General features: G+C 41.6%; 2 protein-coding genes across 3 annotated transcripts; one reads left to right on the top strand and one right to left on the bottom strand.

Moving 5' to 3' along the window:
* Positions 1 to 3,075: 3,075 nt before the first annotated feature.
* Positions 3,076 to 80,661, bottom strand: ak3 (adenylate kinase 3). 2 transcript variants are annotated; one of them, XM_080188543.1, is made up of 5 exons: positions 80,170 to 80,661; positions 24,437 to 24,556; positions 17,932 to 18,104; positions 8,077 to 8,195; positions 3,076 to 3,557 (listed from the first exon to the last, which is right to left on the bottom strand). In XM_080188543.1, the coding sequence occupies exons 1-5, from the start codon at positions 80,300 to 80,302 to the stop codon at positions 3,458 to 3,460; spliced, it is 645 nt and encodes a 214-aa protein (XP_080044669.1). In that variant the 5' UTR covers positions 80,303 to 80,661; the 3' UTR covers positions 3,076 to 3,457. The 2 variants fall into 2 exon arrangements, with proteins under 2 accessions (XP_080044669.1, XP_080044668.1); XM_080188542.1 differs by lacking the exon at positions 80,170 to 80,661 and adding an exon at positions 34,334 to 34,618.
* Positions 80,662 to 80,895: 234 nt separating this feature from the next.
* On the top strand, positions 80,896 to 114,954 carry rcl1 (RNA terminal phosphate cyclase-like 1). Its single transcript, XM_080188541.1, has 9 exons — positions 80,896 to 81,076; positions 85,716 to 85,787; positions 96,240 to 96,415; positions 98,012 to 98,083; positions 100,225 to 100,349; positions 102,367 to 102,492; positions 104,712 to 104,868; positions 108,473 to 108,576; positions 112,844 to 114,954. Exons 1-9 carry the CDS (start codon positions 80,938 to 80,940, stop codon positions 112,989 to 112,991), a joined length of 1,119 nt encoding a protein of 372 aa, XP_080044667.1. The 5' UTR covers positions 80,896 to 80,937; the 3' UTR covers positions 112,992 to 114,954.
* Positions 114,955 to 117,463: the final 2,509 nt, after the last annotated feature.

Raw genomic sequence — 117,463 nt, 5'->3', positions numbered from 1 at the left:
AGGTCAAAAACTCAAATGCTTCTCTAAGTTGAAATGTGAGACCATAAGTCATGTACAGCATCCTTTCATATTTTCCAAAAATATCTATCAATGTTCCACAGCTTGCTCTGAAACGTGCATCTCAGTGCATGGTCAAGTGGTTGTTATTTATGTTTGTTACAGGAATATCCATTCAAGAAGCAGGCACGTGCAAATATCACTATGCTTGCTTACAGTAGCAGAGGTCCAGAATACAGCAAGAGAAAGGATCAGTCATAAAATAAACCATCAACTCTCAGGACAAGATGTGACCTTACATTGATGCTTCAAAAAGGCCTCATGACCAATACTAATTGCTTTCAGATGCCTGCAGCATCAGAGGCAGGAAATATCCAGATCACTCAAAGCTTAGGTACAAACTGACAATTCAGTTTGGTTGCTTATAACCTCGACTGAAATGCTGCAAGTGCATAAACTGGCTGCAAGAAGTTGACCTAAAAAGTAACAATATGATAGCTCTCACTAATTCTTCCCATTAAACGTCTTGTATTATTAACAAAATTAGCTACTTTCCTTTATCCAAAACATTTTTTTGATTTAAAAAATTCTGAACTTTTTTCTCTATACTACGAGTTCCCTTTGTATTGTGTTTTTAGCAGTAAAAATACGTTATAAAGCTACTTCCTCAATTTAATTGCAAAACAACAGGTTCTTCCCACCTTGTGTGTTTGATATAGAACCATGCCGAACTAAAGCAAAATACTGCACATACCAGAAATCTGAAATTAAGGGTGGCATGTTAGAGTGGTTAGCACTGCTTTTCACAGCTCCAGGGACCTGGGTTCGATTCCCAGCTTGGGTCACTGACTGTGGAGTTTGCACATTCTCCTTGTGTCTGCGTGGGTTTCCTCCCACAGTCCAAAAGATGTGCAGGTTAGATTGATTGACTATGCTAAAATTGCCCCTTAGTGTCTTGAGGGGGATTGAATATAAAAGTAGGGAGGTCTTGCTGCAGCTGTATAGGGCATTGGTGAGGCCACAGCTGGAGTACTGTGTGCAGTTTTGGGCGCCGCCCCTGCGCAAGGATATTTTGGCCCTGGAGGGAGTGCAGAGGAGGTTTACTAGGCTGATACCGGAGTTGAGGGGATTGAGCTGAGGAGAGGCTGAATAAACTAGGCTTGTACTCGTTAGAGTTTAGAAGAATGAGGGGAGATCTCATTGAGACGTATAAGATGATGAATGGGATGGATAGGATAGAGGTGGAGAGACTCTTCCCGCTCAAAAAAGACAGTAGGACTAGGGGGCACAGCCTCAAGATAAAGGGGAGGCGGTTTAGAACGGAGTTGAGGAGGAACTTCTTCACTCAAAGGGTGGTGAATCTCTGGAATTCTCTGCCCGTTGAAGTGGTGGAGGCTGCCTCGCTAAATATTTTTAAGAAGCGGGTTGATGGGTTCTTGATAAGAGAAGGGATTAAGGGTTATGGGGAGAGGGCGGGAAAGTGGAACTGAGCCACGACAGATCAGCCATGATCTTATTGAATGGCGGGGCAGGCTCGAAGGGCTAGATGGCCTACTCCTGCTCCTATTTCTTATGTTCTTATGAGATGCGTAAGTTAGAGGGATTAGCAGGTAAATGTGTAGGGATATGGGGGTAGGGCCTGGGTGGGATTGTGGTCGGTGCAGACTCGATGGGCCAGATGGCCTCTTTCTGCATTGTAGGGTTTCTATGATTCTAAGATGGAAAACGCTCAGCAAGTCAGTAACAGCTAACATTTCCCCCTGCCCAAAGCACGCCACCTTCCCAATTACAGGCAAGTGCCACAAGATGTCATATTTGCCCTTCTTTTCGTCTTGCTGTCCAAGGTCTCAAACAATCCTCTAGGTCAAAGTGATTTACTTGCACTTTTTTCTATTTAGTTTATTGCATTTGCTGCTCATGTTATAATCTTTTCTGCAGTGGAAACCAACCACTGATTGGGTGAGCACATTGCTAAAGATCTCTGTTTAGTTCATAATCACAACCACACGTTCCAGTGCCTGTCATTTTACTTCTCTGTTACATTCCCTCTCTGACCTTGGATTCCTACATTGAGCTAGATTGGAACAACACAAGCTTAAGGGACAATACCATATCCTTCTATTACAGACTTTACGCACAATCATATCCACCATTGTTATTTATTCAGAAAGTGGCCAGTAATGATGCTAGTTTTGCCATTTTTAGCTCCACTAGATAGTTTTTTTGTTTTCTTAACTGTTCCCATACATATCTTGCACCATCATCTTTTATCATTTACTCACTACTGCCTTCCAATCTATCAGATTTTCTCTTTCATTCTTTTCCTCTGCTCCCCACCCTACCCTCTGTACTTGCTTGAACCAGTTAGATCTCTAATTATTTCCAATTCTGACAAAAGGTATTCAACCTGTGGTATTAACTTCCCTACTCTTTCCACCAAGGCTGTTTGACCCTCTGAATACAGGCAGCATTTAGTTATTTAATATCTTACGTCAGGCTTGAGGACGTCTAGGCAGTATCATTTTGTTTAAATGTTTCATTCATTGAAATAATTGTGGACCAGAATTTTCACATTATTGCTTTAATGCAAGAGCTACACCAAGTTTTCTTCCCTTTAGCAGTCCTGGTATGATCAATGGCAGGAAGTGTATAGCCCCTTCACTCAAAGGGAGCTGTGGAACTGGACGCAGTTGGTGTTGCTTCTGAAAACACCAAGAGCTGTGGCACAGTTTATTTTATAAATTCACACCTATCAAGTCAGGAACAACGGATGGATTGATCAACTTTTGTATGGTACAACTCAGTTGTCATGTTTCGATCAACCGCTGACTTGCAGTCTGCCACTAACAGCACATATACTCAATGTTTTCTCCTTTCATTTGGAAAAATGCCAAAAATTGGACATTTTGCAATTAAGCATTAATAACTAAGATACAAATGGAAGGATATGTTACGTGGAGGATGGCACAGTGGTTGGCACTGCTGCCCCACAGCGCAGGGATCCAGGTTCAATTCCAGCTTCGGATGACCATGTGGAGTTTGCAGGTTTTCCCTGTCCTCCCACACTCCAAATATGTGCACTGGTCATGCTAAATTGCCCTTAGTGGCAGGGAGAATAGGGTAAATAAGTGGGGTTATGGGGTAGGCCCTGGGTGGGATTGTCGTCATTGCAGTCTCAATGAGCTGAATGGCCTCCCTCCACACTGTAGGGATTCTAAGTATTGATCATATGAAATTACTACAACAGATAATCAGTTATGTAAACAAAGATTAAGATAGTTTTGCTACTTTACTCTTCACGAACTTTTTTTTTAAAAAGTGCACTCCTGAGAAATGCTCCTAAAAATTAATACAATTTTTTTAAGACTTGAATCAAAAGACCATTTTGCCTCTCTAATGTTTGCCGTATGATCAGTCAAGATGCTATTTGATGGAAACCTTCTCACTGTTGAGCTCTGATTTAAGAGAGTGGTGGTAGCTTTTTGCTGAGGAAAGCACGCACTTCAGGCCAAATCTTGTTGGTTTCTGTTCCCGAGAAGACTTCCAAAATGCCTTGATTTCTATAAAAAGCACAAAAAATATCTTTAATTAAAAAAAATAAACTCTCTACAAGACATTCCAACGTCAGAGGAACATACAACTTGTCAAAGGAAAAGACCAAAATCGATCATACTCAGTTGGTGGCACTCATGTTTCAGGAGTCAATTCGCACTCCAGGGCTTGAACACAAAAAGGAAGGCTGGCACCCCAGTACTGTACTGAGGGGGTGTATTGTTAGAGGTGCCAGCTTTTGGATGAGAAGTTAAACCAATGCCCCATTGGCCTGCTCAAGTATGGTAAAAGATCTCGGTGCCATATTGAAGGGTAGGAGAATTATCCCTCAACATCATAAAAACAACCAATTATTTGGTCTTTATAACACTGTTCATGGGAGTTTGCAGTGCTCAAATTGGCAGCCACATTTCCTCCAACAGTGATTACATTTCAAAAGTACTTAATTGGCTACAAAGTGTTTTTGAGACTTTGAAAAGTGCTAGATAAATGCAAGTTTAAAAAAATCTATCCTGATACTGCCTTCCCCATATCCCTTTAGCTCCAAGGGCTATATCTAATTTCTTCTTGAAATCTTGGCCTCAACTACTTTTTATTCCACACATTCACCACTCTCTGGGTGAAGAAATTTCTCCTTACCTCAATCCTAAAAGGTTTATCCTATATTTTTAAACTATGACCCCTCGTTCTGGACTTCCCCAATATTGTGGACATTCTTTCTAAATCCACCTTGTCTAATCCTGTTAGACTTTCACTAGCTTTTATGAGGTCCCCTCTCTCTCTCTTCTAAATTCCAATAAATTTAATCCTAACTAATTTAGTCTCTCCTCATATAACAGACCTGCCATTCCAGGAATCAGCCTGGTATCACCTATATCAATTCAATTTCATTGTGGCGAGAAAAGATCTAGCCAGGCTAAAATAGGACCAGAAACTAACAAGAAAAAAGTGAGGCAGACCAATGAGTGATCTTTAAGTAAGAGATGTTTCAGGTCTAAAAGTTCTATGAGCTAAAAACCGGGCTCCTTGGATGAAAAGGACTTTGTGATGAAGCAAAAACATGTATGATGCAATTCAGGTGAGTTCAAGTAAAAACCAGGTCAGGTTGAGGGGAGGGATGAAGAGGAAAATCAGACTGGCAAAGACAGTATGAGAATGGATTGGCAGTCAACAGAAAAGGGAACTCAAAAATCTGCTACCAGTGTCTAAATGGTGATGGAGTAAAAGTAAGAGGTGGATTGAATCCTATTAGGGACCCAAGAGAGTGGTGTAGGCTTAGAGGTGCAGGACAAGACTCAAGTGCTTCTTTGCATTGGTGCTTATTAAAATGAATCTGACAAAATATTGATAAATAAATGCAAAATATTGTGGATGCTGGAATCTGAACAAAAACAGAAAAATGCTGGAGAATCTCAGCAGGTCTGACAGCATCTGTGGAGAGAGAAAAGAGCCAATGGTTTGGGTCTAGATGATCGTTTATCAGAGCTGAGAGGAAAGAGAGCAGAGATTTATACCAAGAGGGTAGGAAGGGGGTGGTGGAATTGGACAAAGGGAATGGATAAAGGACTGCCTAAAGTGGGGTACTTTCTACCCAATACTCACACGCCCTTTTTCAGGCCACTGCACACTCCTCAGGCAGTCAAAACCTTTGTTTTGCCATTAACGCATTATGATCAGTTAATGGACACTTTCAACACCTCCTCAGCCTTTTGCATGCTCATTTAAATTCCCTTTGTCCAATTCCACCACCTCTCCCTACCCTCATTAGTATAAATCTCTACTGCCTCTCTTTCTTCTCAGCTCTGACGAACGGTCATCTAGACTCGAAACACTGGCTTTACTCTCTCTTTCCACAGGTGCTGTCAGACCTGCTGAGATTTTCTAGCACTTTTCTGTAAATATTGATAGAAGCAGAGACTATGGATAATGTGAAAGAACACTAGAAAAACCAGCTATGCTTAGCAGATACAAGTCACCTGGTCCAAAAAGCTTGCTTGCATCCCAGGTTGTTGAAGGAAGTAGAATCTTCTCTAAATGTGGGGGAGGTGCCAGAGGATTGGAGAGTGGCAAGTGCAACATCTTTACTCAGGGGAGGATGCAAGGACAGTCCAGGCAACTACAAGCTAGTTAGTATATCAGTGGTGGGTAGGGTTTTGGAATTTTTAATCCAGGGAGAACAGAATCAATAGGCACTTTGAGACTTTGGAGTTAATTAATGAGAGGTAGCATGGATTTGTAGATAAGTCAAATGCATTTTAATTGACATTTTTGAATGAAAAGCAAAACAGGTTGCAGAAGGGAATACCCTGGATGTTGTATTTTCACAAAGTAATATTTACAAAGGCTGATACTCAGAAGGCCAATGAAGTAAAAAAAACTGGCTTATGGACAGAAAGCAGTGAGTCATAGATAGTTCTTTTTCAGACTGGAGGGTGACAGATAGCCAATTTCCTCAAAAGACATTGTTAGACTGTTTTCTTAGACACATATAAAGATTGGATCTTGGAATATAGAGTAAAATTTCAAATTTTGATGATAATACCAAACTTGGAGGAGTGGCAAACAGAAGATGATACGAGTTGTCTGACAAGGCAGACAAGAGGCAAATGGAACTTAATACAGAGAAATATGAGGTGATGCATTTTGGCAGAAGGAATAGGGAGAAGCAATATATTTGATTTATTGTTGTCACTGTATTAGTACGCAGTGAAAAGTATTGTTTCTTGCATGCTATACAAACAAAGCATACTGTTTATAGAGAAAGAAATGAGAGAGTGCAGAATGTAGTGTTACAGTCATATGTAGAGTGTAGAGAAGGATCAACTTAATATAAGGTAGGTCCATTCAAAAGTCTGACGACAGCAGGGAAAAAGCTGTTCTTGAGTTGGTTGGCACGTGATCTCAGACTTTTGTATCTTTTCCCCGACGGAAGAAGGTGGAGGAGAGTACATCCAGGGTACCCATAGTACTTAAGTATGCTGGCTACTTTGCCATAGCAGTGGGAAGTGTGACGTGGAAATGCTGGCGTCGGACTGTGGTAAACACAGTCCGTAGTCTCACAACACCAGGTTAAAGTCCAGCAAGTTTATTTGGTAGCACAAGCCACTAGCTTTCAGAGCGCTGCTCCCAACTTACCTGATGAAGGAGCAGCACTCCGAAAGCTAGTGGTTTGTGCTACCAAATAAACCTGTTGGACTTTAACCTGGTGTTGTGAGACTTTCTTACTGTGGGAAGTGTAGACAGAGTCAATGGATGGGAGGCTGATTTGCGTGATGGATTGGGCTACATTCACGACCTTTTGTAGTTTCTTTTACGGTAGAGGCAGAGCAGGAGCTAAAGCAACCTGTGATACAACCAGAAAGAATGCTTTCTATGGTGCATCTGTAAAAGTTGGAGAGAGTCGTAGCTGACATGCAAATTTCCATAGTCTTCTGAGAGAGGAACAGCATTGGTAGGCTTTCTTAACTATAGTGTTGGAGTGTGGTGGTGGTGGTGGAAGAGAGAATCAGGACACCAAGAAACTTAAAGCTTTTAACCATTTCTACTTTGTCCATATAGTGGTATAATTCTAAAGAGCGCAGGAACCGAGGGATCTCTGCGGATTCAGGTACATCAATCTTTGCTAATCATTGTCTCGGCATGTCCTGTCACCTTCTAAGTATTTGGGGTCTTGGGCTTAATAAAAAGAGAGATATTGAGTATAAAAGCAAGGAAGTTATGCCATAACTTAAGTTAAGCCATATAAAGCTCCTGTTGGGCCCCAGCTAGAGTACAGCGTCCAGTTCTGATCACCACTTTAGGAAAAATGCAAGGATCCTTAAAGAGTGCGAAGGAGATTTACCAGAATGATTCCAGATACATTACGTGGTTAGGTTGGAAAGACTGGCTTTGTTTCCTTGGAGTCAAAGAGATGAAGGAAAATTTGACAGAGGTAGTACAAAATTAAGACAGTCGTAGAGAAGGAAAATCTCTTCCCATTATCTAAGGGGCACAGATTTAAGATTTTGGGAAAATGCAAGGAAAAACTTTTTAAGCAGCAAGTGGTAACAACTTGGAACTTGTTACCCATGGGGGTGGTGTGGCAGAAACTTGAGGGTGGTGGGGATGGCAGCCATCAATAATTTCAATTGGATGGGCAATATGAAGGGAATAACGCTAGGAGGATCAAATAAGAGAATGAGATTGACTGGATTGCTCTGTTTTATAAATGATTCAACAATCTCTCATCCTTCTCTTTTCCCATGAAAGCCTGCCCAATTTACATATACAATGTTAAATCACTCTCGTGTTATACTAATCTGAATAAAAATTAACCTTTCCAATAAACTTAGTACGGGATTGCTACCCTGAATATCTGGCACTGACTTGTTCTACGTGCATGTTGATTATTAACTACTTCCTTTCAAACAGGAGAGCTGGACCAGATTTTTGAATAGACAGCAATGTTTCATGAACACCCAAGAGGCATAATTCCGGGAGGTTGAGCTCATCACTAACCACACTTTAAAAGCTGCTTTAACCACTTACTGATAATATTCCAAAACTGGCCGCGTTTGTTCTTCATATGCCTGGAGTCTTAAAGTCACAGTTTCCGGCTTGTCATCATTACGCTGAATCAGAAGTTCCCCAGTGATATCGTCAATCCCCTATTTTGTAAAGGATTCATAATTCAGAGCATTAAAAAAGTAAAGTTGTTCATATTTCAGCACATCTCCTCCTCCAAAAAAGTTCACATTGCCCCCTTGGAATGACCCAGTTGGCACACTAACTGTCATATCACAAGTGTGGCCAGTTAAGTGTGGGTGTGGCAAGCTCTCAAAAAACAAAGTAATTTCTGAAATTAGTGGCTTTAAATTGTTACAATTGTGTTTATAAGATTATTATATTTTGGGACTGTAGTTTTAAATTTAGGGTAAATGAAGGGGGTTGTGTGACCAGGGTAGATTATTAAGGATTGAATAAGCTTAGATTATTTTGCTGAGGTTAAGGTGCAAGGTACTTACTCTTGGACATAATGGCAGCAGTTGAATTTTCTGAAGTCCCAGGAACGTGTTAAGGCTGTAAACTATCATTTAGTTTGAAGATGAAAGAGAGTTAGGGTCAAGGATACCTAATTAGCATTTCTATCTGAAATGGAAGATTGTGTTTTATGTTGACATGTGGAAAGAGGGTAGAGGAAGTCATTTTTGAGATAAGATTACACGCTTCCCTACAAACTAGTGAATGTCCCAGACAGGTGGCAGTTCTACATGGTCAGCACACAAAAGAGGCTGCATGGCTTCATGACCTACCATCGTCAATGTGAAGCAGAGACTACTTGTAGACCAAGAAATGCATTCTGCAATGATGTAAAGATTCTAGATTTGATCTACAATATCGGATTGTTTGTGGGAAGTTTAAAACATGAAAACTTATTGCATCAGACTAGAAGCAGGGAGGCTGCTTCCACTGGTGGGTGAGACTAGAACTAGGGGGCATAGCCTCAAAATAAGGGGAAGCAGATTTAGGACTGAGTTGAGGATGTACTTCTTCACCCAAAAGGTTGTGAATTTGTGGAATTCCCTGCCCGGAGCAGTTGAGGCTACCTCATTGAATGCTTTTAAGGCAGAGATAGGGAGATTTTTGAACAATAAAGGAATTAAGGGTTATGGTGAGTGGGAGGGTAAGTGAAGCTGCGTCCACAAAAAGATCAGCCATGATCTTATTGAATGGTGGAGCAGGCTTGAGAGGCCAAATGCTCCTGCTCCTAGCTCTTATGTTCTTCTCTAGGTCTCTGTTGCTGCACCCCACTTAAAATTGAACATTTTGTTAATTTTGTCCCCATTCACTGTTCTGACCAAAGTGCACCACTTTTAAAATGTCTGCTAGCTTTCATTACCACATCTATGCACATTTTATTGCTCTCTCTCTTCAGGTACCATGTCCTTACCAATTATGAACTTCTATGTTTGGACCATAGTTATGCTTGGCAAGTACTATAGTAGTTTGCCATTGCCTTCTACAGATTCAGGCTGACTAGGAGACTTGCCTGCTCTTACCATCTGCCAGAGGCATGTTGGAAAGAGTTGCAGGTTGATAATCAACTTGTTTGGCTCATTATGTTTTCCACTGCATCAAGTCCTGGAGTAAGACCCAAACATGGACTTCTGGCTCAGAGGTAGGGATGCTATCCTCTGTGCCACATGACTAGTCTGTCTATGTCCCTCTTACTACCCCTCTCGTGTTACATGCAAACTTCCAGAATTTAGCCCATGGCAGTTGTCCTTCATTTACTATACCCTTCTTTCAAAATGCCAATTCCTGGACTATTGTATCTAGAAGTTTTCCCATGATGGATGTTTGACTGACTGGAGTATAGCTCCTGGTTTTATCCTTCTTTCCCAATTTCAAACAGGGATGTTATATTTGCATTTCTGACACAATACTGATCTTAAAGGAGAATTGGAAGATTATGGCTGGAGTGTCTAATCTCTGCCCTTACTTTCCAAAATAGCCTCCCAAGCATGACATCTGAACCAGATGACTTTTACTTAATTACTGTCAGCCTTTTAGTTGCTTAGTTTTTATCCAATTACATATTGCTTCTTTGTTACATTGCATCTGTCTTCAGTGGAGATGGGGATACAGTACACATTTAGTATCTCAGCTATGACCCCTGCCTTCACAAGGTGAATTTCATTTTAATTCCTAATCAGTTCCAGCCTTCTACTTACAAAATGTTTTTAAGATATTTGGGCTCCCTTCCATGTTAGCTGCTGATGTATTCTTTCTTTGTCCCTCTTCTTTTTTGGATCTGTTACGCACTTCCTATATTTTGCTTAGTTCTCTGCTAATGAATCTTTGTCATTGGCCTCCCTTTCCTGCCTTATTTGAACCTTTATATTTTTTAGTCATCCAGTGGGCTCTTGTTTTGGATTCCCTTCCTTTCCCCCTCCAATCCATCTTGGCCAAATTCCTTTTCAACCCACTAAAGTTAGCCTTCCTCCAATTCAATATTAATGGATTTGACTAATCTTTGTCTTTTCCCACAACTATTCTAAACCTGATACTATTATAACTGCGATTTACCACATGTGCCCCAAAAATATATTTCCCTTACCTCATTTTCCCAGAATCAGATCCCAGTGAATACAACTCCAACAGGGGATGGGATAGCTTGATCTTGGGTTCGGACATAGCTCAGCACAACATCAAGGGCCGAAGGGCCTGTACTGTACTGTTCTATGTTCTAACCCTACTTTCTTCCTTGTTGGCCTGGAAACATACCGATTGAGAAAGTTCTTTTGCACACATTTCAGAAATTTCTCCCCCTCTTTGCTCTTTACGTTGTTAAAGGGGGAAGGCAGTGGCGTACTGGTAATCCAGAAATTCAGACTAATGCTCTGGGAATGTGAACATGAATCCCGCAATGGCAGCTGATGGAATTTAAATTCAGTTAATATAAGTTGAATTAAAATAAATATAGCCTCAGTAATGGTGACCATAAAACCATTGTCAATTACCCTTTAGGGAAATAAATCTGCTGTCCTTACCTGGTCTGGCCTACATATGACTATGATGTGGAGATGCTGGTGTTGGACTGGGGTAAGAAGTCTCAATACCAGGTTAAAGTCCAACAGGTTTATTTGGCAGCACGAGCTTTTGGAGTCTCGCTCCTTCAGGTGAGTGAGGAGTTGTGTTCACAAACAGGGCATATACAGACACAAACTCAATTTACAAGATAATGGTTAGAATGCGAGTCTTTACGGGTAATCAAGTCTTTTAAAGACAATGAGAGTGGAGATCGACAGTTCTGATACACCACAACGCAAAACCACACTCCTCAGAAGACAAACACGCGACACGGCGGAGAGTACTTCCATGGAGCCTTCAACATGTCATCGATGAAGACGAACATCTTGTCAAGACCATCCTCACACTCCCACTTTTTGCCTTCAAACAACCGCACAACCTCAAACAGACCATTGTATCCAGGCAAACTATCCAGCCTTCATACAACAGTGACTACAACACCATACAACAGTGACCACAACACCACACAACCCTGCCACAGCAACCTCTGCAAGACATGCCGGATCATCGACACAGATGCCATCATCTCACATGAGAACGCCATCCACCAGGTACATAGTACATACACTTGCGACTCGGCCAATGTCGTCAACCTGATAAGGTGCAGGAAAGGATGTCCTGAGGCATGGAACATTGAGGAGACCATGTAGATGCTACAATGAAGGATGAATGAACACCGCTCGACAATCACCAGGCAGGAGTGTTCCCTTCCAGTCGGGCAACACTTCAGCACTCATGGACATTCAGCCTCTGATCTTTGGGTAAGTGTTCTCCAAGTCAGCCTTCATGACACACGACAACGCAGAACTGCTGAGCAGAAATTGATAGACAAGTTCCGCATGCGAGGACAGCCTCAACTGGGATCTTGGGCTCACGTCACACTATCTGTAACCCCCATGACTTGCCTGGGCTTGCAAAATCTTACTAACTGTCCTGGCTGGAGACAATACACATCTCTTTAACTTGTGCTTAACCCTCTCTCCACTCACATCACCTGTATCTTTAACACTTGATTACCTGTAAAGACTCACATTTCAACAATTATCTTGCAAATTGAGTTTGTGTCTATATACGCCCTGTTTGTGAACAAACTCCTCAATCACCTGAAGAAGGAGCCCGAGAATCTGAAAGCTTGTGCTGCCAAATAAACCTATTGGACTTTAACCTTGTGTTGAGAGACTTCTTACTACATGTCAACCCCAGCAATGGGGTTGATTCTTAACTGCTCTATGAAATGGCCAAGCAAGCTACTCAAGTAGTAACAAACTGCTACAAAGTCTACAGGTCACCCAGCATCAATCCAGGCAACCAAAATGACAATAGCAAAATCAGCCCAGTCAACACTCACGAACATCTGAGGGCTTGTGTTAGAACTGCTAGTTAAGCAACAGACTGACAGTCATACTCACTCAATCATACCTCACAGATTATGTCCCGTATCATCACTGCTACCCCCTGGGTATGCCACGTCCAGCAAGTGGTGACATCATGGTAACGTATAATTGAAGTAATTACCTTGGTAGTTCTCAACATCACCTCTGGACCCATGAAATCACATGGCATTTGTTCAAACATGGTTAGGAAACCTCCTTATGGCTCACCCCACTCAGCTGATGAATCAGAAGGCGACATATTTGCATCACTTGTGACTCCTCGGATCATAGAATCCCTACTGTACAGAGAGAGGCCATTCAGCCCATCAAATCCTAACCAGGGCCCATCCCTGTAACTCCGCGTATTGACCTTGCTAATCCTGACACTAAGAGGCACCTTTAGCATGGCCAATCACCTAAAGCTCACGTTTGTAGATCGAGTGTGTGGGGGAGGGGCAGGCACGCACACATGCAAATTGAACCCAGGCCTCTGGTGCTGTGAGGCAGCAATGCTAACTACCCTACCACCCATGGATACTGCACCAAGATCTGGCTTGGACTGACAAATCCCAGGCAATGATTACCTCCAATAAAAGAGAACCCAACCATTGTCCCATGACATTCAATGGCATTACCATTGTTGAAGCCTGTTACCATTAACCAGAAACTGAACTGGACTAATTAATATAAATACTGTGGCTACAACATCAAGTCAGAAGCTGGGAATTCTGTGGAAAATAACTTGCTTTTCAACTCCCCAAAGCCAGTCCAGCATCTACATGCATAAGTCAGGAGTGTAATGGAATACTCTCCATTTACCTGGATGAGTGCAGTTCTGACAACACTGAGGTCGCACGATAACATCCTGCTTGACTGACATCCCATATACCAGCTTCAACATCCATTCCCTCTACCATCCTCACACAATAGCAGTAAAGTGTACTATCTACAAGATGCATGGCAGGAACTCACCAAGTCCTTAGGCAGCACATTCAAACTCACAAACTCTACCATCTCTAAGGACAAGGGAACACCAGCACCTGCAAGATCCCCCCCTAAGCCACTCACTATCCTGCCTTGGAACTATTTTGCCGTTCCTTCATTGTTCCTGGGTGAAAATCCTGAGCTCTCACTTTGAACAGCATTGTCTTTATACATATACCATATGGACAGAAAGGGTTCAAAGTTCACCACCATCTTCTCAAGAGCAATTAGAGATAGGCAATAGATGTTGGGCTAGCCAGTAATGCCAACGTTCGTCAAATGGATAATAAAAATGAAGGTAACAAAAATCTCCATCACGCTGTGAATCGTATCTTTTAATAAATTGCCACAAATTTGTTCTTTTGTCTCCATTCCACATTTAGTGGCCTGTAACACGCACCCAGTGGCAAAATAACTCAACTGTTCTTTTAATCAATATGAAAAAGGCTCTAGCAATAGAGTTCGTGCTACAAATCACTTCACTCCCTAGGAACAATCCTACAATGCTACCAAAATGCAAATAAAAAAATTAAGCAAATGTTAATTTTCTAGTTTACCAATATAGGACTGGTAAGCATAGACTATTTTGGTCAGGGCAACATGCAGTAATGTCTGTGAAAACTAACAGGCTTAGTTGATGGCTGGCACTTACTGTTTTAACCCTCAGTCACAATTATCAGCTGTGTAATGAAAATGCTCCCACAGTGCTCTAGTGATGTGACGCTAGGATACTTAGCACAGCAGTTTAGAATCAATAATGTTGGTTTGGGACTGGAGTTAAATATAGGTCAAACGAGATCAGTAGCTTTCCTTCCCTGAAGAATATCAGTGAACACATTGGATTTTTAATCACAATCTGAGAGTCACTGTCAATTTTACTGGCACCAATTCAAGCTGCCAGGTGGAATTTGAACTTGCTCTCTAGATCATTAGTCCAGGCCTCGAGGTCACTAGCAGCGTAACCAATGTGACATTCCCCTGTTTTATATACTTAACTTGGTCTGTACAGTACACCAACATCTTCTGATTTCAGATTGCTGCTAATGTTATCAACAGGAAGCCAACTAATGTTTTTGTCAGCATGGGTCTTGGAGTGATTGTTACTGAAAGACTCAGCAGTTAGTGTTGATACTGAAAAATTACTGTAAAACAAAAGGCAATGGCTCAGTGATATAAGGGCCTCCTGACATTGGATGGTTTGAAGCTTCGGTACCAGATGTTGGAAATCTTCAGTGACAGCATTTACAAAAGATAAATCCTGGGATTCACCACAACAAGCTCTGAAATTGTACTGTGACCAGAAAGGAATATTGGCCACCAAGTTGCAAATGAAGAATGTTATTCAGAAAAATAACAAATAGGGAGATTCAATGCAAAACAGATAGAAACCATAATGACTCTAGTTTGCAAAATGGCTAATAACTGGATTCCAAATAGAGTTTTTTTTATATCTAATGGATTGATTTAAACTTTCCTCTATGTAAACAACAGCAAAAGATCTCTGCCTTGGCCTCACAAAGTGGGAACAGTGCACTGGCAGAGGTAACTTCTTCTGAGGGAGATTTTTATTGTGAGGTCCATTTGCCCTTAGGCAGGCAAATGGATGCTACTTGAGCAAGAGTCGGGGAGTCCCAATGTTTAACCTTCAACCAAATTAACTGATCATCACGTTACTGTTTGTGGGATCGTACTGAGCTTAAATTAGCGACCTGTTTCTTGCATTGCAAAAAAAAACAAAAATATTTCTTTGGCTGTAAAGCACTTTGAGATGTCCAGGAGTTGTGAAACATGCTAAATAAATGCAAGTCTTTCTTCCCATTCTTTTTTATTCATAGAAACATAGCAAATAACAGCAGAAGTAAGCCATTTGGCCTTTGAGCTTGCTCCATCATTCAATATCATAGAATCATACAATCCCTACAAAGCAGAAGGAAGCCATTTGGCCCATTCAGCCTGCACCAATGCCAGCAAGAATCCCACCTAGGCCCTATCCCTGTAACCTCAGGTATTTACCCTGCCAAGGCCCCTGACACTGGGGACAATTTAGCATGGCCAATCAACTTAATCCGCAAATCTTTTGACTGTTGGAGGAAACCCACACAGACTCAGGGAGAGTATGCAGTCATCCAAGGCTGGAATTGAACCTGGGTCTCTGGCGCTGAGAGGCAACAGTGCTAACCACTGTGCCACCCCAAATATGAAAATGGCTAATCTGCTATCTCAACATCATACTCCTGCTGCTCTCCCTCATAATAAGAAGTCTGACAACACCAGGTTTAAGTCCAACCGATTTATTTGATAGTAAACTCACAAGCTTTCGGGGTTTGCCCTTCATCAGGTGAATGGAGTGTTCTGGCTTCAGACAGAGCATATAACAGCACAGACAGTTTATAGAATGCGAGTCTTTACAACTAACCTGCTATTCAAGTCTTAAAGGTGCTGACAATGTGAGTGGAAAGAGCATTATGCATAGGTTAAAGAGATGTGTATTGTCTTCAGACAGGACAGTAAGTGAGGTTTTGCAAACCCAGGCAAATCATGGGGGTTACAGATAGTGCGACATGAACCCAAGATCCTGGTTGACACCATCCTCGTGTGCGCAGAACTTGGCTATCAGTCTGCTCAGCGACTCTGCACTGTCGTGTACCATGCCTTGGAGAACGCTTACCCTAAGGTCAGAGGCCGAATGCCCATGATTGTTGAAGTGTTCCCCAACAGGAAGGGAACAGTCTTGCCTGGTGATTGTCGAGCGATGTTCATTCATCCATTGTCGTAGTGTCTGCATGGTCTCCCCAATGTACCATGCCTCAGGACACCCTTTCCTGCAGCGTATTAGATAGACAACGTTGGCCCAGTTGCAAGAGTATGTGCCGTGTACCTGGTGGATGGTATTCTCACGTGTGATGATGGTATCCGTGTCGATGATCCGGCATGTCTTGCAGAGGTTGTTGTGACAGGGTTCTGTGGTGTTGTGGTCACTGTTCTCTTGAAGGCTGGGTAGTTTGCTGCAAACAATGGTCTGTTTGAGGTTGTGTGGTTGTTTGAAGGCAAGAAGTGGGGGTGTGGGGATGGCCCTGGTGAGATGTTCGTCTTCATCAATGATATGTTGAAGACTCTGGAGAAGATGTCATAGCTTCTCCGCTCCAGGGAAGTACTGGAAGACGAAGGGTACTCTGTCCACCGTGTCCCATGTTTGTCTTCTGAGGAGCTCGTTGTGGTTTTTCACTGTGGCGTGTCGGAACTGTCGATCAATGAGTCAAGCACCATATTCTGTTCTTATGAGGGCATCTTTCAGCGTCTGGAGGTGTCTGTCATGATCCTCCTCATCTGAGCAGATCCTGTGTATACGGAGGGCTCATCCGTAGGGGATGGCTTCTTTAACGTCTTCGCTCGACAATCACCAGGCAAGACTGTTCCCTTCCTGTTGGTGAACACTTCAGCGGTCATGGGCATTTGGCCTCTGACCTTAGGGTAAGCGTTCTCCAAGGCGGCCTTCACGGCACATGACATCACAGTGTCGCTGAGCAGAGACTGATAGCCAAGTTCTGCACGCACGAGGACAGTCTCAACTGGGATCTTGGGTTCATGTCACACTATCTGTAACCCCCATGACTTGCCTGGGTTTGCAAAACCTCACTTACTGCCCTGTCTGGAGACAATACACATCTCTTTAACCTGTGCTCAATGCTCCTTCCACTCACATTGTTGGCATCTTTAAGACTTGAATAGCAGGTTAGTTGTAAAGACTCGCATTCTAATCAGTAATCTGTAAACTGTCTGTGCTGTTATATGCTCTGTCTGAGGCCAGAACCCTCCACTCACCTGACAAAGGGCAAACCCCGAAAGCTTGTGAGTTTACTATCAAATAAATTGGTTAGACTTAAACCTGGTGTTGTCAGACTTCTTACTGTGTTTACCCCAGTCCAACGCCAGCATCTCCACACCATGACTACTATCACTCTCCCTCATGCCCATTCATACCTTCACAGCCTAAAATCTGTTTCCTCCTTAAACATATTCAGTAATTTGGCCTCCACAGCCTTCCGTGGTATAAAATTCCACGGGCTCACCCATCCCTTGGGTACAAGGGCCAACATTTCAATGCCCTTTTTAATCACTTTTGTACCTGTGCAGAAGGTTTGAAATTTCTGCACATTGATCCTATAATCTCTCAACTCCGCCCCATCAGAAAACACAAATCTATCTTTCATGTCCAAAGGTCCAATTTGCTTTGCTAGTTTTTAAGAGGGTATCTTTAGCCTGCAAATTAAAGGGATGACAGTCCAAAGAAAATAGCTTCAGATACAATGCTTCCATTTAATAGATATGTAAAAAGACCTTTAAATGACGTGGAAAAGCAACACTTAACAGCTAGCTGATGAACCACAAAGTAGAATTTTCTACAGTAATAAAATGGTACAAAACCTATTCAGGTTTAAACTGGATACTTAACTGTTATTTTTGGAGGATTGAAGTCAACATTGTACACTCTACCACTTCCTGGGTGGATCCAGCGAGATGTCAGTCGTTTTTTGATCGTCTCAAAGGGAACATTCAAATTAATTACAGTGTCTGGTTGGCAAACTTTCTGTAATTCCTCTGCCTGTGGCAGTGTCCTGGGAAACCCTTTAGCAAGAAATATACAACACAGTCAATCTTAGCTAACATGGTAAAACAATTACCGAGTCACTTTAAAAGATCCGTAGACTCTCTTTTCTAATGCTTAAAAGGAGTTTCAATTTCCTATTACACAAGTAACCAACAGGCAAACCACAACGTGGCAGCACAGTGGTTAGAACTGTTGCCTCGCAACACCAGGGATCTGTGTTCAATTCTGGCCTTGGGTGACTGTGTGGAGTATGCACGTTCTCCCTGTGTCTATACAGGTTTCCTCCAGGTGCTCTGGTTTCCTCGCACAGGCCAAAGATGTGCAGGTTAGGTTGATTGGCTATGCTAAATTGCCCCTTAGTGTCAGGGGACCTGACAGAGTAAATACATAGGGTATGGGGATAGGGCCTGGGTGGGATTGTTGTTGGTGCAAGCTCGGTGGGCTGATTAGCCTCCTTCTGCACTGTCCAGATTCTATGATTCTTAGTTAGCCATAATCATTTATTTAGCAACAAAGAGCTAATCGCTATTACTCAACAGCCTTTCCTACACTTAAAGTACTGTAAACAAGGTGTGCATTCAATTAAAAAAGAAGTTCATTTCCTAATTAGCCTTATAGACAGACCAATTGTATGAACTTGAAGCAGACTTTCAAGAAATCAGGGTGTTCGAGGTCCATAGGGACCATAATAATGTTTTTATAACTTCCTTTTTCAAAATTTATTTTCTTGTTAAATACACATCTTCCCAGGATGATTTAAGGCTTCTCCCAGTCGTTCATGTAGCCTTATACATGACCACAAGGTGTGCAAGAGCAGCATGGACTATGAATGATTTTAAAATTGTTCTCATTCTGGTGTGAAAGTGCCAGATCTTCAAATGGTGCCTGATTTTTGTTGCTAAAGCGTGAAAGGATCTGGCCTATTTCACAAGTGCAAAAACAAGAACACTGCTGGAATTCTCATTATGCAATATATCAACTTCCAAAATCAAATTAAATGGAAGGAAGTAATCCATCTTTGATGTGCTAATATTTATCAATAGCAAAGCTTCTCTCACCAGCACTGGTGTCAATCTTGGCTCAGTGGTTACATTTGCTTACCTGTGGCTCTCTTCAGATATTTGATGGCATAATCCAGGCTGACATTTCACTGCAGTACTGAGCTAATGCTGCACTGCTAGGAAGTGTAGTCTTTCAGATGTTAGTGTAAACCATCTGCACTCAGATGGATGTAAAAGATCCACACCACCATTTGGTGAAGCCTGGCATCCTGGCCAATACTTGCCTCTCAACTCACATCCCCAAAATGGATTACCTGGTCATTATTATTGTGTGGGATCCCGTGTGAAAATTGGTTGCCACATTTTAGGATGGAGTTTCTGGTACATGTTCACTAAACAAGAGCTCAAATTCACACACACCACTTGCTTAACCAAATCTTCTCCTCGTTTTGGGATAAGGGAGTCGGTGTAGATTCTGTTGGCTTCAAGATGACGCGTATGGAATGGTTAACCGTGAATAAGTTAAGCCCTATGAAAGGTTCAGTAACCCAAAATCTCTCGCATCTGTGTAAACTCTACAATGGATGAATATTATTGGTTGAGTGAGCAATGGAAAGCTTATCAATGCTTTGTGATGGTGGGCAAAGTAGCTCGAGCTCAAATAATCTCAATATCACGATCCCGCAAAACTGTGCTTAAAATTAAGACATGACTCATTTAAGAATAGGGGGATACAACATAAAGCAACTAGTATAATTCTAAAGAAGCAGGGGGACCTGGAAATACATGTATGCAAATCTCAAAGTGCCAGGGCAGTTAAAATAAGTTTCTTGGGCTTTATATCAGGGGCATTGAGTAGAAAAACAAGGAAAATATGTTACAACTCAACCTCAACTGCATCCATTTCTGGGCACCACACTTTAGGATGAACTGAAGGCAATATTTACCAGAATCTGTTCCAGAGATTAGGAATTTCAGTTACGTAGATAATTGAAGAAGCTGGGGATATGCTCCTTCACGAAAAGGCTTGATATAGGTATTCAAAATTAAGTAGGGTCTGGACAGGATAGGTACAGAGAAACTGCTCCCACCAGTGGAAGGATCAAGAATCAGAGGCAGCAATTTAAACGATTGGCAAAATAATCAATTCTAACAAGAGGAACTGTCACTTTTTTTAAAAAAAAGGCAGCAAGTAGTTCAGAACACACTGCCTGTGAGTGAAGTGGAGGAAGATTCAATTGTAGCTCCCAAAGGAGAACTAGATCATTATTAGAGATCTGAAGGGCTCTGGGGAAAAGGAGGACTGGCATTAGGTGAATTGCTCTTCATAGAATCATAAAAACCTTACAGTGCAGAAAGAGGCCATTTGGCCCATCAAGTCTGCACCGACCACAATCCCACACAGGCCCTACCCCCATATCCCTACATATTTACTCACTAATCCCTCTAACCTATGCATCTCAGGACACTAAAGGGCAATGTTGGCACAGCCAATCAACCTAACCCGCACATCTTTGGACTGTGGGAGGAAACCGGAGCACCCGGAGGAAACCCACGCAGCCACGAGGAGAATGTGCAAACTCCACACAGACAGTGACCCAAGCCAGGAATCGAACCCAGGTCCCTGGAGCTGTGAAGCAGCAGTGCTAACCACTGTGCTACCGTGCCGCCCCTCTTGCGGAGAGCCAGCACAAACACGATGGACCAAATGGACTCTTTCTCCTTCTGTGCTGTAATTGTTCCATAATTCTGGAAGTTCCAGAAACAGAAGAACAGGAGCAGGTCCATCAGCCCACTCCATGCTATTACAGATTTGGCCTCCACGGCCTTTGCCGAAGGGCAATAATCCCATATCACTACTACTTCATGTGAAAATGTGCTTTCCCGGGATGATCCTGAATGGCCCCTCTCTTAATTTAACACAGTGACCTCTTATTCTTGATTACTCCACCAGTTGAAGTAATTTCTCTGCATTTACCCTAGAAGAACACAATCTTTTATATACTCAATCACTTTACCTTCAACCTACTATACCCTCTGGAATTCAATGAATATTTTATGCATTTTATATTGTAGATCTCTCAGTGACTTAAACATGGAGATCCAAGCATGGTTATGGGTTTTATCACAAGTCCAGCTAATTAAAGTAAAATATTTAAGCAAAAACAAGAGGTCACATGGACAAGAGTTTCTGGTTCATTTTTCCATTGCTAATATAAGGACACACAAGAGAGTGGCTACTGCATTTCTATCAATGCTTCAGACTTTTCTGGGGCCTTACACCATTTTAATGGGCACATCAACAATATATGGATAATCAACTGTGCTAAAGAGGGACTTATGAAGCACGTGACTACATTAATTACGAGACTTAATATTTTTCAGGACTTTTTGATTCATGATGAAAACCGTCTGTAATCAGACCTCTACCTTTATTAAAAATCAATAGCATTCGATAAAAGTAGCAGACAAAGGTTAAACTGCAAGATAAAGGCTCATGGAGTTATACTATCATGATAGCTGATTGATTAAAGGACAGGAAGCAGCGAGTAGGGGTTAATGGGGCTTTTTTAAATTGGCAGACTGTGACTAGTTGAATGTTGCAAGGTTCAGTGCTAGGCCTCAGCTATTTACAATTTATATTAATGACTACAAAGAAACAGAGATGTTTGCTGATAATACAAGGCTAGGTGGGAATGCAGGTTGTGAGGAGGCTGCAAATAGATACGGACACGTTAAGCGAGTGGGCAGCAAGTTGGCAGATGAAGTATAATGTGGGGAGGTGTGAGGTTATTTGTTTTGGTCATAATAGAAGAGCAGATTTTTTTTTAAGAAGGCATAAAACTTGTAAAGGTTGATGTTCAAGGAGACTTGCATGTACTATTGCAAGGAACACAAGAAGTTAGAATGCAGGTACAGCAAGCAATTAGGAAGACAAATGGCATTTTGGCCTTTAGACCATAAAACATAGCAGAATTAGGCCACTCGGCCCATTGAACGGCAGAGCACACTCAATCATGGCTGATATTTTTCTCATTCCCATTCTCCTGCCTTTTCCCCATAATCCCTGATCCCCTTATTAATCAAGAACCTATCTATTTCTGTTTTAAAGACACTCAATGACCTGGCCTCCACAGCCTTCTGCGGCAAAGAGTTCAACAGATTTCTCTGGCTGAAGAAATTCCTCTTTATCTGTTTTAAAAGATTGTCCCTTTAGCCTGAGGTTGCGCCCTCTGGTTCTAGTTTTTCCTACTAGTGGAAACATCCTGTCCACGTGCACTTTATCCAGGCCTTGCAGCATTATGTAAGTTTCAATATGATCCCTCTTCATTGTTTTAAACTCTAACGAATATAGACCCAGAGTCCTCAACCGTTCCTCATATGACAAGCTCTTCATTTCAGGGATCATTCCTGTGAACTTCCTCTGGACCCTTGCCAAGGCCAGTACATCCTTCCTGAGATACAGGGCCCAAACCTACTCACAATATTCCAAGTGGGTTCTGACCAGACCGTTATACAGCCTCAGAAGTAAATCTCTCCTCTTGTACTCTAGCCCTCTTGACATGAATGCTGGCATTGCATTTGCCTTCCTAACTGCCAAACGCACCTGCACGTTAACCTTAAGAGAATCTTAACTAAGGACTCCCAAGTCCCTTTGTGTTTCTGATTTCCTAAGCATTTTACCATTTAGAAAATAGTCTATGCCTCCATTCCTCCTTCCAAAGTGCATAACCTCATACTTTTCCCACATTATATTCCATCTGCCACTTCTTTGTCTACTTTCCTAGCCCGTTCAAGTCCTTCTGCAGCCCCCACTTCCTCATTATCTGTCCCTCTACATATTTTTGTATCACCTGCAAACTTAGCAACTGTGCCTTCAGTCCCTTCTTCCAAATTGTTAACGTATATTGTGAAAAGTTGTGGTCCCAGCACTGACCCGAGGCATACCAGTAGGCACTGGCTGCCATCCTGAGAAAGACTCCTGTATCTCCATTCTCTGCCGTCTGCTAGTCAGCCAGTCCTCTATCCATGCCAGGATCTTACCATTAACACCATGGCTCTTAACTTACGTTAACAGTCTCCTATGCGGCACATTGTCAAAGGCCTTCTGGAAATCTAAATAAATCATGTCCACTGGTTCTCCTTTACCTAACTTCCTTGTTACCTCCTCAAAGAATTCTAACAGATTTGTCAGACATGATCTCACCTTGATGAAGCCGTGCTGATTCAGTCCTATTTTATCATGCACTTCCAAGTACTCCGTGATCTCATCTTTAATAACGGACTCTTAAAATCTTGCTAATGACCGAAGTCAGGCCAACCAGTTTATAATTGCCTCTCTGCTGCTTCCTTCCCTTCTTAAAACAGTGGTGCTACATTCGCTACTTTCCAGTCCTCTGGGACTGTCCCTGCCTCCAGTGATTGCTGAAAGATCACCATCAATGCATCCACAATTTCCTCAGCTACCTTTAGCGGATTCAAGTACAAGAATAAGGAAATCTTGTTACAGCTGAAAGGAGCTTTACTGAGACCACTCCTGGCATACTGTGTGCAATTCTGGTTTCCACATTTATGCAATTTGTCTCCACATTCAAGAAAGAATATATTTTCTTCATTGGAGGCAGCATAGCAAAGGTCACTCAGATGAGAGGCTTGTCTTACATTAAGTAACTGAGTACATTGGGTCTATGTTCTCTAGAAATTAGTGAATGAGAGGTTATCTCATTGAAACATTCAAGACTATGAAAGGGCTTGACAGGGTAGATACTGAGATTTTCTTTACCCTGGCTGGGGAATTCAGGATAAAGGGCTGAAATTAGGCGAAATTTCTTTATTCTAAGGGCTGTGAACCTTGGGAACTCCCAGAGGGTTGTGGATGTGCCATTGAATATATTTAAGGTTAAGATGCTTCCAATTCACTACCATTCTCGCTGCAACATATTCTAGTCAGAAATGCTGTGGAAACATTGAGGAACTTAATAAGATCAGTCAGTTGGATAGCTAAGCCAATGTGAATAATTATCTGTTGCAGGAAAAATCTCAATATGTACTACAGATACAAGTGAGAATCTTTCTGGTTTGTACAGTCCAGCTATTCAATTATTTAATGAAATGAACCATGAGAGTAGCTTACCATATTTTCTCCTAAAGTATGGAAGCATCATCTTTTCCTATGCCTACAACTGTTTAAACCTCAAGGTGAAACATGGCACTTGTGTTTCCTTGATAAAAAGTTGCGCAGCAAATATCCCAGTATTCTAGGTTTTCAGTACTAAACTCTTACGTAAATACATTTTAAACTTTATATAAAAATGTTTTAATTCTGTCCATATTGCATATATCATTACCATCAAGCAGCCAGTTGGATTGGTTCATTTTTTTCAGTTCATGTAGAATGATTCGAGTGATGGCAACATCTGGCACGAGCTTCCCCACATCAATAAAGGACTTGGCTAGCAAACCAAACTCTGGAAAACACAAAACACAATTACATTTGTAACCATCCAAAGCCATGACACACGTGCTTTACAAAGTGTAAATTTCTATCTCCAGCTTTCTCTCTCTCGTCGTCTGAACTCATGGTAGAATATGTAACGCGGACATAGTTACACTTATTCACCAATCCTCATATGTTGGCAGGTAAGTCACAACCATTTCCCTCCTTCTACTGTCGGAGTAACTATTTTTTAACCTGTTTTATAGCTAGCTTGCTATTCATTCTGTGAGTCATCCACCGACTCCACAGCTCCTGATGAGTCTTCTTAGTATATTATCACAACCAGAATCATAAAAGGAGCCCATTCAGCCCATCAAGACTGCACCAGTTCACCAAATCAGCATCATGACTTAATGCCATTCTCCTGCCTTTTCCCTCCACACAGTTCCTCTTCAAATAATCATCTAATGCCCTTGATTGAATTATTGAAGGCCTTTTGAAAGTCCACATATATCACATCTGAAAGAATTATTCTGGAGTGCACTTTATTATTAAAATCATTCACTCACATGGAATTACAACTCAATTTGGGATTGTTAATGACTTTTTGCTCAAAACTCATTTTAAAATAATTTCTATCCAGATCTTTCCTATGGGAAAGCTGCTGAAGAATGTGATAGTGTGAAACATCTTTTCCTCACCCTACTCCATCCACCCCAGGTAGATTCCTCACAAAGTGAATGTTACAGCTGACTTGCTGCTCAGTAAGTGCACTGCCACTCTGGCCAATCATCATAGACCCCAGCAGTTTCTGCATTGCATGGAATTCTATTAAGACGAGTGCAGAAATTAAATCTTACATCAACCTTATTTTAGAGGTGTTATATGGCAATGTAAGTAGGCACCACTGTTCAGTGTCCTGAACAGTCACCGTGGCCCATGTAACTGCCTGTGATCTCCAATGTTCTGGGTTCTGCCAAAGGTTGCCTATGCCCATCTAGATAAGAAAACTGTGTCCTAGCATCTGCTCCATGTAGGCAGTGTACCCCTGGGATAAGTGAAATATGAAGGCATTTCCTTCTCCATGTACTGCTATTCTGAATGGCTTAGCACATCCAGTGAGGGAATTTTGTAGTTTTCAATTTTGAAAATAACTATGCCTTTTACATAATGATAGTAATTTGCCATGTTCCCACGTAGCATTATGAACAAGCAGCGAGTATCTCAGCTATCTTTCACATGTCCCATTCAAAATGACTGAGTACAGGCAACCTTGCTACTTTGGTAGTCACCTTTTAAATGGTCATAGAATGATACTGCACTGAAGGAGGCCATTCAGCCCATTGTGCCTCTGCTAGCTTTATGGAAGATAATGGTGACCAGTAAATTTTCATAGATTGTTGTAAAAATCCATCTTAAAGTCCTTCAGGAAAAATCTGCCATCCTTACTTGGTGTGTCTTCAGACCCACAGCAAAGTGGATGACTCGTAACTGCCCTCTGAAATATCTTAGCAAGACACTCAGTTCAAAGGCAAATAGGGACGGGAGACAAGTGCTGGGATGCCCCTATCCCATGAAAAACATTGATCCATATACATGCTGCCTGCTCATTGAGATGCACAGGGCTTTACATCTGATCAAATAATCAGATTCGTAGTGTCATCTGAGTTTATTTCCAGGAACCTATTCTCTGGCCCCAAAGAAAATAAAGTGGTCGTTACCTTACACTTCCATAGTCTTAGGACATGCCAAAGCACTAAATAGCCAACTGCGAACTTCAGATACATAGTTACTATTGTAATCTTGGAATATGGCACCTTATTAATAGACAACAGAATCTTTCACGGGTTTTATTAATGTCAGTTGAGGGGCAACTATTAGCCAAGACACCAGGAGAGTGCACTTGTTTTTCTTGTAACCAGATTGTGTGAACTTTCACATACAAAAGCAGTCAAGGCCTCAGTTCTACATATCACCTGGAAAGACATCACTTCCAACAGTGTGGCACTTTTTCAGTCCTGTAGTGAAGCAGTAGTCTAGACTACTTCCTGAACTCAACCTTTTGGGACTCGAGATAGCATTCTACCAGTGAACCATTGCAGACACAGTATGTTATAAGAACATAAGAAATAGGAGCAGGAGTAGGCCATCTAGCCCTTCGAGCCTGCCCCGCCTATGGCTGATCTGTCGTGGCTCAGTTCCACATTCCCGCCCTCTCCCCATAACCCTTAATCCCCTCTCTTATCAAAAACCCATCAACCCGCGTCTTAAAAATATTTAGCGAGGTAGCCTCCACCACTTCAACGGGCAGAGAATTCCAGAGATTCACCACCCTTTGAGTGAAGAAATTCTTCCTCAACTCTGTTCTAAACCACCCCCCCTTTATCTTGAGGCTGTGCCCCCTAGTCCTACTGTCCTTTCTGAGCGGGAAGAGTCTCTCCACCTCTATCCTATCCATCCCATTCATCATCTTATACGTCTCAATGAGATCTCCCCTCATTCTTCTAAACTCTAACGAGTACAAGCCTAGTTTATTCAGCCTCTCCTCATAGCTCAACCCCCTCAACTCCGGCATCAGCCTAGTAAATCTCCTCTGCACTCCCTCCAAAGGCCAAAATATCCTTGCGTAAGTACGGCGCCCAAAACTGCACACAGTACTCCAGCTGCGGCCTCACCAATGCCCTATACAGCCGCAGCAAGACCTCCCTACTTTTATATTCAATCCCCCTCGCTATGAAGGCCAGCATCCCATTCGCCTTCCTGACCACCTGCTGCACCTTATGTTCCTGCTTTTGACCCATATCGGTCATGTGTCTGAGTGGGATAACACTTTCTCCATAAATGCTGTCAAATTCTTGAGTCTCCTAACTTTAACTTCCTGTTAAATCATAAACCCACATAGCAGCATGTTTTCCTGATACATAGTCCATATCATTGGCAGAATTAACACAAAAGAATGCAGCCTTGCGTATCACCATGAATTGTTTGACATTCACTTTTGCCCTTTTATAATGACTGCCTAATAAATTTAATGCCCGGAAAAAATAACATCCTCCCTTTTAAAATTTGGAGTAGGTCCATAATTATCCACTTGGTCAAAGAAGAGCAGAAATCTACTGCAATAGCACAACTCACATTTAAGTAACATCAAGTCAACGACCAACATTCCCATACTACTCAGACAATCCCTTTTTACACCCACCCATATTCTTCTCATCTTGTCTTTGCTCATCTACAACTGTCAAGCCTTTGACTGTAATCAAGTAATAAAACATTAAAACCTTTCCAATGCAACTTAAATCAAGTGATAAAGGTAACTCAACTGCCAGGAATGCAAACGTCACTTTTGTAATTTAAACACTCCTGTTTTTCACAATGGACCTTCTGTTTTGAGCCTTTCCTCCCCCTTTATACTGGGTCGGTACATATTTAAAAGAAGTTCATCTCCTCCAGTTCTGATAAAAGGTCACAAAGGGAAAACTTAACTCTGCTTTCCTCTCCATAGATCCTATCTGGTCTGAACGTTTCCATATTTTCTAAATTCAGATTTCCAGCATTTTCCTTTTCACTTCCAGAATAAACTGCATTATTGAAGTTAATCTCAATCTGAAAAATTTAAGCACTTTAAAAAAAGATAGATTTGGCTTTCAGCAAAGAAAACAAATGCGATCAAAGAGCACAGATAACTGCCGAACTTAGATTCACCTTTATGCAGAAGGGATTAGTGATGTGATTTGTACAAAAGGAATGCAGTATTTGCTATAAATTAACATGATTGTGTGTGGGAGAGAAAACAAACTGTTTTAACAGTAATTTCCTTGGTCTCACCATCATATTATCCCTCTGATGCAAAATACATAAGAGAAAAGAATTCAGTATTCAAGGAGTCTGTGGAGATCAGTGGTAAAGACAATATTGAACGTGAATAGTAACCATGCAATACTGAAATTTTAATACCCAGAAATGAGGAGTTATACATTCTGTTGCTGGGTGGAGAAACAGAGAGAAGCAGATGTCATTGATAAGACAACACCCATCATACTCATGCAGGCCAAGCAATCTAAACTGGCAAAAAGCAATGTCGGTAGCAGATATCTTTGTTCAACTTGTCCAACACAGCAAAACGATTATTAACCCAACTTTAATTCATTTTCTAACCTGACACTTCAGTCACAAAGAGTTGGAATGGGTTTCTATTCAAGAACAAAATGCATTTTTAGGCAAAACAGTGTTAGAAGTTAAGCTGAATTCCTTGTGACTCAGCAAAATATTAGGTACTTGTTGGAGTAAACCAGAAATTAAAAGATACAAGATGGTTACCTAGCACAAAATGGACCCTGTGAAAAGACATTAAGATGTGCTGACTTGGGCACAGACATTGCACAATGAGTTAGTGTCTAATTATTAGAGGAAATGAATCAGACCTCGAGGCCCAGATGACCACCTTAGCTTGAGGTAAGGCAGAACCAAAACAACGAGTTTTGTTAACAAGATCAGTCATTGAAAGGTCATAAACGTATAACAATGTGCTAACTGCTAATGTTTGCACTTGTCTACTCTCCAAAACGTATAATGATGTGCTAACTGCTAATGTCTGTACTTGTCCACTATTTGAAAGTGTATAAAAGAAGCTCAGCTCCATTTTGAAGTTGAGGTGACTGCGAGCACCGCGGAGAGCACAGCGCTTCTCCCAAAGCTTTGTCCGATAAATTCACGTTGAATCTTTAAATCTGACTCCAAGTGGCGATTTTCCCATAACAGTACTCAAGGCACTACACAGCTGCAGCATAGCAGTTGGTGCTAGAACTTGATTCATGTTAATTAATTGCTTAATATAAACTGCAGTGTTGCAGATCATCAACTGACTATCACCAGATAAAATAAAACTTACTGTGCCAAAAGTGCAAAGCTTAGCTGTAATGTAACATGGCAGGGACACCATATTTGTCACCTTCATCTAACAGGACTTTATTTTTAAATCGGAAAAAATGGAGAGCCGTGTTGTGGATTCAAATTCAACCCTGAAGAGACATCAGGAAAACTAAATTAGGCCAACATGCCACTGCAGTACCGAGGGAATTCTGCACTGTCAGAAGTACCTTTGCATGTGTTTAGTCTAGCTGAGGAATGATTGCTGAGATGTTGGTATGTCCAAACAATGACTGGTTCATCATATGCAATTAAACTATGTACAGATACTCGTGACTATATTTAATACTGCTGGAGCCATCAACATTCTCCCCATTCAACTCTTTATCATGTGTTCTCTTACAGTCATTATGGGAGGTGCTGTGGGTCATCAGTAGAACTATATAAAACCACAATCTGCAAACTCCTGGCCTGGCATATCCCCTACAATACCATTATCATCAAACCAGGGGATCAACCTTGGTTCAATGAATGCGTGATGCAGCACCAAACATACATAAAATGAGTTGTCAACTAAGGGCAGGGCTACTTACAGGCCAAACAGTGAAAGCAGCATGGGAAAGACAGAGCTAATCAATCCAGATCAGATCTGGGCTCTTGCAGTCCTGCCACATCCAATCATGAATGATGTCGAACAATTAAATAACTTGCTGGAGAAAGAAGCTCCACAAATACCTCAATCCTCAATGGTGAGGGAGACCAACACATTAAATGTAAAAGACAAGGTTGGAGCACCTGCAACAATCTTCAGACAGAAGTGCCAAATGGATGATCTATCTCAGCCTCCTCTCTAGGTCCTAAGTATCACAGATGTTAGTCTTCAGCCAGTCTGATTTATTTCACATGATATCATGACTGAAGGCATTGGATACTGCAAAACTATGGACTCTGACAACATTCCAACAATATTACTGAAGACTTGCACTCCAGAACTAGTTGTGCCCTGAGCCAAGCTGTTCCAGTATGGCTACAACACTGGTATCTACCCGGCAATTTGAAAACTGCTTAAATACGGCCTATCCACAAGAAAAAAGAGAACAAATACAACCCAGCCAACTACCATCCCATCAGTCTACTCTTGATCATCAAAGTGATGGAAAGAGTCATTGACACAGCTGTCAAGTGGCATGTACGCAAGAACTTGCTCACTGACAACTCAGTTTGGGTTCCGCCAGGGTCACTCAGCTCCTGACCTCATTACAGCCTTGGTCAAAACATGGACAAAAGAACTGCACTCAAGTGGTGAGAGCAACTGCTCTCAACGTCAAGACCACATTTGATGGAGTGTGGCATCAAAGGGCCCTAGAAAAACTGGAGCCAGTGGAAATTACAAGAAAATATTAATTGAAGTCAAATCTAGCACAAAGGAACATTGGTGTGATTTTTGTAGGTCAATCATGGCCCTTGGACATCACTACAAATGTTTGTCAGAGTAGTGTCCCAGGCATAACCATCTTCGGCTGTTACATCAATGACCTTCCCTTCATAAGGCCAAAAAGTGGGGATGGATGTTCAACACCATTTGTGACTCCTCAGAGACTGAGTTAGTTCCTGTCCATTGCAGCAAGACCTCAACAACATTCAGGCTTGGCTGATAAGTGGGTGTAGATTTAATGGGCCAAATGGCCTCTTCTGCACTGAGGGATTCTATGACTAACATGGAGCTATAATCACTGCTCCATCACAGTTGCTGGGTGAAAATCCTGCAACTCCCCAACAGCACTCTTGAATGTTCCTACAACATACGGACTGCAGGTTTTCAAGACGGTGACTGACCACTTATCTTCTCAAGGGCAATTAGGAATGGACAACAAATGCTAGTCTATCCAGCAACATTCACATCCCATGAGCCGAAAACTACGAAGAAGTGCAAACCCTTGTTATTTCTATTAAATAAATAGCATTCCAACCCACGCCACGATTGAAAAGAAAAAACCATAAAGAAGCGTAAACAGCAAAGATCTCCATGTAACACTGAAAAAAAAGTTTCCCATAGATATATATCCCCTGCTGCTTGTATATTAAACATATTACCACAACTATGGTTCATAATGGGACAGTTCCAAAGTTACTTGACAACTCCTGATAAACACAACACCGCTGTATGCCCAATTCAGCAACAAGTCCAGCACTGCTTCTTCATTCACAAATCAATTTAAAAGCTGAATGTACAGGCAAGCCTGGCTGGCTCTACCACTGGGGAAACCCATGATGTAGACTCAGAATTCTACAGATATGGTAGCCTTGTGGTAACGTTACTGGAATAATTATCAGAAGAAAACAAATTCAAATCCTAAGTTTGAAAATTCACTCTTACATTGAAAAATTTGGGAAAAGCTGGCATCAGTAAAAGTGGGCCTGCCAAAATTAAAATTAAGCTTATTCAAAATCCTGCTAGTAGGATCGTAACTCACACCAAGCACTATTCACTCGCCACCCATGTTTGCTGCTTTACATTGGATCTGGGTCCAGCAATGTCTTGTTTTCAAGCCTTCTATGGGCTTTGCACCTCTCCATGTCTGTAAAATCCTCCAGTTGACAACCTGCCAGTATTTCTGCACTCCTCAAATTTTGGTCCCTTGTGGATTGCTGAGTTTCATTGTTCCCCCACTGGTGACAGTCAATGCATGGCAAGGGTGCTAAGAATCAGAGTTCTCTCCCAAAACCTCTTTACCTCTCCATCTGTTTTATTAAAATCGTTTTTAAAACCTACCTCTTTGACCAAGCTTTTGGCCACCAACCTACTATCTCCTCTCATGGCTTGGTTTCAAATTTTAGTTGAGAATGCTCTAGTGAGGTGCCTTGAGATATGTTGTTATGTTAAGAGAATGTTATGTTGTAACAAGTTGCATTTACAACCAAGATTTAAATTTTTTTAAAAAAAATCACTGATTTATCATAAGATCATGTACCCACACTAAGGAAGGCTTAATTAATTTTAAGATTGTATTTCTGACTATAGAGGGTTTGCAATTCCAGCTAAATGAAATACCTATAAGTACTCAACAAACTTATGCCTTTCCTTCCGAGAACTGCAAAAGAAACTCAAAAAAACAAAGAAATTTTTCCTCAACTCCATCTCGAAAGTAGCAGTAATCCTTTTCCTGGCCTATTGCAAAAGCTGTCCTCACTTCATGAGTTTCGAACGATTGTTATTCTTTACACAATCCTTCACATTTTGTCAATTTAAAATAGCTTTAAAAAGCAGTGTTCATTTCCCTTTACGTACTGAAAAAAAGGTAGATTTTTTTTCCTCCTCTTCACTAATCAGTGATTGTTCTACATGAGAACAACTTATCTCTCTGCAAAGTCCTGTTCCAGATTGTCAGGAGCATAAGTTTAATGTTGAGAGACAAACTATATGGATGTTCAAAGGGCAGTAAACAAATACAGCAATACAATTTCCCTTAGCAGTTATGACAGCTTTTGTTAACATTATGCCTTCAACTTTGCAACTGCTGTATTTTTATTGTGAAACATATCGCAAAAAATCAGGTCACTATTTCCCGAACGACAAAGCCTTGTTTTAAATAAACAACTTGTGCATGCAGCAGTCAGTGTGCACACAGCAAACTTTTACAAATAAATGAGATAACCTGCTTTTAGTGATAAATATCGGTCAAAACAGCAGTACAGCTAATTCAAAAGCAAAATACTGTAGATGCTAAAAATCTAAAATAAAAATAGTTTCTGATGAAAAATCAATAGCCTGAAACATTAACGCTGTCTCTCCCCCCAGATGCTGCCTGACCTGCTGAGTATTGCCAGTGTTTTCTGTTTTTATACTAGGAAAATAACCTGTTCTTCTTTGAACATTGCCATGGAATCCTTCTAATGCCATAACCATTCAACGATTCTCCCTGGGTACCTGGAGAGAGGAAAGTTGTAGGACTGCAAAGAGAGAGCAGAGGAATTGAACTATTTATTCTAGAGAGCCAACATGGGTCCAACAGGCTGAATGGCCTCTTTCTGTGCTGTAAATGTTTATGATTCCATGTTTTCACATTCATTTGAAAGGAAAGAAACATGAAATCTCAGTTTAAAGCCTTATCAGATAGTGGCACTCTCCATGCTGCATTTATTTGTGTCACAATTACACTTACATTAACACTGCAATGACGTTACTGTGAAAATCCCCAAGTCACCACACTCCAGCACCTGTTTGGGTACACTGAAGGAGAATTCAGGGTGGCCAATGCACCTAACCAGCACGTCTTTCAGCCTGTGGGAGCAAACCAGAGCACCCAAAGGAAACCCATGCAGACTCCACACAGACAGTGACCCAAGCCAGGGATTATTAGACTGAATCATGTGCTCAAGTCTCTGAAAATGGGGCTTATACTCAACTTTCAGACTCAGAATCCAGAGAGGGAGGGAGCGGCTGCCACTGCAATAATAATACAAAAGCATCTCGCCTGGATACTAAAAAGATGTTCTGGAGATCATGCCAGCCAGAAATGTCTCTGTCCACAGACGCTGCCTGACCTGAGCATTTCCAGCATTGTGTTTTCCTCCTTACTGACAATAACAAAACGGTTTCACAATGGGTTAATATGGCCTGAAGCCCTCAGCCAAAGTGTTCTGTTTCTTAAGTGGGCTTAACCGGGTTTCACGCATCTCTTCGAGATTCTCGTCTCAAATAATCAAAAAAAAGGCTTATTTTAACCGGCACAATTTCTAAATTAAATTGCGCACACACGACTCAAAGCTGCAAACGTTGCTAAAACCGTTGATCTCAGTGATGCTGAGTTAAGCGGGAAGGCTGGCTAGCGGCAGGCTCTTTGCACTGACCCGGGGGGAGAGGGTTCAGGCACTCAGCCCGCCGGGGAAGCCCTGTACGCCGGCTGAGGAGAGAGGGGCGAGCCGCTGCTCCCGGTACCTGTCTCGTCGAGGATGTTGGCCCGCAGCAGCTCTCCACTGGACAGGTGCTTGAGTCCGAAGGTGTTGACGATGCGCTCGGACACGGTCCCCTTTCCCGAGCCGGGAGGGCCCATGATAATGGCACGGAACAGCAGCCGGGCCCCCATGTCTCAGCATGGAGCCAGCCCCCCACACAGCACTGCCACGTCTGCTGAGGGCGGCCAGCCGGGCTGCAACCGCTACCAGCCCGGGCTGCTGCACCGCCGCTGTCCCTTGGACTTTACACAGAGCTTCTTCACAGGAAGTGACACTGGGTAGGGAGGAGGGAAGAGCTGAGGAGTTACAATCTAGCTGTGGCAAATCAAGTTGGGTGCGCCCTGTGAATGCTTTAAACAAGGGTTTAATGTTGCGTAATCAGGGGGTACAATGACAAGGGGGTGTCATTTATATGGTGTAAAACTTTAGAACGTTTATTTTGTTACTGTCATAAGTAGGCTTACATTAACACTGCAACGAAGATACTATGAAAATCCCCTAGCTGCCACACTCGGGCGCCTCTTCAGGTACACTGATGGAGAATTTAGCATGGCCAATGCACCTAACCCGCAGATCCTTGGGTTGTGGGAGGAAACCCACACAGACATGACAGAATCTGCAGATTCTGCACAAATAGTCGCCCAAGCCGGGAGTCGAACCCGGATCGCTGGCGCTGTGAGGCAGCAGTGTTAACCACTGTGCCACCGTGCTACCCATATATAGTGTAATCAGGTATACACAGTAAGAAGTCTCACAGCACCAGGTTAAAGGCCAACAAGTTTATTTGGTAGCAAAAGCTACTAGCTTTCGGGCCACTGACCCTTTGTCAGGTGAGTGGAGAGTTCTGATCACAAACAGGGGATGTAAAGACACACACTGAGTTTACAGAATACCGATTAAAATGCAAGTTTTTACAGCTAATCAAGTTTTAAAAATGCAATGTGAGTGGAGATAGCCCAATTCTGCACACGTGAGGACTATCAGTTTCTGCTCAGCAACTCTGCGCTGTCGCAAATCAGTTCTGCTCAGCACAGAGTTACGCACGCGAGGACGGCCTCAGTTGGGATCTTGGGTTCATGTCACACTATTTGTAACCCCCATAACTTGCCTGGGCTTGCAAAATCTCACTTACTGTTCTGTCTGGAGACAATACACATCTCTTTAACCTATGCTTAATGCTATCTCCACTCACATTGTCTGCACCTTTAAGACCTGATTAGCTGTAAAAACTCACATTCTAATCAGTATTCTGTAAACTGAGTGTGTATCTTTACATTCCCTGTTTGTAATCAGAACTCTCCACTCACCTAACGAGGGGTCAGAGACCCGAAAGCTAGTGGCTTTTGCTACCAAATAAACCTGTTGGACTTTAACCTGGTGTTGTGAGACTTCTTACTGTGTTTACCCCAGTCCAACACTGGCATCTCCACATCGTAATCATGTATAAATAGGGGTATAATGATGGGTATAAACAAAGGGTGTAATTGGGTCATGTAATTTGTGAGGTAAAAACAGGGGATGTAGTCATTGTTGTAATTTGGAGAGGGTGGAGGGGACGTTATCAAGGGGGAGTGAATATAATCCAGAAAGAGACAAATGTAAATCCAGGAGGAGTTTAGGACACAAGTAAGCACTGGCTAAATCAATGGTGGGCAACCTGCAGCCAGTGGGACCATGCAGCCCAACTAAGTTCTGAATGTGGCCCACAAGATACTTTATTAACTGTTGCCCATGTGCAGGGTAGCCACATTCTGCTGGTTTCCATCCATGGTTTTTTTCAGCTGGCATGGCTGAGCTTATATGCACATAAGGCAAAGGCAAATGACGTGCAGTGCATGCTGATTGCACACATTGACTATGAAAATTGTCTGCACCTGCGTTCAATCAAGCATAAATATTTATTTTTAACCACTTCTGCAATTTATGACATATTTGGCATGTATTAAATGTATTTTATCTTATTTCAAGGGTCAGAACAAACATACCAATTTCAATCTTGAGCCCTACCGAGATGAAGGGCCACTCATACAATCTACTCACTAGCCTGCATTGCCCATCTATCCGTTCATCATTCATTTGTGTTCTGCCTGAAGACTCATTACTTCCCAATGTGTCAACTTGAGCAGATTATTTTCCCCAGTGGTGGTTTGCCATTACTTTCTATTTCCTGAGGTAGGCGAGTAGGCAGGTCCAAGTCAAACCCAAATCGAACCTGTGTTGTTGGTGTTATTCTAAACCACACACTAGCCATCCAGTCAACTGAGCTAACTAGCCAGCGAATATAGCCCAGTCTGGTGAAATATTTTCCAGCCAGTTCAATTTCATAAAATCCCTATAGTGCAGAAGAAGCCATTTGGCCCACTGAGCCTGCATCAACTTTCTGACAGACAACCTTACCCAGGCCCTTCTCCCCTCTCTATTCCAGGATGCCCACACATTTACCATGTTAATCCCATCTAACCTACATATTTTGGGACCCTAAGGGTCAATTTAGCATGGCACATCTTTGGACTATGGGAGGAAACCTTCCACACACCTGACGAAGGCACACCGTTTCCGAAAGCTTGTGGGATTACTATCAAATAAACTGGTTGGACTTTAACCTGGTGTTGTGAGACTTCTTACTGTGTTTACCCCAGTCCAACGCAGGCATCTCTACATCATGGAAACCGGAGTACCCAGAGGAAATGCATGCAGACAGAGGGAGAATGTGCAAACTCCACATAGACAGTGACCCCAGGCCAGAATTGAACCTGGACCCCTGAAGCTGTGAGGCAGCAGTGTCACCCTTAATTTGTACTTGATAATGTTATGTAACTGCACAAATTATGCTAAATTTTAGGAGGATAGAATTTTTATTTTTATGACATCTCAAAGCACTTCACAGTCAATGAAACTGACTTTTCTAACTGGATACACTTGTAACATGGAAAAATATTACAGCCAATTTGTATAAGGCAAGATTTCATGAAGAGCAAGTATACAACTGACCAAATAAGCAAGGTAGCATGTACAAATGTTGGCCAGGTCACTGACACACCTCAAGACAAAGACACTGGATGGTCCACATCCAAACAATGGTAACTCTGACATTCCAAACTTTGTGAGAAATGACCATGTTTCTTAATGAGGTCAAGTTCACCACTAACAGCATCCTGGGGTTATCATTGACCAGAAACTGAACTAGCCATATAAATACTTTGGCTATCAGAGTACATCAAAGGCTAGGAATTTTGCAGTGAGTAACTCACCTCCTGATCACCACCACCACCTCCCACCCCACCCCCGTACTCTCCATTTGCCTGGATGAGCACAGCTCCAACATCATTCAAAAAGCTCAACGCCATCCAGGACAAAGCAGCCTTCTTGATTGCTATCCCTTTCACAAACATTCAATCCCTCCACCACCGACGGACAGTGGCAGCTGTGTGTAATACAGGAACTCACTTAGGTTCCTTCCTGAGTTCCAGGGAGCACCTTCCAAACCCATGACCACTACCATTGAGAAGGACAGAAACAGCAGACACCTAGGCACAAAACCACTGGGAGGTTCCCACCCCCAAGTCATTCACCACCCTGACTTGGAAAATATACTGCTGTTCCTCCACTGTTGCTGGGTCAAAATCCTGGAATTCCTTTCCCAATAGCACTGTGCGTAAAACTACACCACAGGGATTTCAGTGGTTCAAGAAGGCAGCTCACTTCCATTTTCTAAAGGGCAACTAGGGATGGGCAGTAAATGCGGGCCTGGCCAGTGATGCTCACATCCCACAAAATGAATTTAAAAAGTCTACAAATTGAATAGTATTTTAATGATCCCTATCGTGTAGGAGGAGGTCATTCAGCCCATTGGTCTGCATCGACAAAATTTTCATCAAGGCTCTAGCCCCATAACTCCACATATTTACCCTGCTAATCTCACAACACTAAGAGACAATTTAGCATGGCCAATCAACCTAACTTGCACATCTTTGAACAATGGAAGGAAACCAGAGCACCTGGAGGAAACCCATGCAAACATGGGGAAAATGTGCAAACTCCACACAAACAGTCTGAAGCCGGAACTGAACCCAAGTCCCTGGCGCTGTGAAGAAGCAGTGCTAACTACAGCGCCACCATGCCACCCATATAGATCATTTAGATACAAAATCTTTTTCAAATATGTTTTATTCAAAGTGGAAAGTTTAGACTTTGGTAAAGAAACACTTGCATTTACATCACACCTTTCACAACTTCAGGACATTCTAAAGTACTTTACAGTCAATGACATACCTTTGAAGTGTACATATTGCACTTTATTTCTTTCCCATATCTCATGGTATACAAGGCAGTCACAGCACATGCTTAAGTCTGCTTCCACAGGTAGCTTTTCCTGTTGCCAGACACTGTAGCTTGAGGAGTATCACTCTGCACCAAACATGGCTGACCAGGAGATTTTCCTCCTTTAAATCCATACCAGCAGAACAGGCATTATAGTTTGATAATCAACTCGTTTGGCCACATTGTGAATACACCTTCCCTGGCTATCAAGTCTGAACCTGGAGCTTCTGGCTCAGAGGCAGTGACAATACTCATTGCGTCAAAGACCTCCACTTACAGCACTAAAAGCTCCTACATTCACCTTAAATCATACAAGCATTTTCCTTTTCTCTCTTAATAGACTGTGGGCCAAATCTAAAAAAAATGCATTTCCATAGTCCCCTCCATGGAAGTATTTCAAATTTTCACCATTGTTAGTTTAGAGATCACATCACAGAAATCATTGTTGCCATTCTCAAAAAGTGTGCATTTTATTATTGGAAATATTGTTATAAAATAAGCAGGAAATTGCATGAAAAGCCAGAGTGATTGGCTATCTTCAAGTCATTAATGTCAACCCTGCTGAGCTCAGTACAGTGAACAGAATCCTGCACTGATGTGTTGATATTGCAGACAAACTTAAGACTTGGTAAGAGCAGCATAAAATAACAATAAACCAGCAATTTATGCTAGAGTCTAGGAGTGTTGTTGGAGGAACGCCATCTCCATGCAGAGACTTGTTCTTTGCTTGGTGGGAGGGGTGTTTCATGCTGCAAAGGCATATGTAGCTTGCATCAATAAATATTTACAGATAACAGTCTTCAGGATATGTTCACCAAATCCAAACTGTCAATAGTGTGGTCGGTGGTTGTCATTACTACAGGATTGTTAGTACTCTGAAGATTAAATGTGAAGCTCCACAGAGATTGAAAAGGCAGTTTACATTGACACTCTGCCAGATGATGAACAAGACCAGATTTACAATCTAGCTGTTGAACATCAGACTGCCTTCGCCAATTATGATTTTGATGACATCCCTCAACTCTTTAGTTGCTACAACAACTTTGTTAATAATAGCAAAAACAGTGTGACTTTTCAGTTTCTGAGCAGTTGCATCAATATTTTAGAAGAATTGCTGCCATTTATCAAAGTAACCAGGGTAACCAGTAGGTTCATCATCTTTTAAGCATTTACTTCATGCAGCCATCATTCTTTGCTTGTGATTAGATCAACTATCTTTCAGCATATTAGCTTCAGGTGTGTAGCTTGAAAGACAGTTGTCCTTATATCAATGCAGAATTACAAGCTGGACAATTTGTTGCTCAGAGCCAACAAGAGTATGGCTTCTCTCAGTGTATGTAATCAAGTTATTGAACAGCCAGCCAGCTGTGACTCCAAGGCAAAGGGAGGTTTGACAGGATTTGCTCTCAATAAGGGAACTTTACAAACATGCACCGAGGGATGAGTGGTCATAGAATGTCAACAAGATTGTGCATTGACTTAGACAAGAAGGAAGCATAATGAAAAGGGTGTGAGGAATATGGATGCCATTCAAAATATGATTTGATTCTTTTGATCCTTCCTTGAAGACGCTTGTATACATCAGGCTAAGTTACACCACCATCTATAGTCAAGGGTTTTACAGAGGCTGAGGAAAAGGGGAAGAAAAGGTCATGATCTTTTGTCAGAAGCAACCACTACATCAAGATGGCAAGATTCATGACCCTGTCAAGAAAATGTGAGTGCAGACCTTAAAGGACACAAGAAAATGTACAGTAACCAAAGTAAAGGATAGGGAGGTGCTCTGCAAACTGAACAAAACTTCTTTGTCACACTATGGGGGCAATACTCCCAAAAAGGGACCTGAGTTCAATTCCTCGCTTGGGACACTATCTGTGTGGAGTTTCCACATTCTCCTTGCATCTGTGTGGGTTTCCTCCGGGTGCCCCGGTTTCCTCCCACAGTCCAAAGATGTGCAGGTTAGGTTGATTGGCCATGCTAAAAATTGCCACTTAAGAGTCCTGAGATGCATAGGTTAGAGGGATTAGTGGGTAAATATGTCGGGATATGGGGGTAGGGCCTGGGTGGGATTGTAGTCAGTGCAGGTTCTATCGGCCAAATGGCCTCTTTCTGCACTGTAGGGTTTCTATGATTCTACGAAAAAGTTCTAAGTGCTGAATTTGTGGAAAAAATGGTGTAAATCATGCTTGTTTTTTCAGTGCAACTTCAGACTTGAATCTCCCACATTCTGCAATGCAGAGGTCACAAGTGGGAATATCATTAAAAGCTCGAGGGGCGGGGGGGGGAGGTGCCTAGTCATGCCAAAGAGGCTGAAATCAGCAGGATGAGCGGGAACCTGCGCATTCGCACATCTCTGGGAGATCGCTGAAAAGACTCCAAGCATCGAGATCACTGCCCTCCAACACCCACAGACATCGCTGGCCCCCACACAGACATCACTGGTCTCATCGCTGGACCTGCCTCCCCCTCCATATGGACATTACTGCCCACTCACCCCATCTCCCCATCCCCCATACGGATGGACATGGCTGCCCACTCACCCCATTCCGCCCTCATATGGGCATGGCTGCCTGCTCACCCCTTCCCCCATACAGACATGGCTGCCTGCTCACCCCATCTCCCATATGGACATGGCTGCCCACTCTCACTCCATCCCGCCCCTCTTATACAGACATGGCTGCCTGCTTACCCCCTCCTCCCCATACAGACATGGCTGGTTGCTCACCCCATCCCCGCACTGAGCTGGATAATGCAGGTACCCCATCCCTCCTGCCATAAACATACTGACCTCACTGCTACGCTGCAGAGAACTCACGCTGTGCTACCATGCACACCCCCAGCTTGCGAGTATTCCCTCTGTTGAATGGGAACCCTGAGTATTTCACACCTCCCTCCCCGGCCCCCACCATCCCCCTGCCCCCTCCTACTCCAGCCCCCACCACCCCCCTGCCTCCTCCCACCCCAGCCCCCCACTCCACCCTCCCCATCCCAGACACAGCAACTTATTGATTGGGAGCATTGCACCCCTCTGGAAACAGCAGCTTGTTGAGTGACAGCCAATCAGAATCCTGAGGGATGCGTGACACTCAATTGAGATCGGCCTTCAAAATTTCTCACAAGGAATTGTTGCCATCTGGTTCATGACCGGCTAAAGTCAATGCATGTGCACTCCCCTCACAAGCCGGAGCTGTATATAAGCTGCAAGAATGGAACCAGTCATGTCACAAGGACATCTTCAAAGAGAGCAGGCCCCTCCCCCTCCCCCTCCCCCTCCCCATTCCCATTCACTGAGGCTGACCAGGCCTGCCTGTTTGATTCTATAGAGAAGATCTTCCCCAGTCAGGCCCCTTACCCAAGAGGTACAGCTGTGAAGACATTGGGGAGGAGGTGGTGGATGCTATAAAAGTCAGGAGAATGACATCTTGGTCTGGCCAGCAGTGCAAGAAGAAACTACTACCTTTTTTTGGGCAGTAAGGGTGAGTGAGCATCCCACTTTGAAACCTGCATGTGGTTGTCATGAATCTCAAACCATGCCTAAACACCTGAAGGGCATGCAACAAGGCCCCTTTCCCCCAGGAAAGCATCTAACCCCTTTCCCTCATCCCTCAACGAGCACTGCTCAGTGGTTGATCCTTTTCCCTGAAACTGCTAACACACTGTCTGCCAGGCACACCATGCACTTCAATATACTAATGTTGCTACCCACATTATGTTCTCACAGGAGAAAAGCATGCACAATCACTGTGAGAGAGCACAGGTGGTGTGCCTGACCTGTGGCAACAGATAGAGCTGGCAGGGAGTGATGGGGCATCCAGAATGGTGACAGACAGCCAGATCAGTGTCCAGCATGCAAGTGAGTATCAGCGTAGCCCTCAACCGAGGTCCTCTTTGAAATGTGAGATGCTGCATAGAATGATTTACCTCCCTTCCCCTAATGCGTGTTCTTTATTGCAGCCCTGGACCCAGATGAACTTATCCTTTGGGTGTTGCTGTTCAGCAAACTCCCCACAACCCCCTGGACGACACCTCGGAGGGAGACTCTGAAGAATCCTCCGAGAACTGCACCAGTGAAGCAGCACCAGCATCTACCACACAACCCACCAACACAGGCTATCACCAAGGTGATTCCTTTCAGTCTTGAGGCTTTTGAGTCACTTACTGGTGAGCGCATCACAGACACTGATGCACATCGGGTGGAGGTGGTCACATCCGAGGGCTCGGGCAAATGGAAATCTGCCGGAGACAAGGATTCAGCTGCCGGGCCTTGGGGTTTGTTCATCCTAAGACTCGTTTAGATACATCAGCAAACCTGGAGAGTTATGGATGGGCTATCAGCAACCATGCTGTGACTGCAAGGCTGTTTAGAAGAGTCAAACAGTGTGCTGTTCTCAGCACCACCTCCTGCAATGTGGGTGAACCAGGCCAAAACTGCAAGGGTGGCAACTGCAGTGGAAAGTCTGGCTCAGGGATCTGGCCTCATGGATTGCAGGGTCCAGGCCATCCTGGGGACACAGTGGGCCAAGGGCGAGGGTGTCATGGTCTGCATAGACCCAGCACCACCCTAATCCCTCACTTGGGCCAGTACTCCCATTTGTGGATGCTGGCAACCACACAATCTGTACTGCCATGCATGACCTGATTAGGTTGTGTGAAATTCCTATCATGACAAATGCTAGCAGATTTTGCAGGTTAATGTGCAGTTGTGGGCAATGCACATACTTGAGCCATTGCTACGTGTGCAACTGCAGCATCTATTACAGGCATATGTTGCTGGTCTGTGTCACAGGGCAGGGACAGACTGCAAAGCAGCAGCAGATGTTTAGAACAACTAAGAAGACTTCGTGTTCTGTTTAGAAACCCTACGGTACAGAAAGAGGACGTTGGGGTCATCGAGGCTGTACCAACCACAATCCCACCCAGGCCCTAACCTCATATCTGTACATATTTTACCCTCTAACCTCTACATCTACAGTCACTGTGTGCCCAGTGACTGCAGATTCCATGCAGCCCAAGTCTGAATCTCTGCACCCCAGCCTGTAGCAGCAGCCACTTCATCTGCTTAGGCCTCAGTCAGCACATGGTGCACTCCACTCCTCCAAACACCACCACCACCGCCCCCTGCCGCCACTCCCCAGAACTCCAGCACTCAATGCAGTCCCTGACCACACCCTGTGGCAAGTCAGTGCGACTGCATAGTGCCCTCACAGGAAGGCTGAGTGGGACTCCTTCAGGGCCCCTCCCCCACAGAGCTCTGAGAAAATAGAAGCTCCCCCACCTCATATCACTAGTCCACAGGCCAGCAGCTGAAGACAGCCAGGAGAAAGCCCACAGGGCCTGCCTGCAACATCCCCCGCTCTCTGCTCACTTCAGGTCCACAGCACTTACCACCTCATGCCAGTTTAACGCTGCCACGCCAGGTTCAAACCTTTATATCCCTAATTCGATTAGCGCCAAAGTAACATCATGCCAAAGAGATGGAAGACGCTAATGTGGGTGGCAACCGTGTCGCTCCTGATAATGGCATGCTAAAGATTGGAAGTGATGCAAATTAGCGGTAGGCCAGTGTTCAGTGCGGTCCAACAGAGGCACTTTTTTCTGGTTGGGAGATGCGCACAGGTTGTAAACACCCATGGGGATCCCGTGAAATGGCCGACACACACACTTCCTGGCCTGACCTGCCAAAAAATTAGTGGATCGGAATGGGAGCAGTAAGAAAGCGAACACTGGATGAAATGCTGGTTCATAAATTGGGAAAAGGTACCTGTACTGCTAGCTAATTATGATGGATCCCTTATACAGATAAACAAAGCCAAGTTCTTGCACTTTTTATGAGGGATCAGTTAACCCACCCAATTGTGATATCAAATTGTATGAAATGGGATGCTATGGGATTGATTCAAGCATGAAGCCACAATCAACATTTGGACAGTTTGCTGACCAAGTACTGAATTCTTTGATATAAGCAAAGATGGATAATTGAGAGTGATCTGATTTGTTCTAGACAAATAAGACTAACAACATCAAGACTGGTGACAGGGGACAAGAAATTAGTTGGAGGCAAACAAATCAGAAAAATGTTCTCTTCCAGCTAGAAAATGCAAATGCAGTGGGAGAAAGTAATGGGGGAAGTATGGGGAGCTCCTCGACTCCTGGATAATTTGAAAAAGGCATGAGGCTTGAACATAGTTCATGGATATGGCAACATTGGGTATCGTTACCTAAAAAGCTGACTTGCAGAGTGTGATAGGCAGGCATAGTGTATACGTTAAAAGAAACAGCAATTGGGGTTGGGGTGGGGGGAATAATAAAATAGCAAAATTAATGGCTGTTTACTTAAATACAGATAGTATTTGGCACAAAGTAACTCAATCAACAGCACAAATTGAGATTAATAGGAATGATTTTATAGACATTAGAGATGTGGTTACAAGGAGATCAAATCTGGGAACTAAGTATTCAGGGTATATGACGTTCAATAAGGACAGGCATAGAAGAAAGAGTGGTAGGGTAGCTTTGTTAATATGTGATAGAATAAATACAGTCACAAGAAATGATCTGGGATCAGAAGATATAGAATCCATATGTTATGAAGGGTAAAAATAACTAATAGGAGTAGCTTATTTCACCCCCCTTCCCCCAACAGTAGTCAGGATGGAGAATAAATCAAGAGATAAACGAGGGTACGTAAAAAGGGGCAGTACATTAATCATGGGTGATTTTAATCTTCGCATGGATTGGGAAAATTAAATTGGCTGAGATAGCCGTGAAGAATTTGTAGCGCTTTTTGGGACAGTTTCATTGAACTATATTTGTGGATCTAGTGAGAGATTGCTATTTTGGATCTGGTACTGTGTAATGAGGCAGATTTAATAAACAATCTCAGAATTAAAAATCCTCTAGGAAACAGTGACCACAACATGGTAGAATTTAGCATTTGTTTTCAGAGTGAGAAATATGGATCAGAAACAACTGTGCTGCTAAACTTAAAGAAGGGTTATTACAAAAGAATGAAGGCAGAATTGGATGGAGTGGACTGGGAAAGGAGTTTAGTAGAAAGTATGATTGATTAGCAGTGGCATACCTTTATGCAAATAGTTCATGACTCACAACAAGGATATATCTCAATGAGGATGAAGGATTCTAAGAAAGGGACAACTCAATCAGGGTTAACTAAGGAAGTTAAGGATAGTATTAAAATGAAAAAACATAGTGTGGCAAAGGTTAGTGGAAAGTCAGAGTGAGTAAGTTTTAAAACCAAACAAAATGACCAAAAGTAACAAACAGGGAGAAGATAAACCATGAGGGTAATCTAGCAAATAAAAACAGACAGGAGGGGCTTCTTTAAATATATAGAAAGGGAGAGAGAGATCAAAGTGAACATTGACCCCCTAAAGAATAAGACTGGGGAAATAATAATGGGGAACCAGGAAATGGCAGAGGAGTTAATAAATACTTTGTGACAGTCTTCATGATTAAAAGACACTAATAGCATTCCAATAAATACTAAATAATCAAGGGGCAAAAAGGGGGTGGAAAGAATGAAATAAATATAAAGCTGTCACTAGAGAAGAACAATTAGGGCAACTAGTGGGGCTAAAGGCTTGCATCCTAGGATATTAATAGAAGTAGCTACAGAGATAGTGGATGCACCGGTAGTATGCACTACCTTTGCATCCAAGAATTCTTAAATTCTGGAAACGTCCCGGTGAATTGGAAAACCATCGATGTAATATCCTTATTGAAAAGGGGACAGGGGAGACAAAAACAGGTAATTATAGATCATTTAGCTTAACATCTGTCATTGGGGAAAATGTTAGAGTCCACTATAAAGGCTGTAACAGCAGTGCATTTAGAAATACGTAAAATAATTAAGCAGAGTCAAAATGGCTTCATGAAGGGGAAATCATTCCTGACAAATTTATTTGAATTGTTTGAGGTGGTTGCAAGCAGGATAGATAAAGGCAAATCAGTAGATGTAATATACTTGGATTTCCAAAAAGCATTTGATAAGGCACTGCATAAAAGACTACTTCATAATATAAGAGCCCATACTGTTGGGGTAGTTTATTGCCATGGATAGAGGATTTGTCCAGCTAATAGAAGATAGAGTTTGGATAGGAGGGGAATTTTCAGAATGGCAACTTGTAACTAGTAGATCAGTGCTGGAGCCACAATTATTTACCATATATATATATATATATATATATATAAATGACTTACAAAAAAATTGAATGTATTATTGCCAAGTTTGTGGATGACTCAAAAATAGGTAGGAAGGCCAGTAGTAAAGATGACACAAAGAGTAAACAGAGGGTTACAGACAGGTTAAATGAGAAGGCAAAAACTTGACAGATGGAATATAAATGTAGGAAAATATGGTTATGTACTTTGGTAGGAAGAACGAAGGAGCTTAATAAGATTTAAATAGAGAAAGACTGCAGAAAGCTGCAGCACAGAGGGATTTGAGGGGCCTAGTGCATAAATCACAAAAAGTTAGCATGCAAGTTTGGCTGGTAATAGGGAACACAAATGGAATATTGGCCTTTATTTCAAAGGGAATGGAGTAGAAAAATAGGGAAGTCTTGTTATAACTATACAAGGCACTGGTTACACCACACTTGGAATAACAGAATTCCTCCCTTTTAATTTTTTTTCTAACTTCCACGAGTAATGAAGCTGAGAGCAAACACAAAGAAGCTGCCATTCAGCCTTGTGCCAGCATATACCTTGCTGCTGGCTGCAGGGATTGGCATGGGTGGGAGGTAAACTGGAAGTGGAGCCTGAGCCTCCATGGGGTACAGGGATGGAGGAGTGAGCAATGTTACTGAGTGAGAGGTTGCTGAGTGAGTCAGTTTGTTGAGAGGGGGGAGGGAAGAGGTGTATGTGCAGTAGGAGGAGAGGGGCTAATTACTGTGTGAGAGTGAGTGAGGGGGGGCTGGAGAGGAGAAGAGGGGCTTTACTAACTCTTCGGTCACCAAGAAATATGGAGAACTTTGCTATTTTTGCCTCTGTAAATCACCCAACTCCATCCTTACTTCAACTCACCTGCTGCTGAAATCCTCATTGATGCTTTTGTTATCTCTAGACCCAACTATTCTAGCACTGCCACATTCTACCCTCTGTAGGTCATCTAAGACTCTGCTGTCAGTATTCTTACACCAACACCATTCATTCATCACCCCTGAACTTGCTGACCTACACTGGTTCCTGATCAAGCAATGCCTTGATTTTAAAATCTCATTCTTGTTTCAAATCCCACCAGCCCTGTATCAATCCTCCAATTCCAAAGCCTTACAAAATACCAGTGCTCATCGAATGCTGTTGATCTCCTGAGCACGCTCCATTTTAAATTGCTCTACCATTTGTAGCCCGGTCTTCAACTGCCAAGGCCCGAAGATTTTGGAACCTTTCCCTAAATCTCCCAGTTTATCTACCTTTCTTTCCTCCTTTAAGACATTTCTTAAAGCCTACCTCCTTGACCAAGCTTTTGGCCATTTGCCCTCATATCATCTTAAGGTTTAATTCACAGGTTTTAAGGAGGTCCGCCTTGTTGTCCGACGAGGGGCATACACGCAATGGGTCGCACTTGGGCTGCTCTTGAATGTTTGAGAGTAGCCTAGTGCTTCATGTCGTTAGTGTGTGCTTAAATTGGACCAGATGCTGGGCAACACGACAGCTCAGTGACTATCACTGTTTGCTGTGCAGACACATAGATTTGGGCCAGTGTCTGTGGGAGTTTGCGCATTCTCCCTGTGCTTGCGTGGGTTTTCTCCGGGTGCTCCTGTTTCCTCCCATACCCCAAAGATGTGCTATTAGGCTGATTGGAGGTAATAAATTGTCCCTAAATTAGTTTCCCTCAATGTGGAATGCCATAAACAATAGATAAGGGTCATGGGTGGAGGGGGGGACTGGTAATGTTAAAATGGCGGCGTGGGCTCGTTGGGCCGAAGGGCCTGTTCCCCAGGCTGTTTTTGTTCTTCTTTGTTCTTAAGGCACAGTTTTACCTGCTGGCTAGTTATGTTGTCAGAGGATGACTTTAAAACCTTTTGGCTGGCCTTCCTGTACTGACCTCTCAACAATTTTACACCGGACTGGGCAAGGTCTAGGCTGATTCACCCACCTTTGCCCCTTTCGAGACCCCTAAGTGGCCAATTAATAATCACTTAAGGACTGTTTCCCAGCTGCCTCCAATTTTAAGCAGGTGGGAGGAGTTCAGAGGCGAGGGAGAAGTCTGAAAAGTAACCCTGTTCAGGTCCTGGATGGGAAGGGGGAAGTGGAGGGGTGTGGGGAAATAAGGGCTTCCATTAGCAGTCTAACCAAAAGGTGTCTGGCCTCACTGCCCCACCTTGCCCTGAGACCTCCATACTTACCTGGTTCTGGACTCCCAGAACACATAGGACCTGGTTTTAATGTCAAATTGTGCCCATTATCGGGCGCGAAAACTTGGTAAAGTCGGGTGTGAGGCTAGTAGTGCAATCCATGCTCATCTCCCTGCCCGCTTCCCCTTTACCAGGCGCCTAAAATGGCTGCGATTGGGACTGTGCCCAAAACATGGGCAACGTCAGTTTAAATGTATTTGCATGCATTTAAATTGACTTACTGGACTGGATGCCAAAACTTGCCTGCACTTCCCTCTTTACCAATGCATTTGCCCCATCCAGATTCAGCGCAAAACAAGCATGGCCTCAGAAGTCTGACTTGGGCACTCCAGCTTCTGAGGAAGTTCAGAGCTTCCAGTGGCTCTGACTCAGATTGGTGGTGGGGTTGGGGAAAGGGAGAAGGAAGGTGGTGGGTCAGATTGTTCTCCGGTGAGGGGAGAGATGGGTCAAATCATTCTCTGGTGGGGGGGGGAGAGGAGAGGGCAGATCAAATTGTTCTCTGGTGGGTGGGGGAGACGAGGGAGGCGGGTCAAATCATTTTCTGGTGGGTGGGGGGGGGGGGGGAAGGCGGGTCAGATCGTTCTCTGCTGGGGGGGGGGGGGGCGTTCTGCTGCCACTCTGCATGCAATCAGCAAGGGGCGGGGAAGGGGGGCAGCGATCAGTCTGGTAGTGGGGCTGTGGGAGGATCAGGGGGACAGTAATGTTGTAGGGGTGGGGCAATGTCTGTGGCAGCCAGGGGAGGCATTTTCTGGCCCGAGAGCAATGTGGCAGGAGAGCATTTTTCAATTTTTTTTCTTGCGCATGCGCAGTTGAAGGCTTCAAATCGGACCACGTGTGTTTTGAGTGCGATAAGCCCCGCCCACAGGCTTCTACAGAGCAATTCAAAATCACTGCTTTTTTTTTTAGGCAGAGCGCAAATGGGATGCCAGAGAACAGGTTTACAAGTTGGGTCTGAATCACTCCCAGATTCAGCATTCAGAATCAAAATGATAAAAATCGGGCCCAGAAGCTAGGGAGCGCTTGCAGTCTCAGTTTTGTTCACCACAGCCTCGGGGGTTGCAATCAGATTGACTGGGCGTTCTGAGTTGAGACTTTAAGCTGAGTGAGGGGTGCAAATCTCCAGCTAAGAAGTATTAAATGGCTGCAGGCATGCAGTAACAGCAGAGATGTTTGCCTCCAATTTCTTGGATGGCCGGAAGAAAGACTTTGCCATTCTAAAAATCCTGGACTTGTTTTATGATGCTTCTGTGAAGTGCTTTAGGATGTTTTATTATGTTAAAGACATTGTGCAAATACAAATTGTTATTTTAATTATTACACAAGTCATTCATCTCAATTTTCCCATGATTTCACATTCTATTCTTTCACAGGGAGTTGGCCACCCGCATACTTAGGTTTGGAAACACATTCATGTTTCTGTTAAATGCAGATGTGCGTTTCTATGAATTTTATTTTCATTCAGGTTTCATGCCAATTGCAGGTTGTTTCTTTTAACAATCAGCCAGATTATATAACAAGCTGAGGGAAGGCTGCCAATGGCAAAGATGACTTAGAGGATCCTTTCCTGCTTTGCTCATCACATATACTCATTGCTATTTTTAGGATTAAAATGTGCTCGCTAGCAGATTATTGCCACAAGGACAGCCTTTTCTTTCTGTTTCTAATAGGAGGCTGACACATCTGCAAGGGGGCTTGGTGTGGTATTATTTGCAACAACAGCAACACTGTCAAAACAGGGCAATGTAGTTATTGTAATAGCATAAAAAATACAAGAATCAACCAACCTTGCAATAATTATTATAGCAATGTCAGTGATAATAAAATGGAGCGTGGAGCTTGTCTGTAGATCTTTCACATACCACACGCAGTGTAGTTGACTATTTCTTTAATCTATAGTTACAATCTTACAGAAGGAAGAAATAACTTGTGCTGTAATTCAGTCAAATGGCAGTTTCCCACCACCAAAGACTTTTTATTGTGTAACAAAGAGAGGAGCCACACTTGCAGTTTACAGCTAGATAGTCTCCATCTGGGGATCTACAATACCACTCCAGGTTGAGCAGCAAGTTTCTAAGCCCTCCATTATCTGCTGCTCATTGTGTAAGTCTCCACTCACTCAGTAAGGAAGCTTGTATTCCACAAAGCCCAGAGAGATTTATCAGTGTTCCCCCGCATCCATCATAACTTGCATTTATGTAGCACCTTTCACAGCCTTAGGTTCCCCTTAGGCACTTTACAACCATGAAGTAGGCAAGTGTAAGCAGTCATGTCATTCAGGAACATAAGAACATAAGAAATAGGAGCAGGAGTAGGCCATCTAGCCCTTCGAGCCTGCCCCGCCATTCAATAAGATCATGGCTGATCTGTCGTGGCTCAGTTCCACTTTCCCGCCCTCTCCCCATAACCCTTAATCCCTTCTCTTATCAAAAACCCATCAACCCGCTTCTTAAAAATATTTAGCGAGGCAGCCTCCACCACTTCAACGGGCAGAGAATTCCAGAGATTCACCACCCTTTGAGTGAAGAAGTTCCTCCTCAACTCCGTTCTAAACCGCCTCCCCTTTATCTTGAGGCTGTGCCCCCTAGTCCTACTGTCTTTTTTGAGCGGGAAGAGTCTCTCCACCTCTATCCTATCCATCCCATTCATCATCTTATACGTCTCAATGAGATCTCCCCTCATTCTTCTAAACTCTAACGAGTACAAGCCTAGTTTATTCAGCCTCTCCTCATAGCTCAATCCCCTCAACTCCGGTATCAGCCTAGTAAACCTCCTCTGCACTCCCTCCAGGGCCAAAATATCCTTGCGCAGGTGCGGCGCCCAAAACTGCACACAGTACTCCAGCTGCGGCCTCACCAATGCCCTATAGCAAAATCGCAGGTAGCGAGTTTCCACAAACAACAATGATCTATTTTAGTGATGTTGGTTGAGGGATAAGTGTTGGCCAAGGCACCAGGAAAAACTCCAGTCCTCTTCTAAATAGAGCTGGAATCCAAAGTGGCTCACCTATCATATCCCTCTGCACTAAGTTACACCAACTTTGGGCTCTTTATATGGCTTTTATTTTTGAAGCATCTGTAAGGAGAGAAAATAACTGATGTTGAGTCCAAATGACCCTTTGTCAAAGCTAAAAGGCACAGAAATAGGAGATATTTATACTGCAGGGGAGGGAATGAAAGTGAGTCATAGTCATAGAAACCAGGGGAAAAGACTGCTAATAGCTGTCCACAGAGAGAATAAAGGGTGTGAATGACTGAATGGCAGAGAAACTGTGACGGATGGAGATGTTAGGGGAGGGGGAAATGGGACAGAGATAGAATGTAGAAAAAGGGAAGCGGGGGGGTGGGGGGAGAAAAGGTAAGAGAAGGGGGATTAAGTAGGAGAAAGAAAGAGTTGTGGGGGGGGGGGGGGGGGGGAAGAAAAATGAAGAAAGACCATAAGGAAATAAAAGGTAAAGAACAGTTAAAAATTAAACAAAATAGAATAAAAACAAAAAGGGAGCCGAGGTGTGGTAGAGCAAATCATCTGAAATTGTTGAATTCAGTGTTGTAAAGTGCCTAGCCAGAAGATAAGATACTGTTCCTCCATTGAGCTTCACTGGAACATTGCAGCAAGCCAAGGTCAGACATGTGGGCATGGAAGCAGGATTGTGTGTTAAAATGGCAAACAACCCGACGGTCAGGGTCCTGATTGCACACAGACCGAAGGTGCTCAGCAAAGCGATCACTCAGTCCACGTTTGGTCTCTCCTATATAGAGGAGACCACATTGGGAGTAGCAAATGCAATACAACAAATTGAAAAATGTGAAAATGAAACACTGCTAAACCTGGAATGAATGTTTTGGATTTTGGATTGTAAGCACAGAAGAGGTAAAGGGACTGGTGTTACACCTTCTGCAGTTGCATGGGAAGGTGCCGTGAGTGACAGGAGAGGTGTTGGGTATAGTGAAGGAGTGGACTAGGTTATGCTGGAGGGAACAGTCTCTGTGGAATGCTGACAGAGGGAGTGCATGGAAGATGTGATTCGTGGTGGCAAGATAACATTTCAACCAACTGTTCTACATACTGTCAAAGCGCAAGCCATATCCAGGCCTGCAGAATTAAATGAGTCCGTGACTAACGCTTTCATCACAAAACTAAAACATCTTGTGACTAGTATAACTTGTTCAGCTTCATTTTTATTTTCATCTTCTTTCTCAGATTCTATTTGTCAAGTACTGTTTTGAGGATACTGTCTCTCTGCTTTGAGTAGTTCATTGCACAATAGTTCTTTCAGTCATCTCTGAAGCACTTGTTAACTGTCCCTTGGGCATTCTTGGGATTCATTTGTCTGTTATTGCTGTTTCAATTGTCTTCTACTGGAATAGCCAGATCTGATAAAAAGGTGCTTTTATCTTAATTCTGCCCATCTTTTGCTTTCTGCATCCAGTATCTGAACCATTTCAAAATTGGGTAATCATTGTACTCTCCGTTTTGTATCTTTTTGCCTCATTGTTTCATAAAGGCTAAAGGAAATGTTTATTTCCCAGGTACTCTTTCAACTAACCCAACAGTCTCCTTCTCAGAGAACTGAGAACCCCCAGAAGGATAGGGGGTTTTAGTTCAGTTGGGCTGCATGGTCGGTGCAGGCTTGGAGGGCCAAAGGGCCTGTTCCTGTGCTGTAATTTTCTTTGTTCTTTGGTAAACAAAGACTTCACCTAGGCAGCTCCAGCTGTCCTCCCCCTGAATGTCCCTAATGTGCCAGCAAGTTCAAAGCAATCAGTATTTCAAAAGGTTTTTCACAGATTGTGAATCCCAATACCGGGATTAGCAGTTTTAGGCAGACCAAAAGAAATACGTTATCCTACTACAGGTAACACTTTGGATAGACGATTGCACCATCCAGAGAAGACATGCAAATGATAATTGTTTAGAACTAACACAAGTTGAAGGGACAGGCAATACAGAGAGAATCTTCAAAGGGAAACAATCAAATAATTGGCAATCGTTTTGTGGAAGCAGAAGGCAGATTTAACATAGCAGCCTGAGGGGCAGATTCCATCTAGAAGCTGTAAGCCTGTTCGAGCTAGCAGACCAAAAGCAAGGAGTGCAGAAAACCTTTGTGGAGGCAGTTAAAACCCATATCTTTGATGAACCAAGAAACATTGCCCAGAATAACTACTCAGTAGTGTGGTAACTATAACATGGCCTTTACTTAGAATTGAATTGGATGATGTTTGGGAAGAGGAAAATACTGAAAAAAATTCAGATCTTTCAAATGTACTTTGAAACTAAAGGGGTAATTTCTACTTAAACTGTATGGGTATGTTTAATGGTTTCTTGTACATAGCTGTCTTAGATCATTATAGTTTTGTTCATGCAGATGCATCTTTTCTTTATTGTGATAAATAGTCTTTAATGAGTGTTATACAGGGACTGGCTGGTTACTGTTCTCACTGGGTCTTGCACGTGGCCCCTTACACCATTCTTGTAAGCAAAACTATACACCACCATGAATTAGCTTTTCCAAATTGGGACACCCTCAAAGATAATGCTAGCCGGATTCATGATACCGACATTAGGGATATGGAGGGCATACGTTTATTCTAACACTCTTCCAGCATACATCTTCTTTCCTCCTCCTACCGAGAAGTAAGAGACTTTGTGAAAGTGCACCTATGCATTCACATCTTAATGTTGAAGATGGTCTCCTGTTCTTTCCTGCTTTCTGAGTAGAGGTTATGGAGTTCTGTTATTATTCAATCTCCTTTCATTTCTCCTCCCTATAAAAGGAATCAATCGTAAAGTAAACCAACATTCTCCCTCTTCCTGTGCTTCTTCACTGTTTCTCTTCCCCTGGCCACAGCAGCAGAGCCAGAAGAGAATTAGCAGTAATATCTCTCTCAATACCTCCACATCCATGTTTTTCCACTCCTGTTTTAGCTTTGGTAATTCTTCCCTCATGCACTACCTCTTCACCTGCAAGCAAATTTGAAGGGGATGTGTATTGTAAAGAGGAATGTGTAAATATGTGCACCCCACCTAACTGTCTAAGACATTAGCCACTAAATGTGACTGAGAGTTTATGCCATGAGTTAATGTAACATTACCCAGTACCATGGAGAAACGTGAGCATGCTCAGTATACAGCAAAAAGAACATTCTACCAAGTTGTGTAAGTCCATTCTCTGGAATTACGCATCACATTTACAACAAAGAACAACAAGCATACCGAACATTTATCCTTAGAATCTTGCATTGGTCATAAAAAGTCATCCTTAGTTACTGCCAGGTTTGGTCCATAGGTAAAACTGCATAGACGTGCTATCACCGGCATCCATACAACTCTAAAGATACTCTTATTTTCCAAAATTGGGGCATCCTTCATTGTAGGACCTCCTGCAGGAAGACTTCCCCAACTTGACCATTGGATCAAACAATGACATACCACATAATTCCTTATTAGGCACGATGGTTAGCAAACCTTTAGAAGCTGCTGAACAAAGAAATTTCCTCCCCTGACTGTGGCCTATTGGCAGCATGTTGCTTTTCTGAGCATCCTCAAAATAAGGCATTTAGCTCACCTTGCGTAATAGTATATCAGCTATACATCCACAATGATTGAAGTATTTAAAATGTTAAAGAAGTTTTGACAAGGTAGATACAATGAAACTATTTCCTCCGGTGAAAGAAAAAACAAAGGGGCATAATCCTAAACATTAGAGTCAGACCGTTCCAGAGGAGAAATCAGGAAGCACATTTTAACACAAGGAAACAATCTTAAAATGAACTAAATGATGTTCACGGACTCAATAACAACCTAAATCAGCAACATTCCAGTGCCAAAATATGGTTTATTCCATTTCCATTCTTCCAATGTTGCCTTTGTGCCTGCAATATTCTCATCATTTTGATATAATAAATGATTCATTGTGGTCATTAAAGTTTCACTAAATCTCATCGTTAATTTTTAAATTTCATAATCTGATGTGCAAAGTGCAGATTAAGCCCAACGTTGTCTCAATTAAAAAAACATTTTGGGGGTATGAACATTACTGATAAAACTGGAATTAATTCCCTGCTTCAATTTGCCATGAGATGATGATAATAGACTTTTATGAACAATGCAGAACAGATCGTGAAGACTCTTTCGTAATGCTGATGAACGGATTGTTACTCTTTGGCCGAAAGTCATCCATTTCTAGTTCAATTTCGGTCTTGGGTCACTGTCTTATGTGGAGTTTGCACATTCACCCCATATCTGTATGGGTTTCCTCTAGGCGCTCTGTCCAAGGATGTTAGGTTAGGTTGATTGGCTATGCTAAACTGCCCCTTAGTGTCAGGGAGATTAGCAGGATAAATACATGAGGGTAAGGGGATAGGGCTTAGGTGGGATTGTTGTTGGTGCAGACTTGATGGGCCGCATGGCCTCCTTCTGCACTATAAGGATTCTATGATTCCTCTGCTTCTCTATTCCATTTCAGTTCTGAACTTATTTTAAGACTCCCCATTTGTTCCACTAGGGGTCATCAAATACTTTAACTATTCTACATAGCATCTTAATTTCAAGCCAATTTGTTGCTGCATAGAATAAGAAAGCAAATAAATGACATCTAGATAATAAAAAAAAGTTAAAATTCTATGCCACAGTTACTTTCCAAAGTTGCCAAAAGCAGCTCTGGGTTTTGCTCCAGCTTTGTAACATGGGACTGCTGATACTGGTATCCAAGACCTCCCTAATAAGCTCATTTTATTTTAAAATGAATAACTTCTACTTATATGCCACTGCTAATGCTTCATAATGACCCAAAGTTCATGTGGACATAATCAGATGAAAAATGAAATAAAAATAGAAAATGCTGTTAAAATTCAGTGGGTCTGGCAGCATTTGTGGAGAAAGAGAGAAACAGAGTTTCAAGTCTGTACACACTTCTTCAGCGCAGAAGTACATGTACGAACATGAAATATTAACTGTTTCTCTCTTCAAAGATGCTGCCAGACCTGCTGAGTTTTTCTAGCATTTCTTGCTTTTCATAGAATCCCTACAGTTAAGAAGGAGGCCATTCAACCCATCGAGTCTGCACCAACTACAATCCCACCCAGGCCCTATCCCCATAACCCCCACACGTTTACCCTGGTAATCCCCCTGAACTATCAACCTAACCCATACACCTTTGGGCTGTGGGAGAAAACCAGAGCACCCGGAGGAAATCCACGCAGACACAGGGAGAACGTGCAAACTCCACACAGACAATGACCAAGGCCAGAATTGAATCTGGGTCCCTGGCACTGTGAGGCAGCAGTGCTAAACACAGTGCCACCCCTTTTATTTCAGATTTACAGTATTTTGTTTTCATTTTAGTGAAAAATTAAACTGAGCTGATGAAAAAGACATTAGGATAGGGAAAGAAAGTCTGGTCAAAGACATAGGTTTTGCAAAGTGACTTAAAAAAAAAGAGAAACAGGTGGAGAGGCAATGTTTTGAAAATAATTTCAAAGTTTAGAGCCAAAACAGCTGAAGGCATGGCTTTCAAAGGTGTGGTGATGCAAATCAAAAATACACAAGAGACAGAATTAGAGGAACAGAACTCTTGGAGGGTTGTATGGCTGGAAGAGGTTATAGAGATAAGATGGGGCGAGGCCAGGGAAGATTTTACCACGTCGGTGAAAATTTTGAATCAGAAGCCAACGTAAGCCAGCAAGCACATCAATGACAAGTGAACAAGACTTGATGCAAGATACATTACAGTTTTTAAAAATTTATAAACAGGACAGGGGCGTCACTGGCTGGCCAGCATGTATTGCCCACCCCTAGTTACCCTTGAGACGGTGGTGATGAGCTGCCTTCTTGAAACACTGCAGTCCACATGCTGTGGGTTGATCCACAATGCTATTAGGGAGTGAATGCCAGGATGGTAACCCAGTGACTGCGAAAGAATTATGTTATATTTCCAAGTCAGGGTGGGTGAGTGGCTTAGAGGGAAATCTCCAAGTGGTTGTGTTCTCATGTATCTGCTGCCCTTGTCCTTCTAGATGGTAGTGGTTGTGGGTTTGGAAGGGGCCAAGGATCTTGTGGTGAATTGCTGCAGTGCATCTTGTAGATAATACACACTGCTGCTGCTGAGCGTTGGTGGTGAAAGGAGTGGATGTGGTGTTAATCAAGCAGGCTGCTTTGTCCTGGATGACAGCAAGCTTCTTGAGTGGTGTTGGAGCTGCATTCATACAAGAAAGTGTAGAGTATTCTATCATACTCCCAACCTGTGCCTTGTAGATGGTGGACAAGCTTTGGGGAGTCGAGACGTGAGTTACTCGCTGCATATTTCTAGTCTGCGACCTGCTCTTATAGTTAGATGAGCTTTTGGTAAACTTAAGTTTATATAGAGGTTGGAGGATCAAAAACCAACCAGGAGAACTTTGGGATAGTTGCATCTCCAGGTGTCCAAGGCATAAAATAAGGATTTCAGCAGCAGATGGGCTCAGGCATGAGGACGGCCAGGCAATATGTGGCAGCGTCTGTATGTGGTAATAATTAGGCATTGTCAATGCATTTTAAGAGTAGTTGTATTTTTTGGTTCTAGATAAACTGTTTTTAAAGCCATCTACAATCTCTGTTCCTCTTGGAAACCCAACGAATTGGTAATGATTGGATTCAAATTAGGTGTGTTGCAAATGGAACAAAATGCAGACAGGGGAGTTTCACATCCAATGCAAATTCACCTTCTTTGGCAAAAAAAGGATAAAATGAAGAATGGGATTGTAACATTGAACTACTTGAGTTGATCTCATCACAAATGGCTTGAAGGTGCCAAGTGCAAATAATATTGCAAACAACACACAAGAAATTACTATTCTGCTGAATTCAATTGAAGAGGATTACTAGGGAGTAGTGAGAGATTGGTTTTGCTAAACAATCAAGCAACAAACCATATGACCATTAAAAGACGGTATCATGGAAACACCTGAAAGAAAACACCAATGACATTGGCAAAGAGACAGAAATGTATTTAAAATCAAGTCTACCAGTGATTATGTTGTGCAGTCAAAACACTTTTGCTCAATTGCAAGTACAGGGACAAATTGGAGGAAAACCCATAGGATCATTTAATTAGTGGTCTATGGAGTGGAAAGAATGAGTGTGAGTTCGAGGCTGACATTTTGATAGACAGTGAGTGGATATGCACTCCCACATGAGACAACAGCCGTTGAGACCTAGGAAATGAGAACAGGAGTTGTGCTCATACAGAGAGGATCAGACACCAAGGTGAATGCTGTGTATGGAAAGCCACAAAGAAATTTGCAGAACAATGAAAGACCAGACTAGTAAAAATAATGCTCTCAGATGTGGAACTCTGCTGTCGCACATCAGATCTTGCGGACACTGGCAACATGCTCACCTGGTCAATATAAGTTTCCATGTTGCCTTTTATCTCTAATCTACAATTGTTCCTTTGCCAAAATTTGTATTATAGCAAATCTGCATGAGAAGAAATTGTCAAAGCCCAACTAAAGAAAGATTCACAGGAAAAGCAGAATCACATAAGTAATCAGAGGCAAAGACAACATAAACAAAGACACAGTACAAATAAAGACAGTTACAAATTGAATGAAGGTACAAGTGGCAGTGAGAAAGATGGTACTGATGAATATCAATATACTGTGTTGAGGTTATGCTATAATGCAAATTTTGGCAAAGGAACAATTGTAGATTAGAGATAAAAGGCAACATGGAAACTTATATTGACCAGGTGAGCATGTTGCTTCAAGATTTAAAAATGTAGTTGAACAAAATGCTTTGATATGCAAAATCCGTGGAGGATTACCAACATCAATGATAGAAACAAGTAGCAAGTGGTTGTTATCACGGAAGTTGATGCTGAGGCCAATGTAGCTCATTAGATCAGAAGTCTTATATTAAGGAAGAAGTACATAAACTTAGTGACTTTGTGCTGGATAAGCATTCAAAGTTGTAAATGGGAAGTTAGGTTAGCTCGTGCATGTCAAGGCAAAGCTGGCTGTGGAACAGGGTGCTTTCCAGTCAGACAAAGTCATATAAAGTCCCTTGTGCAATGAAAGAGCAAGTGGAGCCGGAGTCAATTATCTCTTAAAAGGTCATGTCTTGATAGTGGTCCCAAAGTTCAGGCATTGTTACAGTCCCAAAAATAGGATGGTACTATTTCAAGAGATAGCAATTACAAAAATACCATTAATCCAATGTTAAGCCCACTGACAGACTAATAATAAATGTTGAAGACAAGAGTGGATGAGTAGTAGTTTCCAAGTTAGACCGAGAGCATGTCAACAATCAATTAGAACTGCATGCAGAGTCAAAGAAGCGCTTGGTCCTTTCCACCCACAAAGGCCTGCTTTCGTAGAGTTTAGAAGAATAAGATGTAATATCATTGAAACTCAAGAGATTCTGAAGGGATAATGACAGGGCAGACACTGAAAAGTTGCTTCCCCAGTAGGGGAATCTAGAAAACAGAGGCACAATCTCATGAAAAGGGTTGATCATTTAGGACTGTGATGAGAATAAATTACATTTTCTTTAATAAAAAGGTTTATGTTTTTGAGCTCTTGATTCACCCCACCTTTGTCTTTTGAGGGAACATAACTTGATTGTGCCCAAACCATTTCTTTTTTTGAAAGTAACTCATTGTTCAGCTATAATTTTTCCCAACCTTTCATTCCAATCTACTGGCCCAGCTCCGTTCTTGTCCTATTGAAGTCGGTTCTCCCTCATTATTCTTATTCTGGATTGTCCATTGTCCTTTTCTATCATCCTAAATCTTACAATACAAGCATCACTGTCTTGTAAAAGTTCCCCTACTGACACTCAATCTATTTGACCCATTTCCTTTCAAGAACCAGGTCCAATAGTACACCTTTTCTTGTTGGACTTGACACATAGTGCTGTAGAAATTCTTCCTGAACACAACCTGGAAACATTTGCTCCTCTCTGTCCTTTACATGACCACTGTTCCAACATTTGGGTAATTAAATTCCCCATTATAACGACTCTACAATGTTTGCATCTCTTTGCAATTTCCCTACAGATTTGTTCCTCTACATTCTTCCGGCCAGTTGGTGGTTTATAGACAATACCTAACAACGTGATTTTACTATTTTTTGTTCTTTAGCTCTAACCAAATTGATTCTGTCCTTGAATATCCCTTTTCTTCAGCACTACAATGCTCTCCTAATCCACCACCCCTCCTCATTTCTTATCACTACTGGACACCTTGCACCCAGGAATATTTAATATTCAGTGTAAAGGATGTTAAACATCCTACCCTTAATTAACATCCTACCCTACCTACAGTCAGTTATGTGTTATTGCCACAACATATTTCCACATGATAATCTGCACTTGTAAGTGTGGCACGGTAGCATAGTGATTAGCACTGCTGCATCGCAGCACCAGGGACCCGGGTTTGATTCTTGGCCTGGGTCACTGTCTGTGTGGAGTTTGCACATTCTCCCATGTCTGCGTGGGTTTCCTCTGGGTGCTCCAGTTTTTCTCTACATTCTGAAAGATGTACTGGTTAGGTGCATTGACCTGGTCTGGACTGTGGTGACTACGGGAATTTCACTGCAACTTCACTGCAGTGTTAATGTAAGCCTTACTTGTGACTAATAAATAAACTTTTAAAAAAAACCTTTGCTTTAGTGTGACTCTCAATCTCATTCACTATACTGCGTGCATTCACAAAAGTGCACAGTAACCCGGATTTATACTTCATTACTTTCTTCTTTACTCTGACTCCATTCATTAACTATTCTCTCTACTAGTGCTATCTGTCTCTCTCAGTATTTTCTGCACCCTGGTATTCCTCTCTAATACTCACTTGGTTCCCTTCCAATTTAGTTTAAAGCCCTCCCAACACACTAGCCCCACAGGGAACTCAGGGTGCAACCTGTCCAGCTTGTACAGGTGCCATCTTCCCCAGAACCAGTATCTAGGAATCTAAAGCACCCCACCATCATCTTTCCAACCAACCATTCATTCATCTGCTTCATTCTCCAATTTATATACTCACTTGCACAGGGCACTAGGACTAATCCAGAAATGACTCCATTTGATTTGATTTATTATTGTCACGTGTATTAGTACACAGTGAAAAGTATTGTTTCTTCCGCATTATATAGACAAAACATATCATTCATAGAGTACAAAGGGGAGAAGGAAAAGAGAGGGTGCTAAATATAGTGTTACACTTGAAGATAGGGTGTAGAGAAAGATCGATCTGATACATAATAGGCCCATTCAAAAGTCTGATGGCAGCAAGGAAAAAGTTGTTTTTGAGTCAGTTACTATGTGTTTTCAGAATTTGTATTGTTTTCCCAACAGAACAGAGTATGTCTGGGGTGCGTGGGCTCCTTGATTATGCTGGCTGCTTTCCTGAGGCAACGGGAAGTGTAGATGGAGTCAATAGATGGGAGGTTGGTTTGTGTGACAGACTGGGCTATGTTCACAATCCTTTGTAGTTTCTTGTGGTCTTGGTCAGAGCAAGAGCCATACCAAGCTGTGAAACATCCGGAAAGGATGCTTTCTATATGGCATCTGTAAAAATTGGTGAGTCATAGTTGGCTTCTGAGTTTCCTTAGCCTTCTGAGAAAGTAGAGGCGTTGGTGGGCTTTCTTAGCTATAGCATCAACATGGAAGCACCAGGCCAGATTGATGGTGATCTGGATACTTAAAAAAACTTGAAGTTCTTGCCCATTTCCACTTCATCAGCGTTGATGTAGATAGGGGCATGTTCTCCACTATGTTTCCCAAAGTTGATGACTTTTTCCTTTCGTTTTACTGACATTGAGGGAGAGATTATTGTCATCACATCATTTCACTACGTTCTCTATTTCTTTCCTGTACTCTGTCTCGTCATTATTGAGATCTGACCCACTACAGTAGTATCATCAGCAAACTTGAAATTGAGTTGCAGGGGGATTTGGCTACACAGTCATTAATGTAGTAATAACACAGCCTTGCAGGACACCAGTGTTGAGAATAATTGTGAAGGAGATGTTGTCACTTACCCCTATTGATTGCAGTCTGTGGGTTAGGGAGTTGAGGATCCAGTTGCAAAGGGAGGAGTGAGCCCTTTTCCATGGAGTTTGGAGATGAGTTCTGTTGGGACAATGGTGTTGAAGGCTGAGCCTGTCTTCACCAGTGGAGACCAGGCAACATGGCCACACCAGGGAGTGGGGTGGGGGCGGGTAGAATCAGAGGCCTTTGAAGCTCCGGGGTGACCAGAGGCCTGGCAGATAGTGTCCATTGGGCACTAAGTTTGCTAGGGGCAGTGCCAAGAGGTGGGACTATGACATGAGGGATATGCACAAAAACTGGGGGGGTGGGATTTATGCAGGGGGTAAACACTACAAAGGGAGGTGCATGCACATGGGGTGTGCCAGGCGATTCATTGGGAGGGTCCTGATGTCTCAACCTGTGCTGGAGTCAGGGGGTGGGAGGAGAAGAGGGATTGGCAGGAGACTTCCCAGTTTGCTATCAGATTTAAATACTTGCATGATGACATCGTGAGAAGTCTGCGGCTGGCTTCAATGTTTACTTAGACGCTCTCCTGCCACCCGCAGAGCATAAATCTCTTAGCTGTCAGAAAAACTGATAAGAGCGTGGGTTGATTGCAGTGATTGCCCAAAAAGCATTTGTGAAACAATCTCATTTTCCGACTTTTATGACACTTAGAATTTTTTTGGGAAGATCATCCCCATAGCTTCAAAGACAACCAATGCTTTGACAAAATAGTAAAAGGAGAATAAGGATAAGATAAAACTCACATATTCTTTTATTTTCACACTGAACAAGGAGTTATGCCATCAAATCATCTCATCCAGGTATGTGATCCAATTACTGGAGCTCCCGATGGAGATAACTCAATTAGTCACAGTGATGACTGGTTTCACACCCTTTTACTGAAAAGTGTGGCTTGTTGTGCATCAATCTTTTAGTTATGATATTCAACTAATTTAACAACCAATCACATGAAACAGTGTCTGAGTACTTCATAGAAACAAAGAACTTAGGAGCTGAAGTAAACCCTTGAGCCTTCTCCACCATTCAATAAGATCACGGTTGATCTGGTTGTGATCTCAATTCCACTTTTGTCTGCCCCCATAACTCCAGGTTTTATCAAATATCTGTCTAACCCTGCTTTGAATAAATTCAATCGCCTCATCTTTAGGAAAGAGAATTCCATAAATGACCCTCCAAGAGAAAAACCATTCTCGTCTTCGCCTTAAAAAGGGATATCTTTGTTCCTAAGCTGTGTCCCTTGTTCTAGTCTATTTTATCGATGAATATCCATTTACAAATTAAACAGAAGACACTCTTACGATTCATAGCTGGTCAGTACAAAGCAGAGGGAACCCAACTCCTTGTACAAGCTTCAATGAACATCACCTGCTTTCAACTCACTCTGAAGCAAGACCAGGTTGAGTCTTAAAGGGACCTGTCCCTTTGTTATCCCCAACTGGGAACATCTTCTCAGTATCTCTACTCTATCAAATTTCCTCAGGAGCTTATGTATTTTAATAAGATCACCTCTCACTCTTCTAAACTCTAATGAGTATAGGCTCAACCTGTTCAACCTTTCCTCACAAGATAAGCCTTTCCCTCCAGGAGTGACTTAAACGTCAACATTATTTTTTTTCAATTAAGACGACCAAACTTACACAGTATTCCAGATGTAGTCTTAAAAAGGCCCTGTACAGCTGCAGTAAAACTTTGACTTTTGTAGTCCATTCCCCTTGCAATAAACATCAACATTCCAATTGCCTTCCTAATCACTGGTCCCCTTTAAGAGAGAGAGAGCTGACTGGTGGTGATTTAACCTGAGCATCACCACATCTCAGACAAGGAGCAAGGTTGAGAACGCATGGATAACCTTAGCTGGTGTGGAAATTGAACCCATGCTGTTGGCATTGCTTCAGATCTTGAACCAGTTGTTGTGCCAACTGAACTAAACCAAATCCCCCAATTTACTTATACCTCCCCAACAAAGAGGACAATATAACAAAATACTGAGACCTTGCAAAATGCTGTAACCCTTCTGTACTTAAAAAAAAACAAGCTATACATGGAAATGTAAAATGGTGTAAGGACACAATGACTCAGCTACAAAATGACTAAACCAATATCAATGACAGCTGAAATTTAACAAGTTGGGTTGCATACTTTTTACTATAATCTCAATCAAAGCAAATATGACCAATACTGCCAGAGGAACTTGCATGTAAAAAGCAACTTTGTTTTTAGTCAATTCCAAATAACAAAAAAAAATTGTCATTTGCCAAGGAATAATGAAATTAACAATTTTTTCTTCCTTCCTACATGCTTTAAATTGATCTTTTTGGCTCTTTTCACTTTCTATCTGACTATCTCTTTCCATTTCCATTAGCTTAATACTTCTCTCTCAACATCTCTGACTGTCAAATTTAAGTTTTGGCTCTGGCTAGTAACTCAACTTAATGGTTGGGACAGAGACATTGATTTGGCTTAATTAAAGACCCTGATCAACTTTGCTCTACTTGTAGATTTGGCAATACCAGCAAATGTTCAGTTTGTTTTTGATTTGGACTTTCTTCCTGACTTTCACTTTGGGCTGTAAGAGGAATTTGGACTAAGAGGTTTCTCCTGCTCTCCATTTGTCAGATTTCCTTTCTTTCGCTACAAGCTTTCATTAGATAGATGAATACACCTGGTCCCATAAAACAACTCCAATCATATACTTCTTCTCATCCTCTTGATGGTTTCTCACCAGTGCCTCTGACCATCATTGAACTTTAAATTTCATTCCTGGTGGATTATGATTTAATTTCACATTGTCTTGCTTTTCTCTTACTTTGCCATTGAAGTCAGGCTGCAGCAAACTAAATCTTGTCCCAAAAGCATGTTTAAAACACTAACCCATAAAGTGAGAAACCTGCTGTAGACCGTTGGGTTATTCTATAAAGAGGATAGAAACATGTGCAGCCTGTGTTGAAGAGAATTAGAAATGACTGCCTAGTTTGTCACCTAGCAAGTAAATCTGCAAAGACCTCTTCACAAGCTGCACACATTTTTCTGCAGCACCATTTGATGTTGGGTGAATTTGTGTGTACTTGACTCGATTCTTATTCGGAAATATATCAAACTTTTTAGACATAAACTGTGGACTATTATCTGACCACAAACACCTCTGGCAGCCCATAAATTACAAACCAATTTCTCAAAACTTCAATAGTTTTGGCACATGTGGTATTGGGTTAGGCGTTTATCTATTTGCTTTGGCTATTGACCAAAATGAGGTACTCTTTCCTTTCCACCTCAAGGGAATCAACACGTACTCATTCTTTTGGTTTATTGCATTTGACCACGGAATGAAAGGAACCTTCATTGGATCATTTCCCATTCTGAGACATGATTCACAATTTTTCCACCAACTCTTCAATATCTCTATCTACCTTTGGATACCAAAAATAGTTCCATGCCTTTAGTTGGAATATTCCTGTGTGCTCTTAAGGCAGGTCCTCTAATAATCTTTTTAATTGGTATCTGTCCACCTTGAGAAATGATGGACTACGCCCAGAACGTATGTCACTTTTGCACTGAACATTGTTGTGGTTGTAGGGTTGTGAGTGGCAGTCTCTGCAGCTGGAACAGATTAATAGTATGGCCCAAGGTCAACTGATGTTTCTTCCTTCTGCTGGGCTCTCTTGCCATCCGGTACTGACTTTTGTCCTTTTTTTTTCCATGCCATTCCTGACTGCTCGTCTCCAGGCACTCTGTCACCAGCGAGGACCTCTCATACATGGATTCCAATTCTTGTTAATTAGAGGTCTCACTTGCAGACATTCCTGTCTCCCAAATGTGGGTGACCTGTAGGTCTCATCACGATAGCAAGCTTGCCATAGACCATGACTCGGAATTAGTATCCATTCAGCTCATATGATCCAGCCATTGAATCACTGCTGGCTTGAGGGCAAACATACTGGGGGTCACTGCAGGTTGGTTATTTCCATATCTGGCACTCTGCCTTGCCAGGAGATGCCCAATATTCATCTAAGGCAGCTGAGGTGGAAGCTGTTTAGCTACTTTTCTTGGTTTATTCAAGTTATCCATGCCTCTTGGTTGTGAGGAGGGCGTAAAGAATTCAAGCCTAGTACGGATGAAGCTTTATAGTTTTGATAAGTTTGCTATTGGTCCACTTTGATTTCTCGACTTTGACAATGACAAGCTGCAGACTTGGCAATCCCGGTGCTGATATTGCCATCAAGGGACAGGTTGCTGGTAATTGTTGATCCAAGATACGTGAAACTGTTGGTAATCTCCAGAGTTTATTAGTGTTGATGGAGGTAGAGTGTCTATGTCTTGGCCCATAACTTGCAAGTGAACTTCAGGATGGGATGCCAGCACAGCATCATCGGCAAACAGCAACTCAAGTGCAGGCCATTACACACTTTGGTGTGGAGTCTTGCCAATTTGAACAGCTTGCCACCAGCTCTGACATACAGGTAAGCACCCTTATCGAAGTTGTCAAAGAAACATACAATAACAGCATGGAGAAAAATATGCCAAAGGGAGTTGGCACCACGATGCACCTGCTTTACTCCACTTCTAATCTTGTGATTTTCTATTGTAACTGATGAATTTGTGCATGTTCTTGTGGAAAGAAGAAATGACACCCAGGGGTCCAGGCCAGCAGCCTGTTTTCCAAGTTGTTTAAAAAGTGTTTGCCTTAATCTCTCTGTAAACCATGATGGAATAATGACTCTTGAATCCTACAGGAGATGGCCTTGATCAACATTCAGTTCATTTCTGGGTGCGAGATACTCTGCAAATTCTCATGCTCACTCTTGAGGTGAGCCCTTCATGACATGGAGCCCCGAGAGCAGAGACAAAGGACTTTCGGCCCATCATGTCCACACTGGTCAAAGACAAACCACCCACATATTCTCATCCCATTTTCCTGCATTTAGCCCATAACATTATATGCCTTGACACTGCAAGTGCACATCTGGATACTCTATCAATGGCCCTCATAATTTTATGTATCTTAATTATGTCCCCGTTCCTCCCTTCCGCTCCACTCAGTCTCTGCTGCTTCAAGAAAAACAGCCCCAGTCTGTCCAATCTTTCTTCATAACTAAAACTCTCCAGCCTAGACAACATCTGGAAAATCTCTGCAGCTTTTCAGTCTACCACATACCTCCTATGATATGGATTCAAGAACTGCATAGTCTAGCTGTAGCTTAACCAATGTTTTATATAGTTCCAGAATAACATTCCTCATCTTAAACTCTTATGGTTCGGCTAATATAGACAAGTATATAGGCATTTGCCTTCTTAACCACTTTTCCCGGCTTGGAGTGGAGTCTGCACGTTCTCCTTGTGTCTATATGGGTTTCTCCCAGGTGCTCCAGTTTCCTCCCACAGTCTAAAAGACATGCTGGTTAGGTGCATTGGCCATGCTAAATTCTCCCTGAATGTACTTGAACAGGCACTGGAGCGAGGCAATTTTCAGTAACTTTATTGCAGTGTTAACGTCAGCCTACATGTGACACTAATAAATAAACATTTTAAACTTTTAAAAAGTGCATCACCTTTTTGTGTTTCTTCACTATTTTTTCAGGGGGATGTTGCATATATGTAAAGTAACTCAGTGGCTAGGAATTAACCACTCTTCAAGCAAAATCTTAAAAAAATGTCCACACTCGCATCATTTGCTGACTTACAACATTTAATATATTGAGAGCTAATTTTATCATTTGATCCTCCTTGTTCAAAGACCACTCTCTTGATCTAGATTATTTATTATTCAGCCCTGTTGATCCATTCCTTCTTCAGCCAATTCCTTCCAATCAGAGAGAATGTGTTCCTTCCTACTATCGCAAATGGTAAGTAATAGTAATTATCATTATATTCCATCCCAATATTAACTTAACCAAGCAGTGGAGAACAGGTATCGGAATAACTGGTTAGTTTCATACCAGTTTCAAGTGAGGGAATGTGACAGTGACTTCTTGTACTCTCCTTCTGGGAAAACAGACGCAGCCACAGCTGGCTCAACAACGAAAGTAAAATGCAAACTTTTATTTCTACTGTGGGTTCTGAAATTTTATCTTCCTGTAATTCTCATCATCCACGTGGTGCTTTTCTTGCCCTCAAACTCAGTATAGCTCTGGGTCTTCCTGCTTGATAACAGCAACTTCTATTTTCATATCTATCATTGACACATTTGAGGATTTTCATTAGAGGATTTTCAGACTCCTGAACTAGCTTTAGATCAACCACACTGCAGCCAGAGTGAAATCCTACAGGAGATAACTTGATTGCCAAACTTGTGGGCTCAAAATGGGGTGCTGCTGCCACCACCCTCCAAACCTCAGCACTCACATTGTGATACTCAAAAGCAGAATATTGTGCCCACGTGTGATCAATTTCATCACATAAATGCACGCAGAGTCAAAACCCAGCTGAATGCCATGCATATCATTGCTGGAACACTACTCCCTTGGCTCCCTGTCTTGGCAAACATCATTCCCCATATATCTGCCGATTTGCAACAACTTACGAAATGATAGAAAACGTTTGCGTGCCATTTCATGCTAATCTATTCAGCCCACCCAAAGTATGACTCCCATCAAGAAAGCTGATCTGTCCCACACAAGACTTCAACGCAAATTCCACCTGGACAAAAGAGCGGGAATTATTAGACACAACAAACCCAACAGCTGCCTGGTTTCAACCTACCAAGGAAAGAGTAGCCCACTGTCAACAGGTTCAGGACTGGTCACAGTCCCTGGTTGGCCAAACTCTACAGATGGGACATTAGTGCCAGCGCCATGTGCCTGTGGGAGAGAGCACACTATGCATCACATCAAGGAAGAGTCTCCAATCCACAGACTCAGGGGATGCCTAGCTGCACTCAATACAGAAGGACAGGAAGGAACTGCTTGGCTTAGGGACTTTGCATTTGCTAAATAAATCAATCAACCATAACCTCCATCTGGTGCATGGCTGTTACCTGGAACTTTACCATTACCTGCAGCATTGCTGTTTCCTTTACTTGTGTATGCCAACTAGATATGACCAACTTGCCAAGAGACATAGCTCTTTGACTGGAAACAGAGGTTTGTAAAAGATTGGTGTTTACCACGACAACCGTAATATCTAAATTTCTGACTCTGAGACCGTGAATTTGACTGGTATGGTCTGGATATCAGTGAAATACAGTGGACTTCCCCAACGTGATCAGGAGAAGAACATCTTTGCAGTTTGCAACTATTCCTTCCTGACATTTCAATACAGTTCTGGCCTAATCACAGGCCTCCTTTCAAATCAGCTTACTGCCTTTGATCAATGCTTAGCCTGGATTTTATTGTTCTTCAGGCCTCCTACAAACATGCCTCTAATGCTTTTTCTTATGTCCACACCATGACGAAAGTTTCTTTAATTTTGAGAATGTAATCTACAATGGTCTCATTTAGCAACTGCTTCTGGTCACAGATGACAACTCTCAGTACAATTTCAGTTGTGTCATTATAAGTCCAGAATCTCATTAATTTCAGTATAGTCCTCAGTATTGGAGCCCACAGGCAACACTGGGGAAATGCCACCTCAGAAACATCAGGCCCCATCATGGTGAGGAAAACATTTACTTTATTCTCTTATCTTACTTTTATTTGCTTTTATGTTAAATGTGTAACCATTGTTCATGACTACACCAATCCTCTTTGTTAGAACTGAACTCCTCTACTGTCTTTAAATGTGCCTTGTGTCAAAAATTACATACTTTATTTACATCTCTATAACATGTTCCAAACTTGCAATATACTCCATGCAGCGAAAAGGTGGAAGAGAAAGATGATGGATAGAAATAGGCAGGTGCAGACATTGAGACATGGCTGCAGCAGAGACCTGTGAAAAGTTGATTTTTACCATTTTTTCCTACATTTTGCCGGAAATTTGTGCTTGCCAAAAGCAATGAAAAGCAGGAAATGGAATGTTCACTCAACGTTAGCATCCCTGATCAGGTGTACAGTTGTTACGTGTAAAGTGCCCAGGACTCCGCCAAAAGAATGTGTCTCAGCCCCAATTCAGAATAACACATTTCATATCAACCAAGGGTCAAGAACCAGAGGAAACCAACATAAGGTGACTGGCAAAAGAACCAACGTGACAGAAATCGTTTTTATGCAGCAAGTGGCTAGAATCTGGAACGCACTGCCTGAGAGTGTGTGGGGAAGCCAATCATGGCTTTCAAAAAATTTGCAAGCTTCAGGAAAGAATGGGGGAGTGAGATTAACCCCGAGTATGTCTTGCAGTGAGCTGGCACAACAGGTTAAAGTCTCCTGCCCTGGTACCATTCTAGTATTAATGATTTTATGATGTGAGCCCCTGTCATGTTGAATGGATTGAGGTTATCCAAATTCGTTTCACATAGGATCCTTACAACAAATGCAGAGAGGAGATTCTTATCCAATCAACCTGGGCTAACCATGAAGCTGTCTTGCAAAGATGAACTGCAAATGCCTAAACGTGTTGCCTTACTCAGTGTGTAGTGATCTGATTTTAATTACCTATTGTATGAATCAAAAATTTAACTACCAGACTGGATATCTACAAAAGTAATTTCTCAAATATATCCAATCTCTCTGCCACTTCACTTTACATTACTTATGTTTGTTTGCATAAATATCTCCATTACAAACAGTGCAACATTTACTGTTCCCATTTCAGCTTAATTTCAAGATTGGGCTAGGATTTGGTGTGCTTGGCCTGCTTTCTGTATCCATGCAAGCGCTTTGCTGGTGGCATTTTGATCTGCTGTACATTGCGAAAGTCTGAACCCAATGTTTTGCCAATATTTGTTTGGAGCCAAAACAGCATATTTTGTACAGAATACTTGATGGCTATTCCAGGAACTTGGGTTAAACCACTACCCAGAACAATATGTGTTTGGTTTATTCAGACTAAAGTTGTGATGTTTTAACTTACGAATGGGAGCTTTATTCGACTGGCAAGGCGGGTTAGTAGACGGATGTTGCATATCTAAAATAAATGCCAATAGAACAAGGGCGATGAGGTTTTTTTTAAACAATGAAGCGAGTTAAGAATCCTCGTCTGAATGGATGGTGGTAGCAGATTCAATAGTAATTTTCAAAAGGGAATTGGACAAATATTGGAAAAGATACATTTGGAAGATCCAGAGGAAAGAGTTGGGAAGTGTGGAACTACAGGAAAAGCTCTGTCAGAGAGTGGATATCATATGATAGGCTGAATGGCTTCCTTTACCATCTGATTTTACAAATCGAACCAGCTATTGTTTATCCTTTTTTCTCCTGATTGATATGGGGAGCAAGGTATAAGTCACTTCTTCATTTGCACAGAACTGAAGTTAACAACAAGTTTAGGTCTGTGATATATGTTTCTTTTATTTGGGGAAAGATGCAGTAAATTGTGTTAACTGCTAATGATATTGCAACATTGAATGTTGTTTGTAGCTGCCAATGGAAAGAAAGGGGATTTTTTTTCCATGCCAATAAAAATATTGAGAACTTGATTTAAATAAAACTCCAAAAGAGCTTTGTTTGTCCCAAACCTATCTATAGTGACTCTCCAGCTAGGTAGAACCATAGTGGAATTTGAAGTGGAGCAAAGGTATCACTGGCCTTTCCTTTTAGATCAATTCCTTTTCTCAACCAAGATAAAGAAAAAGAGCATAGAAAAGAAGCCGCTTCTGCATCCTCCCATTGGATGCATGTCGCAAATCATATGCCACATGATAGCTTACAGCAGATGAACTTCATGGACTCTGGTCTGAATGATTTATCTGAAACTGGTAGAACATTGAGGAAATTTACTGAGCAAATATATTTTTTTCTGATGGTAACCAATCCCCAGTACACCTCCAAAAATCTTATGTTATAACTTGGCGTATTCATGCATCACTTCCACAACCGAATAGGATATTTTAAATTAAATTCAATGGATTGAAGTAGCATTTGGGTATTTTTGAAGCAATGCATTCACTGTAGTATTTAGGGTCGATATGCTTGCAATGACACCATCTCTGTTCTCCCCTACCCCCGTCCCCCCACTCCTGGTTTCCTGTTAATATGCAACCTAGGACTTGTATTGGTGTTTCTGAAATTCACCATGAATCTTCTATGGCATACAGCCTGTGTAGCTGCAATACAGAAGATTGAAATAACAAAATCCCTACAGTGCAGAAGAAAGCCATTCGGTCCATCATACCTGCACTGACAACAATCCCACCAAGGGCCTATCCCCATAACCACATGTATTTACCCTGCTAATCCTCCTGACAGGTACACAGGTCACTGAAAGTGGCAATGCAGATGGAGAAGGTAGTCAAGAAGGTATATGGCATGCTTGCCTTCATTGGCCAGGGTACTGAGTTTACAAATTGATAAGTCATGTTGACGCTTTATAGAACCTTAGTGAGGCTGCACTTGGAATATAGTGTTCAATTCTGGTTGCCACACTACCAGAAGGATGTGAAGCTTTGGAGAGGGTACAGAAAAGATTTACCAGGATGTTGCCTGGTATTTAGCTATGAGGAGAGATTGGAGAAACTTGGTTTGTTCTCACTGGAGCGACAGAGTTGAGGGGAGACCTGATAGAAGTCTAAAAGATTATGAGAGGCATGGACAGAGTGGATAGTCAGAAGCTTTTTGCCAGGGTGGTAGAGTCAGTTACTAGGGGGCATAGGTTTAAGGTGCGAGAGGCAAGTTTTAAAAGAGATGTATGAGGCAGATTTTTTTTTTTTTTACTCAGAGTGGTGGGTGCCTGGAACTCGTTGCCAGGGGAGGTAGTGGAAGTGGATGCAGTAGTGACTTATAAGGGGCGTCTTGACAAGTACATGAATGAGATGGGAATAGAGGGATATGGTCCCCTGTCACGCAGCACGGTCGGTGCAGGCTTGGAGGGCTGAAGGGCCTGTTCCTGTGCTGTAATTTTCTTTGTTCTTTGGTACCAAGAGTCAATTTAGCATTGCCAATCCACCTAACCTGCACATCTTTGCACTGTGGAAGGAACCAGAACACTCAGGTAATCCACGTAAACATGGGGAGAACGTGCAAACTCCACACAGTGAGGTGAGGTGACAGTGATTACCCTTAAGCACTGGTACATACAGGGTTAATGTTGCACTGAGTACAGTCCTGCCCACACAATGATGGAAGAAGCTACAAGATTCAGAAGGTCAGTCTAGAGATGGACAGAGATGTGCAAGTACCAAGGATGGAGTCAGCTCCCTACCTGTATATGATTAATTGTTGTTAATAAAGACTTGTGGTTAATGTTCTCAAGACTATGAAGCTGATGTCCTGGTATCCAAAGCAGGATTCTTCACTTGACATCATGGAGCAGTGGTAAAATTGGAGTTAAAACTCCAACTCTCCAACGGTTGGAGTCATACCTAGCATAAAGGAAGATAAGTGTGGTTATTGGAGATCAATCATCTCGATTATGGGACACCGTTGCAGGAGTTCCTCAGGGTAGAGTATAGGTCCAACTATCTTCAGCTATTTCATTAATGGCCTTCTCTCCATCTTAAAGTTCGGAAATGCGGGTGTTCGCTGATGATTGCACAATGTTCAGCACCATTTGAGACTCTTCAGATACTGAAGCAGTCCTGGTCCATATGAAGCAAGACCCAGACAATATTCAGGCTTTGGCTGTCAAGTAGCAAGTAACATTTGCACTACACAGATGCCAGGCAATGCCCATCTCAAACATAAGAGAATCTAACCATCTGTCCTTAACATTCAATGGCATAGCCACTATAAACATCCATGGAATACTCTCCACTGGCTTGGGTGAATGCAGCTCCTACAACACTCAAGTAGCTTCACACCATTTGGGTGTAAAAATTTATTTGTTTGGTACTTCATCCACCAGCTTAAACATTCACTCCCCCACATCACAGTAGCAGCAGTATCTACCATCATGATGCACTACAGCCATGGATCAGTCCTCCTTTCGCATCACCTTTCAAACCCGTGACCTCTACCACCTAGGACAAAGGCAACACATGGGAACATCACAACCTGAAAGTTTCCTTCCAAGCAACACAGACTTGGAAACATGTTGCTCTTCCTTCACTATCAAGGATCAAAATCCTGCAACTCCCTTCCTAGCTGTTCATGGACCGCAAAGATTCAAGAAGGCAACTCACCATCTTCTCAAGAGTAATTAAGGATGGGCAATAAATGCTGGCCTAGTCTGCGATGCCCACATTTAGTGAAAGAATAAATTAAATCTCATGGGTGGGGGATTGACTGCTTTAAAATGTTTATCAGTTGTGATATGCTCATATTTTGATAGCATTAATGAAACTACAAGTCACCATTCCTAAGTACATCAGAAAATGTTTCGTAGGCACAAAAAAATTAAAATGTTGCCCGATTGTACTTGTTCATCACAGATTGTACATTAAGTGATATGCAAATGAACTTGAATTGTAATTCAAGAAGAAGAAATATTCAAAATGGATACAATTTCTGCTGAAGCTGTCAATTGTACCCAAAGTGGAAATACTTGGTCATAATATATATGCTTATTAACCTACTGTTTTACAAAAATTACAAAGTTGCAGGTAACCCACGTTTCCTGTCCAGTAAAGTCCGATCAGTTATCTCAGGGTGCAGGGACTGTCTGCCACTCATGCAAGTCCCATGCAAAGTTTCTTACTAAGCTATTGTCTTTCTTTCTTCCCTCAGTCTCTGCACTGAGTGAATTTTGATTTTCTGTGATTTCAACCTCCAACTCAATTTGTCATGCTTTTGCTCCTCCAAGTTTCCAGCTCTCCTCTCTTAATCTATCCCTCTGATGTCTCTACGCAGATTCACAGCCACATTTTCAACCTTGTCATCTGATGTGGCCACATTACACCTGTTGTGCCTACCACAAATCCTCGTAACCCGTTCCATCCAGATCTATCTTCCCCCTTGCTACCTCACTTCCTTGTGTGCGTGCGTGCCCTGAAAAACATCAATTGCAAAGGCATTTTCAAAATCTTAACTATCTAACCTTTAATCCTCCGTTGGCTGTGACATTGCTGTAACTACTGATAGAACAGTACAGCACAGTACAGGCCCTCAATGTGTGCTGAGCTATGTCCAAACCCAAGATCAAGCTATCCCACTCCCGATCATTCAGGTACGCTCCATGTGCCTATCCAATAACCGCTTGAAAGTTCCTAAAGTGTCCAACTCCACTATCACAGCAGGCAGTGCATTCCACACCCCAACCACTCAGTGAAGAGTCTACCTCAGACATCCCTCCTATATCTCTCACCATGAACCTTATAGTTATGCCCCCTAGCAACAGCTACATCCATCCAAGGAAATAGTCTCCGCAATTCCACTCTATCTATATATCAAAACTCGGTGGATTCTGGGGAAGTGCCTGTTGATTGGAAAACAGCTAATGTGACGCCGCTGTTTAAAAAAGGAAGTGGACAAAAGGCGGGTAACTACAGGCCGGTTAGTCCGTAGTTGGGAAAATGCTAGAATCCACGGTTAAAAAAGAAATAACAGGACACCTGGAAAAGAGTGGTTCGATCTAGCAGACACAGCATGGATTCATGAAGGGAAAGTCGTGTTTGACAAATTTACTGGATTTTTATGAAGATGTAATGAGTGCCGTTGACAGATGGGAACTGGTGGATCTGGTGTTTTTAGATTTCCAGAAGGCGTTTGATAAGGTGCCTCACAAAAGGTTGCTGCAGAAGATTAAGGTACACGGAGTTGGGGGCAAAGTGTTAGCGTGGATTGAGGATTGGCTATCTAACAAGCAGAAAGTTGGAATAAATGGGTGCTTTTCTGGTTGGCAGTTGGTGACTAGTGGTGTGCCGCAGGGATCGGTGCTGGGGCCTCAACTGTTTACCATATACACAGACGATCTGGAGGAGGGGACCGAGTGTAGGGTAACAAAGTTTGCTGATGACACAAAGATGAGTGGAAAAGCAAATTGCATGGAGGATGCAGAAAGTCTGCAGAGAGATTTGGATAGGCTGAGTGAGTGGGCGAGGATCTGGCAGATGGAGTATAACATTGGCAAGTGTGAGGTTATCCACTTTGAAAGGAATAATAGTAAAATGGACTATTATTTAAATGGTGATAAATTACAACATGCTACTGTGCAGAGGAACCTGGGGGCCCTTGTGCATGAATCGCAAAAAACTCAGAATGCAGGTGATCAAGAAGGCAAATGGAATGTTGGCCTTTATTGCGAGGGGGATGGAGTATAAAAGCAGGGAGGTCTTGCTGCAATTGTACAAGGTACTGGTGAGGCTGCAACTAGAGTACTGTGTGCAACTTTGGTCCCCTTATTTGCAAAAGGATATATTGGCTTTGGAGGGAGTGCAGAGAAGGTTCACCAGGTTGATGCCGGAGATGAGGGGGTTAGCTTATGAGGAGAAATTGAGTAGATTGGGCCTGTACTCGTTGGAGTTTAGAAGGCTGAGGGGTGATCTTATAGAGACACATAAGATAACGAAGGGGCTAGATAGGGTACAGGCAGAGAGATTCTTTCCACTTAGAAAGGAAACAAGAACTCGAGGACACAGCCTCAAAATAAGGGGGAGTCAGTTTAGAACAGAGTTGAGGAGGAACTTCTTCTCTCAGAGGGTAGTGAATCTCTGGAATTGAAGCGGTGGAGGCTACCTCGTTGAATATGTTTAAGTCGCAGGTAGATAGATTTCTGATCAACAAGGGAATTAAGGGTTATGGGGAGCAGGCGGGTAAGTGGAACTATTCTTGTAAACTTTTTCTCCAATTATGTTGATAAGGGGATTGGGGCTTAAGGAAAATTTGCCTCACTGGATTACATTAAAACTCTCTGCAAGAGTTAAACAAGGGCCCATCACAATTAGGAGACATGCATGAATGAGGAGCAATATTTCTATCAAACTGCATTTGAGTTTTCAGAAGGAAGTGTTGGAAGATAACAGTTCAGGCGGCTACGTGGAACTGAACCACTTTCAGATCAACCATGATCTTACTGAATGGCGGGGCAGGCTCAAGAGGCTAGATGGCCTCCTCCTGCTCCTATTTCTTATGTTCTTATCCCCCTCATCTTATAAACCTCTATTAAGTTGCCTCTCATCCTCCTCCACTCTAAAGAGAAAAGCCCCAGCTCCCTCAACCTTTCCTCATAAGACCTACCCTCCATTCCAGGCAGCATCCTGGTAAATCTCCTGTGCACTCTCTCCAATGTTTCCACATCCTTCTTATAGTGAGGTGACCAGAACTGCACACAGTATTCCAAATGTGGTCTCACCAAGGTCCTGTATAATTGCAGCACAACCCCACCGCTCTTAAACTCAACCCTCTGTTAATAAACGCAACATACTATAAGCCTTCTTCACAGCACTATCCACTTGAGTGGCAACCTTCAGAGATCTGTGGATCTGTATCCCAACATCTTTCTGTTCCTCCACATTCCTCAAAACCCTGCCATTGACCCTGTAATCTGCATTCAAGTTTGTCCTACCAATATGAATCATGTTGCGCTTATCAGGGCCACTTTTCTGCCCAGCTCTGCATCCTATCAATGTCTCTTTGCAGCCTACAAGAGCCTTCCACCTCATCCACTACTCTGCTCAATATCACTCTCCTGGTCCCCACTATGATCATTACTCTCTCTCTCGCTGATCCTAATCAAATTCCCATGATATGGTTCTCATCTCACGCTCTTAAATTAACTTGAACATCTATGGCAGGCATGGGGCTTAAACATTCATGGCCTACTCATGTGGATCACATAAAGCATTATCAGAACCTGCCCTTCACCGTCTGTTCCTGCAGTGGCAAACATTCTTCAAAGATAACGAAAGCTGAAAATACTGGAAAATCTCAGCAAGTCTGACAGCCATTTTTCTGTTTTTGTTTCAGATTCTAATTTCCTGGCTTCTTTTCTCCACAACAACCCAGCTACTTATATCCTTTCTGCTACCTTACCTTTATACAGCTATTAACACCTTTTTTTAGTCTTTAACATTACTATTAACAGTTCCTTTGTCTTGTGCCCATGACATTTTTGTCAACTCTCTGAGCTCCCTGAATTTCTATTTTTCTCTACATTCTCCACCCCCTTAAACAGTACAAAATCTATCACATTTCCCCCTCTCTTTAGCTCTGAAGAAGTCAAGACCCAAAATGTTAACTGTTTCTCTCTCCAAAGATGCTGCCCGACATGGATTTATTTATTATTGTCACATGTATTAGTATACAGTGAAAAGTATTGTTTCTTGTGCACTATACAGACAAAGCACACCATTCATAGAGAAGGAAACAAGAGTGCAGAATGTTGTGTCACAGTAATGGCTAGAATGTAGAGAAAGATCAACTTAATGCAAGGTAGGTTCATACAAAAGTCTGATGGTAGCAGGGGAGATGCTGTGTTTTTCCAGCATTTTCTGTTTTTTATTTCAGATTTCCAACATCTGCAGTACTTAGATTCCTCTACCTGCTTTCTCTACACACACTACCACAAAGTACAAAGCCTTGGGCTGCACGGTAGCATGAGTGGCACAGCAGCAGTGGTTAGCATGCTGCTTCACAGTGCCAGGGACTCGGGTTCAATTCCCGGCTTGGTTCGCTGTCTGTATGGTGTTCCCCCCGTGTTTGCGTGGGTTTCCTCCCACAATCTGAAAGAGGCGCTGGTTAGGTGCATTGACCCGAACAGGCACCGGAATGTGGTAACTAGGGAAATTTCACAGTAACTTCATTGCAGTGTTATTATAAGCCTTATTTGTGATTAATAAATAAACTTAACTTTTGTGACAAAAGTTGAGACCATCCATTCAGCCAGCATTATCACTTCCCTCCCTTCCCCTCGTGCACCAGGCTAAACATCCCTAGTGGCTCTTCCATGCTTTAACCCTGGACTCACATAATTCTCTAATTTAATTTCAGTCTCTCATCTTGCTCTCTATGAGCTCAACTTGTCCATAAGAACCATTTCCTGTTCCTTCAAATACTATTACGACCAAACTGCTCATCATCCAGCTTTGCTTCCTAGTTCCACTGCCTGATAGAACTGTTAACAGTCGTTCCTCAGCTAGAGTCCTGTTTTCTCACAATGGCAGAAACACGAGTTAGGCACAGCACACACTTACCTGTTTCCTTGGCTATTTTTTTCTTGGAGCTGTATGACAGGCACCGCTCCAACATCAGGGAGACCATCCCACAATTACCATCTGCCAGTGGGGTTTTGGGAAGACTTACAGGCTTTGCACCTTCTGTGGCCATCAGGTCCTGGAGTGGGATTCACACCCAGAGTTTCTGCTCAGAGGCAGCAATGTTACTCATCTCAAACCTCCTGTCACCTACAACTACCCTTCCCCTTACATCTGCTGTCTGATAAAACCTGATGAAAGGACAGTGCTCCGAAAGCTAGTGGCGTTTGCTACCAAGTACACCTGTTGAACTTTAACCTGGTGTTGTGAGACTTCTTACTGTCTGAAAAAAGGACATCCTCACATCATGATAAAAGGTCAGCCAGACTCAAAATGTTGGCTCTACTCTCTCTCCACACCTGCTGTCAGATTTGCTGAGATTTTCCAGCATTTTGACTCCGCGGTCTTTTACTTTTCATTTGCTGCCATCACCTGGGCTAACCTCTCCGACCTCAGAATGGGCGGGGTCTGTCGATGAGTTCGACCTGTGACCCCGGCGAGACGCTGCGCATTTCGTGCGGAGGAGGGGGGGGGCGGGGAAGCGGAGCTGACCTGTGACCCTGACGGGTGCAGGCGCCGCCGGAGCGGGGGCGGGGCCCTGACCTGTGATTTTGGTGACTGACGTGCAGTAGGGGGGGCGGGGCTGACCTGTGGCCCTCCCCCCCGGTGGGGGCAGTGCGTGCTGTAGCGCGTGTCCCGAGCTGTAAGATGGCGGTTTCTAGAGGGTCGGTGCTGCGTTGGGAGGGAGCGGGCTTCCTGCGGATGAGGATGTCGCTGGCGGCGCTGAGCGGCCGGTCGGTGCGCATCAGCGGGATTAGGAGCCAGGAGCTGAACCCGGGCCTGCAGGGTGAGTGAGGGCGGGGAAGGGAGGGTGTTGCGAGTTTCGGGCGGTGTTGGTGCGGGCTGACTCCCGGCCCGCACTCAGGGCATTGGGAGTTATTGAGGTGACAGCCCCGCTTAGCGAATGGACAGGGCTCATGGCCCTCCACACTGCGGCACGGTGTAAGCAAACATTGGTTTAATAAAGATCCCTCGTGGTTTGGGGACTGGCCCCCCTGAATTCCATGACCCCTGCCTGATAGCTCGTGATCTTTAATTGGTGAGGGTGAAGGCACATTTGGGATTTTCTCCTTAGATTAACTCCCTCCTCCCCGCTGAACATTGACAACGGGATTGTTTCGACTTCAATCCATGCGGGAAACGCACACTGACAGGCTGGTGTCGCTATGTTTCTGGGAGACCTCCCATTGATTTCACTCTTGGCCATCTTGTGAGTAGACTGGGGAGGTGCCTTGTTTTTCTTTTCTGAGCCTGTTTTCTTTTTTTGGGGGGGGTCTTAATTTATTAACTCGGGATCTCTGTTGGACTTCTGGTGCATTGTAGCTGGAAGAGATTGCAGTGTCTAATCTGAAATGTGACTCGGACAGCTTTCTGACACCAGCTACACAAACCACCGTAACATATGCTTGTTGCCTGAGGACATTGAAAGGAAGGAGCTTCCCGAGCGCAATTTCAACGCTTGGATTCCCAGAAATCCTCCCGACCCGGCACACGTTTGAAGGTGGCTCTAAACTGGGCTCGTTTGGTAACGTTGAGACCGATGAGGTTTCCCTTTGGGTAAGGGGCTCGTCTCCTCAAACCCTTTTCATTTGTGTGGTGGGGGTGAAAAGAAGTACTGAACACATTGGTATAATTTTTGATTCCGTTGCCTTTCAGTGAGGTTCTTCTATTCACACCATTACAAATCCAAATAGTAAGAGTGTTGAAAACGTGAAGTACAAAAAATGGTAGAAATACTCAGCAGCCCAGCTGACACCTGCAGATAGTCAAAGTTAATGTTGCAGATCAATGCCCTTTCATCAGTATTTCAAATACATGAGCAGGGAAAATTAGGCAGAACAAAAGGGAAATAGATAAATGTAGCATAGATCCTTAGATAGCACCTTCCAAACCCACAACCACTTCCTTCTAGAAGGACAGGGCAACAGATACATGGGAACAGTACCACCTGCAAGTTCCCCTCCAAGCCACTCACCATCCTGACATGGAAGTATATTGCCATTTCTTCGCAGTTGCTGGAGTTCTGGAATTCCCTCCCTAAAGGTATTGTGGGTCAACCTACAGCACATGGACTGCAGTGTTTCAAGAAGGCAGCTCACCACCACCATCTCAAGGGCAACTAGGGATGGGCAATAAATGCTGGCCAGCCAATGATGCCCATGTCCCACGAATGAATTTAAAACATTTCCTAATGTTGCAAGGCAAAAGGATACATTAAGTCCTTGTTTTAAGGTACCTAGTTTAAGTCCTTTCAATTTAACATAGGTATGTAGAATTGCATTAATGTTGTTTCATACTGGATGTGATGGAAGGCAATGTGGCCAATCAACACCAACTTGGAGCAGCCTTTTCTGCTGGCTATCTTTCCAGCTTGCAGCTTACCTTTGCAATTCAGCTCCAGGTTGTTTCTTACCTATCACAGCATGTCTCCTGAACCCTCACTCTCGGTGAAGGTTTGGATGAGGGAAGCAGCTGGCAGGATGGTTGGGGAATTCATTTGGCAGGGAGCAGGAGAGGCAAGAAATAGAGAAGGCATTGAGTGGGAGAGGTGGCATGCCACAGCTAAGTAGAAAAAGTCTATTTCTTTTATATTTTTAAATTTTAAAATATAATATTATTTCATTGAGAAATGTAGTAATTTAGCAATGTACGTACAGGTTTTAAACTTGAAGCATAAAGTTTTTTTACTGGTGGGAATGGTTCATTGAACCAGACCAAAGTTTTTACTTGTGATTGGAAAATCTGCTTGACTTCACACTGTTTCACTTTTCAGGAACATAACTACAGTATTAAGTGAGGAAATACTGTATAGCAGTGGGACAAATAAAGGATCAAAATGGCTATAGAGGTGTAAAAGGGATGAGCAGAATCATCAACAGCTGCCATCTGATAATTAGAGACTAATGGTTGTGATCTGATGTAATTGAACTTAATGTTGAGTCTAAAAGCACCTATACAATGGATGAGGTGCTGCTTTTTCAGTGTATGTCAAGTTTCATTCATTTCAGGAGCCCGAAGTCAGTGTCATTGGAACAAAGAATTAAAATGGCAGATAGCTGGAACTGAACGGAGGTGCTCCGTAAAGCAATCTCCCCAGTGTTGAGGAGACAGCATTGTGAACAGCGAATACAGTATACTAAATTGAAAGAAATATAATTAGATTGGTGTTTAACCAGGAAATTGCATTTGGATTCTGGACAATGGGAAGTTGCGGGGGGTGGGGTTGGTAATAGGGTAGTGTTGCATCTCCTGTGTTTGTATGGGAAGGTATAAGAGAAAGGGGTGGGTGTTGGAGTAATTGAGGCATGGTCTAGATGGCAGAGGGAACAGTCCATTTAGAACACTGAAAGGGGAAAGGAAGATGTCTATGGGGTGCTGTCATGCTGGATGTGGTGAAGGTGGCAAAGGATGAATGTGGAAACTAGTGCTTCAAAAGGTGGAGGAATGTTAAGGGGTGTGAGATATGTTAGTTCCTCTAGAACCATAATAGCGCTCCTCATGTCCTCTAATGGCTTACCCTTAGCATTTCTGATGTGATTGTTCAACCCATTTGTGCCTGTGGTGGTTCTTTTGAAATAGCTGTCAAATCTATCCCACGTTCTTGCTCTTTCCTCAAAGCCCATGATTTTATTTCCATTTCTAATTGTTTATCCGATTGCATCTTAAATATTAGTATTGACTCGGTTTCCACCAAGGAGTACGTTCCCAATCATAACATCTGTCAAATCTCTCTTTTCTGATTACTAAAGAATGGTGTCAACATAAATATCAGCCATGGCCCAGTGGTATAACTCTTATTTTGGCGTCTAATGTTCTGGATTCCATCTCACTTGAGCACATGATCAAGGCTGATCTTCCAGTACTTTACTGAGGGGTGCTGCATTGCCAGAGGTACCAACTTTTTGATAATGCATTTAAAGTAAGGTCCCCTCTGGCCCAAAGGTGAAACTAAAAGATACCACTACTGTTTTGAGGAAGATCAGGGGATGTCTTGGTGGGTCAATTCTAAACTAATATGACAAAAAGATTATCTAGTCATCTCATTGTTTTTTGTGGGACATGCATATGAATAAATAGCTGCTGTTTTCGTTCTTTAAGAAAAAACAGTTATTGTGGTAAATTCTTCATTAATATATATAGCAGTAGAAATAACGTACCAGCATCCCAACAAATAAAGATAGCTGATGACCTTGCCTGCTGCCTGAAACTGTTTACAAAGTGTCTGAGGACATTTTGAACTATATATTGCCAGGATGAAAAGCTGGTTATGATATTTGGGGAATTTCTTCTGGCATAGTATCATTCAAAGCATTGGTGTGACATTAAAACCTGTTTGCGTAAATGTATTCTTACAGCATGTTGGTGCCAGATAAACCACCTTAAGACATTTTTTTTTACAAGCACTTGACTTGTTGCATGTCTGTGCAGGTCTGAGTGAAAACCTTCTGCACTCATCATTTCAGTAAGAAGTCTCACAACACCAGGTTAAAGTCCAACAGGTTTATTTGTTAGCAAAAGCCACTAGTTTTCAAAGCCCTGCTCCTTCATCAGGGGAGTGGGATTTCAGTTCACAGACAGGGCATGTAAAGACACAAACTCAATTCATAAAATAATGGTTGGAATGTGAGTCTTTACAGGTAATCAAGTCTCCACATTATGGCTCTCGTCATTTCAGCCAGAATCTAATGTTGGATTCACAGTGCATTTTTGTGGCTGGGGTGTTGGGAATTTTAACACTGGACCAGCCTGAAAATATACAGTGTAAGATTTCTGACGTTGGATGGTATTGGTATTAGAGAGCTTCCAAGAAATTGTGTTCTGGCTTTGCCAGGTGCCATTGAAAATAGTGGCATCAGGTCTGTCTCTTTTTTTTAAGAAAGAAATGACATGATCTGTATTTGAATTTTTACTGATCAAACAAGTTGGCTTGTGTAGTCTCCTACCTGGTCAAAATTTCACTGACAGCCAGAAGCTGGTAAATAACAGCTTGTGCAAGAGTTTAAACATGCACATCTTTGTACTGTGTGCATTGGGAGCAGGCCGAGCAAACAAAGTTGCCTGTTTACACCGCTATGTACACTGTGTAAAGAGCACCAAAAGTGTGATGCAAACAACCTTTTGACAAGAAAGGATTCAAATTAAAAAAAACTTCTGATTTTTAAAATTAAATTGCCAACTTGTGTTTTATTGTCTAGATATCTTCATAGATCATAGAACCCTATAGTGCAAAAGGAGGCCCTTCAGCCCATCGAGTCTGCACCGACCACAATCCCACCCAGGCTCTACCCCCATATCCCTACATATTTTACCTGCTAATCCCTCTGGCCTAAGCATCCCAGGATACTAAGGGGCAATTTTAGCATGGCCAATCGACGTAACCTGCACATCTTTGGACTTGGTATGACTGCCTTCTCTTTTGTTTATAGATTTTGAAGCAAGCTTCATTCGACTCATGGACAAAGTAACAAACGGTTCTCGGATTGAAATAAATGAATCTGGTGAGTTATTTGTGATTAAATAGTAATGCTCTTCTTAATTGTCCTTCTGAACTTGGAGCTCATGTTAGCATCTGGGAAATTTTTACACTGAAAACCTTCTGCACTCATCATTTCAAGTCTCACAACACCAGGTTAAAGTTCAACAGGTTTATTTGTTAGCAAATGCCACTAGTTTTCAAAGGGTTGGGTACCTTTAGAAAAGAAAAAATAGTTATTTTCTTGCCTTTTTAACACATTAGGGGGTTGAACTATGAAGAGAGGCTGAATAGACTGGGTTTGTACTCGTTGGAGTTCAGAAGGATGAGGTGGGATCTTATAGAGACGTATAAGATAGTGAAGGGGATGGATAGGGTAGAGGTAGAGAGATTCTTCCCGCTCAGAAAGGACAGCAGGACTAGAGGGCACAGCCTCAAGATAAGTGGGGGGGGACAGTTTAGAATGGAGTTGAGGAGGAACTTCTTCACTCAAAGGGTGGTGAATCTCTGGAATTCTCTGCCTGTTGAAGTGGTGGAGGCTACCTCGCTAAATATATTTAAGACACGGGTAGATAGGTTTTTGGTAGGCAAGGGAATTAAGGGTTATGGGGAGCAAGCGGGAAAGTGGAACTGAGCCACTTCAGATCAGTCATGATCTTATTGAATGGCGGGGCAGGCTCGAAGGGCTAGATGGCCTACTCCTGCTCCTATTTCCTATGTACCTATCATTTATGAAATGCTAAAGATATTTCTCAATCTGCAGAAAACCTTGAATGTAAAATAGCTATTTCCATTATTTTTAGCCGGTCGGTCCATTTTAGATGAATGGCAGTGTTATGGATACTCCAAACCATTAATGTCTTTGTATGTTTAGTTAATTGGTTTTGAATTTTATTGCTTGTGAAAATATTTTTTAACATGACCCATTAATAAGCTTTGACCTTTGTGTCATCTTTCACTACTACTGTTAACCTTGCTAGAATTCTTCCCCCCTTGAGCCAGAACTCAAAAGTTTAAGCCTACTCTAGAGATTTGAGCACGTGACTTTGGGTGACATCTCACTACAGTACTGAGAAAATCCCATTGCTCTATTTGAAGATTGGGGATGCTGTGCCAGTGTGCTCGCTAATATTTATCTCAACAAACACCAACAAAAAGTGATTAACTAGTCATTGTCTCATTACTGTTTGTGGGATCATACTACATTAAACTTGGAACCCATGACACTTCAGAGTAGAGAAAGTCAAAGACTTTATATAAATAAAAGTTCTTTCTTACACTCTTTCCCCTTCTGTCTACAGTCCTGTGAAGCATTTCAGGAATTTTTTTTATATATGAGTGCTATAAAAGAATAAAATGATGTTGCCATTTCTGATGTCCAGGGAAGGAACAGTATGGTTATAATATTTGTAATCAGAATGAGCTAGGTGGTCTTTTATGATATTTGTGTTCTGTGTAAAGTTTCAGCTCTAGGTTAACTTCACAAATCACCTTGGACTTTCTGGTCTGGGTCTTGACAATACCATAATCTGTACAGAATTTTATTAAATCTTTTCCAGCCTTGCACACGGGGAGTGAAGACCAAGTCTTTGGGTGAAAAGGGATTTATAGGCAGAGATGTAAGTTACCAAGAGAGATATCGAACTATATAAACATAGCCATGATTAATAGTCATGAGGACAGATTTTGCTCTACTGGCATCTAACAATGTCTGCTGTTAAGTAATTGTCCCTGTACTGTCCAGCTCAAAAACTCTTCTTGCGCACGATTGCTGAAAGTGTGCTATGGTTACAGGAAGGGGAACAGGCCCTGAGCAAAGACAATGAAGAAAAGGGCATCTCCTTAGCCAGCCAGATTGATGGATTGAGAAATAAACAGAAGAAGAAACAAGGAGGGTGGATAGTGTGCAAATTCAATGTCAAATTGGGTAGAGAGAGAAAAGAGGAAAGAAAGATTGGATTGATGTTATTTGCATTACATCTATTACATTTGGGTTCGTTTGTTCCTCACTGCATAAAAAAAAAGTGCAGCACAGTGCTGTATAGCTTGGGTGTTAAACTGCAGTCTGTTGTGACAACGGTATACATCAGTAATGCCGTGTAATTAATTAACTGAATAATGATAGTTCTTAAATTGTCCATTTTTGTGGGTGAGCCATTTATGCTGATACTCTTTAGTGTTCTGAGATTTGATTCTCTGACAAAAGGTTTGTTAACACATTATTAGAGATAATTGTTATTTTCCCCTTAAACAAGATCTACATTTATGTTACGCCTTTCCTAACCTCATGACTTTCCAAAGCACCTTAAAGCCAATTAAATATCTTTGGAATTGTCATGGTTGTAGGAGACAAGGCATTCAATTTGCACACAGCAAGGCCCCACAAGCAGTAGTGCAATGTGATAAAGATTAGACAATCCTTTTTTCTCTGATTTTTGGCTGAGGGATACTGGGAAAACTCCTTGGCTTTTATTGGAAATAATGCTGTGGGGTTCTTTACCACCTGAGGTTTACCACACAATGTTAATGTTTAATGTCACATCCTAAAGCTGTGGTGGAGCATACCCTCAATATTGCATCAGCCTAGATTTTGTGCCAATTATTGATCCATAGCTTCCTCACTTAACAAATAGTGTTACCATTGAGCCCCCGAAGTTAGTACCTTATTCAGTCTATACGATACCTCCGACCTTATAAGTACTTTATTCAAATGATATAGCTTAACAAAACCTACATATTTCTAATAAAGGCCGTAATTGTCCATTTTTATCATGGGAATTGTCTATGCAAATCTATCACTAATTGCATTCATATGACACTATAATTTGTGCTTTCCTGCTTATCAACCTGCATTACAGTCAATACTATAAACACTCCTAACTTTTGTCAAGATCATACTGCAGTTAGAATATTTTGGGTCAGAATTTGTCAAAACTGCAGCTGTACTTCTTGCCCTCGCCATTGTTTATCCTCCAGTTGCACACTTGAAGTGAGGGCAGATGCACAATTAAACGCAAATATCCAATAGTTGCTCTCTGAGTTATACCATTCTGCCAAAAGTCTAGCTGGCTCAGTTATCATTGAAGCATATTTAATATTATGAAGTTGTTGTATTAGTGCAGTTGATATGAATCAAATCTGATGCAGATATTTAAGACAAGAAACATGCAGTATATATGTTTCCTTTTGTCATAAGTGATGATTACTGTCTGTCAACCTCTGGCACCAAAAAAACTGCTTTTAGGCGTGGAACCTCAATGAATCTCATTCCAACAGGTTTTGAATTTTTGGAGATTTTTAAAAATATCATCTTAAATTCCTATTTTTTTTCTTCTGCACCCTTCCCATTTCAATCCAATCTTTCTTTTCTCTCCTCTACCTGATTTGACATTGAATCCACACACTATTCACCCTCCTCCTTGATTCTCCTTCTGTTTATTTCTCAATCCATCAATCTGGCTGGCTAAGGAGATGCCCATTTTTTTCATTGTCTTTGCTCAGGGCCTGTTCCCCTTCCTGTAACTGTAGCACACTTATAGCAATTGTGTGCAAGAAGAGTTTTTGAGCTGGACAGTACAGGGACAATTAACTAACAGCAGACATTGTTAGATGCCAGTAGAGCAAAATCTACTTGTGACTATAAATCACGGCCATGTTTATATAGTTTGATATCTCTCTTGGTAACTTACATCTCTGCCTATTAATCCCTTTTCACCCAAAGACTAGGTCTTCACTCCCTGTGTGTAAAGCTGGAGAAGATTCTGTACAGATTATGGTATTGTAGAGCCGAAGTTTTACATTTACTTTGGCATTGGTGAGCGTAAGGTATTTTACTGCAAGTATGATTCAAGTGACCCGCTAGGAAGCTTTTATCAAACAAAGTTTATTTAAGAACACAGAGTATAAGAAAAATAATTAGCATAATTTTTACTAATTATAAGACTTAAGCATGACACCATATAACTCTTAACTAGCTGTCTCTGTTCCAATTTAAAAGCTACCCCTAGACATAGATCCTTTTACAGAATTGGTTAAAACAAATAAGTTCACCTGACACTAGGTTTCCAACTTTGTAACAGCTATGGACAGAAATCCAGACAGAAGTTTTCAGGGAAGAATATATCCTTAAGGCAGCAAAACATAGAAATAAACCTAGTCTCTATCAGCTTCCAGTCTTCAGACTTCAGGAGGAAGGGGTAAATCTCTCTATAGCTTCCAAAACAGCAACACGTAGACAACAGAATCTCCAACTCTAGAGAGGTGAAAACAAGAGTGATCACTCAAAAAATGAGCTGAAATTCTCTGTGAAATTGGAGCTGACCCCAGTCACATGACCTGACATGTCAATTATTCCAATCAAGCTTTTCTCTGCCATCCCGAAAGATCACTAAAACAACAGAACATTGCATTAGTTCAGATTAAAACCACCATAGATCATAGACTTCTACAGTGCAGAAGGAGGCCCTTCAGCCCATTGAGTCTGCACTGACCACAGTCCCACCCAGGCCCTACCCCCATATCCCACCTGCTAATCCCTCTAACCTACACATCTCAGGATACTAAGGGGCAATTTTAGCATGGCCAATCAACCTAACCTGCACATCTTTGGACTGTGGGAGGAAACCGGAGCACCCGAAGGAAACCCACGCAGACACGAGGAGAATAAACCATGATGTCAATTATACTGCTTCAATAACACTAGAGGATACCGGCTGCAGACAACATGGCTCCAACAAAATGCCAGGAACTGCTCCAAACATCCTGCAGAGAAATACGATTGAAATACATTTATTAAAGGCATAGTATTGTCACGGTATAAATGTCATCATAACAATGGCAGTATTCAATTGCAACTATAAGACTTGGCAACTACAATAGGCACAGTAAAGACATAATACAATCAACTTCAAAAATTACTCTAGTTACTGACTTCAATTAGTTACTTAAGTGATTGACTTTAGAAAGCTGAGGGATTATGCTACTTTCTGTGCCCTCTTCTACAAGTCTTTCTTGTTCAAATTATTAAAAGACAAAAGAGCGAGTGCGCTCTTTTTTTCAGAGACCAAGTATTGAATACAGCTGTGATGGAGTACCTTCCCTAGGAGGTAGTGGGGATTTAAATTTATTCAAGATCCTTTAGATTTCTGTTCAACAAAGTTATGGGATGCAGACAAGAAACCGGAGTTGAGACCGCAACCAGATCAGTCATGATCTTATTGAATGGTGGAGCAGGTTTGAAGGGCCAAACAGCTGACACCACCTAAGTCTTGTGTTTCTATGTTCCTTTATAAAAAGCAATAAAAGGAATTTAGCCAAAACCTTTTCCAGTGATGATGCCTACCTTTCCATCTTCTCACTTTATCATCCAATCTTTTATTCTCAAGGAATGCCACAAAATGACTTTGTTCATTTCAGTGTCTTTCCCTAGTAACCAAATCCTGAACTCCTCTGACTCTTTGATCCTCCCTGCTTTGAACACCCTAATTATCCACTTGGCTCACTAGTAGATTGTGGGATCAGGCCTAGTCCATAACTGGAGCATCTTATCTAAGGTGATCCTTCAGTGCAGAACTGTGTGAAATTAAGGCCCCCTTCTGCCCATTCAGTAGTTAAGCTGGATGTTCAAAGGTTAAAGACGAGGAGCTTTAGGTTGCGCCTAACATTTCAGTGGAGTTGTGGCATCTAGTTGTGGTTAATACTGACATTATGACCACTGCACTTAAAGTAGTTTAATTAATTGGATGCTTCTGAGACGTGGAGAAATGCAACATATGTCTGAACGTATGTCTTTTCCTGTATTTTATCCTGGCAAGTGAACAGAACAAGAATTCTGGCTTTTTTTGACAGTTCCTTCATTATCTTGAAAATTTCAATTTGGATATCTGAAATAGTCTCTTCCAAAAACAAAACCTCCTTTCGAGCACAATCATTTCATTCTGATTCTTTTGTAACTGCCTACAATGTATGGGATCTGACCATCGAATTGATTATGTGTAATTGTCTCTAATTGTAAACATGCAGAATGAAGGACACTCTGAATTTCATTGATAATTACTGAGAACATAAAGCAAAATATAGCACCTACCACTTAAAATGGGCAGTCACTTATAGCAACCAAAAAGTGACAACTATCGTCTATTTGCATTATTACCAATTTCAAACTTGTTGGTAAAATCATCTCAACTGTTTTATGTTGGTCACCTTTCCTTGCTTCACTGATGTGCACTTTGTCAAGTTGCATTGCATGCAATTTAATAATTTTAACAAATCCTTATTAAAGCAGACTTTACACCCCTCTGTCTACCATTTCTTCTAAAATGGTCCGGAGGTAAGCCAATTCACCTTTGAGACATTCTCTTAATGTGATGAAGGGCTATCTAAATGCAGATGTATTTAAGTAAAAGATTGGGTTCAAAAGAAGCCAAAGCATCAACTACAGAAATATCAGTTAGAACCTTAAAAGATACTAGTTAATTACTAGTCATCTGCACAACTAACATCAGAAAATACTTCACAAAATAGGAATAAAATTTAACTTGAGCTTAATTGAAAGGAAATGTATTGGGTATGCATTTTTTTAAAAAATCAGCTCAAGAATTGATGTTGCAAATGAACAACATTTAAAATCAGAAAAATCATGCCAAAACTTGAGCCACTTTTTCAAGTTTCTGTTTCCATTTGCCCTGAATAGCTATTCATGACTTTCTGTCTACATATGCTTTTATTTTGCTTAATATGTTTCTCACTAAGGCTTTTGCCACTTTTCCATATCCCATTCACTTCACAATCCACTCTGACTTGTTTCTTCTATGTGCAGTTTTTTCTTTGTCCTGTTCCTTTTCCAGTGCTTGTCAGTGAAATATCTTTGCTATTGAAAGGGTACAGAGGAGATTTACAAGGATGTTGCCTGGACTGGGAGGCATGCCTTATGAAGTTAGTTTGAGGGAACTGGGTCTCTTTTCCCTGGAGAGACGTAGGTTGAGAGGCGACCTGATAGAGGTTTATAAAATGTTGAGAGGAATAGATAGGGTGGATTCTCAGAGGCTATTTCCCCGGGTTGAAATGGTCGCTACGAGAGGACACAGGTTTAAGGTGCGGGGAGGAAAGTACAGAAGTGATGTCAGGGGTAAGTTTTTCACTCAGAGGGTGGTGAGTGAATGGAATCGGCTGCCGTCAGTGGTGGTGGAGGCGAACTCGCTGGGGTCTTTTAAAAGACTTCTGGTTGAGTATAAGGGGTTTTATGGGATTGGGGGTTATAGATAGGTGTTGATGTGATCGGCGCAACTCGTGGGCCGAAGGGCCTGTTTGTGCTGTAGTGTTCTATGTTCTAATCCTGATCAGTATCTAAAATTGGATTTTCTGTTTTGCAGCCACTGCTGAGCATTTCCAACTATTTACATTTTATGTTTTCTACTGATTAAAAGTTCAGTGTGTAAGTTGCCTGTACTTGACAACTTAGCAATCTCATTTGAACGCTAAGGATAATGTGGGCTGGTGGACGATGAAATGGCTTGCTTTTTTGAGTTTGGGCTTAAAGCATGTTTTTGGGGCAGAACAAGGGAAACGAGAGTTTTGTGCTGCATCACCTTGTAAATTATGCCTGATTTGGGGATGTGTGATCCTGAAAAATTGCAGCACAAGCAGAGAAAGGGAAGCTTTTTCTCCCCCAAATCTCATGCTTCGATTACTGAAAAAACGTAATTGGGTTTTAAAAATTGAAAACGCCTCCATTTTGACATCAGCTGGTTCATGAGGTAATAAGCCGTGGATAACGAAGGAGGTGAAGGAAAGTGTTAAATTAAAAGCGGAGGCATTTAGAGTAGCAAAGAGTAGTGGGCAAGAAGATGATTGGGAGAGGTTTAAATGTCAACAAAGATTGACAAAGAAGATCATAAAGAAGGGTAGGAGAAACTATGAAGCTGGGCTTGTGCTTAATATAAAAAAGGATAGCAAGAGTTTTTATAAATATATAAAAAGGAAGAGGCTGGCTAGGGTGAACGTTGGTCCCTTAGAGGATGAGAAGGGGGACTTAGTGGTAGGGGATGGGGATATGGCTGAGGTCCTGAATAACTTTTTTGTTTCTGTCTTCACGGAGGAGGACGTGAATAATTTGCCGGGTGTTAGAGATGGAAAGGTGGTAGGGCTGGAGGGTCTTAATGACATTACTGTTACTAGAGAGGAGGTGCTCGACAGACCGGAGGGACTGATTGTGGATAAGTCGCCAGGACCGGATGGAATGCATCCGAGGGTTCTGAAAGAAATGGCGGAGGTGATCGTGGATGCCTTGGTGGTTATTTTCCAGACGTCGCTGGATTCCGGGGAAGTGCCGGAAGATTGGAAAACGGCTAATGTTACGCCGTTGTTTAAGAAGGGTGCCAGGCAAAAGGCAGGGAATTATAGGCCGGTTAGTTTAACGTCTGTTGTAGGTAAAATGTTAGAATCCGTCATCAAGGAGGAAATAGCGAGGCATCTTGAGAGGAATTGCTTGATAGAGCAGACACAGCACGGTTTCATTAAAGGGAAGTCGTGTCTGACAAATTTACTGGAGTTCTATGAGGATGTGTCTAGGGCGGTGGATAGAGGAAAGCTGGTGGATGTGGTCTTTCTGGATTTTCAGAAGGAGTTTGACAAGGTACCTCACAGGAGGTTATTGCAGAAGGTCAGGGGGTATGGAGTTGGGGGTAGGGTGTTAGCGTGGATAGAGGATTGGTTGTCAAATAGGAGGCAGAGAATGGGGGTCAATGGGTGCTATTCGGATTGGCGGATGGTGACTAGTGGAGTGCCTCAGGGATCGGTGCTGGGGCCTCAGCTATTTACCATTTATATAGATGATCTGGAGGAGGGAACCGAGTGTAGGGTGTCGAAATTTGCTGATGACACCAAGATTGGAGGAAAGGCAAATTGTGCGGAGGGTGTGGAGAGTCTGCAGAAGGATCTAGATAGGCTGGGCGAATGGGCCAGGAAATGGCAAATGGAATTTAATGTTGGCAAGTGCGAGGTGGTCCACTTTGGTAGGAATAATGGTAGGAAGGATTATCACTTACGTGGAGAAAAACTGCAGCAGGCGACGGTGCAGAGGGACCTTGGGGTCCTTGTGCATGAGTTGCAAAAACCCAGCTTGCAGGTGCAGCAGGTGATCAGGAAGGCGAATGGGATGCTGGCCTTCATAGCGAGGGGGATTGAATATAAAAGTAGGGAGGTCTTGCTGCGGCTGTATAGGGCATTGGTGAGGCCGCAGCTGGAGTACTGTGTGCAGTTTTGGGCGCCGTACTTACGCAAGGATATTTTGGCCTTGGAGGGAGTGCAGAGGAGGTTTACTAGGCTGATGCTGGAGTTGAGGGGGTTGAGCTATGAGGAGAGGCTGAATAAACTAGGCTTGTACTCGTTAGAGTTTAGAAGAATGAGGGGAGATCTCATTGAGACATATAAGATGATGAATGGGATGGATAGGATAGAGGTGGAGAGACTCTTCCCGCTCAGAAAGGATAATAGGACTAGGGGACACAGCCTCAAGATAAAGCGGGGGGTGGTTTAGAACGGAGTTGAGGAGGAACTTCTTCACTCAAAGGGTGGTGAATCTCTGGAATTCTCTGCCCGTTGAAGTGGTGGAGGCTACCTCGCTAAATATTTTTAAGACGCGGGTTGATGGGTTTTTGATAAGAGAGGGGATTAAGGGTTATGGGAAGAGGGCGGGAATGTGGAACTGAGCCACGACAGATCAGCCATGACCTTATTGAATGGCGGGGCAGGCTCGAAGGGCTAGATGGCCTACTCCTGCTCCTATTTCTTATGTTCTTATTAAGCAACTGGGTGGTTTTTTTAATTCATTTGTGGGACATGAGTAGTGCTGGCTGGCCAGCATTTGTTGCCCATCTCTAGTTGCCCTTGAGAAGGTGGTGTCTTCTTGAAACGCTGCAGTCCATAGGTTTCCCACCAATCCTAACTCCTTTATTGAAGGATGGAAAGGAAAGCTGAGGCTGTCTGTCTGTAGTTGGTATTTGAGCCCATGTTTTATAGCCCATATCCTGTAAATAAATTGCATCAAGATGTTCACCAGTGTGGCCAGTTGTTGTTGTGATCTTTTCCTATTATTTTACCTATCAGCACTAACTAGGTCATTAAATCAACTATAGCTGATAAAGTGCATAGTTGCCAGCCTAAATTGGTGGTAAAGTGTAGGCAAGTCAGTGACAGCATCTTGATTTCTTTGCTCTTTTTTCGTCTCCTTTCCTCCTCTCTCTCTCTCTCTCTCTCTCTCTCTCTCTCTCCCCCCCACCCCCGATTTCCATGGGTAAATGCTGACACTTGATGCTTTCTCTTCATACTATACCTGAATTTGTGAACTTGTTGATATGTAAGTGGAGGTGTACATATATGTACCCTGTTGTTGTGCATAGGTGCTCACAGGGAACTAATTTTGCTGATATATTTTCCATGTTTGAATGAAAAGTTTTGATCGATCGCTTTATTTTTTCAGGTACTACGCTGTATTACCAACCAGGTGTTCTTCTTGGAGGGAAGATTGAACATGACTGCCATCCCCAACGGTCCATTGGCTATTACCTGGAAGCCTTGCTCTATCTAGCTCCCTTTATGAAGAGACCATTAAAAGCCATCCTGAGAGGCGTCACCAATGATCAAATAGATCCTTCTGTAAGATGAAGTTAAACTGATAGAAAAATTTGAGGTGTTAAACCTGAGTACTTGACCGGACCTAACCTTGATTATAAAGCTTGAGCATTGTGGACTGTTTAAACTTTGTATTTGACTGATACTGATGAATTATGTATTTTCCCATCCATCTTCACTGATGAGGCTGACAATTATTGTCCATGCTGAGTTGTCCTGAGAAGGTGATGGTGGATCATCTTGTTGAACTCTGATAGTGGCTTGATAATACTGAACATGTTGCTAGACCACTTCAGAGGGTGTTGAGCACTAATCTATTACAGGATGCTTGTAGTTACATTTGGCCAGACTAATTACAGCTTTCTTCCATAAAAGACAAACCAGTTGGGTTGACAAGTTTAAGGTCATTTCTAATAATACTAGGATCTTACTTCCAAGTTTCTAAAACTAAAATAAATTCAGATTCTTAAACTGCCATGGTAGAATATGAAGTCGTATTACTTGTCATACTGGTCCAGGTCTCTACATTATTTGTTCAGTGAGTTTGCCACTGCATTGCTGTACTCAAGTTTTGCTTAAAAGTGTTGGTACTTTATGATGTAGCCTGAAGTCCATTGCAATCTATTTACTCCTCATCCACATTAAATTGATTTTTCTCTTCACCCTACTTGTAGCTGCAACGTTATACTCTGCACCCTTTCCTTTTCCCCTTATGTACTTTGAGTTTGTTTTGCCTGTGTAGCATGCAAGAAACAATACTTTTCACTGTATCCCAGTACATGTGACAATAAATCAAGTCAATCCTCTGGATGGATACTACACCACCCACAGTCAGCTAGCTCAGGGGCTGTCCGTGAAACCCACATGTATGGTTAAAGGGTTTGAGGTTCTTAGTAAAATCTCACTCAAATCCTACCTTGAAATGTAAATGTAGTCAGAAGACTTGCCTTTCCATTTTGATTTTGTTTTTTTTTAAAAAAACTTCTAATATCAGTAGGCTACACTTTACAAAAATCTTTCAGGAATATTTAAATAAACACTTCTTTTCCTGGAATTTGGATGCCAGCATTTGTTGCCCATCCTCCCCTAATTGCCCTTGAACTGGCATCCCATTTCAGAGGGCCGTTAAAAGTCAGCCACGTTGAGAGTCTGGAGTCTCGTGTAGGCCAACCTAGGTGAGGATGGCAAATTTCCTTCCTAAAGAACATTAATGAACCAGATGGATTTTTACAACAGTTGATAGTTCCTTTGTCACCATCTCTGAGACTAGTTTTATATTCCAGATTTTATTAATTGAACTTAAATCTTATTAGCTGCCAGAGCAGTAGCCAGGGTCTTTGGATCTCAATTCAATAGCACACTTTCATCATTTGGAAAATTTAGCAAAGGTACTTCATACAGTGATTGTGAGAATAATTATTTCCTGACCATTCAAAATCATATTTAGCCTTCCATTTTTAGAAGTAGTCATAGCTAAAACGGGTAAACTTCTTGAATGTATACCGATGGATTTTCTTCTGTTTTGTGGAAAACATTACAATCTGGCCTTTCCATACACACTGATATGAATTCTAGCTTTTATATCAATTTCAATACTTTTATTCTGTGTGTTTTATTAAGGTGGATACTCTTAAGGTGACAGCCCTCCCCTTAATGAAAAGGTTTGGTATAGATGAAGGGCTTGAACTGAAGGTAAGAAAATCATTATATTGATTTTTATGATATACCTTTCTGTTTTTATGATGGAATAGTCAAATGCAATTCTTTGTACGATCAATGACAGCAGATTAAGTCAAAAATAAAAATTTACTGAAGGAATTGAATAGTTGTGAATGAACATTATACTAATTTTGGTCAGTATTTAGCTGCAGGAAATATACAGAGCACCTCTCTGGGGAATGTCTACATGTAAATAATTAGTGCAACTTTAAAGCTGATTAACCCTCAATTTTAATTTGACTACATCCATGTGAAATGTCTTGGGGCATATTACTCGGTTAAAGATATTATGTTGTGTCTCAGCCATCAGAAGATGAATGAGTTTGGAGAGAATTTTTCAATTAATCTTCAATTAGTTTCAATTATTCTAACAATATTGGCAACAGTGATCCCTGGCCTAGTGTTGAAGCAGAGTAGATGAACATAACTCTGTACCTGGCGGCTTTGAACCTGGTGTGGGTTGCTGTGTTATGATTCCCATAGAGACCAATAACTTCTTTAAAAAGATAAATGTCCTAGTGACTGACAAATCGCACAACAGGATTTCAAATTTTAAGACTTTTACTGCAGCTAAACATCAGCCAGTGTTAGGTACTAGGCGATTCATACACTAGGTGACAGTAACTTAACCAAGCCTGTGCCTATCATGATGCCCCCAATAAACTTAAAAAAAAAACCTTCTGCCCATACTTGGTCCATATCCCTCTATTCCCTCCCTATTCATGTACTCATCCAGATACTCCTTAAATGTTGCTAATGTGCCTGTTTCCAGCACCACCTCTGGCACTGCTTTCCAGGCACCCACCACTCTGCGAAAAAATACTACCCCTGCACATCTCCCTTAAACTTTACCCCTCTCATCTCGAACTGTGCCGTCTGGTAATTGACACTTCCACCCTAGGAAAAAGGTTCTGACAATCACCCTGTCTGTCTATGCCTCTCACAATTTTATAGACCTCTATCAGGTCTCCCCTCAGCCTTCGTCTTTCCAGTGAAAACAATCTAGTTGACTCAACCTGTCCTCATAGTCAACAGACAACATCCTGGTGAACGTTCTTTGCACGCTCTCTGAAGCTCCCACGTCCTTCTGGTAGTTGGTAGTGTGGTGACCAGAACTGCATAGAATACTCCAAATGCGACCTAACCAAGGTTTTATTACACTGCAAAATAATTTCTCAACTCATGTACTCAGTGCTGTGTCTGATGAAGGCAAGCATGCCATATGCCTTCTTAATCACCTTGGCCAACTGTGTTGCCGCTTTTAGGGAACTATGGACCTGCATGCTCAGATCTCTGCTAAGGTATAATTCATACTTAAATTTGATCCTCCAAAATGCATTATTTAACTTTTTGTCCTTTTTCATTATGAATTCTCTTGACCACCTGCAATGGACTCACTTTTGTCTTGGTCAAATGCTTCCTTTTTACATACCTATAGAAGCTTTTACAGTCCAAACTTATGTTTTTGCAAGATTGCATTCATATTCTGTTCTTCCTTTCGTGGTAAAAAGTCTGACAACACCAGGTTTTAGTCCAACCTATTTATTTGATAATATAATATAAATAGGTTGGACTAAAACCTGGTGTTGTCAGACTTTTTACTGTGTTTACGCCAGTCCAACGCCGGCATACCCACATCATGACTTCCTTTCGTGACCAGTTTCATGCTCTTCCTTTACTGTATTCTGAAATCCTCCCACTTTTTTTGGCAACTTTATAAGCCTTTTCTATTGATCTTCCTCTGCGAAATATAACAGCCCTTTTTAAAAATAGGTTGAATATTAATAGGCATAGGATGTAAATCATAAGATTCTTCATGTTAAAATAGAAATGGCCCTAAATCAGTAGTGTGTTTACTCCTATCCCATCTCCACAATCCATGATTCCTATAATTTGAGTTCAAGTTTGACAGCTGCCTAAACAATGTACCCTGTTTAAGCAGTACTCCAGTACAGATAGTTCATTAACTACAAATTAAACATTGATCTCCTTTTAACGTGATGACAGCCTTATTTAATTTGTCAGTGATCCAGAATATGGAAATTAAGACTGTTACCATGGTGTTATCTTGGTTTGTTGCAATTAAAATGCAAGTTTTGTGCTTGCTTTGATAGGTGGTGCGAAGAGGCATGGCCCCTGGGGGTGGCGGTGAGGTGGTCTTCTCATGCCCAGTGCAAAGGTTTTTAAAGCCTATCCAGTTAACTGATCCAGGCAAAATCAAGCGGATCAGAGGTGTAGCGTATCCTTCTGAATGTACTTAGTTCTGTACATGCAGTTCATCCTGTTTGTTAAAACTTTATTTTGTCCTCTTTCTTTGTGAGTAGTGCTTTATAGAAGCAGACAGTTTGGTAGAGGAGGAGAAGACAAAATTAGTTATTCAAGGGTCTTTTCCCAATTTGGGAATTAAATACTGTATTTTATTGTAACACCTTGGTACATGAAGTTGTTTTGGACTGTATGAATTATGATATTTTAAATGTGCAGCGGCAAGATGTTGGGGACCAGATTAGAAACTCCAAAGTATGTCATGAAGTTAGGCTAATCCCCCAGCTATTCTTGATTTTGGCTTTGGTGCGAGGATAAGATATTTCATTCCAGGTGTGTTTCTATTGACCCACTAAGAAGTTTTAATAAAAACAAACTTTATTTAACAATACAGTTTGACTAGAGCAAAAAGAATTAGCATAACTTTTATTAATTGAAATGCTTACACATGACGTGGTATAATTCTTAATTGCTAGCAATCTCTTTTCGTTCCAATTTAAGCAATATTCTCCATGGATACAAACTCTTCAGAATCAGCAAAAATACACAGGCTTAATCGGGTTACTAGCCTTCTAACATTCTGGATAGAGGTACACAAAGACACCAGTCTTCTGACACTAAGACAGCAACCTCCAGGAAAAGACCTGTTTTCAAACAGCAGAACTCCATAGAGAAAGAAAACGAGCTGCTCCTTTCAAATTCAAACATCTGCCTGCTTGTCTCTCTAGGCCTCCCATTAGCACATGGCATGACATGTCAATTAACCTACTTACACTCGACTGAAATCTGAGGGGGCAATCCAAAAAAAAGTAAAACTACATTAACTCAGATGAAAACAAACACCCCAGTAACTAGGAGCAAATATTCTTCTGCCAACTGCAGACAACTGGCAATGTAATCAGAGCTGCAGTATAAAATGAGAAACACGGCACATGTACATTTCTTAAAGGCACAGTATTGTCATACGTGAGAGTAACATTTGGACAGGTGGAGCAGACACTTTGGGTTGGGAAGAGGAGGGAAGTACTTTGTCTTTCCAAACTTTGCAGAACATAGTAATTTAGATAAATACGGCCAACAATCTGCATATAACAAGCTCTCAGACAGCGGTTTAGTAAATAAATAAATGTTCTTTTAATTATGTTAGTTAAGTCTATAACTGTTAACCAGAACACTAGAGAGAATTCTGCAGCTTGTCATCTATGTTTGATTATCCTTAGACGTTTGTATAAACGTCTGATTTGAAAGATGACGTCTCCAAAAGCGCACGGATCCCAGGTACTGCACACTGGATTATCAGCCTGTGTTATATGCTGAAATCTCTGGACTACAGCTTAGCCCCATAACCTTTAGCTCAGGGATGAGGTTCTGCCATTGAGTAAAAGCTGACACCATCCAGCACCGAATGGCAGAAGCTGAAATAATTATTAAGTTTCTATGAAATTCTCAAGCTTTTTCTTGGCCACTTATGTGAAATTTATGGCACTCTGCAAACAGTTCTGTTGAAATTGCCAAAATCATGGTAGAAATTAAAATGTATTAATACCAGATTCTCCTTCCTGTATTTAAAAAAAAAACCCTTGTGCATTCCTTGCTTTGCTGTGTAATCCCTGGTGGGAAGGGAGACTAAAGTTGTGTGCTGTCTCCAGAGTAGGGTAACTTAGCCCCTGAAACCTCTCCATTGTGCACTGTACAGCATATTGGTAGAGTTGTGATTGCCTGTTTTGTAACAGTCCATGGAACCCAAAGCAGGAAGGAAAGATAAAAAGGGAGGGCTAGGACGAGGAAGCTTGCCATTGTACAACATATTTATACATGAGATTGTTTACCTACAGCCTAGTGATAGAATTGTGCATTATGTTGCAAGCACTGTTGAAGCTTTATTTGTGCAAAATGGATGAAGACTTGTGTTTTAAAAAAATGTTGTTTTATGGGTTGCTGTTCTGTTACCTATCTGCTGTTTTATGATTTTCCTTCACTGAGAACTGCAGATATTCTGCCAGGGTGTCTCCACGGATAGGCAACAGGATTGTTGATTCAGCCAGAAGTATTTTAAACAAGTTCATACCAGATATTTACATCTATACTGATCATACGAAGGGAGCAAGTTCTGGAAAGTGAGTTTGCTTTGGACAACCGGCGATCCTGTCTTAAATTTAAGTTTGAAAAAGATGGTAGAGAATGTTTCAAGATTTCTTTGAAATGTAGTGCATGGTAGAAAGCCAGAAAAAATGTTCTGCTTAACAACCACCAGACGTACAGTTGAAACTTCAAGCAAACAATTTTCCAAATAACTTGTTTTGATTCACTGTTCCTTCACGTTGCAGCTCTGTGAATGTAGTTTAATACTGTGGGTTGCCAATTGAGTCTGCAAAGGGATGTTGATAGGTTAAATGAGTGGATAAAAATGATAGATGGAGTATAATATGGGAAAATGCGAACTTGTCCACTTTGGCAGGAGGATCAGAAAAGTAGCATATTCTTTAAATAGAAAGAGATTGCAGAATCAGATATGACCTGGCACACACATCACAAAGTTAGTATGCTGGTACAGCAAATGATTAGGAAGGTAAATGGATGTTGTTATTTATTATATGAGGAATATAAAACTAGGGAAGTTTTGCTACAGTTGGTCAGGGCATTGGCAAGACTGCATCTGGAATGCAGTACAGTTTTGGCGCCTCTACTTCAGAAAGGATGTAATTGCATTAGAAGTGGTTCAGAAAAGTTTCACCAATAAGATTAGGATGAAGAGGCTTTCTTATGAGGAATGCTTGGACAGGTTGGGCTAGTATTCATTGCAGTTTAAAAGAAAGAAAGGTGAGCTTATTGAAATGTGAGATCCTGAACAGACTTGACAGGCTGAATGCTGAGGCAATGTTTCTCCTTATGGGGTAGACTAGAACTAGGGATCTTCCATTTAAGATGGAGATCAGGAGAATTTTTTTTCTAACTGTCATTAGTCTTGGCATTCTCTTTTTAGGAGAGCAGTGGAGGCAGGGTCATGATTATTTTTAAGGCTGAGTTAGATAGATTCTTGATTGACAAGGGAGGCAAAGGTTCTAAGGAGTGGACAAGAAAGTTCACTTGAAGCCACAATCACATCAGTGTTGATTATCTCAAATAGTGGCGCAGGCTTGAGGAGCTGACCCTTGTTCCTACTTCATATGTTCATATATATATTCTCCATTTAAAAGCAATACTTTGGGACCATAAAACCTTCTGTCAGCTTACTTGGCCCAGAGCTGCTGATTGTCTGAAGTGTTTATGTTGGGATTCAAGCCCTGGAACTGCTGAATGTAAATCACTTGTCAGAATGATTGCTGTGCAAGGTTTTCATTATCTAATGTAGCTAAAGAGAGTCATAGAGGTCTGCAGTACAGAAAAGAGCATTTTGGCCCATTGAGTCCAAGACAAAAGCACCTAACAGATCACATTTCCTCGCACTTGGTCCATGATCTTCAATGCCTTATTGTTTGATAGAATCTTTGGATTTGAATAAAGCAAAATATACCCCATCATATCAACTGTATTTATAATGTAGGAGGTGGTACAGATTAGAATGGATGTTCCTGATCATTATAAAGTCTGATTGGAGTCTTGGACGCTGTCATGCAGTGATGTGCTCACCATTATAAAAACATATAAGATTATGAAGAGAATATCTAAGATAGAAGCAGGGAAGTTGTTTCCGTTGGTGGGTGAAATTAAAACAAGGGGGCATGGCTGGCCTCAAAATAAGGGGGAGCAGATTTAGGTCTGAATTGAGGAGGAACTTCTTCACACGCAGGGTTGTGAATCTGCAGAATTCCCTGTCCATTGAAGCAGTTGAGGCTACCTCACTGAATGTTTTAAGGCAAGGATAAATAAATTTTTGAACAGTAGAAGAATTGAGTTATGATAAATGGGCGGGTAAGCGGAGCTGAGTCCCCGAAAAGATCAGCCATGATCTTATTGAATGGCGGAGCAGGCTCAGGGGGCTAGATGGTCTGCTCCTAGTTCTTATTATGCATGTCTCTGAGTTGAACTGGAGACCGAGAAGAACAACACACACTGCAATGCAAGATTAATACTTAATTCAGTAAGTGACAGTGTTAAATCATTTGAGAACAATATGTCCACGCGTTATATGTTTTTTGACTAAATTTCAAAATGACAGTATATGAATGATTACCCAGTCTAGTGAGAAGTCAAGGGCTCCTCAGAGTTCAGTTTCATTTTTGCGCTGTGACATATTCTGGGAGAAATTCCATAACACTGTAGTGAGAGAGTGAGATTTAAAACCTCTGACTCAGGTGCAAGTGTTTTTTTTTAACTACCTGCTTTTATGTTTTAGGTCTCCAGGCTTTGGCCTGTCTTTAGTTGCAGAAACAACAAATGGGACATTTCTCAGTGCTGAGCTAGCTTCAAACCCTCAAGGTCAAGGGTCACCAGTCCTACCAGAAGACCTTGGCCGGAATTGTGCCAAGCTGCTTTTAGAAGAAGTTTACAGAGTGAGCATTTGCTGAACTATTTTGTAGTCTTGATGGTAGGAAATTCAGAGCTGTTGTACTGGATTGTTAGGCTCTGCACAGAAATTATTTGAATTCCCAGTAACCAATTTACATGACAAGATTTTAAGTTTTAAGATCTTTAGCATAAGAAATGAATTTAAAGCAATATTGACTAAATATTTCCCGGAAGGCAACTAATATCTAAGCCAGTGGATCCCAACCTTTTTGGTAACACAACACACTTCATTACGACAAATAATTCCATGACTCATCAACTTTTTTCAGCTGAACTGATTGTTTATAAACATCACATTTGCTGTGGTTATGGTCTTACTAGTGAAGTTTGCAGCATACAGTTGAAATATTTTCCGTCTGTTGTTTCAGGGTGTTTTGGGGAGGGTGGGCGGGAATCAGGGGATGATGTCCAGAAGATCCAGGGCTTCACCACTCCATATTTGATCACTCGCTCCGGTTCACATCAGATGGGTCAGTGGAGGGTAACTGGAGGGAATTTTAATTTCTCTTGACTGGTCAGAGCTTGCAATTAGAAAGGGCTCTCTGTAATCTAGCTGTGATATCTCTGAGTCGCACATTAACTGTGACACCATTACTGCCTCTCAGCCTCCAAAAGACAGGAGATAGGTTTGTTCCTCAGATACTGACTGAGGGTGGGCAGTCGCCTCTCAAAACACAGCATCCGTTGTTTCTGCAAGTCCATGTCTGATTTATTAACAGTTTAATCTGGTCTTGAAGAGCAATATCTTAACAGCTGCATGAATCTCCCATGCACGCTGCTTCACAAACAGTGTTTAAAAAGCCACAGATCATGTGTCAAGGATAATTAATGAAAATACTTTGAGTTCATGCAAATTTTGGTCAGTGAAATCCTCTATCTTTTCTGTGGTCCATAATGTCTGGAACCCTGATCCTGCTTTTCAGTTTATTCCCATTTATGGGTTTATACGTTCTCGGATTAGCAGTGGTGGTGCTGAGTGTTAAGCTGTCAGGGGAGGTAGACTCTATAAGGAAAGCCGTTTGGCCAATTCGTAGATTCATAGAATCCCTACAGTGCAGAAGGAGGCCATTCAGCTCATCGGGCCTGCACTGACAACAATTCTCTCCCCGCCCCCACCCCGGTATTTACCCAATAATCTGACACTAAGGGGCAGTTTACCATGGCCAGTCAAACTTCAAACTAACCTGCACATCTTTGGACTGTGGGAGGAAACCGGAGGAACGTGCTCTTGTGCAGGATCACAATCTTTATAGGAAACAGTCTAGAGACTCCCATAGCTTTATCTTAAAAAAAGAACTCTGTCCAATGTCAGTCCAACTGCTCCAGTTTTTGGTTTCCAGTGTGAACATTTTGCACCTTGCTCCTAGTCTCAACCTGGGCCCTCCTGTCCTCATGGTAACCAAGCCACCTGGGTTTGTCGGTCACGATGCAAAGCAAATACCAACGATAACCCATGCATGATCCTTTTCATTCTTCCATTTTACCTCTAATTAAAGAAGCAGTCCCAAATCATTTTAGAAAACTATGCATTCATAATGGAGCTATTTATATCAATAGTTAATTTCCTTTATGAAGAAAACAGTATCTCCATTAGAGCAGCAAAATCTCTTGCTTTTGGATCACATATAATTATTTAATTTTGCTTTTCAAATCGAGCATGCTGCTCCCAGGTTAAAGTTGAATTTGCTTTGTTTGATAGCATAGATTAGTGAGTTTTATCTGCTTTTCAAAGAAAGGCATAGTTTGTTGCTTTATTTTTCCATTTGTCTTGATGTGTGGATTGTTGGCAAAGTTAGCATTTGTTGCTCACCCTCAGCTGCCCTGAAAAGGTGATAGGTCTTTTCAAATCATTGCAGTTTGTGGTGGTTTGAGGGACTTGCTAGATCACTTCAAAGGGCTCATCATATTAGTCTGGGACTGGAGTCACGCATAGACTTGACTGGGTAATGGCAGGTTTCCTTCCTTAAAGAACAACAGTTTTTTTACGACAATTCAGTAACTTTGTGATCATTTCTAAATTGAATTCAAATTGTTAAACTTCCATGGCGGGTTTTGAACTTGTTTTTTACAGTCCAGGCCTCTGAACTACTAGCTCAGTAACATAGCCATTACGTTACATTTCTTTCTACATAATTGCCATTTTTAGCATGTGATTTTTATTTGTGGTTAAGTCTAAGAATGATTCCCTCTTATTTGGAAAGAAATCAAGGGACAAATTCATAGTTGAATAATGTTAATGTTGGATTACAGAAACCTATGCCAACAGTCAAACCCACAAAAGTGGGGATTTGAGTTTTGTTCCAAATGCCAGATTTTGTCTTACTGGAACCAGTTGTTGCAGAAAGGATCAGATGACACAGCATGTTCTGAGTGCCTTTTGCTTGTACTCTAATGACTGGGAAATTGGTTGTTGTGTACTATTTTGGTTTGGGCTAGTTTATAGCTAAACTGCACATGTGAAGTCCTTTTTTTTGAGATATTTCTGGGTTACTTTTTGGTCCCCTTATGTGATATTTGACCAGTTTCTGTCATAAGACGATGATGAGTCGTTCTAGTGTCTGACTTATAAACATTTGTTTTATTTGCGAATAATGCAGTTTTATGCATTAAATTGACTGGTAACCCTGAAACCTCCAGTTAATCCTCTGGAGATGGGCTCAAATCCCACCATGGCCACTGATGGAATGTAAATGCAATAAATAGATGAGGAACATAAGGCTAGTCTCTAATAGTGAACTTGCCAACTATCGTCAGTTGTCAGAAAAACCCATCTGGTTCACCAATGTCCTTTAGGGAAGGAAATCTGCCATCCTTACGTGGTCTGGCCTATATGTAACACCATTTCCACAGCCATATTGTCTCCTCTTCCCCCTGAAATGGCCCAGCAAGCCACTCAGTTCAGGAGAAATTCAAGGGTAATTCAAGGGTGGCCTTGCCACCGAGGCACATATCCCATGACAGAATAAAGAAAAAAAAAGAATGGTTTTAAAGTATTTACTATGGTATCACTCTGTTGCATTATTTGGTGATTATATACAATTGGAGAGGAAAGAGTTGCATTCACAAGATTAACAAATAGTAAAATAATAGCTGCTTCATGTTGTGAGGCATTGATTAGCCCTGTGCACTCACTGAATAGTTTTACACCAAGTGCAAGTAGTTTTGATTGAATTTTTTTCTGTCAAGGCAATCTGTTGAAGCACAGACTAAATGGTCCTTCTAAATTTTTAACAGAATTTAATCTCAATCTGGATGCCAGATTCTGTTTGGTAAACTAATTGAGGGATAAATATTGGGTAGGTATCAGGATGAGCTCTCCCTGTTCTTTTTCAAATAGTTAGCTCTGACAGTGTGATTTCCCCTAGCTACTGCACAAGTGTCAGCCTGGATTTTTGCATTAAATAGCTGCCACCACCTATAAGTATACAGAACCAGGAGGAAAGGCAGTTTCATTGGAAACCACTTCATTTTTACCATGAAATGTATTCTCCTAACATTTTTGTGCATCACATGATTTTGACTTTCTGTCTGAGGCAGTGTTTGTTGGCTTTTTGGAACACGCTTTGTTTTCTGATTTTGTTTGTACAGGGTGGTTGTGTAGATTCAATAAACCAAAGCTTGGCTCTGTTATACATGACCCTTGGACAGCAGGATGTTTCGAAAGTTCAGATTGGTCCACTGTCCCTATATACGTAAGTGAAAGTTTTTCATTGTGCAAGTGTGATGTGGAAGTGAACTTGCCACAAAAAGATCAGACGTCTTTTTTTTAATTGTTGACTTATTGGTTTAAAATTGCCGCATTTAATACTTTTCAAAATGTTCCCCTGACTGGAGATCTGAGATCTGAACTGTCCTTTTTCAGTTATCACGGTACCGGTGCTGTTTCTTCAAGAGGTACAGTACTGTGATAACTGAAGAGTGGCAGTGCCATCACAAGACTGATGAACTTGGCATGTTCTTCATCTGTCGTTGATCTGTGGAGTTTGAAGATAACAACATTAGGCAAGCATCGATTTACCAGACTGCCATGCATTCTGCATTGGACTTGAGTAAAGCTGTGAAAGGGCAATAAAACGCTGAATTGGATAAAATTGAAAGAAGCTTGAGCCAGATTGATTGCTGTCCATCTAGATCAAGTTTGTCATGTTATGGAGTCTCACTGCACACTGTTGTGTAGTTGCTTTGTTTTCTGTTTTTCCCCTTTTGATTTTCTCTCTCTCTCTTCCCCCACCCTTATCAGTCTGCTTGCCTAGACCTGCCTACCAACTGCTAAAAATTCTTACTAACTACATGCCGCACCTGCCCCCCAACTCCTGACCACCTGACAAAGGAGTTACCTTCTGATGTGGAGATGCTGGCGTTGGACTGGGGTAAACACAGTAAGAAGTCTCTCAACACCAGGTTAAAGCCCAACAGGTTTATTTGGTAGCAAACACCACTAGCTTTTGGGGTTCTGTCCCTTCATCAGGTGAGTGACCTCCTGACCAGATTCACCATTGCCGTCTACCCACCTGGCCATCTGCCACTAGTTTATTAAAAGACTGCATCTTAAAAAAACCTACCTGAATATGGCATCTGATATCATTAAAAAAAAGGTGTGTCTTCTCCTTCTCCCAACCCTACTGGACTTAACCATGGGAAAACACCGTAAAAAGTCTGACAACACCAGGTTTTAGTCCAACCGATCTATTTGATAGTAAACGCACAAGCTTTCGGGGTGGCAGCGCACTGCCCATTTCTCCATAGCTAGAATTAGAAGGTTCAAGAAGAAATGGGCCGAAGCATCAAATTGGTAAGAATGTTGTGGGCAGAACTGATTGGTAGATCTAGATGAGAGTTATAGGAGCCCAGCAAAAGCTCATAAAATAAAACTTTTGTTGGATGTTTATTGTGTGATGAAGGTACTAAAGGGATATGATTTTTTTTTGCAGCAAGTTGTTGTGATCTTTGATGTATTGCCTGAAAGGGTGGTGGAGGCAGACTTAATGGTAACTTTTAAAAGGGAATTAGGTAAATATTTGAAAAGGCAAGATTAGGAAGGGCTGCGTGAAAAGAGCAGGGGCTACGGTAACTGGGTAGGTTTTAAGTCAGCAAAGGTCCCATCTGCTGACTAGCTGCCTTCTATACTGGAGTACCCTTTGATCCCTCATACTCTAGTGAAACTATGGGAACGTTGTGTTTGAAGTTTGATTTTGGGGCAATCTTTGTGTGATAGCATGGAATAAAATGATTGACTCTCTCAACAAAGTGAACTGGCTTAATCCCAGGACATTTCCAAATTAAATAAAAGCAAAAGTCCATTTGCGTACAAGCCCCTTTTGTACTTCTGCTTAATCATTGATAGAATTCGTACTCATCATTGTTGTAAATATTGATTTAGCATTCAGACACTAAATAGTTCAGCGTTAATGTAATCCTGGATTAGAATAGTGAAGATAGTGATATAATTATAAAATAATGAATATTTTAAATGCTATAATTGCTTTGTTTATACTTTTTTAATTTGTTTTTTGGGGAATATAAAACTTTAAGTTCCTTTCATTGCGAGCCCCATTGGTCATTATGGAGGTGGTGACAGGTTTTTTAATACCTTTTCTTTTGGATCAGAAAACTGAAGGTAGCAGTAATGAAAGAGTTCTTAACCTTTTTCTTTGAGCCTTTCCTCCCATGTTATTAAAATCCCCAGAACTCCTATGGGGCAACTTTTTTCCTGTATAAAATATAGTTATACATTTAACACTTGAGTGGGTGAATATGCATTCATCATGCTTTAGTTGGTGGTGAGTGAATCTTAGTAAATGGCATTGGAATTAAACAGGATGGAGTTTATCAGGTAGCTCCATTTTGAATTAATTCTTCCTTGCAGATATTCCAGTTTGGGTTTATCCAGTCCTCCCTCCATGAAACAAGTTCATGTTTTATTTTAAATTCAAAAGTCTGTTTCATGACTTGATAAATAGAGCAATAGAAGTTCTTGCACTGCATGTTTTGTTCAGATTGCTATGTCTTGACTGAACTGTTGCCAGCTTAAGTGACAAATTACGCGTTAAACATCTACCCATTAAACATCCCACTCTGAGGGCAGTTGCCACTTCTCGAGAAGAAACATTGAAATTTGGGATGGCAGCCGTTGGCGGTATGACCTGGAGTCTGATCCAATGAGAACCAGCCAGTTGTCTGAACTGGTAATAGGCCCTGGTATTTTAACACATTTGAGTTCCGATAACTTTTTGGTTCTGTCAACTTGTGTGTAAACTCTCTGTAGCCAGTAGAGTAGAATATATTTGTCAGGGATAGAATTTGGAATCCATAGCTGTATCTGCTTCTTGCCAGTGATTCACTGGGACCATGTTTTCAGTTGCTCTGCCCAAAGCTGATGCAGCATTTCAATGGGCAGCTTGAAATCAGTCTGTTGGTGTTCTTAAGTGTCACAGTTCCCAGAAGGATTAAGTTCTTCCTTTCCTTCAACATGTTCCCTTTCTATGAACTAAAACCAAAAATGTTGAAAATCTCAGCAGGTCTCAGCTAATGTTTTGTGTGTGGATGACATGATAGCTCCATTCTCTCCACAATTGCTGTCAGACTTGCTGAGATTTTCCAGTATTTTCTGTTTTTGTTTCAGATTTCTGCATCTGCAGTATTTTGCTATTACCCTTTCTATGAAACTGTGCTAATTTACCCCTATATATTTAACATTGATTCAAAGGGACTCTGGGGGTTTAAGGTTCTTGTTCCTCTTGGGAGATTGAACTATTATGTGCAAGGCATTTTCATTAGCCCATGACTATAAATTCTAATGTTCCACTGTGGACATTTTTCAGTAGAGGTAGAAATGATCAGGTGTGACATTGAGAAACAATATAAATGGATGATGGTGAATGACAGTTAAATCTGATTACCCTTAGTAATCAGACCTAATCATATAGGCTGCGAACTGAATCAATTTTGTACTCTTGTGTTGCTCAGAGCAATGAACGCTAGGGGACTCTTTATAGACACTTTATAGCTGCAGTTCTCAGGAGAGTCACCTGGTGGCAGCAACATTCAAGGTCCAATCGCTGATACAAAACATCAGCTTTAATTTTTTTGGGGACCCCTTGAAAATGTCTTGCAAACCCATAGGGAACTGGACTCTTAGTTGCGAGTTCCTGCAGTAATGGATAGTTCAGGAGAGAATGGGTTACAATAATTTAGTGATTTTTTTCTTTGTCCTTTATTTCTGAATTCATTCTGTTTCAATAATAAAGTCCATCTGCATTCCTCAGAAATATTAGATTTGGGCCACTGTCTCATTTTGAAACCAACACTAAAAGGATCAAATGGACCTTTTTCATTTTTGCATGATATAGCTAATTTACTGCAAAATTTTCTTTATTCTTACACCGATGATTTGGTTCCAGATTCATCAGTTCAGAGTGGGATATCTATTCCTTCGCGGTGTCATTTTTGTTTTACCGAAGTATGTTTCTGCCTTAACTGTTGCTTTGATGTGTTGTTACTATTGGAACATTCCTTGTAATTAATGCATTTCACAAATTAGGCTGATCATTGTGACTTTGTTTTTCCAGGCCACTGAGGCCTAGTTTAGTACTGTCAGTTGAGGATTGATTATAGCCAATTGCTATATTTAACAAAAAATTATACTTTTTGATAGATGCTTCTCCTGAATTGAAGGAACACAATTTTCAAAAGCAAAGTTAATCATTTATTTGGAAAGCTAATTTTTAAAAATAAGTGGAAAAGTTGAAGGGATTTAACGTACATACTTTGTTTTGGTGCTGAACTTTGTTCCTCTGTTGATTCTCTTATTTGGTGTGGCAATTTTCATGCTGTGAGCTTTACATTCCTCTGTTGTAGAAAATAGTTGTCCTGTGTGTGATCTCTGTTAAATATTTCAGGAGCACAATAGTGATCGGTAATATGACTGCAGATCCTGAAAATGTGTAATTTTTTTTAAAGGATTGAATTTCTGCGCCATTTGAAAAGCTTCTTCCAGATCATGTTCAAAATTGAAACCCAGCCCATGGAAGAGCGGAAAGGAGGAGATAAAGTATTAATGACTTGTGTAGGTGTTGGCTTTTCTAACATCAGTAAAACAGTCTCCTAGAAAAGTAGGAGTTAGGAGCAGAAGTAGGCAGTTCTGACCTTCAAGCCTGCTCCATCATTCAACATACAGAACAACTATCACATTGTTGCATCTTGACATGCTTGGCGTAGTTCTTTGTATGTTTTAAGCCTTCTCACAAGAAAATTGTGCTGCTGAAATTTGATACATAAAAAATGGTGTTTCACAAGTACATGATGTAATTCACCTGTAAATGACATTATATTGACATTTGCTTATTAGAAAAGCTTTAATGCTGAATGCCAGTTGATCAGTGTTTCATCCAGTGTCCTTTTTTTTCAAAGCTGCTGTAAGATTTGTAGTTACTCAGCTGAAGCTTTTTTCACTTAATACTATAGTCATCGGAAGGAATGACTCCACTCTGTGCAGAGTCTGTTGGGTTAGTTATTTACATTTCATAATGGCTCAGGTTAAATACATAAAGGCTTCAAATATGGTTCAGTGAGATGATTGGTATCCAGCACAAATGTGATGAGCAAGGATAATTCAAGTGAATGTATCCTGTTGGTAAAGTTTGAAACTATATTCAAGGTAAAATGAGAGTCAACAAAATTGGTTCAGATATGGTAGCTCAACCAGCTCTTCGCTCCTATTTCCCATCCTCCCTATATGAAATCACACTGTGGAGATCCTACTAACTGTCCAAAAAGCCACTGCACTTTGGGTACACAAACCTGCTGCTGTGTAAATGTTGGCTTTCACTCAGTGGTAGCATTCTTGCCTTCCAAATGAGGAGGCTCTAGGTTCAAATGCCATTCCAGATATTTAAGTGCATAATTTAGACTGACAGGTGCTGTACTGAGCGAGTGCTGCACTGTTGAAGATGCCAACTATTGGATAAGATATTGAATTTGAGAACTGCTTCTTCCCTGAAAGGTCCCATGACATTCTTTTGAATAAAAGCTAGGAACCTCCCTATTATCTGGCCATTCTTATACTTTAAGCAAATCACATGGTCATTATCCCATTGCTGTTTTGGGGACAATTTGCTGCTAGCAAATTGGCTATTTTATTTCCAAATACTACAATGACAACTAATTTTCAAAAGTAATTCATGCTATAAACCCTTTGTCCTGTGGGACATCATTAGGAATCTGCATAGACCATATGACAAAGCCTATTCTGCAGTACAATTAGAGCAAGGCTGACCTTACCTTAACTCAGTTTACTCGCCTTAGTTTGTATATTTTAATATCCTTATCTAACAAAAATCTATCTCAATTTTTATAATTATTCAACTGATCTAATTTCAACAGTTTTTTGGGTGAATGTTCCAGATTTCCACTATTTTTTGTGCGGTGAAGTGTTAACTGAGACTGCTTTGTGCTAATTTTAAGGTTATGCTGCTTTTTGGACCCCCCACCCCGCCCCACAGAAAAAATAATTTCTCTATCCTATTAAATCCTTTAATCACTTCAGTTAGCTTACCCCTTAATCTTCTGTGCTTAACTACAAAGTCTATGCAGCCCACCCTTGTAATTTTAACCCTTTTAGTTCCAGAATAATTCTGCTGAACCCTCACCAAGGCCATCATACCTTTGGAGGGGCACTCACCAGATCTGAAACCTGTATTCCAAATGAGATTGGACCAGAATTTTGTGCAAGTGTACCATAATTTCTAGCTCTCTGGAGAGGGAGAGTGTGAAGGGCACAATATGAATTCAAGTTCTTCATTGTTTATATACTGCCTGATAATAGGTCTATTGTTATCAGCTTAATTTGCTCAAGATTAAGTTGCCACTTTTCAATAGTATCTCTTGGGAATGGAGGCTGTTTTAGTTTATTCATTTGTATTAATGACCATGTTCTAATGGTTTGTATCTGTGTATCATTTTAAAATGCAAATATTGTCATACACCTTCACTCCAATTGAAATACATTTTGTTGCATTTATACTGACCATTGTCAAAATGCTGTTTTTGTAATAAAATGCCTTGAATCTTTAGTTGTGAATAGCCTGAATACTTATGCGGACAAATTTCTTGAACAGGTGCAAGGTTGTCATTTCTGACATGGGTCACATCATAAGATTGTTAGAGATTATCTTTTTGAGAATTCCTGACCCATTACAAAATGTCCATGAGTCAGTGTGAAGCAGGCCACCAACACTGACTAAAGATGATTGGACAATGAAGCATTTACTTTAAATTGTGTATGCCTCATGGACATTAGCTGACCCAGGAAAAAGGTATGTGCACATCGAAAAGCGGGGTTTGGCAATGGTCATCGCATTGAAGAAAATCCATCAATATATGTATGGCTGACATGTTACCATCATAACAGACCACAGAGTTTCTCTTTCTTTAAATGGAGGGGAGGGACATGAGCTCTTGCTAATGTGAAAGCTATTCACTGAAAGATTTGATGGTCTAATCAAAACAGTATATAAATTAAAATGTGCTGCCTGAAAAGGCGATGACGCAGATTCTTAAGAACATAAAGGCCAAAACGCACCATATGGTCCCTCAAGAATACCCTGCCATTCAGAAAAATTGTGGCTGATCTTGGTCCATTTTCCTGCTTGATCCATGTATTCTTGGATTCCAAGAACCTGTCCATCTTAGCTTTGAATATATTTAGTGACTCAGCATGCACAGCCCTCTGTATTTTAGAATGTCAAAAATTCACTCCCCTCGAGAGAAGAAATTTCTCGACTGTGTCCTAAATGGCCATCCCTTACCATGAGATGATGCACCCCCCCACCCCCCAATTCTAGACTGTCCAGCAAGAAAATTCCCCTCAACATTTCAACATCTTATAGATTTAAATTCGATCACCCCTCATTCTTCTATAAACTCGAGAGAATGTCGGCCCGTTTTACTCAATCTCTCGACAGAGACATCTCTTGTCACAGGTATTTATATCATGAGTCAGAACTGTATTCCAGGTGTGATTTCACAAGTCCTGTCCAACACGCCAATTCCTGATCTTTCGATTTGAGATCAAAGCAGTCCTTAATTTGAACTTAACTATAATCCTTGTATTTAGTATTTTTCCCTCATTCAAATCGCTTTGACATCAATATAAATTTTTTTGTTTTTCCAATTAAATTGAATTAAATTTCATAATTCAATTTCCAAGATTTAAATTCAAAACCATTTTCTAAATCAATTTGCTTGAATACTGTTTCTCAATGTAGGGTCTTTGTTTTTCTAATTGAATTAATAATAATTAAATGCATTGCGTTTGAATCAGTGTCTTGGATATTGTATGTCCCATTTCTGGGTTTAAATTTACATTTTCTTTTTCCTCTTATTTACTACATAGTCTCATTGGATTTTTAAAATTCAAGGTGTAATTTTGATTCAAATAATGTATTTTGCACTTAAGTTCTAACAGGTCCAGCTAAGAAGAGACACCTCAATTCCATTTTGGATTGGTAGATTTGGAGACGAGCAAGAGTAGATTTAGGAAATAGGTTTAGTTTGAGTTATTTAATAATGTGCCGTTAAAGTCTGCTTTCTCTGAGGGTTGGAAAAGATCTGATGGTTTTGAAGGTGGGGGTGGTGGGGAGACGAGTTCTATTTGTGTCTCATTACCCAACAGAATAACTGGTTATTTAATTTGGTAGTTATGGTACATAAAAGCTGAATTTATATCATTTGCCTATAATGTCTGTGCCACGAAAAAATGCTAAGATTCTGATCCCTCTTCCCTGCTCTTGGTCTGTGCTGCTGGAGGCAATTACAGTTGAGTACATTTTCAAGTTTTTTTAATACAGTGAGGGTTTCTGCCTCCACTACCCTTTCAGACAGACAATTCTGGACCCCACCACCCCAAAAACAAATTATTCTCAAGTCCTACTGATTACCATAGATTTATGCCTCCTGGTTACTGACTTTGAGGTGAAGTAAATATTTACACACAGCAATAGTAACTGCACTTCTGATTTTTTTCCCCCTACAAATGTTGCCAGACCTGCAGTGTTTTTGATTTATTAGTGTCACATATTGGGATACAGTGAAAAGTATTGTTTCTTGTGTGCTATACAGACAAAACATACCATTATAGAGTACAAAGGGAAGGAGAGAGTGTAGAATATAGTGCTGCAGTCACAGGTAGGGTGTAGAGAAAGATCACTTTAATATATGGTAGTCCATTCATATGTCTTGATGGCAGCAGGGAAGCTGTTCTTGAGTTGGTTGGGACATGTTCTCAGATTTCTGCATCTTTTGCCCAACTGAAGAAGTTGGAAGACTATGTCTGGGGAGTATAAAGTCCTTGATTATGCTTATGAAAGCAAAATACTATGGATGCTGGAATCTGAAACAAAAACAAAATCCTTGAAAAGCTCAGCAGGTCTGACAGCATCTGTGGAGAGACAGAATAGATGTGATGTGGAGATGCCGGTGTTAGAATAGACCCAATGTTTTGAGTCTGGATGACCCTTTGTCAGATTATGCTAGCTGCTTTTCTGAGCCAGTGGGAAACGTAGTTAGAGTCAGTGGATGGGA

Source organism: Carcharhinus amblyrhynchos, chromosome 5 (genome assembly GCF_965287045.1).
Source record: "Carcharhinus amblyrhynchos chromosome 5, sCarAmb.v2.hapA, whole genome shotgun sequence".
In the NCBI taxonomy this organism is placed as follows: domain Eukaryota; kingdom Metazoa; phylum Chordata; class Chondrichthyes; order Carcharhiniformes; family Carcharhinidae; genus Carcharhinus; species Carcharhinus amblyrhynchos.
This window is presented reverse-complemented; position numbering and strand designations above follow the sequence as displayed.

What these genes read in the sequence shown, in the direction of transcription:
- ak3 (XM_080188542.1), bottom strand. Translation starts at nt 34,481, where the DNA reads ATGGGGGCCCGGCTGCTGTTCCGTGCCATTATCATGGGCCCTCCCGGC. An exon ending in TCAATCCTCCAAAAATAACA is followed by an intron (nt 8,196 to 17,931) that starts GTTAAGTATCCA and finishes TTTACAAAATAG; the next exon opens with GGGATTGACGATATCACTGG. An exon ending in CCAGTTTTGGAATATTATCA is followed by an intron (nt 3,558 to 8,076) that starts GTAAGTGGTTAA and finishes TGCTTTTTATAG; the next exon opens with AAATCAAGGCATTTTGGAAG.
- rcl1 (XM_080188541.1), top strand. Translation starts at nt 80,938, where the DNA reads ATGGCGGTTTCTAGAGGGTCGGTGCTGCGTTGGGAGGGAGCGGGCTTC. An exon ending in GATTGAAATAAATGAATCTG is followed by an intron (nt 85,788 to 96,239) that starts GTGAGTTATTTG and finishes TTATTTTTTCAG; the next exon opens with GTACTACGCTGTATTACCAA. An exon ending in AAGGGAGCAAGTTCTGGAAA is followed by an intron (nt 102,493 to 104,711) that starts GTGAGTTTGCTT and finishes TTTATGTTTTAG; the next exon opens with GTCTCCAGGCTTTGGCCTGT.